Raw genomic sequence first — 131,567 nt, 5'->3', positions numbered from 1 at the left:
AGGTTACAATGCGAAACTGTGTGTGAGAAGAACATTTAGCTAAGGCTTCCATTTCCGGTGTGATAAATATAGTATAGCGTGATGACGACACATCTTGCTTTGTTGATGCGAGCACGCTCGTGGGAAATTCCATGAAAACATTTCACTTGTTTAGTCCAATTGTCGGCGTTACGATGCGGTAACGCCGACGATGAGCCTTTAAGAGGAAGCTTTAGCTCGGGCCCAACTCCGACGCGGCCTATTCAAGTACATGTAAAAACGCAAAAACGTTTTTCTGACATAACCCCTGGACCGATTTTAATGAAATTTGTTGCATTTGAGAGAGAAAGTTAAATTCTAGTGACTGTTGGAAGCGGAATTTCGATTTAGGGCTCGAATTTTCTTAAAACGATTTTCAAATATTTGACCGTCTGAAAAAAATAGAAGCGCGAAGTTTACAAATTCATAGCTCTGCATCAAGAGATGATATCATGGTTCTGTAAACGGCATCCATTAGATCATTCAAAGCGGACAAATTAAATATGTCATTTTACATCTTACATGAATTTGTTACGTTGCTTACAAGGGTTTTGCAAAAGTTGTATTTTCCTATTATAAAATTTTTTATATTTCAAGTGTAACATATAAATTTTGTCCGCTTTAGATGTACTATTAGATACAATTCACAGAAGTGTATTATCATTTTTCTTTGTTGAGTTACAGAGTTGTAAACTTGATAGTTTCGTTTTCTGAAAATTTTCGATTTTCGCCAATTTTTAATAAAAAATTGACGACCTAACTCGAAAATTCGAAACCAACAGTCACTAGATTTTAAGTTTTTCTTTTAAATGCAACAAACCTCGTCAAATTTGGTGCAGTGGTTGCCGAGAAAAACGAATTCTCCTTTTACATGTATTTAGATAGGAACACCCGAGCTAAAGCTTCCTCTTAAGGCGCGGCTCTGCGTGTTCCACAAAGTCGATCAGCTTTATCGATAGGATATACTTGCAGAAATGTATTCCAAGGTTATGACCGACTGAAAAAGTAATGCAAGTAAGCACACGTGTGTTTTGCGTAACAAAAATAAATTGCTACATGAAACCTGATGAAGTAATGTTGGCTCACAGGTATCTCTAAAGCGGATCGAACTGTTAATTAAAGAATGAAATATTTTTAGAGTATTCATTCATTTACTTTATTCTTTGATTTATCTATTCAGTATGTTCAACAGGAGGCATGTGCCCGTTCTTGGCCAATCCTTCAGAATGGCCACTGTGACACAAGAGGTACACAACGCTTGTTACGTGTTGTACTTTTCTGTGCGTACACCTGTCATCAGTATTATTCTCTCAAAAATCATCATATATCGCCTCTGTCTCACACTGTGCATCCAGATGATTTCAAGTTTGCATTTCGGTATAGCTTGTGAATGATGCAGTGCATAAACATAAAAATTGCATGACAATCAAGTTGTGACCTGCGGTGGATGAACATAAACATTCCATACGATTTCACGTGCATATAGGATGAAAGTAAACAAAATTGTACGCCATCGCCTTTAGCAGCAAATCATTTAAATTACCGCTTCACTGAAGTTTCGCTTCAATAAAGCTGCGCTTCGCGTAGATTCCAACTTGTGCGTTAGATCTGCTGTTAGGCGCCCTTCCTGCGGCGAGTGTCGAAGTCGCCGTCGGCGGCGTAACCGAGCGAACGAGCACAGCGAAAGATGAAAGCGAACGCACGAGCGCAGCGGGGGATGAAAGACGCGAGGAGGAAAGTGGAGAGAAGGGTGCAGCAGAACCATGAGGCGTAAAGCGGAGGAGGGTATGACGAAAGCGTGAGAAGAAAACCGCAGTACGGCGACGATAGCTACGAGATGGCTCCAGAGTATACCGCGCGTCGTCTGGGAGGCCTGTTGGCGGCGGCTGCTGTGAATCGCGCCCACGCGCCACTCACGCGCTGGCTATCGCGATCTCCAGGTTAGCGAGGCAGTCGCGCCGCACTTCGCTCCCTTTCCAACGTGCTGCACGGGACAGATTGTCCGCGCCAGCCAATATATCACGAAATGAAAATACGTATAGAGCTGCGCTCAAATTTCACATTAGGGAGTCGTAATCGTCGGTGAATTTTTTAAATTGCTTTCTCGATATGTGCTAAAAGTGCGGGCCAAAGATGTACGAGTCTTGTTTACCTTATTCGTGGTGCTGGTGATATGCCTCATTCTTCCAGGAAATATTACTCGTGAAATGTAAGCCAAAATAATCGATAACCTCCGTGGTGGTTTAGCTGGTATGGCGTTGCGCTCCAACGCACGAGGTCACGGGGTCTAATCCTGGCCGCGGCGGCCGCATTTCGATGGGGGAACACCGTGGATGGGGGTGAAATGCAAAAACGTCCGTGCACATGTGCTCAGGTTAAATGTCCCCAGGTGGGCAATATTTTACAGAGTCCCCCACTATGGCGTGCCTCATGTATCGTGGTTCACGCACTTGGAACCACAGAATCTAATCAAGTTTCAAGATAATCAAGTGTGCAAGCAAGCGCGCGGAACAATGGTGTAGTTGGTCTGGGCTGCTCATCGATATACCCTTTCGATTATTGCTGCTTTAATTAATGCTTTATTCGCGATTAATTTTTCATCGCGAATAATCGGTTGAGGTCACACGAGAAAACTCAAGTAAGCGCGGCGGCACTGACGTCTCATATATACGCTTCAGTTGCTCAGCAGAAAGGAACGAGACGACGGAATGTATTTCAATGTTCCGAAAGACGCCACGGCACCTGTGGGCCTTTCAGGACGGAGGCCGCCCATGCGGTCTGCATTTCGAGCCAGATAATCCAGAAAATCCCGTATCTGACTGCAGCTGTCCGTGCGTGGGCGTGGAGCACAAGTGGAGCTAAGGAGAGAACAAGGGTCGCGCGTTCCATGATTGGGCTGCCGGAAACTGTCCAAATACGCTTTCGCAAGATCATTTGCCTCGGCAACCGGACTTACGATCACGTCTGAGTGGGTTTGATATGTTTAACCAAGCAAAGTTTCGCTGACTTGATATTGAAGGTGTCATTTCAAATAGTATGGCCTTTTTTATTCTAGAAAATTTATGTTCGCAATTAACCAGTGTTTCCTTTTTCAGGAAACGTACGTTAAATACGGTTAATCAGGTTAAATCGGGTAAAAGTAAGATTATAGTTTAAAAATTCATTAGTGCATGCAATTCTGTTATTTCGTCTATACGCGCTTTGATTTCTCGTGCAAGTATGTCCGCGCTTCTTCGAAAAACCCAGCTCAATGACTATAATTGCGCTATCTGGCCTAGGTGATTTTTAAAAATAAAAAAAGGGTCTGGTATAGCCATGCCATAGTCGAGTAGCACGAATGGGTAATTTTGACCAAATTGGACTGATTATTTGTATATCCGTGGCATTGTTGGCTTGGCGATAAACGACACAATCGTCCACGTAAACATGTTTGCAGTAATTGGTTTTGATAGATTATTAACGAAAACCAAAAAAAGAAATAAAAACGCACCACATGTTCTAGTATACGGATCTTTGTGGGACGCCACACGTATAACAGAGGCTAATTAAGTGCGTGAACCATTTACTAAAATCAGCTGTCCGTGGTCTACAAGATCACTTTATATTCGTATGGCAACATTCCCAGGAAAACTGAGGAGTATTAATTTCTACATTAAGCAATACTGGCTTACCTGGTTGAAGGACTTCACGGAATATCTAAGAACGCGCGTCAAAGTCAAATTTCATTGGCTGTGCGCCACACGGAAAAAAAAAAAGAAAAAACTGCGCTAAATCATTGATGATATATACCGAAAAAAAGTTATGGCTCTCCCGTAATCGAGAGTAGATGTAAGCATTAAATGGCTACCGGCAAAGCAGATTGGTTGGAGATGAGACTAGCCACAATCTTAAAATGGGTTTAGTGCATGTTCACGACGGCACACCCCACCATGTGTGGCCCTTCACTTTGGCAGCTGCGGCGGAGCGCATCGCATGCAGCCCGGTGAATCCTTTTTTCGACTGTCACAGGCTGCACCCCTGTCCCGGAATTGGAGGCTGTGAACCACAAGCTTCCAAGGTGCCGCAAACTTTGTTGCCCTGCGCTTTTCCTAGACCTGGTGGTCTGAACTTTTGAATCCGCGCCACATCGCTACCGACTACATCGCTGCAAATATTCTGCGCAAGCGCTGCTGTTATCACCTGCAGGCTACGGCCACAGCTGGGGCGGTGCCCTTCACTTTGGCAGCAGCGGCGGAGCGCATCGCATGCAGCCCTCTGAATCCTTGTTTTCTCTACTTTCACAGGTTGGTGAATATTCTTCGGTGTTATTCCCACTGTTTACACTGTTTATAAACGCTCCGCTGTTTGCTGCCAGTGAGATGGGTTACTGACGATGTAAATGTGACATGCACGGTTGAAACTGTTCTAGGTCGAGGCAATAATCCTATCGTCTTTTGTTTTTGTGTTATGGAGCGGTGTAACTTACGTCAGTGTGTGCTGAGTGATGATGATCTTGCAGTGACCTGTACAGAGCGTGAATTTTTATTTCACTTAGGAACATGCTCTGACCTCACTGAGCAACAGTTTAAGGCAAAAATGTTTGCAAAGAAGCACTGGAAGTGTCAGAGGTGTAGGGCAGGAAACGGCATGAGCACAGTTACAAGAACATCCGATAGTGGTCACTAGGCTTGTAGATATGGACCGCAAGTTAAACATGCCGTTCGAATTGCCGACTAAGGTAAACGGCATTGAAGAATCCATCCAGCTACTCTCAGATCGCTTTGATGTCATACAGCAGCGCCAGGACCGCCAAGAAAAAGAACTCAAAGATCTTAGTTTGCATGGAGGGATTCAGCGACTCCAAAAGGGCAATCGTCAAATTTTCGAGAGGCAGCACAGGCGTCTGTGCAGCGCGAGTCCTACGGGACTTTACAAATGAAAATACTGTTGAACTCGTACGGGTCCCTCCCCATTCGGGGAATCAAGGGAATGAGGAGGCGCACTGGGTAGCCCGAGGTCTAATCAACCGGGAGGTGTGCCCCTCAGACTCGGATCCCATGGATGAGGCACCGACGACATACCACGAGATAACAAACTACTACAAGCAAAAAAGGCGAATCTACCCGCCTCCAAACGTAAACCTCACGCGAGCGCAAGCCTCGATCCTGCGTCGAATCCAAACTAAGTCGTTCCCCAGCGCACATTGGCTGGCCATAATTACCAACGGCCAATGGAACCCAATATGTCATCATCATCATCATCATCATCAGCCTGGTTACGCCCACTGCAGGGCAAAGGCCTCTCCCATACTTCTCCAACAACCCCGGTCATGTACTAATTGCGGCCATGCCGTCCCTGCAAACTTCTTAATCTCATCCGCCCACCTAACTTTCTGCCGCCCCCTGCTACGCTTCCCTTCCCTTGGGATCCAGTCCGTAACCCTTAATGACCATCGGTTATCTTCCCTCCTCATTACATGTCCTGCCCATGCCCATTTCTTTTTCTTGATTTCAACTAAGATGTCATTAACTCGCGTTTGTTCCCTCACCCAATCAATATGTCAATATGTCACCTCCCAATATGTCAAAACTGCACAAATCAAACATTGGCTGCCCAAAATCACATTATTTGGGGGTGCGACGGCTTAGCCCCTCCCAGGTTGCTCCTGCCAGCTCCCTCACACAGACGTGGGAGGAGCTTCTCAGAATGCCGGATCAAAAACTACAAAAAGCCCTCGTTGCCTGGGCCGAAAGGGTCGCTCCTCGTGAAGGGCCATCCTAGGACTCGGGCCTGCCAGATCATAACTGAGCAGAATCTCAATAAAGTTGTTACCACCACCACCAAAGATCTTAGGCGCAAAGTGGAGAATATTGAGAAATCCGGGGCCACAAAAGAGGTAGAACAGCTTCAGGCTGATATCGAGGCTCTTGAGTGTCGTAGTAGAAGCCTCAACGTCGAAATCCACGGTATTGCTGACACAAAGGGGGAAGATCTTCTTGAGAAGGTGAATGACTTGGCGAGAGAGCTAAAGCTAAATGCGTTAACTAGAGAAGACGTAGTAGCGCTCCACAGACTGCCATCAAAGCCTGGAAAGACACCAGGGATTATCATGCGTTGTGCTCGTCATGAACTTAAGAATGCTTTCATGGCGAAAAGAAAGGCTCCAAACGGCCCCAACGACAAGCGGTACATCTGTGAAAATATGTCTCGGTCTAGGAAACTGCTTACATTCGCCAAAGAATGGGCGGAGGGATCAGGCTACAAGTTCGCATGGCACACAGGTGGCAAGATTCTTGTGCGTAGGGCACCAGGTGAAACCGCTGAAGTGATTAAATGTGAAGATGACTTGAAGGTTCTACATTTGTAGACGTACTGTTCGTTTGGTTGCTTTCTGAAACTCCTTTTCCTCGTGGACAGTTTGCAACATACACCAAAAGAAAAATGGTTCACTCCTCAAGGCCTCGGTGAAAAACGACTGAGCTGTGTACATATGAATGCCCAGTCGCTGAATAATAAGATTCCGGAATTAGAAGCATACTTTGCTGATATTGATACATGCATAAGCGTCTTTCTTGTGGCCGATGCACGCGGGCGCCCCGACGAAGACGACGAACGCACTCTGGCTCTCGAGCTGTAGGCTGAACTGGCCAGCGCTGCATTCTCCTTTGTAAATACTTTGTAAGTAGTCCAATTCTTATTCTTTCGTTCGCTTAACGTTTTGGTGAAGGGTGCCGTTCCCCGTCCTCGCCACGGAGCTCCGCAGCGGCTGCACCGTCCTGCTTTCCGCCATGGCTCCCGGTGACACCTCGTCTCCTTCTACTCCTGCCCCCCCCCCCCCCCCTCCCCGACAACGTACGTTACGGTTACCAACCCCCGCGATTCTGGCATATTCTCCGGCCAAGATAATGTCGACGTTGAGGACTGGCTCAACCTGTATGAGCGTGTTAGCCAAAACAACCGCTGGAGCCCTACCATTATGCTAGCGAATGTCCTATTCTTCTTGGGCGGAACTCCTCGTGTCTGGTTCCGAACACACGAGGAGATCTCTAGCTGGGATGCTTTCAAGGAGAAGCTCAGCGACCTCTTTGGAAATCCCACCGATCGGCAGCTGGCTGCTAGAAAAGAGCTTGCCACCCGAGCTCAGTCTTCTACTGAGTTGTGTGTCTCATATGAATATGATGAGTGAATAAACCTAGCGCGATATTGTAGTGACTCGAGTGCATTTATGATATAAGTTTGATGCGGGTTCCAGATGGAAGATGCATATTGAACTTTCGATCTTACAAATGATTGATAGGCTAATGCTTTTACTTGTTGTGGAGTATGACGTAGATGTCTCCTAAGAAATACCAGTGATTTATTAGCAGCCGAGATTATGTTGGTAGTGTGCAAGCGCCAGGACAGATCGCAAGATAGAGTGAAACGGAGGTATTTGAATGATTCGACTGATTAGATTGGAACATTAGCGACGGTATAGGTAAATCTGAGGAGGTTACGGCAGCGAGTGAAAGGCACAAGTTTGCATTTGTTAGGATTTAGGTTCATTAGCCAGTGGTTACACCATTGTTATACATTATTAAGGTCGTTCTGGATGAATGTGTGGTCAAGTTTTGGTACCTATGCGTTAGATTACACAGTCTTGTGCAAACATACGGATGTTATGTGATACATACGTTGGTAGGTCTTTAGTATATATTAAGAAAAGAAGCGGTCCTACGACGGATCCCTGCGGGACGCCTGATATTGCGCGTAATTGCCATAAGAACGCCGTGACGCCAATGTGCCGAGTGGCGTAGAGAAGAGACGAACAGGCAAGCATTTGATGAGTCAAGAAGATATATAGATATAGTCATAATAAAAACAAAAAAGTGCAGTAACTGTCTCAATTATATCGGACACCTCAACCGTACTGAGGGAAAGAGAATGAAATGAGAGGAAAGACAGAGAGATAGACATGTGGAGGTATCCAGTGCATCGCGTCTACGTAGGGGTATCCCAATTCGCCGTGGAAGCAGGAGGTGCTCAAACAGTGGCTGGGAGGACAATGTACCACGCAAGGTCGGTAAAACCTTGGAATGCTCTGCTGCAAAAGGTGCGGTGGCCCTCTGGAAAGAGAACGTCCCGCAGGCAGTTAGCAGGGTCTCCAAAGTGCCTGTAGGTGTCCGGTAGTCGAGGTCTCTGTCGAGTTGGCCGGGCAGTGAAGGATGAGGTGCTCCAACGCCTCCTCGCTGGTACTATTGGCATACTGGGGAGCGTCGACGCGGCCTTGGCGGTAGCATCCCTCGGCGGTGTTCACGAATCTATGCCCTCAGTTTGAGGGTAAAGGCGCTTTCTCTGCATCTCAGCTCTTTCTCGGGCACAGGTCGTGGAGGGTTGCCAGCAGCAACTCGGGGGTCCGGGTGTTCCCAAGCAAGCCCTCTTCGTATGACGAGGCGAGACTCATCAAAGGATGTTGCAACTGAAGAAAATGACACATCCGTGAAGTGACCGGCTTTATAGCAAGCGCATCAGGTCCTCATTTCCCGGAAATCTGCTGAAGGATGACACCACGTTCCCTGGACGAGAGCCTGTGAAGCTTGGCGTTCACAGTAGGTAGGGCTGCCTCGATGGCTCAATTGCTGGGTCCTAAACCTGGAATTAGTCGTTGGCCGCCACACTACACGACAACATATATGTTAGAAAAGCCTTTTATTTGTTTGACCATGAATAAATAAAAATCGGAATGTTCCTGACATATAAGAATAGGGTGAAGTCCATTAAAATATTGTTACCTGTGGAAAGACAGACGAAAGATGCTATTTACACGCTATTTACACTGGAGCCAGGCAGTCAGGCTGACACTCGCTCGTGCCAAGGGCACCGACCAACTTCTTCGTCGTTCTCGCGGCGGCTCGTCTCTTGAGCATCGCTCGATGGTACCGTAATATTACCCCCCCCCCCCCCCCCCCCCGGCGGCAAAAGCACCGTCACGGTGCTGTTAAATATCCAAGGTGCATGGAGAGTTGTAGGGCTTGAGTCGGGCAACGTGGACAATGTCACTGGTTGTCACAGCGGAGGACGTAGTGGGCGTGGCTAGAACGATTTTATAGGCGACATCGGTCACTTTGCGTATCACGCGATATGGGCCTGTGTAACAGGAAAGCAGTTTTTCACAAAGGCCGACTTTACGCGATGGTGACCAAAGCAACACGAGGGCGCCGGGCACAAAATGGACATCACGATGACGGAGGTCGTAGCGTTGTTTCTGCTTGTCTTGAGAAACTTGTAGACGAGCACGCGCAAGTTGGCGAGCATGGTCAGCATGGGCGATTGCATCACGGGCATAATCGCTAGTTGAAGCTGTGGCGGACGGAAGCACAGTGTCCAGTGGTAGCGTCGGTTCGCGGCCATACAAGAGGTAAAACGGGGGAAAGCCAGCAGTTTCGAGACGGGAAGAGTTGTATGCAAAGGTAATGTAAGGTAGAGCCAGGTCCCAGTCACGGTGGTCGTCTGAAACGTATTTGGATAGCATGTCTGTAAGGGTGCGGTTCAAACGCTCAGTGAGGCCGTTCGTTTGAGGGTGGTAGGAGGTGGTAAATTTATGCTGTATTGAGCAGGCACGCATGATGTCGTCAATGACGTTGGCCAAAAAGGTGCGGCCGCGGTCTGTAAGCAATTGACGCGGAGCACCATGCATCAAAATGATATCATGTAGGAGGAAGTCCGCAACATCAGTTGCGCAAATGGTCGGAAGAGCACGTTACGGCGTAGCGGGTCGCGTAGTCCGCCGCGACTGCAACCCACTTGTTTCCTGATGTGGATTCCGGAAATGGGCCGAGAAGGTCCAAGCCGACACGATGGAAGGGCTCGGCAGAGATGTCGAGCGGCTGCAGGTAACCAGCGGGGAACTGGGAAGGCTTCTTGCGTCGTTGGCAAAGTTCACAGGCGGCGACGTAACGTCGCGGAACGGGCAAGGCCCGGCCAGAAAAAACGGCGACGTACACGGTCATATGTTCGAGATACGCCGAGGTGTCCTGCCATTGGTGCGTCGTGAAGCTCTTCTAGAACGGTGGAGCGGAGGTGTTTAGGTATTACAAGCAGGAACTCAGAGCCGTCCGGATGAAGGTTACGACGGTACAGAGTACTGTCGCGGAGGACGAAGAGGCGTAGAGCATCGGCCGGAGAGTGTTCAAAACGGTCGATGAGTGCTCTGATGTAGGCGTCACAGCGTTGCTCGTCGGCGAAATGAAGCAGCTGGGATACAGAGAATACGCAAGAAGCACTGGCAGTATTGGAGGAGTCAGCTAGCTAGAGTCGTCAACCGGGTAACGCGACAAACTGTCAGCGTCTTGGTGCAGGCGGCCAGACTTGTACACCACGGAATATGAAAATTCCTGTAGCCTCAAAGCTCATCGACCAAGCCGGCCTGTAAGATCTTTTAGCGATGAGAGCCAGCAGAGAGCATGATGGTCAGCGACTACGGAAAAAGGGCGACCGTAAAGGTAAGGACGGAACTTCGCAACCGCCCAGACAACAGCAAGGCATTCGCGTTCCGTAATGGAATAGTTGCGCGCCGATGGTGGTAGGATGCGGCTCGCATAAGCAATAACGCGATCCTTGCCACGCTGACGCTGGGCTAAGACGGCACGTACGCCATGACCGCTGGCATCTGTACGTAATTCTGTAGGGGCATCAGGGTCGAAGTGGGCGAGAATAGGTGGTGAGGTTAGAAGAGTGACGAGGCGAGAGAAGGCGGCGGCTTCTGCAGTACCCCACGAGAATCGTACGCCTTTCTTCAAAAGATTAGTTAGGGGCCTAGCAATTGTCGCAAAATCTCGAACAAAACGACGAAAGTACGAGCACAGCCCTACAAAACTTCGAACGTCTGCGGCTGTCTTCGGAACCGGAAACTCTCGGACAGCGCGAGTTTTGTCGGGATCAGGCTGTACTCCGGAAACGTCAACGAGATGGCCCAGAAGAGTAATTTGTCGGTGGCCAAAACGACATTTGGACTAATTAAGTTGCAGCTTCGCCTTTCGAAATGCATCAAGTATAGTTGTGAGACGCTCAAGGTGAGTGTCGAACGTTGGCGAGAAGACGATGACGTCCTTGAGGTAGCAGAGGCATGTGGACCATTTGAAACCTTGGAGCAAGGAGTCCATCATACGCTCAAAGGTGGCAGGAGCGTTGCATAATCCAAACGGCATTACTTTAAATTGGTATAGGCCATCAGGTGTGATGAACGCGGTTTTTTCTCTGTCCATATCGTCAACAGCAATCTGCCAATATCCCGAACGAAGATCAATAGACGAGAAATAGCGTGCAGGCAGTCAAGGGCGTCGTCTATACGTGGGAGCGGGTAGACGTCCTCCTTTGTAATGCTGTTCAGATGACGGTAGTCTACACAGAAGCGCCACGTGCCGTCCTTCTTCTTAACCAACACCACAGGTGACGCCCAGGGACTCGATGAAGGCTCAATGATGTTTTTATCGAGCATTTTGTTCACTTCATCTTGAATTACTCGGCGTTCCGACGCAGAAACTCGATACGGTCGTCGGTGAATAGGCGCAGCATCGCCAGTAAGAATCCGATGCTTGACCGCGCGCGTCTGGCCTAAAGGGCGATCGTCGAAGTCGAAAATATCGCGGTAGGATGATAATACTTCGCAAAGGTCTTCAGCCTGCATAGAGGACATGTCCGTCGCCACCATTTTCTTTATGTTGGGATCAACGCCCGAGGCTGGCGCGAGGGGCATGGTGAGCCCGCGAGAACCATCGGTCGATAACGCTGCCACGTATTGGTCGCCGAGACAATCAATGGTGGCAAGGCAAATACCTTGCGGTAGAATTTGCTTTGCCAATCCAAAGTTACAGACAGGCATGCGAGCGTGGTTCGCAGTAATAGTAAGTATACTGTGAGGCACGGTGACGTCATACTGTAGTGGGATGTCGGGCAGAGGAGTGACGAGATACTCGCCATCAGGAACTGGTGGGAAAGACAACAGTTCAATGTAGGCTATGGACTTTGGCGGCAGGCGAAGAAAGCCGGTGGAGCGTAAGCGGTGTTAAGAATGGCCGTACGGGGTGGCAACGTGCCAGCTTTCAGCCCGCTGCACATGTTCCAAGCCCACCAGACGGGGCGCCCTTCGGAGAACTGCGAAGGGCCGGCAGCCACGTGGCGCGCGGTCAGCTCAGGAATGTGGTACGGAGCAGAGTTCCACGAAGCCCTCTGACGTCAACACCGAGAGCTGTGCGGCACTGAAACCTGTGTGTGTGTGCAACACGAACATTTCCGTCCACAGGGCCCTCGAACGTGTCAGCCTTTGTGTGTGTAGGCTCGAACGTGTGTGCCTTTGTGTGTGTGGGCCGTACTGCGGGGCGGCGGCAAGTTTACAATGCCTGGACGAGCGTTTCCGCCCACTGGGACTCCGTTCACGGGGACCTCGAAGAGTGACGTCGAACGATGACGTCGAACTATGACGTCAAGCGGAGAGCTTATAAGCAGCGTTTGCCGGCTGCTAGAGCGTGCTCGTGTCGTGCTCGTTGTCGGGAGCTGAGTGCTATACTAGAAATGTACTAGTGAGCTGTGTGCTCGTAAGCTGTTTGCTGTATGTTAGTCTTGCGGGCTCCATATGGGAGTCGCGCTAGACTGCCAATGTATCTTGCTTAAACTGTTAATATGTAAATAAATCCTGTTCACCGAGTTCCTCTCTACGACCTTCAACTCCTTCAAATGGTGGCAGCGGCGAGTTAGTCCGACGACTCCTACATCTGGTCGACAGCGGTAGGATCGTCTGACGAATCTAATAGCGGCAGTGGGGTGCGCCAGAAGGTTCTGCGAGCATTGGCAACTCAAGGCGATGGGTACTGGAAGAGCAGTCAATAAGAGCAGAATGGGCGGAGAGAAAATCGAGGACAAGAATGAGGTCGTGGGGGCAATGAGCAATTACGGTGAAGGGGACAGGAGTGTGGCGGCCGGCGATGCTGACACGTGCCGTACACATGCCGATGATAGGCACAGTACCGCCATCCGCAAAGCGGACGACGCGTGCCGACGCTGGGGTAAGGAGCTTGTACAGTCGTCGTCGGAAGGCAGCACTCATAATAGAAAGATGTGCTCCTGTATCGATGAGTGCCGTGACAGGGTAGCCGTAACATCAACGTCAAGAAGGTTTCGGTTAGTAGGTAACGTGAGCAGAGGATTTGAGGGCAGGGTCGACAACGCAGCTTCACCTCCAGAAGCTGTAGTGCCTAGTTTTCCGGCTGGGTCCGGGAGGCGATAGGCGGCGAAGAGAAGCGGCGGGGTTGGGGCGAACGAGACTGGTGGCGTCGAGGTGAGGGCGAGCGGCTGTAGCGAAGGTTCGGAGCAGGGGCATCAGCGGTAGTGAGTTCATGGCGGGTGGCATAGGGTACAAAGGTGCGGGAATAAGTGGCGGCGTAAGTCCGAGGAGGTGGTGGCCATCGGTTTCGGCAGTGACGGGCGACGTGGCCGATGCGAGAGCAGTGGAAGCAGATCGGCCTGTCATCAGGGGTACGCCATTCGGACGGGTTGCGGCGAGATGTGGCAGAAAAGGACTGCCGGGAACGAGGAGGGCCGCTAGATAACTGGGGAACGCTGGGTCGAGACGTGGAACACACGGTGTTCAGACCCATGTTTTCAAATTCCTGTATGACGACAGCCTGAATCATCGCAATGGTGGTTGCTGGCGGATCGGGAGGCGTCGTGGAGAAGGCTGGCGAACAGGCGGCCTCGAGTTCGCGGTGAACAATACGGGTGACGTCGTCACAGGTGGTGGTCTGACGCGGTCGACCCTCACATGTCGATGTAGCAGCAGTGTTGGGTAGCCGCGCAATGTGGTGTGAGATACGGCGGCTCTTAGCCTGTTCAAGGCGACGGCATTCTTTTATAATGGCGTCGATAGTTGAGACGTTGCCGAAAACAAGCAAATTGAAAGCGTCGTCGGCGATGCCTTTTAGCACATGTGCCACTTTATCTGCTTCGGACATATCGTCAGCTTTACGGCATAGAGCCAAGACGTCGAGGATGTAGGAAACGTATGGCTCTGTAGATGATTGAGCACGAGACGCAAGAGCCTTTCTCGCGGCGGCCTTGCGCCCAATGGGGCCGCCGAACAGTTCCCGTAGCTTTTGTTTGAAACTGTCCCAACTGGTTATTTCGTCATCATGCGTTTGGTGCCACACGCGTGGGGTGCCGCCGACATAAAAGATGACATTGGCGAGCATAATCGTTGGGTCCCACCTGTTATTAGCACTGGCGTGTTCATACAGCTTGATCCAGTCGTCGACATCCTGTCCCTCCAGGCCAGAGAACACACCTGGGTCACGGTGTGGAGCAACCGTGACGATTGTAGCAGTCGGACAAGCCGAAGCCGTTGCAGAGGCGGGCTCGTCACCGGGAGGCATGGTGACAAGCTCGGTGTGCCGACCACTTCGGAGTTCCGTGAGATAACCTCCACCAGAAATGACCTCCACCAGAAATGTTACGTGTGGAAAGACACAGACGAAATATGCTATTTACACTGGAGCAAGGCAGCCAGGCTGACACTCGCTCGTGCCAAGGGCACCGACCAACTTCTTCGTCGTTCTCGCGGCGGCTCGTCTCTTGAGCATCGCTCGATGGTATCGTAATAATATGAAGAGCAACAACGAAAAAAAATTTTATCCAGCATATTCATTGAAGCAAAGGGCAGAGAGAATACATCTGTTTACCGTTTGTGACTACTCGATAAGTGGTTCGCTTGAAGGAACATTACAATCCCAAGCATTTTCAGTTGGGCTTCGCACAGTACAATTCCTTGTTTTTGTGAGATTGACTAGCATAACTACAGCGATCTTCTTTTTCAGAATCATATTCGCAATGTGTTCTTTATGGCTACTTGACGCATTTGACGCCTAATTTCAGCAGCAACTTCACAGCGCATTCCGCGGCATGTTTCATATATATCACCAGTGTCTGTGCAATCAATTCAGATATTGAAGAGTGTGGAATTCATGGTGGTAGCCTTTTGCGCACGAACTAGAGAGCGAAGACCGGAGACTTGACAGAAGCGCTTGGAATACGGCCAACTCGCCCAAGCAAGTACCTTACTCATTTACATTTCTAGTACAACGCGCCCAGTTACAATAGTGTTGCGCTTGGGTTTGTCAAGTCTTTGTTCTCTATAGTAATAGTTTGAGCGCATATGCCTACCGTCATGGAATGCTACCAACTCGTCCAAACCAGTACCCTATATTTAGGGGGTCCCTCATCTACTACTCTTTGAATCACAGCACGAAACACAGCACGCAAGCATAGCGCAAAGGCTCCAAAGAGGCACACGCAATACCGATTACTGACGCTGAACACATTCCTCAACATGCAACTTACTGAAGCCCGAAAAACACACGGAGACATAGCAAAACACAACTGCAGCTCTCTTGCAATCCAGTTCCAAGAAGCCCAAGCATTCACTCTTGTGGATGCTTGAGCTTCTTGATAGGCTCGTTCATTGTTCACTCAAGAAAACGAGATGACATGAACCTTGCATGCGGTAAACTGCGCCTGGAAGAATACTCTGCTGACTAGAAAGCGACTGCTCGCACTACTGAACAAGTGAACAGAAACCATGCACAAATCACGTTTCACGTTCATGAAAGCTCGCAAAAGCATGGTAGCCGACCGGATAGGGTCGGCGTTTTGTGTAGTTGGCGACAATCTCGATAGTGGCTGAATCTCAACGTTTGGAAACGCTCTTGTTGAACAAGCCGTAACCGTGCTTGCGTTCCAGCGTGGCCCTGGCTTCATATAGATTCTAACAAGAGCTTTCGATCTTCTTCTTTTTAATTATAGTGCGCAAACATTTATAAACTGGCTGACATCATTTAGGAGACAGTGCCAATGATAAATATACATGCCCGGGGGGTGATAACGTCGTGTCCGAAACCCGAACCGCTTATAAACAGCACGCTCCTTTTTCATTGCAGGTTGTTTTGCGGCCAGAGAGTCAACACTTTGTTCAAGTTCAGCCTGCGCTAAATCTCTTCCCGCATGGATATTTACTCACACAGATAGAACACATCCTCTTCTGTTGTCTAGCAGCCGTACAATTCCCTAAATACCCTAATCACCCCCCCCCCCCCCCGCTCCAATTCCTCCCCACTGGGGGCCATGGCCATAGGTCTAGTTTGTCTTGAAATAAATTCTTTTCTCTCTCTTTCTTTATTTTTAAATCAAGTTGTCCTCGAACTGTACGGTAATCAAATAAGCTTTTAGCGGACGCATTGGTATGCTCGTCGTCTGTATACGTTTGGTGCCCTATAACTTTACAAGAGTTGCCACGTTTGCCTTTTATTCTTTTCGCATCTTTATGCCGCCAACCCGACGGTCGCTTATACAGTTTCGCGATTTCTGTTGTATTCACGCACTGTTTGATAAGGAAGCTGTCATGTAAATTCAATGTCGCCCTGCTGTGACAGAAAAGCTGCTATCTTGCGCCGGATTTTTCTGTACTCATGTGTTCTTTGACATGGCGGTTCTTTCTTTCTTTTCACCGGAAAATAAGGCTCATTCTTCGTGTCATATATTACCCCTTTAAAGAAGCGAGTTGCACGTTAGAGTAATTGAGTAGTATATACTTTAGTTCGAACAGAATAGGAAAAAAAAAAGGCTGCGAGTATCGTAACTATATCACTTTTCAACGGACGCCTAGGTTTCTGCAGCCATGAAAAAGGTACAAAATAACAGGTGTAACCGAGTGGAGGGACGGGAAAGTTTCAAGAAAACTCGTTGTAGAATAAAGGAAACAAGATTACCTCGAGAAACAGCATAAATTGTACGATGTTTCATTTTTGTCATCTCTGTAGCATGCTCTTACGGCATTCCTGAAGGCCAGCAGCAGTCTGTTAATAAATAAATTAATAAATAAATAGATAGCTAGATAGATAGATAGATAGATAGATAGATAGATAGATAGATAGATAGATAGATAGATAGATAGATAGATAGATAGATAGATAGATAAATAACTGCCACATCGCCGCTCAATAAAAGCCTGCAGGCAACATTTAACAGAGCAGAATACAAACAAAATATCGACAAAACCATGGTTGCAGTCATGTGGGCGAGGGAACAGCAGCATATATCGCTCATCAGAACGGATGCACCGAGAATTGGGAAGGTAACATACCTGCGTGATGAATAGACAGCGGATCAACATGGTGCCCGCGCCGCTGTTGCCTCGCCCACTCGGGAACTGCCGAGGACGCTTTTATGGGGAACCAGCGCTGGATAGGCGGCGCGTCGAAAAGAGTGCGTTGCACGCCGCCCTGGCGACGAAACGCGGCATACTCCAGCCGCTCGAGCAGAAGACACACACGTGCGCGGCCGTTAGTTCGTATGTTTCCGTTTTCGCGCCCCTTCAAGTGGACAGTTTTCGTAAAGAAGCTAGCGCCATCAAGTGAAAAAATGACGAAAGAAGCTTTTTAAGCTTTATATGTTTTTTCACAGTGTGTCGTGGCGAGCACGTGCGTTTATTTAACGGTTGCGCCGTGTGCCGTTCCCATGCTTGTGTGGCAGCCTGCCTCGCAAATCTAGTAGCTACGGCGCCGGTCTTGCTGCGCTATGGTTTCGGAAGTATTAGTTGGCCTGAAGACATTCCATATTTCTCTGGCTAGACATTAAAAATTCTGATGTTACTTCGCCACAGCAGTCAATGGAGAAGACAGCTTCATCGCATCAGCTGATTCGCGCAAGCAAGGGTTTGAGTGCCCCGCTGCTGGATCCGTAACAACGCTGGCTACATTTAGCACTAATTACATAAATTTACCGGATGCATCTCAGCGCCGAGTCCTCATCTGCATGCGCATTTAAAAAAAAAAACATAGGCGGCTTAGTCGCGCGTGCGCCGGCAGTATGCGCACACAACTGGTATTACAAGGCAGCTGCCCTCCCATATAATTCTTGGCAATGAATGGATAATATTTACCTTTCGTATCGTTCGCTTGACGCTGTGGCGTTGGAAGGGGCTTGGCGGTGGTATTGCGAAGAAAAATGGTTGGTACATATGCCAGATGGTGTATGCTATTGTTCATTTTGTTTCCGACGAAATGCCGACTGCAGATTCTGCTGTTTGGCACTGTCTGCCATGGCTGACCGTCTTCACTATCGAATAAACCAAGTACACACGCGAAATTCGATGTAGAAACCAGCCCGACACCGCTTGACAGGGCGACAAGACGGGAACTTACTCCGCTCGCCTGACTGCTTGGATCCAACGCCGCCTCCGTTCTTGTTCGTAGGGTTTAGATGAAGGATACATCCTCCCTCATCCCGCCGTAGTTGTGGCACTTGTATACGCAACAGTATCGTCGGCGTCCTTTTCTTTTCCTTGGACTTTCAGGGCACGCAACGCCACTACCAGTAGCAATTTTCGTCCGCGGGAGCGGCAGCATTGTGCACGTTCTGACCGCCAGGGCAGCGCTGCAGGCGCCGTGAAAACTCCAGCGCTGGTTCCCCATAGCCGTAATCAATGTCGTCGTGGAACCCGTCGGGAAACTCGGCCACTCCGGTGGCAGTAGAGTCACTGGAAAAAATTTCAGAGTACCGCAAAGGTCGGGATTTGACTGGCAACACTGAGCGGCCATTGCCATATACCGTCCAAGCCGACTGCGTCGCGGGAAGGCCGCTGTGTTGGAAGAGCTTGATATTCGGTGACACATCGGGTTGAGTGTTTAGTGAAGTACAAATACTTTGTGCCCGGAGATAATGGTTGCTAAGTACGAAAAGAAAATGTTACTTTGTGCGAGGTAATGCTGCCGGTGGTTGTTTTGCACGCCGATCGTGTTTACTGCTGGAACTGTGCTACGATTGTGGGCAGCAGCTTAGCGCTGCTATCGGGAGCTTATGCGCGCGTTCTTTCCCCTTCCGCGGAGCGAGCTACGAATGAAACATTTCGTCACTTCGAGCCGCAATGAGGCAAGCTTGTGCTTTTGGGCATGAGCATCGTGGACCACCGTCGGCTTCTATTGAATGTTTCCAAGCAAGACGAAACTAACACCTGACAGTGTCACATATAGTACGTTCATTGTATAATTTCACAAGCTAAATCGGATATACTTAATTTAGTTTGTAATCGGATACCACACGTTCTCGACTCTGCCGGGCGACTTCGTCCGTCGTGTACGCACGACACACTGCGACTGCCGTGTACGCACCGATGTTTGCCCGTGATCGTAAGACGATCTGTGCACAGTAGGTGTAAAAACCAACTTCGATGACTATTTTGCGCACTAAATCTTGTGGAAGGCCAATATGAGCCATTTGCGTGATTACAGCAACGTATATGTACTTCTGTACACTGATAATGAGCGAGAGTTTGCTACATAGCGATTTATGAACGTGGCTGTCTAGTGCGTTCATGAGCGGCTACTCTTCTCAACTTATTTATGACTGTTTCCTTAGACTGCCGAGATTTGCTGCCTGTGTAAAAAAAAAAAAGGCAGGAACGCCCGCTGGTGACGCAGCACTTTTCTAAGTTACATGGGCGATGTATAAAATTATTGTGCTTTTAGAGCGGTTTATGTACCATGCATAGTGACAGAGTGAAACTAAAGCTAATAGGTGTTCTGTTGTTTTGTATTTGTTGTTATGCATCAAACACACCATTATTTGGGTATGCACCGTAGCATTTCAACATAAAACATAATATGTATGGTGACTTCAGTTCATTGCATGTGCTCGGCTTACAAGCTCAAAATTTGAAGCATGTGTTGTGAATATCACCTGGCCGTTGGTTTCAACCTCAAAATGCGTATGTATAAATGAGCAAAGGATAAGTGGAATGCCCATCCACTCTAGGCTTCTCAAAGTCTTCAGCACAAAAGTGGTCCTGCAAATGTTTGTTGTATGGTTAGAAGTGTGGTGCTGGTCACTCTAACGCTGGGCTGCCCAAGGAGGCTCCCAGGGCTTTTTTTGAGTGAAGCCTGTTTCAGACATGTGAAACAAGAAAAACATGAAAGATAGCTGTAATAATAAGTTGAAAGACCCAACTACCCAACACCCAAGAGACAAAGAATACGTTATAAAGATTTAGAAGTTTACGTAGTGAGACAATTAAAATAGCTCAATTGAGATGTAAACGCGCATGTGGCCGCAAACGCGCAGCTTCAAGGATGGCTAACATTTAACCCATTTCTATTTTTCTACCAGTGCCAACACAACTGCACAGAAAGCGGCCGTTATGTGGACGCACTACATGCAGTGACTATGTTTTTATTGACTGCGATCGTCACGGTCTGCGAAAAACAAGTGCCATATGGGTCGAGTGACTCGAGGCGAGAGCGCGCTCACGTGCGCGGAGAAATAATGCGAGTACCTGGTGCGGGTAAGGACGCGGAATTCTCGCGCGACAAGTGTGCCTTCGCGTGCCACGACCACGGAATAACCGCGTGTGTTGAGCAACAAACACGTACACGTGTACCCGCGTCAAGCGTGCAAGACGCGAACGATCCCTGCAGTGAACTCCTATTTTCGTAGCATCGCTAACACGGCGTGCACTTCGCTTAAATATCTTCTAAAACAGTGCCGAAAAGCACAAGCAAGGTGTACTTATACCTCGCACACGCGGGTGTTTTTTGTAGGCTTGAAGTTCTCCCGGCCGATTCTGTGTAACCACGCAGAACGACGCTCTCGGTCATTTTTCCCGGTCGGAATCAAATAAAAAGTCTTTCCAGACTAGGTTCGGTTGCTGCATCCAAAGGCGCAGCAGCCAGGCATGATTTCCTTGCAGTCAAACGCGAGCGTGACAATCGGAACACAAAAAAACGTAGGGAGCCTGCGCTGCCTGCGCTCTAACTCAGCCGGCCCGGCCGGCGCTTGGAAGGTATATAGCACCCCAAAGTCACGTGGTACGGTTGGGCCAATGAACGCGTCGGCGGCGAGGGGAAAACGAATGCGGTTCTCTGAAATTTTTTCCAGTGACTCTAGGTGGCAGAGGTAATTGGCCCCATCCATCGGGAGGGCGGGAAAGCAAATCCGCTTCCCTTGTGCGACCTCCTAGATCGGCCCGTGCCCGCGCTCGCTGATCCAGGAAGCCGCGCCCTTTCACCCCTTCTCCTTTGCCCTCTCTCGCAACGCCCTAACCTTCGACTGTCTCCGCGCGCGCCCGGCGGCCCGCCGCCAGCTTAGCCCGCTGCATGCCGTTTCATGTTTCGTTATTTGCTGTTATAGACGTCAGGCTCTGGAGTTTTGCAAGACGCGTAGCGCCATCTGCCGGTGCGAAGAGGCAGTATTTGAGTAGTGCGAAGCCCGAATCCCTTGCTAAGTTGCCTATGCAGCTAGCGACTGCGAAACAACGATTTAACTAGACTTTGGTCCACGTTGCATGCGAGTGTTTTGCGCATTTAGCACCCAGACAGAGAGCTATGAATTTCTCCGCTAGTCGGACGCGCCGCCGGAGTGCCATAAAGCCATGCATAAAGCGCTTGCTGGCTCACTCGTCAGACTGATGGCGGAAACAACAGAAACCTCGATAGCTCCGCGCCCTACGAAGAAACGCCGCAATCGATGCTACTGCTGTGTAGTAAATTGCCATGAATGTGAAGGACTGAATAACAACGTTCAGTTTTACCGATTGCCATCGCGATCGTATAAAGGGGAAGGTTGAGAGCGCTGGATACAACCTGTTCAACCTGTTGGGTAATCGAATTGCTTGCATTCCCCACAACACAGTGGCTTGCGTGAGAAAGTGCGACAATTTTGTTCTGCTGTAATTGTGTTGCGTAGCCCTGACGGAGGACCATGGTAACCAAGCGAGAACTCAAGAATCTGCAGCCGCCACTTCGTTGGTAACAAACAAAAAAACAACGTTGCGAACCATCCTGCGTATGTGCCATCGATATTTCCAACTTTTAACAGACGTCCACCTCCGCTTGACTCAACAGGTGGAACGGAGACATTTGGCAGGTCAGTTTAACCAAACATTTTCGTTCGTTCATGAATTCAAAATCCTGTTCTAGAGCATCGTTGTATCGCGAGCTCATTTCTAGTTTTGGTATTTTGTATGTCCTGCGCCGATACAACAAGCACGTTTCGCAATGTGCTGAGCCTGCTCGACTGCGTTTTTCAAATGTGAGCAATAAGGTTGCTATAGGAGCACTGGATGTGTAATTGTGAAGTAACGCACGTGTGTAAAGGAAAAAAAAATGTCGCGTTTATTTACATTTATTTGTGAGCTCTTGTTGCTCGAAGCGTCTGCGAAAAGTTCAAAGGTACTGAGCGATGCTGTAGCTCCTGCGAGAAAGAAACATGCGGCGCGTAGGCACTGTAGGAAGCTTACTTTCGTCTTGCTCGCATGCTGTTTGCTGCCTTGGAAAACGTTTTCTGTTTGCTACCCTGAAAAAGGCTATGGAAGAATTTACTCTGTAAATAATTGCGAGAAAAAAACATTACGATAAAATGGATAAAAATATAGGAGCTGCTTAAGTCATGCGTTCAGGACATTTTCAATATGAACCAATTTGAAATGCTTAGATTTTTGTGCTGATATGCCTCTAAACAAGCCTGATGCTCTCTGTACTTGCGAGTTGCAGCACGCCGAAATAACACCTGGGCCTTCTTTTATATTGTGCACGTACTTCGCCCTGCTGAGCTTCCTCCCTTTCCGAAACGTAGATGGGCGGAAGAAGCTTTCCAGGTCCTTGATTTTTAGGAAACCGTGCCTCAGCACAACCGAAAGCGGGGAGTCCATTGTGGCCTATGCCCCTTCGCTTGCGGGCAGCTCCTTTTGCACTACTCAGTTCGCGCCAAGTCTGCGATGGGGGCGCTGGTGACGGGTTTTTCCGTCACCATTAAAGGCTAGGTGGCGCGCGCCGCCGCCGCCCGATTCAAAGGGTTGAGCCTCAATCATCCATCCACCGCAGCACCGCCTGTGCAGAGTCTAAGGTCTATCGTGAAGCGTGCGCTATAGGTGTTCTGTGGTGCGCTGCTGTGCGTTGACCGGCGTGGGTAGTTTCGTTAGTTTCGTGGTCCTCGATAGCTGTGCGCTTGTGCTCCGCATTGTTTCACCCGTTTCAGGACTCGTACCGCTCTTGCATCGTGCAGTGCTGCACGAACACCTCAAAAACAAGCCCTGCAAGGTTGTTAAGGTTGCTCCGGGTGCCTAAAGACAACAGGTGAGCGCGCACACCCAAGGACATCAGAAGGCGCATGTACACGAACACAGCCCTGTTGCGCCTTGATTGTGCTTACCGGTAGAGAAAGCTGACAAATAGAGGTTTCTCCTCATTGTCGCCTGGTCTATGACTTGTGTTTTTCTGTGCCAAGTCTTATCCTGCAACTTCAGTAACTTGCTTAGCTTTCCATTCCGCCCTCAGTGCTTTTTCTGTGTGTCACGTTCTACAAAGGTACTAACAGCTGAAAAATTTCTGTTCGTGTTTGTGTATTATCTCAGTAATCGTCGATGGGAAAACCGCGCGAACAACCTTCATGTGTAAGCATGATACGCTTTTTTTTCTTCTGGGAAGCATGAGAGCTACAAGTGTCCTAAATGCAGATTTTTGCAGTTAGTATTTATTATACAAAGGAGTGCCCAGTAGGTACGATCTTAAGTGACGTAATTTTACTGCTAAGGATTACATTCGGGGTGAAAGAAAAGCCGTGTACTGTTGGCTTATTTTACCTGGTCTTTGATTTAGGAATAGGCCTTTCTGCGAATGTTTTCTATGTGCAGCTGCAAAAGCCGACTACCTTCTGTTCCCCCTTGCCACCGTTACTCAAGTTGTGGCCAAGTGCGAAATACTGTGATAATGTGTATTTCAGTTTTTAGTACAATGGTATTTTTGTTCTGCCATGTCTTTTTCATTTTGTTCATTAGTAATGAAAATGTCACGCATTTCATTTACTTTCGTGCAGGTTTATAAGTAAGCTCTTGTTTTTTTGGTATGGCTGTCAATCAAACAATCTTCGCATTTTATTCTATCTTTTAATATTTTGCGTGTCATTGTTTTTGCCATTACCAGTGAGTTTCCCTTTCTTTAGTTGTCATGACTATGTCATACCCGTCGTTCAGTTTTGTTAGTGCATATATCAGAAGCTCGTATACATTTTGGTCTTGAGGGCGTTATATAAAAATCTTGTTTTTTATATGTGCGTGTACCTGAAACGGCCTCCGCGTTTTCTAGCGTATTTTTTATTTCACTGTCTGTGAACTTTTGTGTTTAGTACTAATGCATATGTCATGCACCCTTCACTTTTGTTCATTTTTTGAGCGTGTATCACACCATGTTATAAGAAAAATCTTTGTTTTTGGAAAGGAAGTCAGTAAAGCGAGACCAAAGATCTGTTGTGCTTGAAGTTGAATTTTTTTTATGTCCCGGCACATACTGTATAAGTATGGGCAAGACTGCGTGCGTGCCATCTCATAGCTCACGGAGCACCACACGCCAGCTAGCAAGCAATGCCAATGCGCGGCGTAGCGCGCGTTGGCATTGCTTATGATCTGGCTCGTGGTGCGCCGTAGGGCGCGCGCGATTAAAAAAAAAAAGAAAAACGTGCTGCGTACGGGCGAAAACAAAAGAAAAGCAAGTGGCGCGCGTGGCATGGGGGAAGGGGTGCGGGTGGGTTCGGCAGAATAAAAAGAAGAAAAAAAAAACGCTAAGGCCGGGAGGCGCTGCGCGGCTGCTGTTCCTGTTGCTACGACAACGTAAACAATCGTGTGTGCCGCCATTTTGCTAGAGCATCGCCCTCCTGTTAGAGCCGTAACTGAAGGGGACATTGGCGCTAGCGTCGAAAGAGCGTCTGCTCGAAAACAGCCAATGGCAGCCATGCGGAGATTCACCCCTGGGGTGGAACCTGGTCTGCCGATGATTGGACGGTGGGTTGCGACGTTAATCTTCTCCAGCGGAGAATGCGGGATATGGACCGATGAAGCGAGGAGAAATCTGCCGTTGTCATCCGCAAGGAAGATACGGTCGACCACGCGTTGACCGCGCGGCACATCCATGACACGGCGAGGGAACGATGATAACGCCAAGTGCAGCGCAACGTTAGGAACATGCGCAGGAGCATTCTCGAACATGGAGGCAGCAAGGTAGCCGGCCGACTGCGTGATGAACAGACAGCGGATCAGCATGGTGCCCGCGCCGCGTTAACTGACTGATTTATTTTAAACAAAATGAAGAAAAGGAAAGTTACTCATAACCACAATTTATAGAAACATTTGCTGAGTGGAGAAGGTATTCTAACGTGCACGGAGAGTGGTGCCATCTCTGCGCATATGTTTCGTTGGGAAATCTCACGTGCTGTCTAAACCTTGTAAAATCGGGGTTAGACACGCGATGCAGCAATTGACGGAGAGACAAGTGGAACGAATGACGAAGCCTACCGAAGGAGAACGTCAACACCAGGAGCATATGATATCGAAAAAGGTGGTTGCCTGCCAGATGTCCCAGTCAGTAAGTCGCAGAAGTGTTGAATAATAAACCAGCAGCGATCAACATGCAAAGGCGCGTTTCCTTGCCGTTGCTGATGTGAGTTATCGAAAAGGGTGACAGAGATTTACTCAATTTCTCTCCCTCTTTTTTGTTTGTTTTAAATCTGTCCAATTATTTGGCTCGAGCTAGTTGCCGAAGCGAAGCTAATGTGGTGGTGGTGGTGAGTTGTACAACTGGCGGGTTTAGCCTGGCGATCAAGGCCGGCAATTGCTCCGTCCGAGTGTCTCTTATAGAATCACTGTGGTGTTTTCACCGCATGTTCGTCAGACCAGCCTCTCTTAAAATGCGATAAGGAGACGTGAAGTTTCTTTGCGGGCTTAACTATAGTCATCGATAAATAAAAAATGCAGCAGGGGCTCATATCCAAAAAGCGTGATGCGCCATTTATTCCTCCGCGCTTCAAGAAATAGTTAAAGAGGGCTTGTTTCTGGGCAAGTTGGTCCGGTTTACTATACACTATTTTTTACGGCTCGAAAAACACATGAAACAGAGAATACGGCACACGTGCGTGTCACGGCGCTTTAGAAATTGTGTGTGTAGTGTTCTCTGCATGTTCTCTGGTTTTCGCACCCTTAAAAAGAAGGTACATAGTTAGAAATAGTTCCCTTGCAAATGCCACTGACAGGGAGAGGAGGATATCTAGCTGTTCAGCAACAATGAGCACGCCGTGATGGTATACGCACTGCACGCACAAACAGCCAACATTTCCAAGTGTGGGAGCGAAGAAGGCAGCTCACCATTGTTTGAAGAGGGGATTAGGAGATGGATTTCACTGACCTAGTGAACAAAGTACCTCCCCGCAACATGTCCCCCTTCCCTTTATGTGTGGGTTGAGGTGTAGCAGGGAAGGCTAAATACCCACGAAAGATGGAAGCAGCTATTTGATGTCTAAAAGATGTTTTGAACGGCTAATTCAAAAGTGTAGTAGCTGTCTCGATCAAGACATTTTGTAGCCATGGACGTCTAGAAGTACTTCAGAAAGCCCTGCTAAGGGTACGCTAAAAGTTGGCTAATGGACAGCTTGACAAGAACAACTGAAGACTTATATTAGATATTCCCTCAAATTTTTGCGGGGAGGTCTGCCCACAGTTTCAATATATTTTAAACGAGGCATGGACACCAGAAAAAGAAGTTTATATTGTCGAATAGAGTAATGCACAGGTAGTTTTTCCAGATGTGAACCATGGGAATAGTGTAGTACAGCCTCATTGGTCGATTAGTGATTTTTACTTAGGCCAATCAATTGAACGCCGCCTGTCAGAATTATTTTTCAAATATAACAAGATCTGTATTGTATGCTGATATCACGCCAATGTTCGCCCATTGACTTAAACAAGAACACTTCTGCATGAAACACGTAATTATTGACAAAACTTCGCCCTGCTGGGTCTCCACCGAATTGAAATAGTTTCTACAGGGAAACATTTTCTAAGTGATGCTGCAGTTTAGGCAAAAATTGCATCCTAGTTTCAGCTACAGGAGGCAGGATAGCCCGACACCAGTATACGAAACAAAATGCTGTGCTGCAATGAATTGCTAAGAAATAAAGGATAGCTCACATCTGGAAAAACACTCTGCGGACCACTTTAACTGGCAATATCAATATATTTTTTTCTGATGTCTTGTCCATGCCTCATTTAAAAGTAAATTGTAGCTTACTTTGGGTGCCCCTTGTAAGGTAACGCCACATGCTTGCACAGCATCACGCAGAAATAATAGCCAGTTCTTCGGCAAACCACCAATTAGTGAATTACTTGCACGTTGCATGTTACTGGAACTGAAAGATAAATCATAATATGCTGTTATTTTTTTCACACACTGTTCGATGAGTTTTTCATGCATAAGACATTATTGCAAGCGAAAATGCAGCAAGACATCTACTTCACACCATGTCACATAATCATGCTTTATTACCAAATAAAGTAGAAAAGATGCAGAAAGTGTAATTAACAAGAGTGACAAATAGCAGCAAAGGTGATCATGCATGAATCTCGAAGATGCTTCGAGATTCATGCATGATCGAGAAGAGAAGCCTAATCCTGAAACAAAATGTATATTTGAAGTGTTCGCTGTCTGGAATAGGAATATTGCTGCTGTTTTCTATTGAAAATTCATCGGATTCGTTGTTAGGCTTTATTATTTTCTAAAACTTGGCAGGATTGTTCTTAAGCAGCTCAAGAAGATCATTAGAAAAATATTTATCTGTAGCTTCCCCTAAAGCTGAGCAGTACGATTTAAGGTACGTTTTGTAATTCTGCCACGCTGCTGATATGCGATCTCGCTTAGCGATATTATACAAGCGTTTTTTCTTGTTCCTCATGCGCTGAAGCTTTTTAGTAAACCAAGAGTGCAACTTATCGTTCTTTATATTAACGAGTGGAACATACTTGTCTACTAATGCGCACAGTGTATTTTTAAACATGAGCCTGTTTTCTTTAATGGATCTATCGTAAAACGATGGCCACATTGTGTTTTCGAAGAAAGTTTCAAATTCTGAGATTATTGTTTTGTAATTGCCCTTATTGTAAACACGAATTTGCTTTCTCGTTTTACCCGTAACCGGTGGCGTTGTGTTTATTGTTACTTGGAGCAAATGGTGGTCGCTGAAACCATCCAAGTATTCTATGTAACCTATTGTTTCAGTTGCAGTACTAAGAATGAGATCTAGAACATTGGCACCACGTGTGGGCTTCGTGACAGCTTGAAAGAGATTGAAATCTAAAGACAAGTTGATGAATTCAGACGATATATGACAAGGAGATTATAAATTCGTCCAATCGATTAGCGGATATTTGAAATCCCCAAGAAGATAAATTAAATCAGCCGGGAAGAGTTCCATGGCTTTGTTGATTGTGTCGCGCGGAGCATTGATGAAAGAATTGTTAGAATCTGATGCACGGTAACTATTACCTATAAGTACCGTAGAAGATGAGATCGTGCAGGCCACCCAAACGATCTCGAGATCAGAATTAGTGTTGACCAAAATGACGTAATGGTTTTCTTTACACCAATCAAGACACCGCCCCCTCTTTTAAGAGAGCGGTCACACCTATATATGTCATACATGTTTTAAGATGAAAAGATCTCATCATTCTTTATTGCAGAATGCAGCCATGTCTCCGTGAAAGCGATAATGTCGGATTTACTGTCTTCCAAGAAGGAAGAGATGAGATCGCGCTTTGATAATATGCTTCGTATGTTGGCATACGATAGTGATAGCGAAGGTGAAGTCGGGGTTAGTTTTAGTACTTGGTGACTCTGTGCACATGCTCCCAACCGTAGCTATCTATTCAGTGGTACAACTGCACTTGCAGAACCATCGTGTAGATATAAATTCTTGAATCAATACGCAGCTTGTCCACTGAAAGCTTTATTCAGGGTTTTTGCAAATTCAATTAGCTTGTGTCTAGTACGTCGAGTTTCCGGTGAAAAATCTTCGCGAATGGAATATGACGTTAATTCCCTTCAGTTTGTGTACCGAATAGAGAATGCGATCTTTGTCCTTAAAGACGGTCAGCTTGGCTATGATGGGTCTCCGTTTGTCCTCGCTATATCTTCCCAAGCGATGCCCCCGCTCAAATTGTTGTTAATTTATTTTGATGCCAAGCTTATCCGCACACAAGTCGATTATTTTCTGCTCCGACTTTGTCCAGTCTTCTCTAGCGTTATCTTCCAAACCGAAGAAAAGGAGATTCGAACGCCGCAGCCTATTCTCGGAGTCGTTACAGCGTGCCTTAATAACCGCCACCTGCTCAGACACAACGCGTACAGCGTCGGAATCTGTCCTAGCTTTAAATGTGCAATTTAACTCCATTGCTTTTTCCAAAGACACAACCTTGTCACTTAGAATTTTAATTTTGTTGTCAGCTTCCACTTGCTTCTCACTGGTAGACTTCAAATCAGCTATCAGGGAAGCTTGACCCTCTTCAAGCCGGCGGATAGCATCTATAGCCTGGACAAGTGAATTTGTTTCACCTTTTGTCAGAGGGCCAGGATTAGATTCTATATCTCCCGAAAGCAATAGTAAAATAGCAGACAAGGTAAGAAATTTGCTAGTAAACAGAGCCATCAAAAACTTCACTTTTTCAATAGACTGTGGTGGGCACGACACCGCCAACAAAGAGTAATTACTACTTCTAAAACAATGTGCACCGTTCAGGTAACTAACCTGTAATAATAGCCAGCGTGAGTGCGGCATCTTAGATACGATATCGTGCCTGAAGTGGGAGCCAGCCAGCTGTCCTTTATATCCTACATCGGCCGCCGTAAACGCACTTGATGTAATCCTAGGTTGCCAGGTGGACCAGTTGGATTCATCTGTAACTGGCGGGTGATGAGCTGGAGTAAGCAATCGTCGATGCGGATTGGCAGGCGGCAGCAGCAGGTCGGCAGGCGGTTGTCGATCCGGGCGAAGACACACGGACGATACCATGCTTGTAAAATAGCCAGCGTGAGTGCGGCATCTTAGATGCGATGTCGTGCCCCGATGTCAATGATGGGCTAAGAAGCTTAGCTCACATTAAAAATAAATTTAAGCACTCATTTGTCTTAAATTACGGGTATCTTAAGGTATATGTATGTGATGTTTAAAATTACTAATATATTTCCTGGCATAGTTATTAAATTGCAGAGCAGAGTCAGACAAAGTCAGCCTTCAAATTAATATATGGTGTTTTGTGACTAAAAAGGCGCTTATCAACTTGTCAAACAAGTCTGAGAAGCTTCCTGCAAAATATAATCAGTTCAAAACAGTAATACACTCTCAGGTAAATGATGTACTAACTTAATTAAAAAGTTAAATAGCATTTCATATTGTTAAGCCAAGAGCAAGTTTGGCATTTTTCACTGTCTAGCTGTTGCCTATTTTTCAAACTTAAACATGACAGAGTACAGGGTATGCAGGTAGCTTGTAAATGAGGACTGGTGATAAAGTAGTGTTCCAAAGCAACACTTCTAGGCTGGATCAATCACTTTTGTTAATATGTTTTCATGTTACCCTAATTGGCTTAGGGCAATACTTCACGCCAATTACGCGTCACCTTGGATGATACGTCATAAAAATTGAAAGTGTCACATGATGTGATGAAACGGTAACATTGCCCACTGTCTTGGAAATGTTAACATGCTTGTTGCGCGAGAAAGTGCAAAGTGATTTGTATAGGTAGCAAATTCATAAGTGCATCTATAGCCTCAGGTAATTCTGAGCATCTACACTGACTCGCAATTGAGAAGCCACTGCACACAAAAAGATGTGTTCAAGTAATGGTCCAAGTTGAATAATTGCCCGCCTAGTGAAAGGTCAAATGTGGAAGCCTAATGAGCCAGGGCCAATAAATTGCTAAGTTCTGATAACACCTCCATTGATATTATTGAAATAGATGACAAAAAACAGCACAGGTAAAGTTACAGTTATGACAAAATTTTAAAAGCACCTCTGCAAACTGCTGGAACCCTCAGTATCATGCCTGTTCTACATGCACATATGTTGCAGCACAATCTATCTCAGACGCAGGCGCCTCCACACATCATTGTGCGATCTCCTCACAATAAGGTTAAAAAACAGTCTGCACAAGCTACCTCATGTGATTCATTTGGCAAGCGCCAGCCAAGTGCTGACGGTGGTAGACCCAAATTGAAGTTCGTTATTGTATGGAAGGCTCGGACCACGTTTTATCAATTGTAGCGGCAAAGCATACCTTTTGCAGCACACGCATACATCTTAAATTAGACTGCTTGCTGATGCTGTACAGCAAATTCCTGTAAAGAAACTAAATCACACAGAAAACATTTAGAATACAGAACTAATCACATACTGGCTTGAATACATTTGTGCATTAGGGAAGCAAGGTGTAATGTACATTGCTGTAGCAAATTTTTAATCATGTATGGAATACTGGTAAATGATGACACAACAGAGTTCATTCATGAGTTCTTACATCGCACTGACTACCTGCAGTTAAATTTGTAGGGCTTAGGGAAACTAATTATTAGTAGAACTGTGTATGTACACTGGCACTGAGAAATTGGTTATAATAGTGGCAGCTTATAAGGGACCAGTGCAAAAAAAATACCCGTTTATGAGACACCAACTAGATATTTTACCACGAAGCGCTCCCTGGCCTAAACCCACACACAAAGCACTGGGAGGACCAGAGAGGGTACAGTACATTGGCTTACACTGATCATGATGAGGTCCCGTCATCCAGCTAGCGCCAAGGGACAAGAAGGATGTCCAGCCGTCTATAGAGTGAAAAGAACAAAATAAGAGAGCATCAAGTCAGTTATAGACAGATTTTCAATTACAAAAGAGGTGACCCACAGTCATTCATTGATAAACGCCAAGCAGTCGCGATTGCACTCCCAGAGGAAGCACCTACTAGGCTAAACTTTTTGCTGTTTATTTTAGAACAAAACACCAGTGAAATTTTTACTTCAGCAGCCGATTGCATTTGGAATTGTATAGACGAAGTAAAGATTGCAGTTATATTTTTGTTTTGCTATAAAATGGGAACGCTACAAGCTGCATAGTCACTGACACACGCGCGTGCGCACTCAACGCTGTAACCCATGCAAGAACAAAAGGACACGAACTAGGGCGAGTTCAGTCTAGTTCAAGATTACAGCCAGTGCGTCCTCTTCGAATGCACTCCCTTCGGTTGATTCGTGCTACGTTAACCACAAAGACTAACAAGCACAACCCTCGTATAAAAGTAAAGATGACGAAAACCCGCAGGGCAGAACAGCCCATCCATCAAGAATTGTCGCGGGTAACACCTAAATATATTCACATTGTTGACGAAAAACGAAGTGCAAAGTATTTCACTTACCGGAAAAAGTGTCATCCGAACGTGCGACGTACAAAGACGCACCGAGAACAACGAATGCGGCGAACGCAGATCTCGCCATTGTGGTAGTAAGCCGTCGGCTACTACCACGCTATACAGCCGATGTCACGAAGCACTGATGCAAAACACACGGCAAACAGCATTAGCACAGCTAAATGACTCCAGTTAATATCCAATAAATGTGCAGAACCGCTTAGAACGGCACACATATAGCGTAACATATATGAACCCACTACTGAGACATTGCGGGCGGCAGTGGCCGTTTTTTCAAACTTTCTGCCTTCCAGTGTTTCCATAGAATAAAGAACCAACCAACGTAATGAGATGCCTGACAAATTTGGAGCGTGTCTAGTTGACTGCCGCCGAAGTGGTTGCAGCGCGGTGGCTCCGCGACACCACTGTGGTCACTGCGACACTGGCGTTTCGCTCCTGCTGCTGTCAGTACCTGCTGCGCGAGCATCGAAGAATGGTTTCCAGGCGTCGTGCGCGCGCCCCGTATGGAAAACATTAACACGCTCTTGTGTTGAAGTTTTGGTGTGAAATTATTTAACATTAAAGCCAACTTATTATGTTGCTCCCAACAAGTTCGATTTGTCTGTGGCGTATTTTATTCATTAACGCCGACGGCCGACGGTAACCGCACTTTTAACACTCCGTTTGGCATTTTATGCACTTTTAGACAAGGAGATCTAAAAAGTTCTTGAGTTAGACGTTCTGAATGTGTTTACCAAAATAGACTTTGGTCACACCAGTAGTGGGTTATACCGCAGATAGAATATGCACTAGCATATTCCAGGTGCTGAAGTTATGTTTAGAAGAAATTCTATTTTCATTCTTATATAACAAAACGTCTATAGCCGTTTGTAGCCGTTACAAGAGGTTTTTAAGAGGTTCTGTGCTTCGTGGGTAGAGCGATTGATCCCTTCGCAGGTCTATCAGTCGCACTTGACGCATAAAAAGCTGCCCCAGCAGGGATAAGCAGTGCGTGGGGTTTTTTGGCAAGAAATCATCCGAAGGAAGGGAAGGTGCGTACATGGATACACAAGGTGATTTGCTGGCGCATGTACACATGTTCCGTGTGAAGAACACTCCTCGCTGGCATAAGCGGGGTCATGACTACTGGAGTTTCTGGTCACGGAATGTGCACTGTCCCACACTGACAGACAGCACTGATTTCTGGACGGAGGCCCCATTCTTCAGTGCCTTCGACAACACCACCGTTCGAGAATGATAGGTATGCTCCAGTTCTACGAAGACTTGAGCAAGGACGCGCCCCCATACGGCACCTGTGAGTCCTGACCAGGGCCACAACACGTCGGAGTGCGTGCTGATATCCCAGGTATCTGCGGGAAACAATCCAACGCCACAATGTGCGCTGGAGCAGCTCGCACGAGACGTCGTGTCTAAAGAACTTCGCGACCATCTGCAACTGAACACCGACGGCTCGGTGTTGCAAGACGGTCGCTCACTCAGTGCAGCGGCCGTCATTCCAACACTTCAACGCTATATACGAACACTAACGAGCGATGCACCAGGGGTCGTCGACGACATCCGAGCTTTGGGACTTGCGCATGGCCTTCTGGAGGTGACGCCGGCGACTCGTGCGCGGCGCTCAGCAGCATCCAGGTGAAGGACCGCGGCTTCTCTCTAGTGCACGAGGTACGCAGTAAACTCTCCACACTTCCACAGAGGGATGCCAGAGTCCGCTTGCAGTAGGTTCCAAGCCACCGCGGCGTGCCGTCAACGAACGTTCCCCTGACCAGTGAAGACATATGCGTCTCACCATCCGACGCCACCTCCAACAACAGCACCCGAGCCGCGTATCACGCTCGGAGAATCTGTCTGCGCTCACGGCAAGTAATATTTCGCGGCAGCAACGAGTGCGGTTGCCATGGTTGCGTACACGTTGCGTGCGTGTGGACGCAGGCGCGCAGAAAACGCTCCGGTCTCGCCGCTACGGACAACTGCAACAACTGTATTGCAGTGAAGACCTTCAAACGCTTGCTTCGGCTGTGCAGTACTTTCGAGGCACCGCGGGAGGAACTCTAGAGCTGCTACCGCGCGCGGGCTGCCGGCAGACAGCGCTGAGGTGCTCTTATCGCCACGCCGTCCCTTTCGCGCGCGGGAGGCAGTTCATATAGAACACTGACTTCCTCGTGGGGTGCCTCGATACCGAACCACTCGGCCACCCGACTGCTCTACGTTACCTAACAGTGCCGGTGTACATGCCCAGCCGGTTGACAAACTCTCTCGAGGAAGTTACTCCACAAGTGAACCATGGATAACTTTTTCATAAACTTTCGCAGTTGTGTATCTAAATATTTCCCTTCTTTACTCTATATCCTATCCGCCATGCTCTCTGTCTGTCCTTTACTCTCCCGGTCCTTAATTTAGACCGTGCACTTGGTTTTTCTTTTCACGTGTGCCTACATCTAAGCTTGAAGAAAGGGGGTTAACCGAGGGGCTCGATTTTTATTAGCCATATCATAAGAAACCAACAAACACTGACACCAAGGACAACATAGGGGAAACTACTTGTGCTTAATAAATGAAATAAAGAAACGATAAATTAATGGAAATGAAAGTGGATGAAAAAACAACTTGCCGCAGGTGGGGAACGATCCCACAACCTTCGTATTTCGCGTGCGATGCTCTACCAATTGAGCTACCGCGGCGCCCTTTCCCCGTCCACTTTCTTGGGTATTTATGTTTCTTTGTAGAACCTTGGGAGTGTTAGCCAGCACCACCACTCACAGACCTTGGCGGCGGACGTGAAACATCCTTTTTGCCGCAGGCGTCGCCAGAACGTGACATTTTTGGGTGACGGCAACCGGTCAATAAACCCACACATGCTACCTGAAGGCATCAATGTTGCCGGATTCGAGACCCTTGTTGTGTAATAAACGAAAAGAAAGAGGGTTAACCGAGGGGCCCGATTTTTATTAGTCATATCATAAGAAGCCAACAAACACTGACACCAAGGACAACATAGGGGACATTACTTGTGCTTAATAAATGAACTAAAGAAACGATAAATTAATGGAAATGAAAGTGGATGAAAAAACAACTTGCCGCAGGTGGGGAACGATCCCACAACCTTCGCATTTAGCGAAGGTTGTGATACATCTAAACTTGAAATATATTTCGCGGCGAAGGGGTGAGAGGTGATTGCTACGGATAGGGGGAATCCTCTGCCATGAACACCGTACTATCTTGCTCGAAACAGGCACCCGAACTCATCCGCAGCAGAAGGGCAGCCACCAGCATTCTCTGGTCAGTCACCCTATACACAGGTCCCTCCCAATCCTTTCGGTGCATCGGAGAACACTACGTACGGTACTGGAGGTGACTGAGGTGACATACACACACACTGAGGTGTTAAGGACACTCATCGCGACGTGAGCCGTAAACACTCAACAGCATTAACTTGTTTTTATTTTGATGCTTTCGGCTTCTTCGCGATTGTTCAGCAAAACGAACTTTTTTGTGTTTTGCTGAAAAACGAGCCACACTTTACGACACTTGAGATCTAGCCACCCTGGTCGAGAGCAGCGTTTGGCGTCCGCACCCCCGCGCTCTTTGGAGTCTTCAAAGTTATTTTTATAAAGGCCGCGAACTTTACACTGATTTCAATCGTTCAAAATTCGAAACTATATTTGATGCCTGTTACATCGCCACTCGCGTGGTCGGAGACTTGGTCAACTCACACCTCCAAATTGTGCCACTACTGCAGAGTCATATTACTGATGGGATGTTATCACTGGTTCTGGTTCAGAACATGTTTCCCAACATTTATTGATTATCCAGTGTGACAGGGACGCCATCAACACGTTTGCGTGCTGTTGCAATAGTGTTGGCCGACTTATTTTACGGTTTCATTGTGAACATACCCTAAAAGTGGACACTCGTACTTTTGGATTATATTTCTACAATATTACATTTCCGTGTATACCCACACAACATGCAGCTAAGGTCTTCTGAGCTAATAAGGCAATGGGATGCACAGATGGAGTTAGCAGCTAGAGCTGCCATGATTTAAACAAAAATTAACTATGAAAACATTTTCAAGTGTAGAGCTCGGTGCTATTAACTACTGTAAGCGAGTGCTGGCAAGTATGAACCGAGTGACAGCGCCAGTCTTCAACGCATGTATGCAACGATCCTGCTGCATTTCTCAACAGGACCTGCTTTTGTAAGCACTCGGAGAGGTGTACATGGAGGTGACGGGCAGCGCGGGCGGACTGCCCCTCACCTGCAGATTCACAGACTTCCAGGGACAGTTGTCGCGCTAACAACGTGGAGATCATCGATGGTTTCGCGTGCGTGTATATGCTGGCCCGCGTACTCCACCTGCACGCGAACGCTATCACTCAGTGGGAAAGGGGCACCGCTATATATCACCGTCCCGAAAGGCCCGCACGCTCCTTATCATGCGCGGACAAAAGAGGCGGTGAAAACGGTGTACACAAGCAGCACTCATGCTGCAGGTCGTGCTGTGGCAGCCCCGCGGCGGGGAGCCGGATCGAGGAGGTCGCCAGCCGAGTGCCGGTGGCTTCACTGCAGTCGCGGACATGGAGGCATCGCGGGTGACCTTCCTGCTGCTGTGCGTGGTGCTGGCCGCCTTATTGACCGGCGCCGCCTTCTGCGTGCAGCGACAACACGCCACCGCGCCGCTGCCTCAGCCGCACATCGTGTTCATCCTAGCGGACGATCTGGTGAGCACACTCTCCCCATCGATGCACTGTTTCCGTTGGACCGCGCGGCAGTATAGTTTTACGGCCTATGTAGTACATACAGGGTGCCTCGACGCGCTTAAGCACATCGAGGCATCCTGTTTCGGCACTTAGAGCTGCGGGGAGCACCTCGCGCGTAAAGCACTGCGAGGCGCCGAGTGGCTGCAACCTGCGGTGCGAGCTCTCTGTTCGTTTGAGAGGCCGGTACAATTTTACTTTCACATATTTCCCCGACTAGGCTCCCAAAAGAAAACACACACGCGCACATTCATTTGCTGCTGTTTGCCGGGCCCTGACGCCCTTTAAATCAACCTAAGGTTCCTCTTGACGTTGATTTATGTTCTTTTTGCAATCTAATTGCATGTGCGCGCGCCTGTCAAAGTGGGAGAAATACACGAAGTATTCTTGCGGTTTGGAGACTGTGCTCTGGTTCAGGAAGGGCACACTTCAGCTGAGCGGCGTTCCCGAACCGAGACGCTGCCCAGCTTCCTCGTCAAACCCTCGCTTTCACATAGTTCCTGATATCGGGCGGCATTGGGAATCTTCCGATAGATGATCGAGGGCAGTAGACTTCCATAATTACTTTGTCTAGCGCAAAACACAGTACAAGTACACAGCATAGTACAATTACTTTGTTTAGCGCAAAACGCAGTAGACTTGACTCGTAGAGGATCCATGTGCATCATGATGCATAGGAAGGTTTCCCGGCGATATTCACGTATACATAAAAAAGCTATAGGCGAGTGCTCCGGGCTACTTGTCTAGGTTATACCAAAGCCGCTTCTCAACGCAAATAATGGAACAAGATTTCACGCATGGCTTGCATTCACTAGATATACGCAGCGGAATTCGCTTTAAATCGTCCATTGCAACAAAGCACCAAGTCGCCCAAATTTCCGCGGCCCTGTGATACAGCAGGGACCGAATTCACGAAGAACTGGGATCAGCAATAATTTATTTCCCTTCCTATTTATTTATTTTTATTAATAAGCAATTACTAACACTACTATTTTCGTCCGTGAGATGTCATTTTCCACTGGCCTGCAGCCTTGGCTGATAATGTCCAGCATCAGACTTGGCTGGAATTTGCTCGTACGAACAGTTCTAGCGTGGGAGATTTTTGTTAATGCGGGCCCAGATGGTACCAGAATATAGTCTGACCGCTTTCGCTAATATTATTATGTTCGCTGTCACGAGTGGGCATGGTCAGTGCCTGTTCCCAAGAACCGCCCTTGCGTACGAGTTTGTGAATCTCAGCCGTGGGTATAAGGAAGTTGTTGCATTCCGCGAGCACGCTTCTCTAGTTGATTGCTGCGTTCCCATTATATTGAATATTGTTATTTTTTTCTTGACGGTGTTTTGGTTGACCAGGCTTTGTCTTTCCCAAAGAAGAAAAGATATGCAAGCTGTCATCATCAATGGTTAACACAAGCTTACGTGATGGCGGTCACTTTTGTAACCATATTAAAAGCAGTATTTAGAAACAATTAGGTCATCTTCCTGAGGTATGTTTTTAGGTGCACCGTATATATTTATTGGTACTGGCTGTATCTTTTCAATACAAGCTTATTGTAACAAATTTCTCTCGTGTTCTTACCCATTGCGGTTGCTCATGCAGCGCATGGCTAATTTTGTTGTGCTTGCTGCAGAGTATGAAGTCGCGGGGTCGATTCCCAGCTGCTGTGACCGCATTCCGATGAGGATCGCGTGGAATGCAAAATCACTCGTTTACCAAGCTTTGGGTGTACGATTAAGGAACCCCAAGTGGTCAAAATTAATCCGGAACCGTCCACTACGGCGTCTCTTATAGCTCCTGTGTAAATTTCGCTTGGTCTGCGTGCAGCGCGCTGACTATTCGGGATTCCATCAGATACGATGACTATCTGCTTGTTAGCCTATAGCTTTGTCTTGCACTGGAGGAGGAGGAAGAAACATTGATTTTCGATACGGTATCCCGGGGGAAGCCCCGTTTCTACTCTAGGTGGGAGGTCTCATCATTCCAGGAACCCTCCGGCCTTCGCTGCCACCTTGGTCTTGGCGACGAGGCGTCGTTGTTCTAGGTCCTCGGAGACGAGCTTGGTTTCTCACGTTTCGATGAAGTCTTCGCTTTCTTGTCTGGCGTTACAGTCTTTCGGTGAAGGCGATGCGTCTGTGTCTATATGCCATGGATACTCGAGGATCAGATGCGCCAAAGTGTCCGGTACGCCGCACATTGGGCAGTGGTATCCTTGTACCGTTCGGCACAGTCTGTGTATCTGTATTCCGGGGGTGTAAGTGTTACTCTGTAGTCTTTGTTGGGCTTTGGGTGAGGTTGTGGGTACACCCTGCGTTCCAGCCTGTGATGTTAAAAGATCGCTGAGCAGGTGATGTGTACGGTCTATGCCCCCGCTGAGGCAGACCAGGCATCTCGAGAGTAGGAAGGGTTAGCCCAGCAGGTGTGGCCTCGGGCCGCGGCGTGTGCTGCTTCGTTCCCCTCCAGTCCCCCGTGCCCATGTACCCAGGTCACGCAGGTGTATAGGGGATCGGAGTGCTGCGGCGGTTCAATATCTTTAGTGCTTCTGCGAACACACGACCCTTAGCGTAGTTTCTGACAGCTGCTTCAGAATCGGAAAAGACGACAGCTGCGTCCATGCACGTGGTAGTTGTTAGGGCGATCGCCGCCTCTTCTGCAGACTCAGTGTTTTGTGCGGTAACTGTGGCAGACGCTAGCTCTCTGCCCTGAGAATCTACGACGCTCAGGGCGTGAGCGTTTTTTGCGGGTATTTGGCTGCGTCGGTGTATCGGCGTCCGGATCTTGACTGTGTCTTCGCCGTAGGACATCCACTCAGGCCTGTTTTCTTTTCTTGTGGTACGTGGGGTGCATGCTGCGTGGAATTGGTGCTATGCACAGGGATTCGCGGATGTTTGGAGGAATTCTTTCTTTTCGGTGGTAGCTATAAAGGTTTCACCGTAGCTCAACCGTTGCAGCACTGATCTTTCGGTGGGCGTGAGCTTCAGTAGTTCTAATTGACAGGCTTTATGAACTTCAGCTAGTTCTTGCCAGGTGTTTTGTACGCCCATCTTGAGAAATCTCGTAGTCGAAGCTGTGGATGGTAGGCCCAGGGCGATTTTGATGGCTTTGCGTATTTGAATGTCAAGTTTTTCTACCTCTGAATTCTTCAGCGCGAGGTAGGGCGTGCCGTATGTTATTCGACTGGTGAGGAGTGCTTGCATCACGCGTAGCGTGCCTTGTTCTTTTAGTCTGCTTCTATGGCTTGTAACTCTCCTGACGATATGCGCGAGCTGTGATAGCGTTCGCTGTGGTCGTGGGAGGGTGGCCGCCCCGGCCCCGTCCTTGTGGATGTGTAGCCCTAGAACTCGTAGGGTTTCCACTTTTGGGATGGGCGTTCCACTGAGGGTGACGTTGCGATTGGATTCATCTTAGCCGGGTGGTCTGCTTCTCGTTCTTGACTTGAGGACGAGGTGTTCCGGCTTCTCGGGAGTACAGCGGAGGGCACATTTTTGCAAGTAGCTCTCGATGGTATCTACTGCTTCCTGTAGGCATGTTTCTTGCGTTCCAGTGTTAGAGGCCCTTGCCCATAACGTGATATCATCTGCATAAAAAGCGTGTCTTAAGTCTGGTATGACGTCGAGGAGGCTGGGTAGTTCGATCATGGCGATGTTGAAGAGCAACGGCGATATGACCGAACCCTGCGGGGTGCTTTTGCTCGGTAGCCGGAAGCTGTCGCTGCGCAGGTTGTATATTCCAACTGTGGCAGTGCGGTACGTGAGGAAATTCCTGACATAGTCGTATGTCCGAGACCCGCAGCCCAGGTCTTCGAGGTTGCAGAGGATAGCTTCGTGAGTGACGTTGTCAAAAGCTCCCTTTACGTCGATGGCTAAAATCGATGATTTGCTTCTGGTGCTCGGGTGGTCGATGAGGTCTTCTTTGAGTAGAAGGAAAACATCTTGCACTGACAGGTTCTGCCTGAAACCGAACATCGTGTTTAGAAAATATCCATTGTCTTCGAGGTATGAGGTTAGCCGGTTGTGTATCATATGCTCGAAAAGTTTCCCTACGCACGAGTTAAGGGAAATTGGGCGCAAGTTCTCGATGCTGAGGAGTTTATTTGGTTTGGGGATCATGGTGATCTCCGAGTGCTTCCAGGCAGCCGGTAGTTCTCCTTTCTCCCAGTAGGCATTGAAGTACTGGAGTAGGGCTGAGGTAGGCTGCTGCGGAAGGTTCCGGAGATGCTTGTTGATGATCCTATCTTTGCCCGGTTTGGTGTTTCTGGGAAGCGTCGATAGTTCTGCAGAGAGTTCAGCATGCGTAAAGGGTGGGTCAAGTTCAGGGTTTGGTTTCCCAACCCAGACTTTGTCATGTGCCATCGTATTAACGGGTGGGTCGCCGCTCAGCTTCTTCTGAATTTCTCGGAGGAGGTTCTCTTCCGATCCGGCGTGGTTGTGCCCGAGCCTACAGAGGTGCTGTCGCTTCTGCGTCTTCGTAGGGCCGTTGTCGAGAAGGGCTCGCAGGAGATGCCATGTCGTCCTTGTTCTCAGGGTTCCGTGGAGTTTGCCGCAAAATGCGTGCCAGTTCTGTTTTTCCTAATCCCTTCGCGTATGCTTGTGCTTGCTCGGTGAGGAGTGCAATTCGCTTCTTTAATTTGTTGTTTAGCTTCTGCCTCTTAATTCTATCTCTTGAGGAGAGCTCTTCTGGCTTCCCAGAGGTGGTGGAGGTGCCTGGCAGTAACAGGAAATTCTCGAAGGTTACCCGGAACCCAAGATTGCGAGAGTTGCATTATGTTTTTCGGTGAGCTCGAAAAACGAGTCACGCTCGTTATCTGGCGTTTACAGTGCGCGGCAGGTCATCAGCCGTCGGTCGTCCACTGTCGTGGGGTCATATAACAATACTTACAAACACGCCACAGTTATCCACAGCGACATCGCTTGTTTATATAACTCCTCGCGGCGTGAGGCCTTCACGCGCGTGACCTTCAGAAAGAGATTAAACAGACCTATATCGCGAGTGAAAACAAAGCAATATATAGAATGTAAGCATTTGACCTCATTTAGAAGCGCGGACTCAAAGTCTGTGGCGAGCATTGACAGTCACATTCCTGCCTGTACAAAAGCATTTGACCCTAGAACTTTCTCTTTTGACTGTCACCAGGAAAGCCTGCGGTCTTGCAAGTGGGTTCAGGTGTACGACGTCTGTCCCAAAAATTCGTGCAGTATGTTTTTAAAAAAAATTTATTTCACAACCTTTCAGATACATAAATGTGATCACCCTCAAAATACTCCACATTAGACAGAATACACTGGTTCCACCTTTTCTTCCATCGCTGGAAGCACCCATGGAAGTCCTCTTCTTCAGCAGCGATGTTCGTCCTTCTGAATTGCCGTGTACATCCACGAAATGCCGCCCCAGGAGCACCAGTTTGCATTTGGGGAACAAAGAATAGTCACAGCGGGCTAAATACGGCGAGTAGGGAGCGTGTTCCAGCACAGTGGTGTAAATGCATGCCAAGAACTCAGCACTATCAATGCATAGCGTACAGGAGCATTGTCGTGTGTGGTGCATCATCCAGAGCCCCTCTTTTGACAAATCTGGTCGCACGCGGCGCACACGATTTTTCAGGCGCTTCAGGATCTCCACTTAGAAATCTGTATTGGAAGTTTAATTTTCAGCTACAGATTCTTGGTGCGCAATTTTAAAAGAGTAAAAAAACGCGATCAACATGACTCGATTTTCTTGCTTTGTTCTTTTGCTCTTTATTCTTTTTTTTTGGGGGGGGGGTGGCTTGGCTGAGATTTCTTCATTTTTTTTTCACTCCTAGCTAGGCAACTTCAGCTCGATGTTGTATTCGTAAATACGGGTTTGGTCACCGGTGACGATCCTCTGCAAGAATTGATCGCTGTCGTCTAAGTTTTCCAATCAATGCAACATTCTTTTCGTCGCAACTTTTGCTCAGGAGTCGGCAGTTTCGGCACCATCTTAGCGCAAATCTTCTTTTTTTCGAATTTTCAGTAAAAATCCTGTGAACGGACAACTTTCCCAAAACAAGTGCTTCTGTTATCATTCAGTCCGTCGCAGTTCACTGAGCACAAGAGAACGCACACGATCGATGTTTTCATCGTTGCACGAAGTGAAAGGGCGTCTTGGTCTTGCGTCGTCCTTGGGATCTTCACGGCCTTCCTGAAAACACTGGACCCACGTGAACACAGTCCTTACCTTTAGGGCATCTTTTCTGTAGACATTATCCAATATTTGATTAACTTCTGCACTATTCTAGCGCAATTTCACAAGACAAATTATATTGATCCTTTATTCCATCTGTTCGTCGATCTCCATTTCGACAAATACAGAAAATGCGCTGCACAAGGGCATACATAACATTCTACGCACGCATAAAAAATTTGGAGGACGCTTAAGCTTCGCCTTTAAGAGTGGAACACGGTAGCACCCAAAGATCCCTGACTGCTTCTCGCGTTCCCGGCAACTGCAGCGTATGTAACCGTAATGTTTACAGGGAAACACTCGTCGCAGCGAACGCTATGCATGAAGGCGGGCTTTCTGGTAGAAACGCGGCCTCTTGCGTGGGCCGCGATGGATGGATGGATGGATGTCATGAGCGTCCCCTTTGGAACGGGGCGGTGGGATGCGCCACCAAGCTCTTGCTATTATACTGAAATGTGCTACCCAAGTTAAAGAAGAAAAAAAGAAAGAAAAAGAAACCACTATGAACTCCCACAATCACATTTTCTGACCCTCTATTGCGAACTTTGCTTGTCGAACTTTTTCGTTTCCCTACTTGTCTTCCACCAATCTTCCTATCGCCTCTTACTAATCTCTATAGCGGACATGTTTACTTTTCCCCTGCTCTCGCTGAAGCCAAGGGCTTCAAGGAGGCCAGTGGTGTCTAAATCGACCGCTGGGCAGATGTCTTCACATTCTAATAAAATATGCTCTATCGTTTCTCTAGCTTTACCGCAGCAAGCACATGCTTCTTCTTCCTTCTTATATCTCGCTTTATAGGTGCGTGTTCTAAGGCATCCTGATCTCGCTTCGAAAAGTAATGAGCTTCCCTTTGAGTTATCATAAATTGTTTCTTTCGTGATTTAGTTTTTTCCTCGGAAGTAGTCACTCATGGCAGGTTTCTTTTCCATTGCTGCCACCCATGAGATTATTTCGGCCTCTCTGACTTTCCGCTTGACGTTCATTGTTGCTGTGTTGCCCAACCTACAGACCGCATACTTGCTGGTAAGCTTCTTAGTTCTTTTCCTCCACTGTGAATGAATGTTTTTCCTGTACAGATACCTCAACATTCTCCCAGCCCAATTACTTTCTTCCATATTCCTCAGTCGTTCTTCATAATCAATTTTATTGTGAGCTTCCCTCACTTCAAAATTAGTCCAGCCCATATCACACTGTATAGCTTCATTTGTAGTCTTCCCGTGAACGCCCAATGCGAGGCGACCCACTGACCTTTGGTTCCCATCGAGTCTTGATTTTACCCCTGATTTCAAGCAAAGAAAGGTGTCCTGGAACCATTACACCTTTCCACATACCCCTGAGCACCTCGGACCTGTTTTATCCCCATAGCGCTCTGTGCTTCATTATGGCTGAATTTCTCTTCCCCTTCACTGTTATTGTTTTTTCTTGTGTTTCCATATATCTATTGCCTTCGTTTATACATATACCAAGGTATTTATATTCTCTTACCCGAGGTATTTTCCGGCCCTGTATTGCCACTGTCTGTTCACTGTTTTCATTGGATATCATAACATCTGATTTTTAACACTAAATTTCAAACCTAAATTCTTGCCTTCCTGCCCACAGATATTAGCCAGACGTTGCAAATCACTTTGCTTGTTAGCTAGCAACACAATGTCGTCCGCATAAACTAAACCTGGAAGCTGCTGCTCTACTACTGCACCCGCCTGTCTGTATGAGAGATTAAACCCGATATTACTTCCTTATAGCACCCTCTCCATCCTCACCATGTACATCATAAGCAGCAGTGGGGATAAAGGGCACCCCTGGCTCAGTCCGTTGTTGATATCAACTTTCTCCTCGCTCGTCATCCCTTCCCATTCAACACAAACGATATTTTCCATGTAAATCTCTCTCAAAAGCTGTAGACAATCGTCACTTAAGCCTTCCCCTTCCAGAATATCCCACAAAATGTGGCGGTCTACGTTGTCATACGCCACTGTAATGTCTAAAAAGGCCACATATAACGGTCTGCTTTCTACTCTTGATATTTCAATACACTGAGTAAGAACAAATAAGTTATCATCCAAACGCCTACCTATTCTGAAGCCATTCTGAAGTTCTCCCAAAATGCCATTATTCTCTGACTATGTTTGCAGCTTTAATTTGATTGCCTGCATTACTAGCCTGTATATTACCGATGTAATGGTCAACAGTCTATACGGGTGAATTCTATCTTTCCCCCCCTTACCTTTATAAATTCATTTCATTCTACTTTGTCGCCAACTGTCTGGTATTCGTCTATCTTTTAATGTTTTGTCCACTGTTTTCACCAGAGCTTCCTTACTTTTTGTTCCTAGTTCATTGATCAGCCTAACGGGAACCTCGTCTAGCCCTGTGGCTGTGCGCTGAGGAATTTTCTTTTCGGCTTTCTTTCAGTCGAAATTTGTCAGCACCAGCTCCTTTTCCATAGGGTTCTCTTGCATGCTATTTTTTTTTTTGAAATACAACCTCGTCATTGCCTTGGAAAGATTCGGCTGTTATTTTTCGGATGTAATTTAATGCCACTTTTTCTTCCAAATTCTTTCCATCTTCGTTAGGATAGGTTGTTGTATTGTTGTTGACTTCCTGCCTAATAATTTTATGTGGTTCCCAAATACTCTAGGTGCGGCCTTCTTTTTCTCACGTATTTCTGACAACCAACGTTCACTTTCACCTTTTATTATTGCTTGCACCAGTATTTGAACCACAGACTTTTTCTCCCGGTATATTTCCCATTTACTGGCTACTTCATCCTGCGGCAACTACGCCTTCTTTGCCTGCCTGTGCTCTTGGGATGCTTTCTGTCGTTTGGCGATCGCTTCTCGTTTCTCCCTGTTCCACCAGCTTTTCGGTTTCTTTTTTCCTTTCCAACGAACATGTTGTTTCTCTTTCCGCATTTCTGTCGTTATTACACTTAGAAGCTCACTGTATTCCCACTCTTTATTTTGCCATTTGCCAAGTTCTTCCTCGACTCTTGTGACTATATTTGTTATTTGTTCAGCGTTCAAATTTGGACTGGTCATTTTGCACTCCTTGCTCTCTTTCCCAACTACATATCCCATTTTCAAAATGATGCGTTTATGGTCACTCCCTATGCTACCATACCCTTCCTCATCAATGACCATTTCTCTCAACTTATCATTAATTCCTTCTGTCATCAGACAGTAATCATTGGTTGATTGCCGGTTTCCCACTTCCCATGTGGTCTGCCCTTCACAATTAGGCCCTGTATTCACGATAACGAGGTCATGTTGCTCACAAAGGTCTAGCATTGACCTCCCATTGTTGTCGGTATAGCCATCTAGATCCTGTATGATGGCATTCATGTCACCTAATAGGATAATTTCGGCATCATTCCCGAAACCCTTAATATCAGCACTTATGCATTCCACTAACTCTTCATTCTTCTCTGCGCAATTATTTCCGGTCCACAAATACGTAACTCCCAGCCAATTTTTTTTTCGAACTCATTGTACCTGATAACCAATGGATGATGGATGAGCATTCCGACTCCCCCGCCATTTCTTTCCTACTCAGTTTTGTTGCACCCTTCCCAAACATAATTCTCAATCACTGGCGGCTCTTCCGAGTTTTTAAGGTGCGTTTCTGTAACCGCATACATCCCTATATGTTCTCTATTTAACTGCTCCTCAATCTCTGCCCACTTTTCCTTTCTTCTGCCGCCCTGCATGTTTATGTAGCATATTGCATGGCGAGCTCTCTCTCTTGCTTTCCTCCTTTTTCTGTTATTGACGGCGATGTTATTCTGAGGTTCCCTTAGGAGACCTTCTTCATTACTACCTACTCTGGCCTCCTGAGCGCCCATGGGCCCCCTAAAAAAGCAACAGCGCGACCAGCAAGTCGCCAGCCCACTTATCGTGCAAGCCTGTAATTTAAGTGGATCTCGTCTCGTTGAAAACCACCACACCTTCTCACTTCCCTGTTTACTTCGACAACCTCGAAGCCTTTCTCTCGGCTCATTTTCCATATCACCTCCTTAGCAGCCACAACGGCTTTTTGTACGTGACTGTCACGTACAGGCATCTCCGGCACCGTGCACACAACGATCTGCACCTGAGGGGATAGCTCGCGCAAGTCGTCCACCCACTTCGCCAAGTGCTGGGCTAGTCCTGTCCCTTTCCTGTTTAGGACGTCATTTAGCCGACCTGCTACTATGACAAGGTTGCGCACGTGGGCATTTTCCGCGAGCTTTTCTTTTGCTCGCTCCATGACAGAACCTAGTGCCCGCCCTGGAAATGTCCCTACCACCACTATTTTATCGCCTTTCATCCTCTCCACAATTGCTTCTGGGCACCTAGCCAGGTTTGAGTCGGTGGCGATAATCACCATTTCACTCTCTCCTACCTTTCCCCGCTTCCCTTTGTCCTTTTCCGCGTGATTCGGATTCGACAAGGGGAGTTGACCTCTGCACTCCTGCTTTTTTCCCGTGGCGGCCTCTAGGTAGGTGCCGCTCTTTCCAGCTAACACCTCACCACGTTGCACGCATTCCACGTACTTTGCTGGCACTCCCTCTCCTGTCACGTCGGGGGACTGAGTTCCATTGTCACAACCATTCTCGTTCACAATGGCGGCCCTGTTCAGCTTTTCTTCGGCTGCTTCAAGTCTTCTTTCCACTACCTTCCGTGTATCACGCTCCCTATTCAGCTCATTTTTGAGCTCTTCAACCTGTTTCACAAGCTCTTCCTTGAAAGCCTCCATTTTCTTCAGCCTAGCATCGACATCACAATGTGCCGATTGACTCGACTCCCTCTTTATTCTCATCCGCCCCTCATCTGCCTTGAGGGACCCCCCGCACACTGCCCGCTTTCGCGGCTTTCTTGCCATGTATTGCACGGCTTTTTCTAATGCAGATACTATAATAATGCAGAGCACGTGCCTTCTAGCAAAAACCGATACGCACAGGAGCTAAATCCTTAAAATGTCGCAAAGTAATCTCACCAATGTTTTAAAAGCAATCAATGGCGTAGAGACTTTCACACGTGTTCACACGTTTTCACACGTGTTCAACCACGTGGCCACGCTTTCACTTTCCTACCAAAACAGACACAATAAAACCACTAATAACTATTAGTCTTGCCACTTCCAAGCTTCTATTTAAAGGCTATAAGGACTTAACGACCCTCCCGGTTGCACGTGTTGAAGCGTGTGGCGCGAGAGGACCTCTGACTATCCTGCAAAAACAAATGTACACGAAAACACACCCGCGTACACGAAAAGAGAGAAAAAGAAAGAGAACTACCCAATTATTATTCAAAGGCTAAAGAAAACCGCAAATCAAAAACAGAAGCAAGCTCAAAGCATGCACAAGAACTTATGATATCGTCGCCGCCACGGAGCCCCGAAAAGCACGTCCATTCGCCACAAAATCTCTAGCTAATGCGGCGGAGGCGAGCGCTATATGGAAGTGTTTGAGGGAAGCGGGCGCGCTGTTCCGTGGCCTCGCAGATATTCGCGCGCCGGCGCGAGCAAATGGCGGACGCCGTGGCCGGTCTGTGTACGGTAGAGAAAAAGTCAATTAGTTCAGTAACTTCCTTGCGCGACATGGAGGGCCTGGTGGTTCGAAAATATTTTTGCCAGAGCGACACCGGACGCTGGACGCCGACGCCGGATTTTCTGCGACACGGGGCTCTTAACGCTATAGCGTTAATACAGCAGTCGTGTCGGCGTTGACCCTCGTAACCGAGCGAACGATGAAAGAGCCAACGCAGAGGGCAGCGGTGGATGAAAGATGACGAAAGAGAAGAAAGTGCGAGGAGGAAAGCGGAGGAGGAGGGTGCAGCGGAAACCTTGGGAGGAAAGCGGAGGAAAGTTTGGCGAAAGGGTGAGGAGGAAGTCGGAGTGCAGCACGAGACGTGCTTGACGGCGGCCACCACGCATGCGGCGAGCGCGCCCGCCGACACCATATATGGAAACAAATCACTGGCATGGGTGGACCAATTGCGCATGCGCTACTTCGCCTGCGCCGCCGCCGCTAGAGAATGCGCTCTGCGCGAGCCACGGCTTCCCGTGTTCATGCTTTATTTCTGAACAATGAGTGACAGAACCGGTGGAAATGCATCGCCTGCCGTTGCTGCTAAAGGAGCTGCCCGAGCAATGGCTCAGCGCCGCCGCCGAGAGGACCCTGTCGTTCATAATGAAATTCTTTGCCACAATACATCGCGAATTCAGAACACCTAAACAGTTGCGCTCGAAATTCGCATTAGGGAGTATCGTAATCGTCGGTGACTTTTTTTTACTGACTCATTGCATAGACTTTTGGACAGACCTCATATATGGGGCAGAAAGATAGAGGCATGCAAAACGAGAGGAGGGGAGAGATGTACCCATGTGAATTTAGATCAGCTATTGCATAAACTGCAAAATAAAACTTTGGAAACTTTTCTCGTTTCACATTTAAATCTGCTTCAAACGGAAGAGCTTTATCGAAAATATAGGTTCTCGTGAGACCAGACAGGGTCATAGTAGCAAAAGCAGAAGCCAGAGTGGAATGATGCCCCACATTTTCCGCTGGGCGTTACGATTGTGGAATCAACTTTACAAACATTTTTTGTGCACGTTTAAATCTGCTTAGAGCTGAACCAATGTGTTAGAGCTAAATGTGCCGTTGGTAATGGCGTAAGCGGGGAAGCTTTCACTCGTGGTAAGTTCTATGTTCCGTGTAATTGAACCAAGATTACAGGAACGCAGTCTGAAAGTGCAATAAAGGAGAGAGGGATTCCTCGCTTTACATTGTAGCCAATGTGGCTGCGCTTCGTTATTAGAAAAAAAAGAATTATTGCTAATCACGCAATCGGTACGTAGCACCAGGTTGATAACTGAAGACGCCGCTATTGCTCAAGGCAATTGTGACAGGAAACTTTCTGTCGCGTTATCCAAAAAGGAACTCGTTTACCTGCAATGCGCAGGATGTGGTGCGCTGTGCTAATCTACGTAGAGATAATAAGTGTTCTTTTTGTTTTGCCAAGCATGCTTCGTCAGTTGCGATTTTGATCACGTGAGCGTATGTATATATGTGTTTCACGAAAATAAACTTTAGTTGGAAGACAGCGCTTGGTCTCCGTTGTGCCTTTCCGTCCTTTATCTGCCGTCGCGCTGTGCACATCATGGATCAGCAACTAGCCCAGTCTCACACCTTGTTTGTTGTGGCTGTTTCTTAGCTTCCCTGACCTTGTATACCCACATCCTTGATATAGTTTCCCACGCGCAAATCAGAGTTCCGTCTGTCTTTCCTGTCCCCGTTTTTTGCGCAGTTTTGATTCTTAATTAGCAAGGTGTACCAACTGGCCCAGCAGCAAGCTCTCCTCAAGTTTATTTACATAATAAATGTCACAGACAAAGGAAAGAAGAACAAGGGGGAGAGGGTGCTCAATATGCGTTTCCTAGCAATATTGCAATATTTTCGGAATGCTTTTCTTCTGTGCAGCGCGCTCGACGATTCGGTTAAGGTTAAGTACTAGAAATGAGAAGCTCCTCGGCAACACGACTGCCTGGTGGGTAGCGATATTGCCCGCAAGTTTTAAGCACGTCCTCGCCTCCTCTTTCTCTCTGTGTGTACTTTTTAGCAATGATCCTCCATCAATAGTTATGGATAACACAATCTGGAATGATGGAGAGGCGCACCTTGGGTGAGGCCACAATGTTCTGCTGCTACAGGCGCCGGGCAGCACCTTTCTCCTACTTTTCTCTTCGAAAGTGGCGCACTAAACATTGCGGTCCTACCCATATAACGGTCTTAATTGGATTCAGGGAAGGAGGGTTCTACAGCTGAAACTTTTTTTTGTTGACGCTCTGTCCACACCTCACATATGCTTGCAAGCAGCACACGTTTCTGCAAGCAGCAAGATCAGACTGCGCATCTCATATCCACAGAGGATCTTATCAGTGGTACACTTTGTGTGCTCAGCCGGTGACAGGCAGAAAACAGGGGCTGGTCGTTCTCAAGAGAACTATAAAGTTATCATTATCTTTTTTTTTAATTTACGCTTTCTTCAGACTGCTTTTCTGGCGTGTTTGTCGATTTCCTTTCAATTAAGTTTTTCTTTCTCTCCGCTCCCGTAATCACTATATGCCTTTCATAGGCATACGCGCCTGGGGGGAGCGGCAACATAGATGAAGTTGTGTGTTCACTTCGAGAACGCCTCGACATCGGCCGGGAACAAAGCTATAAGGCCCTCGAAAATTTCTGCGATCTTATTACATACAATATAATCGGCTTGCGCCTCTTGAAATGGGCTCTCATAATTGTCTGTTCACCCTATTCATGCCCATTTGGGGGGGGGGGGAGTATAGCCCCCTCCACCTCGTTACGCCAGTGCACTGAACGAATGTGACATTTCAACTCGCCAGCTATAGGCTACATTGGAAGCGATTTGTATACGTTACACGCGCCCATTACATGCCGCACAGAGAAATGTGATAACATGCCTGCCACCGACGTTGGAACTGATGTCATACCTCTGGAGCGCGTTTGAACATCATAGCACATACTTATGTTTTTCAGTTTAATATGAATGAAAGGAGTGTCTTCAAACAGATATATCGTCGCCAACCGATCACCAGACGCTTTTATCGATGTATAGATTTAAGATTCGCGTCAAGGACACGCCTGTATAACAGCACTCTTTCCAGGACTTTCGGTCCGTGCCCCGCAGTTCAAGAAACAATGTTCTGACGTACAAATTGTTTCGTGAACACAGGCGCAATACTTTATGGCTCATGTCGCATAGCGCAAGAATTATCTGTGCTTCATAAAGACAAAAAACCAGAGAATCTAAAGAAAGCTACCTGAAGTCCTGTAAACTTGGATGTATAAATAAGAAGCTTGATTTCTGTAAAGCCGTTTTTATCCCTTTCAGCCGTAGCCACAACTGTAAGGATACTGCGCTGGTATGCTTTGCACTCTTGGTCTTTTTCTAGGACTATGGCCTCGGTCAGCTATTCTAGTTAATTTCCGCTGTGCTCAGTGTATATGCTTCTGCGAGTGTATTATGTATGTACGCGTCATCTGTCATCCTTGTCAGCGAAGTAGCACACTATGCCATGCTATAGGCAAACGTAAAGCAGCATTCTTTCCAGAACGTTCTTCTCTCTGGTTACGTTGTTATGCCGAATCTTCGTTGCTAATTCAGATTTGGAGGGTAGCTTCATATCGTATATGAAGTACATGCAACTCGAAACACATTTAGCTGTGCTATATTTGTCTATTTATTTTTGTTTGTTATTTTTCATTAGTCACGCGATATTAAATCCAAGGAAAGGCATATAGTCGCACTGAAAGAAGCAGACTGGTGTTGGATCAGCCGAACGTGCATGATACCACTAACACAATCGATCAGCAGCACAAAGCAGAAAAATATGAAAGGAAAGCTCCGCTTCGATGACTCGCCGAGCAATGAAACCTTCAAAAACAGACCTTTCCTGCCCATAATTTCCTGAAATCATGTATCTTAAAAGTAGTAAAGAAGAATAAGTTCAAACAGTAAACAAAGTTTATTATAAGAAACCCAACTTCTCTATGCGTATTCCACCCTGACAAAACTGCGTTGTAGGCGAACGTCAACACTAGTTTCTTTTTTACTTTGAATGACATGGTAACCACAACATTACACTCACAGTTTCCGGTTGTAGTCACGAATGCTACTGTAGATGATGACCGAAAATGCCGCACGGTCGCTATGTCTACGGATCAAAGTACTTGAGCACTGCTATTATGTGCTACGCCGTGGTGGGCAGCCCAGGGTATATCCGGCAGTTTCAGATATATTACAGGCTTTTTTCGTAATTATTCGACATATTTTTGCTGGAACTTCTCTAAGGGCATATTTTTCCGGTAAGGACGAAAAAGAAAAAAAAAAGACCCGCCGCGGTGGCTTAGCAGCTGTAGTGTTGCGCGGCTAAGCTAGAGATCGCGGGATCAAACCCGGCAGCGGTGGCCGCATTTCGATGGGGGCGAAATGCAAAAACGCCCCGTGTCCCGTGAATTGGGGGCACGTTAAACATCCCCTGATGGTCTAAATTAATCTGGAGTCCTCCACTACGGCCCGCCTCATTCTCAAATCGTGGTTAAAACCCAAAAATTGAAAAAAATGCACACACACAAAAAAAACTGTGCCACAAACACATCATTTCTTCCTTGAATAAATGGGAGCAAGATCTTGAGAAGAAAAAAAAAAACAATGCGGTGCAGAAATTTAAGGTAACTGAAAACTCATTCAAAAGTCAGGCAAGTACGTGCAAGCGTCCAATAAAAGCATCCATTCCGGCGCTGTTTCTTGTGCAGCGTATACACTACGAACGTAGGCAGCAGATTCCCGAAAAAACGACGCAGTGCTTCGCGGTGGTTCAGTGTGCCTGTCAGACATTCTACTGCGCGAAAGGTTATGTAGGCCAAGTACCATGAACATGTCATGTGGTGGGTCACAGGGATCTTTAAAAGGCTGGAAACGCGAAATGCGAAAAAAAAAAAAACACGTGTGCTTAGATTTAGGTGCACGTTAAAGAACCCCAGGTGGTCGAAATTTCCGGAGTCCTCCACTACGGCGTGCCTCATAATCAGAAAGTGGTTTTGGCACGTAAAACCCCATAATTTAATTTAAAAGGCTGGAAACGGATTGTGTATGGTGTGATATCTTAATATCTTTTAGGTGTTCTTTGGAGAATGTCCCGGAAGAACACGGCATCCCTACAATCTACAAAACAGTGGCCATATATTTCAGCATGTGGACACAAACGGCAGTTTGTCGACCGCAGCACGAAACAACCCTTTTTTTTTCTAACCAGGTTTACACAGGAAAGGTTGCTCAATGTAACTTAAAGAAAAAAGTTTTGATCTCTGGAGAAATGATCATTCCAAATAAAGCGCACGATAATGGGGAACAGGAAACAATGTGTCCATGAATGCAGCAGAAATTTCTTTGCGAGAGGCAGTGAAAATGTAATCCATACTAAAGCGAGCCTTTAGAAAGTGAAAGCCTTCAACAACTTCTTTCAAGAAGCCCCAAGTAGCCGTTGGTGCATCTCTGACAGATGACCGCACAATTATTTCTTGAAGGTAATTGATTAATTGAAGTTGTAACATCTCTCTTAGAAACGGACTGTTCGCTTCACGAAAGAAGAATAACCTGAAGACAAGTTGCCTAACAAAAAGGTGAACTAGGCCAAGACCCCTACTCTCAAAAGGAAAACAAAAGGTTATCACACCACATGGCCTGATCACGTCAGCTCCATACATAGGTAGCAAACACACGATGCAAAGCCTGCAGCCTAAGCCGCAAGCATTGTAATACCTTCAGGACGTATATAAGTCGAGCTGTTAGGAACACATTGCAAGCTTCAGCTCGGCTAAATATGGACAACTGCCGCCTCTGCCATTTGCTAACCTTACTTTGTAGTTGTGCAACTTCCGGTGACCAGTGAAGATTACTATTGCGGTATCGAGAGATGGGTACACCTAAGTACTTGAAGTCTTGCCTCCACTGAATACCTGAGAAGTAAGTTGGCCTCGTACACCTTAGACCTAACCAAAACCCTGAACTCTTCTCAAAGTTTACTGTGCACCAAGAGCTGAGCAAAACGCTTGTGTATGGCAAGGGCAGCCTCTACAGTTGTCAACACAGAAGGCGGCTATGTCATCTCCATAAGCAAGTGCCCGGACCTCGTTGGATAACAATTTGAACCCGTGAAAGGTATGAGCCTTCAGAATTCGGGCACAAAGCGGTTCCACGTACAAAGCGAATAATAGAGGGGACAAGGGACAACCTTGCCTTACCAATGCCCTGAGGTAGATAGATTCGGATAGACAACCATTAACTATTAGCCTTATTGTGCCATTAGCATAATAGATGGTGATGGCTTTAAAAAGAAGAGATCCAATGTTTGTGTGCTCTAACACACGAAACAAGAAGTAGTGATTAACTTTATCAAATGATTTTGCCAAATCAACCTGAACGGCGAGAATAGGGGGACAGCGCAAAATTGATGTTACACAAGACGAAGAAAAGTACGAACACGGCGTTTACTTACAACTAATTTTATCTTTTGACATATGTGGGCATATATATATACCTTGACAGTCAAAAACATATACGAAAAATAAGATTAACCTAAGATGATAACCTTATCCCTATCCCTCGTCAAACTACGTCATCGACGTGTGTCACAAGCACGTGTTGTATTATCTGTGAGTCGAAAAATCGACTTCTTTTTCGGAGAGAGTCAGAGAAGGCACACTAACACAATTTTCTTTTAGGCGTGATATTCCCGCGGCTTCCGTTATTTCTCTAGTCCTTTTTTATTTCGTTTTTGCTATAAAATTTGTTCCTGAAAATATTGGAGTGCAACCACAATCCGTGCATTGGAGACCTAGATGGCCACTAATCGCTTTGTGTACGTTGTAGTTATACTCTTAATCTCTCATTTATGCATTTACTTGTCTGTCCTACATGTTTCTTTCCACAGGACAGCGGGACCAAATAGACAACACCCTCAATACATTGTTTTACGAAGCGATTTTCATGCCATCTAGAGCATGATTGTGGCTCCCTTGCTGTTTTGTTTACTTTCCAATATATTGCGCAAAGTTTTTAGGAGCAGAAAATACAACATTTATGTCGGCGCGTTTCCCTTTTTTCAAATTATGCGCTGACCAACGCATGTAAGGTATCAAGGTTATTTTTTCTTTCATGTTGCGTTCTAATGCTGCTTGGCTGTCCTGTGGTTACATTTTTAACTTTTTTAGAACCGATTCTGCTACGGACATTAGAAACATAACGCAGAAGAGTCTGGTACTGGGCCTGTTGGTACATAGATTGACAGACAAACAACCAAAACCCAACCTTCGAAGACGCGTACACAAGAAGAGAGAAAAAGACAACCACACACGCTGGGACTAGCAACATAGTTTAATGAAACACTTGGTTCGAAAAGAAAAACGGGTGTGGTTGCCATTTTCTCTCTTCTTGCGTACGCGTCTTCGAAGGCTGGGTTTTCGTCGTTTGTTTGTCAGTGCATCAGAAGCTGCTTCGGATACCCCGCTATCTGAAGACGGTCTATCTGCTCGCTAAAGCTGTCTGTCATCGAGTGAAAACATGATTTGTTTAAGGCATTCGTGAAACACATTGTTGCTATAGGCCTTTTTACGAGTTTTGAATGGGCCGACTCGAATGGAAGAAGCGGCATGCTGACACGTGGCTCGTACGCCCACCAAATGTGAGTTTTCAAAAATTTAAACATCAGATTTAAACATCTGATGGATCTTTCCACGGGTAATTCAAAAGTTAAGTGGTTTAAGAACATTCACGGAATTGATTCAGAGTCTGAATCATTAATAATTTGAGGCCCGCTTAGCCTGTGTTGAAGATTATAGATAATCATCAACGCAACGAAAGATGTTGGTTAATTTTGAAATTTGTAGTTGGTCATGCAGTCGGCTATCAAGATGTGCTAAGGTCGCTCAAAATTGACGCTATGCAAGAGCCAGCGCAGGGACCGTTAGTCTGAATGTAAAGCTTATCATCCCATGTCGTAAATGTCGAGTTTAAGTACATGCATCGTTAAAAGCTCTAAAAAAGCTTTGTACTGCCAAGCCTGTACCATTCCGAAAAGCAACGAAACCGTACTTGTCTATGCAATCTTCAATACAGGACAGAAGTTTACCATGTGGCAAAGAGTAATACAACCGCCTAATGTCGAGTGAGCATGCCATATAGCTTTTGTCTTAGCATTTGTCTGAAAAAGCGATGACATCTTCAGATTTCCGCACAAGGAACGGGCCATTTATTTGTAATAGGTTGAAGTTTTATCTGCAAAAACATGTTTTTTTGCCACGTACCGTTTTCTGACACAAGTACCCTTAGCGGAATGCCTAGTTTGTGGGTTTTCGCGCTGAAAAACATATGCAGGTTTGTACGTTTGCTTTTGTCTACGGATTTAACTAAACCGTCCACATTTAATATTTACATAACTTTTTAGCCTGTGCCTTTACTTACTGCCGGGGAACTTTTCTTCGTAACGTGAAAGCCGATAAAATTGTTTCTTCAGCTTTTGATTTAAACAAGCTTTCCTTTAAAACTAAGAAAACCTGCTTCCTTATCCGAGCGTAACAGGAATAGCGAATTAGTTCTCAAAATTATCCCGTTTGTCTGACTGGTATATCACTGTTGTTCTGTCTACACTTCGCGAGAACGTCCACATCTTCGGACACACACCTCTCAGCCTCTGTTTCCGCAGCCAGTGCAAACACTTGTCTCACCAAGCTGAGCAGCTCGGGCAAAGCCTTTTCAAGTTTGACGGCGAACTTTGGCCTTCTGGCTAAGACACGCTGTACGCGGTCGAGAAGTGTCACGTGGCCCACGGTTTTGACGTTGTCATTCTTGGCTTTTTGAACCTTAGGTGCAGAGGCTCGAAGTTCCGAAAATGTTCGCAGCCAACCCTGCCGTCGAATCCGCCAGGCTGCTGAAGTCCCTCCACTTCCATCCTGGTTAGGGCTGTGAAGTTCGTTCATGAAAGAGCAGATACAAGCAGTCCTTGTAGAATATCGCCTGCCTTTTCCACTCAGGTCTCAGAATATAGCAGATTCTCGTTCCATACCCTTGTGATTGCCTGAAGCCGCCAAAAAGCAGCAACACTTTTGAAGGCAGCCGCTTCATCCTTAATTAGTAGGATAGGGTTCGTGCACGGCACACACCAATGGCGTTGAGAGTGACAAGAAAAGAGGCATCCACTTGAAAACAGTTAAAATGGCCCAGTGTACTAGAAATAAAGCTTGCTAGGCTTGTGGCTTGGGCTATAGTCGATTCATAGTGCGAAAGTAGGGGGACAGCGCAAACTTGACGGAACAAATACGAAGAAAGGACGAATACGGCGTTGACTTACAACTGATTTTATTTTTTGACATGTTGGACAAACACGCAGATGCATAAACGAGAGATTAAAAGAGCATAACTACAACGTACACACAGCGATTAGTGGCCATTTAGGTCTCCACTACAGGGATTGTGGTTGCACTCCAATCTTTTCAGGAACAAACGTTATAGCAAAAAATAAATGAAGAAGAACTAACCGAATAATTGAAACCGCGGAAATAGCACGCCCAAAAGAAAATTGTGTTAGTGTGCCTTCTCTGACCCTCTCCAAAAAATAACTCAGTTTTTCGACTCACAGATAATACAGCACGCGCTTGTGACGTAATTCGATGATGTAGGTTGACGAGAGATAGGGATACGTGTATCATGTCGTGTTAATCTTATTTTCCTTCATATATATTTTGACTGTCAAGGTATATATATGCCCACCTGTCAAAAAATAACATAAGTTGTAAGTCAGCGCAGTGTTCGTCCTTGCTTTGTTTTGTGTGGCATCAATTCTGCGCTATCCCCCTACTTTCGCCCCGTGAACCTATTATACAAAGCAACCTGAACTATTGCGACCTGACCTACACTTTCGGCTACGCACTCTAGCACAGATCGCGAAACGTGCATATTTATCTGGATTGATCTTCCTCTAATGTCACATGTTTGATGGTCTCCCACCACTGATCGAATTAGGTCTTGAAGGCGACTCGCTAATTTCTTCGCCATATATTATAATCCACGTTGCAAAGTGATACGAGGCAATATCCTTCAACTTTCTGCAATTTAGTTGCATCCCTGATTTTTGGGATAAGTACTGTGTATCCAATCCTGTAAGCTTCTTCATACACTTTAAACAGAAAGGGAGCCAATATAGCGCAAAAGCACTGATTAAATTCTGCACTCAAGTCATCAGGACCAGGAGTATTGCCTTTAGCTAGCGAAGCAATGGTTCTTTCAACTTCTGTGATACATATGTCTCTATCAACATCATCACGTTCTACTTGACTCACAATGTACACTCAGAGATACAGGGTGCACTAGTCCGAGCGAGTACTCGTCAGTATTTGCTGCAACAGCCTTGTAGTCGTTCACTTGGTGATGAGCGTCGCTGTTACAGAGACATCCAGCCCTAAACCTGTTACTACGACCACTTACGTGGATGAGGCCACTTCACGTGCCCTACAGTCAGTTTTCTCGCAGGTGAGGCTACTCGAGGGGCGTTAGAATATGCTACTCTGCGGTGCACAGCTCAGGACACTAGGCAGTTTCGGATGTATCACTAGCGTTTTCATAATTCTTCGATATCCTTATTCTCGAGATGCTGACGGCACGTTCTGTCGGTCGCCACAAAAAAGTGTTAAATAAAAGCGTCGCCTTCAACACGTGCTTGAAGCAAAAAGTGTGTCCCTGTCAGGGATCGAACCTGGGACCTTCCGCGTGTTAGGCGGATGTGATAACCACTACACCACAGGCACAGCGGCGGGATAAGGTGAATTTGTAACACATACATCCAGCCACAAACCTGCTACTGCGACCTTTTACGTGGATGAGCCCACATCACGTGCCCTACAGTCAGTTTTTTCGCGGGTGAGGCCACTCGAGGGGCGTTAGAATATGCTACTCTGCGGTGCACAGCTCAGGACATTAGACAGTTTCGGATGTATGGCTACCGTTTTCATAATTCTTCGATATATTTATTCCCGAGATCCTGATGGCACGTTCTGTCGGTCGCTACAAAAACGGGTTAAATAAAAGCGTCGCCTTCAACACGTGCTTGAAGCAAAAAGTTTGTGCCTGCCAGGAATCGAACCTGGAACCTTCCGCGTGTTAGGCGGATGTGATAACCTCTACACCACAAGCACAATTTTTTTCTTGAATGGTATTTATTATAGTAGCATTCAACCCGACATTCACCTGTTCTGTATAGTCGGAGAATGGAGGGCACAATGAAAGTCACACACAGAAAAGGCAGCGTTCGTACTGTGAGTAGAAACGTTGGTTTCACTTTTGAAGGGTGGTAAGGGTAAGCACCTCACCAAAATAGGCTACCAGTCCGGTTGTATATCGAGTCCATCATAAACATGTTTTAGGTACGTGTAGTGAAATTTGGATAAAATGTACCTTTGTAGGTACCACCGTTTCGGCGTTTCGGTCCATCATTCGCGTTTTCCACAAACTGTGCATTCCCATGGGAAAAAGCATATCGAAAGGTGCACTATTATCAGAGGTTGGTAGCAGGTATCACACAGTATGAGCGTTAATCTCAGTCTTTCTTTAAAGTTCGTTGGAGGACATCCCAAAATAGGATGGCGCCAGTGCAGCTAATAAAACAATGTTCAATTGTCTCTGGTACATCACAAAGGCGACAGTTAACAGAAGAAACAAAGATACCTTTTTTTTTTGTAGCCATGTTTTTACCGGTATGGTTTCACTATGAAGTTTATAAAAGAATGATTTGAAGCAAGGGGATAAATACATTTTTCGAACTCGCTTTAGTACATCGTGGCCTGGCCATTTAATGTATAGTGATCGGTAAAATGGAGGCGGAAATAGCGTGGACAGTAAATCTTTGTATAACGTTTTACGCGACACAGATCTAGTACAAGTATTCAGTGGAAAACCGAACTGTCAGGAAACGAACCGCCAAGTAAACTTCTTGCGTGAACCCCCACAAGCATAAACGCGAAGAACAATTTGAAGAAACAACTAAATCAGGTAACGCATTAACAAGTGCGACTTGCATGTATGACCGAATTATAGGATGCAACGTATCGCGAAAAAAAGAAGAAACGAGACACTATTTGCCGCACATAAAGATGTACTAAGCCCAGCCCACCTTCACTAACAGGCCTAAAAATATTGTCTTGCCTCATGGGCTCAAAAGTTGAAGACCATACGAAGGTTGCAAAGATTCGGTGAAAGCGTTGGATGTATAGCCTAGCACAATGAATAACTTGCAATACATAGTAAATTTTTTTTGCCAAGAACTTATTGCAGGCTTCGGCTTTCCCAAAAATAGAAATTCGTTGTGGAACGATTGTCTGGGCGTAACATTGCAGGACCGAAACCCGTTCTTTCCAATAGTGTGCGCTTAATTTATATGCGTCTAGCAGTGCGCCAAGATACTTTGGTGGGACATCAGTCCACTTAATGCCTGCAAACCGTTCTGGTGCATAGCACCATGAGCCAAACCATAAGCCTAAACTTTTTGAGTAGTTCATTCGTGCTCCTCATACGCTGCCAAATTCTTCTATTGTCGATACTACCTTTTCAACACTGGACTTATCCATGCAGAAGAACGCTAGATCATCTGCATAAGCTAAGACTTTTACTTCATTACCCAGTATATTGAATCCATGGATGTAACTCGAATGAATTACGCTTAAGCATAGCGGTTCCAGGTAAAGGGCGAATAGTAGTGGGGACATCGGGCATCCTTGTTTTACTGATAAGCTAATAGAAACGGGTTCCGAGAGTTGGCAATCAATAACTAAACGAGTAGTGCAACATGTGTAGCAAAGCCTAACGCCTTTAAGCACAATGGAGCCAACATCAGCATGCTCCAACGGTGAGCAAGGGTGAATTTGTAACACATACATGCAGCCCCAAACCTGTTACTGCGACCGTTTTCGTGGATGAGGCCACATCACGTGCCCTATAGTCGGTTTTCTTGCGGGTGAGACCCCTCGAGGGCCGTCAGAATGTTCTACTGTTCGGTGCATAGCTCAGGACACTAGGCAGTTTCGGATGTATCGCTAGCGTTTTCACAATTCTTCGATATACTCATTCTCGAGATCCTGACGGCATGTTCTGTGGGTCGCCACAAAAAAAGTTAAATAAAAGCGTCGCCTTCAACACGTGCTTGAAGCAAAAATTTTGTGCCTGCCAGGGATCGAACCTGGGACCTTCCGCGTGTTAGGCGGATGTGATAACCACTACACCACAAGCACATCGGCGAGCATTGATGAATTGGTAACACATACATGCAGCCCCAAACCTGCTACTCCGATCGTTTACGTGGATGAGGCCACGTCACGTGCCCTACAGTCGGTTTTCTTGGGGGTGAGACCACTCGAGGGTCGTTAGAATGTGCTACTCTGCGGTGCACAGCTCAGGACACTAGGCAGTTTCGGATGTATCGCTAGCATTTTCACAATTCTTCGATGTATTCATTCTCGAGATCCTCTCAGGGCACAATCAAACGTCGAGGGAAAATAATGGCGTTCAAACCACAATACACTCGAGGTACGAGGACACGATAATGATTCTCCGAAGACAGAACGATGAATTGAAGCGAGAGCTAGAACAGCAAAAGAAGAAGACACAAGAGAAGGAAGCTAGCACTGAAAAACAGCTCGAATACCTCATGCGGGAAATAGAACAACTACGGAGAGAAAAGGGCCAGCAATCGCAAACACCACTACCGCGACCTTCATCCCCACCACCACCATCCTCAGCAACACAACCAAAGCCAGCAACACTGTCGAACCAAGCGGTGATAACCCAGAACGACCTCAAGACACTTGAAGACCGCATCAACGCCAGCGTGACCGCCATGATGGAAACCACAATGTCCACGGTAACACAGGTTATGCAAAACACGGTAACCCAGATGATACAGACTGGGTTCCAATCTCTCAAGAGCGAAATGGACAACCAGATTCAGGCCCTACAGAACAAAATGACTCAATCGGGAGAAAGTTTCAGTCAACGCATCCACATGCTAGAAGAAAGAGATAATACTCGCAAGAAGCCTAAGTACCCTGTGAGAGAAGCCAAGATCATGCAGACCCTAAGCGAACAAGATGGCGAGGCTAACTAAAGAGAAAGATGACTACAAGCAACACCCACGGCTCAAAATTTGGCAATGGAACTGTCATTCTATCCGAAGTAAGAGAAGCAACCTTGTACAATTCTGCACGCAGTTTAACCCGGGCACTATAGCCTTACAAGAAACCGAAGCTGAAGACTTGAAGGTCAGTGGTTACCTCACTCACGTCACCGAAGGTAAGATGAGGACAGCAATCCTGACCAAGAAGGCCATCAACGCTCAACGACACGACATCCAACACCGCATCGAACACACCCTCGTCGAAATCGTACCCGAGAAAAAACAGCAGCAAAGCCTCTTTGTGTTAAACGTGTACAGCCCGCCAAAGGACCACCTAAAGGATCTAGACAAGCTAACGCGAGAAGTGAAGAAGCTGAGCAAGGGTAACGGACTGATAGTCGTTGGTGATTTGAATGCTCACCATGTGGCCTGGGGATATGCGGCCTCAAAGAAAAAAGGAGAAGATGTACACAACGTAGCCCAACAACACCTCCTCACGCTACTCAACGACCCGCACACACCCACGCGCATCGGCAACAGTGTATCTAGAAACACCAGCCCCGACCTCACATTCGTACACGGACTCGAACAGTATGAGTGAAGCTGCATGGACGAGAATCTGGGTAGCGACCATTATATAGTGCAAACGATCATCCCGCACCACAAAGCGACGATGAAGATTGGAAAAGCCAAGATCACGAACTGGCAGGCCTTTCGCAAAGACGAGAGCGGCATTAATGCGACGATAGACGACATAGAAATATGGATCAGAGGAGTCGTGGAAAGAGCCGAGAAGCATACGAAGACAATCCAGCTGTCGCAAGTCACCCCCGTGGTGGACCCCCACTTACTCCACCTGTGGGAGGCGCGTAGGGGACTCGCGAAACGCTGGCAGCGTAACAAATGCTACCGGAAACACAAAATTCGAATCTCTAAGCTGATCAAGGAAATGCAAGAGTACTCTGAACAACTTGAAAAACAGAACTGGCGCGAAACATGTAGCAAGTTTCAAGGGACCTTAAGCAGCAAGCGCACTTGGGCGGTACTCAAGACACTCCTATCAAAGAAGGAGAACAAGAACGCCGCAAAACAGAAAGTGCAAAGACTTATACACAACCACCCGGGGAAAGAGGAAGACATCATCAAAGAAGTGAAGGAGAAGTTCCTCGGTACAGAGCGGAACATAACTGTAGATTCGCACTTTGTCGAGTATCGAGGCAAACCAAATATATAACTGGATCGGCCCTTCACAGAAGCAGAAATCGAGAGGGCCTTGAGCAAGCTCACCCGCAACACGGCGCCGGGGTACGACAGAATAAACAACAAGACACTCCGGAACCTTGACGGACCCTCTGTAGACGCACTCTTAAAATACATCAACGAGTGCTGGGAACACGGTAAAGTACCACCGGAATGGAAACATGCCGAGGTAACCATGATACCTAAACCCAACAAGCCCATCAGCGTGCAGAACCTTCGACCTATATCCCTCACCTCGTGTGCTGGAAAACTCTATGAGCACATGGTGCACAACCGCATGATCGAACACCTCGAAGACAAAGGACACGTCCCAAACACCATGTTTGGATTTAGAGCTCACCTGTCCAATCAAGACGTGTTACTGCAGATCAAAGAAAAAGTCATCGACAAACTGGACACGCACAGCAAAAGAGCCATCCTCGCACTTGACGTGAAAGGGGCTTTCGACAACGTGTCACACGAAGCCATACTGCAACACCTCAACGTATATAACTGCGGTAAAAATACATATAATTACATCAAAGCTTTTCTGAAAGAACGGACAGTCACAGTGGGGATAGGCAACTTACGCTCTGAGAAATTCGACATACCGCGAAAGGTAACGCCACAAGGCTCCGTCATTTCGCCGATGCTATTCAATCTAGCGATGAGCTCGCTACCCAAACAACTGAAGCAAATAGAAGCGATTGGTCACGCAATATATGCTGACGACCTTACCATCTGGACTACGGGAGAGTCGACAGGTAAACAGCAAGACGCTCTGCAAGAAGCGGTTGACACAACGGAGAGGTACCTGGAAGCATGTGGACTGACGTGCGCACCAGAAATGTCAGAGCTCCTGGTGCTAAGAAAGCGCACAAGAGGCCGACAACCGCAGCATATACCAGACCCGAAAGTAAAGGTGGGAGGCATCATGATTCCGCAGGTAACGAGGCCCCGCATCCTCGGACTCCTGATTCAAAAGGACGGGGCCGGGGCAGCAGAGTTGAAAAAAATTCAGAGAACAATGCAACAAATAACCCACCTTATCAAAAGAGTGACGAGCAAAAGGCACGGACTCAAGGTGGGAGACTGCAGGAGAATAATACAAGCGCTGCTCACGAGCATCGTCACCTACGGGACCCCATACGTTGACACGAAGAACAGTCGAGGCAAACTAAACGCTCTCATCAGAAAATCCTACAAAATTGCGCTGGGCCTGTCCCCTTCCACATCCACAGTGAAACTACTCAAAATGGGAGTTCACAACACGTGGGAAGAGCTCGTCGAAGCGCACAACGTCACCCAACTGGAGAGACTAAAGCTAACAAAAACGGGAAGAGCCCTGCTCCAAGATCTGGGCTACCAAGTCGAGGATGAGAGGCACCTACCTCAGGGTATCCCACACGAGATCAGAGCCAAGCTACACATAAGTACCATTCCCAGAAACATGCATCCCGAGTACGGCAAGGAAAGGAGACAGGCGAGAATACAAGCGCTCAAGCACATACTGGAACGCACCAATAGCAAAGAAGAAAATGTGAGATACACGGACGCAGCTGCGTACAGAACAAACGACCGATTTGCAATCAGCGTGGTCGACGAGAAGGGCGAAACACTTACAGCCACATCCATACGTGCCAAGGACGCGAACACTGCGGAGGAGCTGGGCATAGCCCTGGCCATCGCAACGTGCAAGAAGACCTTGGTTACCGTGGTGACGGACTCGCAAGAAGCATGCAGGAGATATGTGAACGGAAGGATCAAAAAGGCAGCACTTAATTCAGGTCTTGACCAACACCGAGATAGAAACAGCACAAATCCTCTGGACGCCGGGACACGAATCTCTCGCGGGTAACCAGGCAGCGCACGCCGCGGCTCGAGATCATGCACGCCGAGCCATCTCCGACACGCAAGAACCCGGACCAACGACTGCGACGAGGAGGATGAACGGATATCCAAGAAGTACTCGGACATCCTGGCGCACTACAGGAAGCAGAGGCGTCGCTACACGCCCGCGCTTAAGACGATGAGTAGGGAGCAAGCGGTAACCGGGAGAAGACTCCAGGCTGGAACCTACCCGCATGGAACACTGCTGCACGCCATGTATCCGGGCACCTACGGGCGAGACTGCAAGTTCTGCCCGCCGGACACGCCCAACACCTTGCGCCATATGGTGCTGGAGTGCAGAAATAACCGCGAAGTACCACCGTCATCATCACCACCAGGCGATAACATGCAGGAAGAAGCGGATATAGAGGAAGAATCGGAAGACCAATGGAAGGCTCTGCTGGTGACGCAAGACCCTGACAGCCAGCTACGGTTGGTGAACAGGGCTCGGGCGGCGGCAGCGAGCCATGGCTACCTAGACTGAGGAGGCCACCCACCTTTGGGTTCAAGAAGCCTGGCCTAGCAATAAAGTTTATTTCTCTCTCTCTCTCTTTCTCACAGCACGTTCTGTTGGTCGCCAAAAAAGTGTTAAATAACAGCGTCGCCTTCAACACGTGCTTGAAGCAAAAAGTTTGTGCCTGCCAGGGATCGAACCTGGGACCTTCCGCGTGTTAGGCGGATGTGATAACCACTACAACACAAGCACAACGACGAGCAAGGATTAATTTGTAACACATAGATGCAGCCCCAAACCTGTTACTGCGACCGTTTAGGCGGATGTGGCCGCGTCACGTGCCCTACAGTCAGTTTTTTCGCGGGTGAGGCCACTCGAGGGCCGTTAGAATATGCTACTCTGCGGTGCACAGATCAGAACACTAGGCAGTTTCGGATGTATCACTAGCGTTTTCATAATTCTTCGACATTTTTATTCTCGAGATCCTGACGGCACGTTCTTTCGGTCGCCACAAAAAAAGTGTTAAATAAAAGCGTCGCCTTCAACACGAGCTTGAAGCAAAAAGTTTGTGCCTGCCAGGGATCGAACCTGGGACCTTCCGCGTGTTAGGCGGATGTGATAACCACTACACCACAAGCACTTTTTTTTTTTTTTTCTTTATTGCCAATCCTCGACATGTCACCACAACACACATTCCTTAAATGATATACACAGAAACGAAAGAAAAAGACAAAAAGGAAATAATGAATACAAAAACGGAACAAGAAACAGTAATATACACATTCGTTGCCGTCCGCTACTGTGGCATGACATTGTCGTATTAAAATTCCTTGAGCGCTGTCAGGGGTTCAACCCTCGGCAGCCACTCAGGAACAGGCTGTTGCAACTTCTGCACTTCTACATATTTTTGCATACATTCTCGAAAGTAAAAACGCGCCGGTCGGGCATCCGGGTCACAATGGTAGCCCGCCATTCTTGCGCGCCATAAACAGTGGAGGCCTGTTAGCATGATAAGGTCGTACGGGAATCCTTCGTCATCATTAACTGCCAGAAACCTGATTCCGTGTGGATCTATCGGTAACTCCTTTTTCAAAGTCCTTTGCAACACGTCCCAGAAGAAAACCCCCTCCCAACAGTGGATGAAGACATGATCTATGCTTTCCGGTTTTTTACAAATGAGGCAGTGGGTTCCCCACGGCATGTAGAACCCACGTTGTTCCAGGAAAATTTTAACAGATAAGGTACCGGTATGTAATTTAAAGAAGAAAGATTTCGTGGCTGGTTGAACTGGCATCATCTTCACCCTTTTCAAGACGTCTAGGCCTGGGCCTCCACTGTACACGGCTCTGTACATGGGTACAAGCAATACACTATCACACAAATCACGGTATAACTTTTTCCGTTTTGCATTCCACAAATATTCACTTGAAAAACGAACACGCAAAAAAGAAACACTATCAACTATTTCCCGAAAGAACCCACGGACAGATCCTGGCATTATTTCGGTACCTACTACAAACTCGGGAAGTGATCTTGAAAGCCTCATTTGGATCACCGTGCGCAGAAATGGGTCGTTTGTATCTCGAAAGAAGAAGAATCTATTCACCAGTTGACGCAAGAAAAGGTGCGCCAACCCCAGACCACCATCCTTCACGCGTCGGAAGAGATTATCTCGGCTGCATCGCTCCCAGCTCGATGCCCACACGAATACAGCGAACACGCGGTGCAGTTTCTGCACATTAATCCGAGAGCACTGTAGGACCTGCATCACGTACCAGATCTTTGTCACGAGAAACGTGTTGCACGCTGTAGCTCGCGCGAACATGGACAAGTGAACGGCGTTCCATCGGTCGGCTTTTTCTTTTACTTCTTTTGTTCGCTCCTTCCAGTATTCGCTACTGTCCTTGTAGGCATCAAGGGGTGCGCCAAGGTACTTAACTGGCGTCGTGACCCAGGTTACGTTGGAAAAGTGGTCTGGTGTGGACGCCCATTCCCCGTGCCAAAACCCCAAACATTTCTGCCAGTTCACGAAGCTATTAGTGGCATTACCAAACTGTCTGACGATACTCACTGCGTTCAATACACTTTGCGTATCTTTACAACATACAGCCACATCGTCAGCATATGCCAATAACTTCACCTCTGCTGCTTGGAGGCAAAATCCCTTAATGTATTCATTTTCAATGATGGCCTGACATAGCGTTTCTATGTAAACACAAAACAGGAGTGGGCTGAGTGGACAACCCTGGCGAACGGAGCGCTTCACGTTAATGGGGGCCCCCAGCATTTGATTAATTATAAGTCTCGTATAGCAACTCCGGTACGCCATGGTCACCCCCTCAGTGATTATGTGGCCAAAATTAACATGTTGAAGGATGGTGAGCAATATCTCGTGAGAAACACAGTCAAATGCTTTCTCCAAGTCTAGCTGGAGGATCGCAACTGCCTCACACATGGCATCACAACACTCCAGCACACACTTCAACTTATGAATGTTAGTAAAGATGGTTCTTCCGCGAATTCCACACGTCTGGTGTGGGCCGACTACATCCTTAATGACTGACTGCATACGCCGTGCCAACACCTTCATCAATATTTTGTAGTCGCAATTAGTAAGCGCAATGGGTCTGTATGATGAAAGTTGCTTGAGCTTTTCGGTGTCTTCTGTTTTCGGTATTAGTACGGTATGGGACTGGCCAAAGGATGGTGGAAGTATTTTCAGTTCGTATGCTTCGTTGTAAACGGCGGTTAAGATATGAGCTAGGTGGCCTTTAAAAGATTTGTACCAGGCGGCACAAAGACCGTCTGGACCTGGCGACTTGCCAGGATTCAGGTCTTCGATGGCCTTCATCACTTCATGTTCTGTTAATGGTCGTTCTAAGGTTTCTTTAACTTCAGACGACAGCTGTGGCATTCGTTGCAAAAATAAATTATTGAAATCGTGCATGTTGACAGGCCTGAATGCAAAAAGTTTTTTGTAATGCTCAAGGAACGCATGCCCTATGTTATTGTTATCGGTTAATACCACCCCTTCATATTCAATGGCCTCAATCTGCTTACGTCTGGAATGTTTTTTTTCTAGTCCCATCGCTCTTTTCGTTGGCGTTTCCCCGCATGTTAGTCTTTCTGCTCTAGCACGCACGAGTGCGCCTCGATAGCGTTCTTCGTCGAACACTTCGAGCTTTTTCTTAACAGCGCGCATATCGTCTTGATAAGCGCCCGGTTGCTTGCATTCCAGCGTCGCCAATTTTGCCAGCAATGTTTTTAAATCCTTTTCACTGGCCTTTTCTTCATAACGCAGTACGCTACTTCTTTCAATTGCTTTCATTTTGATGGTTTGCTTCAACAACTCCCATTCCTCGCCAAACTTTATAGAACTATCCGTTGCAAAAGAATTCAGAGCAGCCACTACCTTTTCATTAAAAGTTTCATCTCGTAGCAGCTCAGAATTCATTTTCCACAGTTCCCAAACGAATTTGTTTCGTTCTTTCTTGCTGCCTACCCTGCATTTTACCAGGCAGTGATCCGAGAATGATATGGCCGTAACTGCATAGCACTGGCATTTTTCTACCAAATCGTATGATAGATAGATCCGGTCTAATCGTGCGTGACTTGTGCCCTGAAAGTGAGTGTACATCACGTCTCGGTCAGCCCGAAAACACTCAGCGACATCTTCTAATTCGAACTCATGTATAATTTGTGCGAGGATATCGCTGCTTTTGTCATAAACTACGCGTCGCGTAGACCTATCCTCAGCATTCAATACGCAGTTGAAATCCCCTACACAGGCTATTGTTTTTTGCACAGAGAAGTGATGCTTTAGGTTCAAAAAGAAAGTTGCCCTCTCTTGCACTGTATTAGGTGCATAAATGCACAACACGCGCCATTTGACATCGCAATAACTGAAATCACAAACGACAAGTCGACCGGAAGTGCACGAGAAGTAACCGTCAATAACCAGTCCTGGAAGCTTCCTCACGAACAACACACATCCCGCCGAAGTCCCTAAGGCGTGGCTCACTACCGTATAGTAGTTGTACGTGAACCTTTGCACCATGCTCCCGGTCTCCTCCTCGCCGTCTACCTTGGTTTCTTGCACGGCTAAAACGTCGAGGTCGTGGTCCACTAGTAGTCTGTAAACCTGACTCTGTTTCTTTTTGGCGGCCAGACCTCGAACGTTTAGCGTGCCGAGGCTAAGCGACGGGTTGGTAGCCATTACTGATTTAAACGGGAGGGGAGAAGGCCCGGAGCATGGTGCTCACCTTAACGTCTAGCTGACCGCTAGACGCCTCCGTGGCCATCCGGTGGCCGTCGTCCGAGTTCGTCTTTGGTCGGCTTCGGGGTGAGCCTGCGGTCAGCCTCCAAGTTCGGCTTAGGCTTGATGGTGGAGCGCCTTCCGGGTAGCGTCTTAGCGGGTGGTGGCTCGGAGTCACCGCCGGCCTTTCCGTCGACTTTCTCCTCGTGCTGCAGGGATCTCTTGACCGGTGCCGAGACGGATTCGACGCGGGCGCTAGCATGGGTCGCGTTGTCGTCCGCCTCTGCCTGCGTTGCATCCGTAGCTCGCTGGTGGCTCTCATTTTCTTGCGGGGCCGTCTGCACGCTCTCGACTGTAGCTGCTGGTTCCTTAGGGGGAGGGATATTATTCCTTCCTGCTTCGGCCTGCTTGGTCGTCGCGCTCGTTTCTGCCGCCACGTTGCTGTTTCCAGCACCCTTGGCCGCTTCCTCCGCCTCGGTCACGTCCATCATATGTTCTGATGCCGACGGCTCGCTCTGCGCCGAGCCCGCGGCTACTGCGTAAGAGCGTACACAGTCCGCGTCGTTGTGTCCAAAAAGCCTGCACCGGGAACAACGGGGAACCTTGCATTCTCGTCGAACGTGGCCAGAGCCCCGGCAGCGTAGGCACTGCATGGGGCGACCTGGGGCTACCACCAGCGCAAGCTCGCCGGCGACGCGGATCTGGTGGGGCAGGTCGTCAACTTTCATTCCGGCTTTCAGCTGCAGCAGCACTGCTCGGGTCGTCGAGCCCTTGTCGGAAACGCCATCCACTCGCCAGCGCTCCCGGGTCACTTCCGTCACTTTGCCGAAGGAGGCCAGCGCGGTCTTGACGTCTTCGTCGTCCACCCCATGCAGAAGCCAGTGGATACGAAGCTTCACCTGTTGTTCCTTGGGGTCGATGACCAGGCAGCGACGCCCCTTCACCTGTAGCTCCTTCAGGGCAGCCAGCTTTTCGGCAGCCTCGGCTGTCTTCATCGTCACCGCCCATACATGGTTGATTTGGTATGCTCCAAGGGCGACGACGCCAGAGAGCATACCAACAGCTTGAAGCGCGTCCCGGAAATCTTCCACACGGAACGGGCGAACACGAGCGTCGCCGTGCAAAAAAAACTGTATTTAAAACAATGCGTCCTGTAGGTAGCCGAGGCAAAATAATCTGGAAATCCTTATCTTCCTCCGTCGAAAGCCTGTTGCCGCGGCTAACAGCCGCATATGCCGCTCCATTGGAGCCCATGATCCTACGATCCGTTTAGCTCGGGAGCCGGAAGCAGAATGTACACCACAAGCACAACGACGAGCAAGGATTAATTTGTAACACACAGATGCAGCCCCAAACCTGTTACTGCGACCGTTTAGGCGGATGTGGCCACGTCACGTGCCCTACAGTCAGTTTTTTCGCGGGTGAGGCCACTCGAGGGCCGTTAGAATATGCTACTCTACGGTGCACAGCTCAGGACACTAGGCAGTTTCGGATGTATCACTAGCGTTTTCATAATTCTTCGATATCTTTATTCTGGAGATCCTGACGGCACGTTCTGTCGGTCCCGCCACAAAAATAGTGTTAAATAAAAGCGTCGCCTTCAACACGAGCTTGAAGCAAAAACTTTTGTGCCTGCCAGGGATCGAACCTGGGACCTTCCGCGTGTTAGGCGGATGTGATAACCACTACACCACAAGCACAACGACGAGCAAGGATTAATTTGTAACACATAGATGCAGCCCCAAACCTGTTACTGCGACCGTTTAGGCGGATGTGACCACGTCACGTGCCCTACAGTCAGTTTTTTCGCGGGTGAGGCCACTCGAGGGCCGTTAGAATATGCTACTCTGCGGTGCACAGCTCAGGACACTAGGCAGTTTCGGATGTATCACTAGCGTTTTCATAATTCTTCGATATCTTTATTCTGGAGATCCTGACGGCACGTTCTTTCGGTCACCACAAAAAAAAGTGTTAAATAAAAGCGTCGCCTTCAACACGAGCTTGAAGCAAAAAGTTTGTGCCTGCCAGGGATCGAACCTGGGACCTTCCGCGTGTTAGGCGGATGTGATAACCACTACACCACAAGCACAACGACGAGCAAGGATTAATTTGTAACACATAGATGCAGCCCCAAACCTGTTACTGCGACCGTTTAGGCGGATGTGACCACGTCACGTGCCCTACAGTCAGTTTTTTCGCGGGTGAGGCCACTCGAGGGCCGTTAGAATATGTTACTCTGCGGTGCACAGCTCAGGACACTAGGCAGTTTCGGATGTATCACTAGCGTTTTCATAATTATTCGATATCTTTATTCTCGAGATCCTGACGGCACGTTCTTTCGGTCGCCACAAAAGAAGTGTTAAATAAAAGCGTCGCCTTCAACACGAGCTTGAAGCAAAACGTTTGTGCCTGCCAGGGATCGAACCTGGGACCTTCCGCGTGTTAGGCGGATGTGATAACCACTACAACACAAGCACAACGACGAGCAAGGATTAATTTGTAACACATAGATGCAGCCCCAAACCTGTTACTGCGACCGTTTAGGCGGATGTGGCCGCGTCACGTGCCCTACAGTCAGTTTTTTCGCGGGTGAGGCCACTCGAGGGCCGTTAGAATATGCTACTCTGCGGTGCACAGATCAGAACACTAGGCAGTTTCGGATGTATCACTAGCGTTTTCATAATTCTTCGACATTTTTATTCTCGAGATCCTGACGGCACGTTCTTTCGGTCGCCACAAAAAAAGTGTTAAATAAAAGCGTCGCCTTCAACACGAGCTTGAAGCAAAAAGTTTGTGCCTGCCAGGGATCGAACCTGGGACCTTCCGCGTGTTAGGCGGATGTGATAACCACTACACCACAAGCACATTTTTTTTTTTTTTTCTTTATTGCCAATCCTCGACATGTCACCACAACACACATTCCTTAAATGATATAAACAAAGACCAAAGAAGCAAAAACGAATGAATACACAAACGGAACAAAGAACAGTAATATTTACATTCGTTGCCGTCCGCTACTGTGGCACGACGTTGTCGGATTAAAATTCCTTTAGTGCTGTAAGGGGTTCAACCCTCGACAGCCACTCAGGAACAGGCTGTTGCAACTTCTGCACTTCCACATACCGTTGCATGCATTCCCGGAAGTATACACGCGCTGGTCGGGCATCCGGGTCACAATGGTAGCCCGCCATTCTTGCGCGCCATAAACAGTGGAGGCCCGTAAGCATGATGACGTCGTACGGGAAACCTTCGTCGTCATATACTGGCAGAAACCTGATTCCGTGGGGATCTATAGGTAGCTCTTTTTTTAGAGTCCTTTGTAACACGTCCCAGAAAAAGACCCCTTCCCAACAGTGGATGAAGACATGATCTATGCTTTCTGCTTTTTTACATATAAGGCAGTGGGTTCCCCATGGCATGTAGAACCCACGTTGTTCAAGAAAGATTTTAACAGGTAGAGTACCGGTGTGTAATTTGAAGAAGAACGATTTAGTGGCTGGTTGAACTGGCATCTTCTTCACCCTTTTCAATACATCTAGGCCTGGGCCTCCACTGTACAGGGCTCTGTACATGGGTACCAGCAATACACTGTCACATAAATCACGATATAACGTTTTCCGTTTTACACTCCACAAATATGCACTAGAAAAACGAACACGCAAAAAGGAAACACTCTGAATTATTTCCCTAAAGAAACCACGAACTGGTCCTGGCATTATTTCGGTGCCTACAACGAATTCGGGAAGTGATCTTGACAACCTCATTTGGATAGCGGTGCGTAGAAATGGGTCATTTGTGTCTCGAAAAAAGAAGAACCTGTTTACTAGTTGACGCAAGAAGAGGTGCGCCAACCCCAGACCACCATCCTTCACGCGCCGAAAGAGATTATCTCGGCTACATCGCTCCCAGCTCGATGCCCACACGAAAACAGCGAACACGCGGTGCAGTTTCTGCACATTAATCCGAGAGCACTGTAGGACCTGCATTACGTACCAGATCTTTGTTACGAGAAACATGTTGCACGCTGTTGCTTTCGCGAACATTGACAGGTGACCGGCGTTCCATCGGTCGGCTTTTTCTTTTATTTCTTTTGTCCGCTCCTTCCAGTACTCGCTACTGTCCTTGTAGGCATCAAGGGGTGCGCCAAGGTACTTAACTGGCGTCGTGACCCAGGTGACGTTCGAAAAGTGGTCTGGGGTGGACGCCCATCCCCCGTGCCAAAACCCCAAACATTTCTGCCAGTTCACGAAGCTATTAGTGGCATTACCAAACAGTCTGACGATACTCACAGCGTTCAATACACTTTGCGTATCTTTACAACATACGGCCACATCGTCAGCATATGCCAATAACTTCACCTCTGCTGCTTGGAGGCAAAATCCCTTAATGTATTCATTTTCAATGATGGCCTGACATAGCGTTTCTATGTAAACACAAAACAGGAGTGGGCTGAGTGGACAACCCTGGCGAACGGAGCGCTTCACGTTAATGGGGGCCCCCAGCCTTTGATTAATTATAAGTCTCGTATAGCAACTCCGGTACGCCATGGTCACCCCCTCAGTGATTATGTGGCCAAAATTAACATGTTCAAGGATGGTGAGCAATATCTCGTGAGAAACGCAATCAAACGCTTTCTCCAAGTCAAGCTGGAGGATCGCTACTGCATCACACATGGCATCACAACACTCCAGCACACACTTCAACTTGTGAATGTTAGTGAAGATTGTTCTTCCGCGAATGCCACACGTTTGGTGTGGGCCGACTACTTCCTTAATGACTGACTGCATACGCCGTGCCAGCACCTTCATCAGTATTTTGTAGTCACAGTTAGTAAGCGCTATGGGTCTATAGGAGGAAAGTTGCTTGAGCTTCTCGGTCTCTTCTGTTTTAGGTATTAGTACTGTATGGGACTGGCCGAAAGATGGTGGAAATATTTTCATTTGGTATGCTTCATTGAAAATTGCGGTCAAGATAGGAGCTAGGTGGCTTTTGAACGATTTGTACCAAGCGGCACAAAGACCGTCTGGACCTGGTGACTTGCCAGGGTTCAGGTCTTCGATGGCCTTTATCACTTCCTGTTCAGTTATTTGTCCTTCCAACGTTTCTTTAACGTCACTCGACAGCTGTGGCATTCGCTGCAAAAATAAGTCCTTGAAACTTTGCATGTTGACGGGCCTGAATGCGAAAAGCTTTTGGAAATGTTCAAAGAAGGCACGCCCTATATTCTTCGTATCAGTTACTACCAGCCCGTTATATTCGATGGCCTCAATCTGTTTGCGTCTGGAGTGCTTTTTTTCTAATCCCAGTGCTCTTTTCGAAGGCATTTCCCCGCATGCTAGTCTTTCTGCTCTCGCGCGCACGAGCGCACCTCGATAACGCTCTTCATCGAAAACCTCGAGCTTTTTCTTAATAGCACGCATATCTTCTTGATAAGCTCCGGGTTGCATGCATTCGAGCGTCACGAATTTTTCCAGTAATGTTTTTAAATCCCTTTCTCTTGCCTTCTCTTCATATCGTAGTACGCTACTTCTTTCAATTGCCTTGATTTTAATAGTTTGTTTCGACAGCTCCCATTCCTCGCCCAATTTCATAGAACTGTCTTTTCCAAAAGAATTCAGAGCATTCACTACCGTCTCGTTAAAAGTATCGTCCCGTAGAAGCTCAGCATTCATTTTCCACAGTTCCCAGACGAATTCGTTTCGTTCTTTTTTGCGGCCCACCCTGCATTTTACCAGGCAGTGGTCAGAAAAGGATACGGCAGTAACTGCATAGCACTGGCATTTTTCTACTAAATGATATGACAGGTAGATACGGTCTAATCGTGCATGACTTGTTCCCTGGAAGTGGGTGTACTTCACTTCTCGGTCAGCCCCGAAACACTGAGCGATATCCTCTAATTCAAATTCATGTATGATCTGCGCCATGATATCGCTGCTTTTGTCGTAAATTACGCGTCGCGTAGACCTGTCTTCGATGTTCAATACACAATTGAAGTCCCCAACACAGGCTATCGTTTTGTGCACAGACAAGTGGTGCCTCAAGTTCAAAAAGAAATTTACCCTTTCTTGCACCGTATTAGGCGCATAAATGCACAGCACGCGCCATTGGACATCGCAATAGCTGAAATCACAAACGACAAGTCGACCGGAAGAGCACGAGAAGTAACCGTCTATAACCAGGCCTGGAAGCTTCCTCACGAACAAGACACACCCCGCCGAAGTCCCTAAGGCGTGGCTCACTACCGTATAGTAGTTGTACGTGAACCTTTGCACCATGCTCCCGGTCTCCTCCTCGCCGTCTACCTTGGTTTCTTGCACTGCTAAAACGTCGAGGTCGTGGTCCACTAGCAGTCGATACACCTGACTCTGTTTCCTTTTGGCGGCCAGACCTCGAACGTTTAGCGTGCCGAGGCTAAGCGACGGGTTGGTAGCCATTACTGATTTAAACGGGAGGGGAGAAGGCCCGGAGCATGGTGCTCACCTTAACGTCTAGCTGACCGCTAGACGCCTCCGTGGCCATCCGGTGGCCGTCGTCCGAGTTCGTCTTTGGTCGGCTTCGGGGTGAGCCTACGGTCAGCCTCCAGGTTAGGCTTAGGCTTGAGGGTGGAGCGCCTGCCGGGTAGCGTCTTAGCTGGCGGCGCCTCGGAGTCACCGCTGGCCTTTCCGTCCACTTTCTCCTCCTGCTGCAGGGACCTCTTCACCGGTGCCGAGACGCTTTCGACGCGGGCGCTAGCAGGGGTCGCGTTGTCGTTTTCCGCTGCCTCCGTAGTATCTGTAGCCGGCTGGCGGCTCTCATTTTCTGTCTGGGTCACCCTGACGCTGATTAGTGCGGTTTCTGGCTCGTCGGGAGGAGGGACATTATTCGGTCCTCCTTTAGTCGGCGTCGTCGTCCCGCTCGCTTCTGCCACCGCATTGCCGCTTCCAGCTCCCTTGGCCGCATCCTCGGCCTCGGTCACGTCCATCATGTGGTCTGATGTCAACGGCTCGCTCTCCGCCGACCCCGCGGCTGCTGCGTATGAACGTACACAGTCCGTGTCGTTGTGTCCGAAAAGCCTGCACCGGGAGCAACGGGGAACCTTACATTCTCGACGAACGTGACCAGAGCCCCGGCAGCGCAGGCACTGCATGGGGCGACCTGGGGCTACGACCAGCGCAAGCTCGCCGGCGACGCGGATCTGGTGGGGCAGGTCGTCGACTTTCAGTCCAGCCTTCAGCTGCAGCAGCACAGCTCGGGTCGTCGAGCCCTTGTCGGAAACGCCATCCACCCGCCAGCGCTCCCGGGTTACTTCCGTGACTTTGCCAAAGGAAGCCAGCGCAGTCTTTACGTCTTCATCATCCACACCATGAAGAAGCCAGTGAAGACGAAGCTTCACCTGCTGTTCTTTAGGGTCGATGACCAGGCAGCGACGCCCCTTGACCTGAAGCTCCTTCAGTGCAGCCAGCTTTTGGGCCATCTCGGCTGTCTTCATCGTCACAGCCCATACGTGGTTGATTTGGTACGCTCCAAGGGCGACGACGCCAGAGAGCATACCAAGAGCTTGAAGCGCGTCCCGAAAATCCTCTACGCGAAACGGGCGAACACGAGTGTCGCCGTGCAAAAAAAACTGTGTTTAACACGATGCGTCCTGTAGGTAGACGAGGCAAAATAATCTGGTAGTCCTTATCTTCCGATGTCGAAAGCCTGTTGCCGCGGCTAACAGCCGCATAAGCCGCTCCACTGGAGCTCATGATCCCGCGATCCGTTCAGCTCGGGAGCCGGAAGCAGAATGCACCACAAGCACAACGACGAGCAAGGATTAATTTGTAACACACAGATGCAGCCCCAAACCTGTTACTGCGACCGTTTAGGCGGATGTGGCCACGTCACGTGCCCTACAGTCAGTTTTTTCGCGGGTGAGGCCACTCGAGGGCCGTTAGAATATGCTACTCTACGGTGCACAGCTCAGGACACTAGGCAGTTTCGGATGTATCACTAGCGTTTTCATAATTCTTCGATATCTTTATTCTGGAGATCCTGACGGCACGTTCTGTCGGTCCCGCCACAAAAATAGTGTTAAATAAAAGCGTCGCCTTCAACACGAGCTTGAAGCAAAAACTTTTGTGCCTGCCAGGGATCGAACCTGGGACCTTCCGCGTGTTAGGCGGATGTGATAACCACTACACCACAAGCACAACGACGAACAAATAAATTTGTAACACATAGATGCAGCCCCAAACCTGTTACTGCGACCGTTTAGGCGGATGTGACCACGTCACGTGCCCTACAGTCAGTTTTTTCGCGGGTGAGGCCACTCGAGGGCCGTTAGAATATGCTACTCTGCGGTGCACAGCTCGGGACACTAGGCAGTTTCGGATGTATCACTAGCGTTTTCATAATTCTTCGATATCTTTATTCTGGAGATCCTGACGGCACGTTCTTTCGGTCACCACAAAAAAAAGTGTTAAATAAAAGCGTCGCCTTCAACACGAGCTTGAAGCAAAAAGTTTGTGCCTGCCAGGGATCGAACCTGGGACCTTCCGCGTGTTAGGCGGATGTGATAACCACTACACCACAAGCACAACGACGAGCAAGGATTAATTTGTAACACATAGATGCAGCCCCAAACCTGTTACTGCGACCGTTTAGGCGGATGTGGCCACGTCACGTGCCCTACAGTCAGTTTTTTCGCGGGTGAGGCCACTCGAGGGCCGTTAGAATATGCTACTCTGCGATGCACAGCTCAGGACACTAGGCAGTTTCGGATGTATCACTAGCGTTTTCATAATTCTTCGATATCTTTATTCTGGAGATCCTGACGGCACGTTCTTTCGGTCACCACAAAAAAAAGTGCTAAATAATAGCGTCGCCTTCAACACGAGCTTGAAGCAAAAGGTTTGTGCCTGCCAGGGATCGAACCTGGGACCTTCCGCGTGTTAGGCGGATGTGATAACCACTACACCACAAGCACAACGACGAGCAAGGATTAATTTGTAACACATAGATGCAGCCCCAAACCTGTTACTGCGACCGTTTAGGCGGATGTGACCACGTCACGTGCCCTACAGTCAGTTTTTTCGCGGGTGAGGCCACTCGCGGGCCGTTAGAATATGCTACTCTGCGGTGCACAGCTCAGGACACTAGGCAGTTTCGGATGTATCACTAGCGTTTTCATAATTCTTCGATATCTTTATTCTGGAGATCCTGACGGCACGTTCTGTCGGTCCCGCCACAAAAATAGTGTTAAATAAAAGCGTCGCCTTCAACACGAGCTTGAAGCAAAAAGTCTTGTGCCTGCCAGGGATCGAACCTGGGACCTTCCGCGTGTTGGGCGGATGTGATAACCACTACACCACAAGCACAACGACGAGCAAGGATTAATTTGTAACACATAGATGGAGCCCCAAACCTGTTACTGCGACCGTTTAGGCGGATGTGGCCACGTCACGTGCCCTACAGTCAGTTTTTTTCGCGGGTGAGGCCACTCGAGGGCCGTTAGAATATGCTACTCTGCGGTGCACAGCTCAGGACACTAGGCAGTTTCGGATGTATCACTAGCGTTTTCATAATTCTTCGATATCTTTATTCTCGAGATCCTGACGGCACGTTCTTTCGGTCGCCACAAAAAAAGTGTTAAATGAAAGCGTCGCCTTCAACACGAGGTTGAAGCAAAAAGTTTGTGCCTGCCAGGGATCGAACCTCGGACCTTCCGCGTGTTAGGCGGATGTGATAACCACTACACCACAAGCACATTTTTTTCTTTATTGCCGGAAGTTTCACCAAGCTAACAAAAAGGGCATCATTTCTTGAAATAAGGTAAGCGATACATATACACTAACACACATTCAACTTTCTGCGTATGCATATTGTGCGGTCAGTCACATTGTGGCTGGCCATGTAAAGTTTAAAATTCCTTTAATGTGGCGAGGGGTTCAATCCTCGCCAGCCAATCCGGAGGACATTCTTGTTCTTTAATTACATCAATGAACTTGGAAATAGCTTACCGGAAGAGCAGCCGCGCAGGCCGGCTGTCAGGCTCACAAAAGAAACCGGCCATTCGAGCCCTCCATAAACAGTGGAGGCCAATTAGCATAATTAAATCCAATGGCATGCCGTCCTCATTTTCTACCGTCAAAAATCTAATACCTAATGGGCTTAAAGGCAATTCTTTCTTTAGTGTTCCTTGAAGAACGTCCCAAAAGAAAACCTCTGCCCAACAATGCAAAAAAACATGGTCAATTGTTTCTAATTGTTTACATATAAGGCAGTTTGCTCCCAATGGTAAATAAAAACCCTTCTCTTGTAAAAAGGCCCGTACCGGCAAAGTTCCGGTATGGAACTTAAAGAAAAAGGATTTAGTGCTTGGCTGCACCTGCATTTTCTTAACACGCTTTAACACGTCGTTTCCCTGTCCTCCACTGTTTATGGCTCTGTACATCGGAACCGGCATAATCATGTCAACTACATCCCTGTACAATTTCTTCCGCGACACCGAAAAGAGATAATCATTAGAAAAACGTACGGACAGAAAACGGACACTGTCAACGACTTCCCTTAGGTACCATCGAAGAGCACCAGGCATACTTAAATTGCAGACCACGTACACAGGCAGATGCTTGCTCAGTCGTAACTGGCAGATTGTGCGCAGAAAGGGGTCATGCACGTCTCGAAAGAAACAAAACCGGTTTACTAGCTGCTTCACAAAAAGATGTGACAGGCCTATGCCCCCGTCCTTGACTCTCCTAAACAAGTTCGTGCGGCTGCACCTCTCCCATTCTGATGCCCAAATGAACACAGCAAAAACTCTATGGAACCTTTGCACATTTAAACGAGAGCAACAGAAAACTTGCATAACGTACCATATTTTGCTTATTAAAAACAAGTTACATACAGTAGCTCTCGCAAACATCGAGAGATGAGCACCTTTCCAATTTGTTGTTTTTTCCTTGAGTCGTTTTGCCTCTTCTAGCCAATAGTCCTCATTCCGCCGGTAATGTTCGAGCGGAACGCCCAAGTATTTAGCTGGAGCTTTAATCCATCTAATGTTGGCGAACATTTCCGGTGTTGACTGCCATTCACCATGCCAGAAACCGAGACACTTATTCCAATTTGCAAAGCTCCCTGTTGTGTTTCCGAAATGTTTAACAATGGTTGTTACCTCTGTAATGCTTTCTTTAGTTATACAGCACACCGCTACATCGTCTGCATATGCCAGGAGTTTCACTTCGGCTTCCATGAGTTTGAAGCCCTTTATGCTACTGTTTTGAATAATTGCCAAACAAAAGCTTTCTAGATAGATGGCAAACAAAAGCGGGCTGAGAGGACACCCCTGGCGCACGGAACGCTCTATCTTAATGGGGGCCCCCAGTGTCTTGTTAATAATCAGCCGTGTTGAGCAGTTCCGGTACGCCAGAGCTACCCCATCAGCGATGATTGATCCTACATTCACGTGCTCAAGAACTAATAAAATTTCATGTGGGACAAGATCAAAGGCTTTTTCTAAATCTATCTGCAGGATGGCAACGGCATATTGAAAATCGTCACAGCATTCCAAGACGCCTCTCATCGTGTGTACATTTGTCGCAATAGTGCGTCCCTTTATACCACAAGTCTGGTGTGGTCCTACAAGATCCTTAATTATTGACTGTAATCGGCTTGCAAGAACTTTCATTAAAACTTTGTAATCCGTGTTGGTCAATGAAATGGGTCTGTATGCTGTGACTAGCCTCAGCATTGCTTTTTGGTTCGTCTTAGGAATAAGGACGGTATGGGGTTCAGAGAAAGACGGTGGTAATCTGTTGGTAGCAAAAACTTCGTCAAACAACGCTTTCAACAAAGGCACCAACCCGTTCTTGAACGCTTTATAAAAGGCCGCGCCAAGACCATCCGGGCCTGGCGACTTATTAGGGCTCAGGTTATCTATAGCACTTTCTATTTCAGCATGCGTAATGGGTGCTTCTAGAAGTGACTTCGTTTCCGCTGATAGTTGAGGCATACGGAAAAGATAGTTTGCTCTGTATGCCTCGATATCGACTGGCTGGTATGCATAGAGCCGCTCGTAATGCCGGTGAAAAGCACCTGCGATGCTCTCCCGGTCATTCAGTTCTTGGCCATTCTCTTCAATCACTTCTATTTCGTTTCGCCGCGCATGCGTCTTCTCGTTCGTTTCGCCGCGCATGCGTCTTCTCGATACCTAGCTCCCGTTTCGTGGGCGTTTCACCCTCGGCCCATGATTGTGCTCTGGCTCGAACGAGCGCCCCGCGATAGCGGTTCTCCTCGAATTGTTCCAGCTGTTGTTTTATCCTAAGTAGGTCTTCTTTAAAAAGACCTGGCGCTTTGCTTTCCAGCGCAGTTAGTTTCCGCAATGTTTCCTTCAGCGCGTTCTCTCTCATTTTTTCACGGTATTTCAAGACGCTGCTTCTTTCGATTGCCTTTATTTTAAACCTTTGTTTTAGTAATTCCCAATCAACACCTATCTGCTTATTACCGTCCAGTTTAACCTCGTTTATTTCTTCTGACACAAAACGGATAAAGTGCTCGTCGCGTAGTAGCGTTGCGTTAAATTTCCACAGATCCCAGTTAAAACTATTACATCTTTTTTTTTCACCCACATTGCATTTCACTAAGCAATGGTCCGAGAAAGAGATGGGTAGTACAGTGTAAGTGTTACATGCAGGTATGATTTGAAGGGACAAGTAAATCCTGTCTAGCCGAGCATGGCTAGAGCCCTGAAAATGCGTGTACTGCACCTCGCGTTCCCCTTCTAGACATTCGGCAACGTCGGCAATATCATGCTCGTCTATCAGTTCCTTTAACAATACGGTGCTCTTGTCGTTCGGTCTCTTTTTTGTCGCTCTATCCCTCCCACTCAATACGCAATTAAAATCCCCTAGCAAAATCAGTTGTTTCGTGACATTGAGAAGCTTCTTAATCTCCGAAAAGAAAATGGTTCGGTCTTTATCCGCGTTTGGTGCATAAATACAAATGACCCGCCAGTCACGCTCGCCCAACGAAAAATCGCACCCCACAATCCTACCCGACACACATGAGAAATAATTTTGTATCACAAGGCTTTGCAATTTTTTAACAAAAATGATGCAGCCAGCAGATGTTCCCACGGCATGGCTAACAAACACAAAATACTTAGACGTGAAACGAAGCATCATGCCTCTGGTTTCCTCCTCCCCTTCAACTTTTGTTTCTTGTACTGCCAACACGTCAATGTCCTGGTCCACCAAGAGTCGATAGACCTGACTGCTTTTTCTTGGCAGCCAGTCCTCGCAAATTAAGTGTGGCGAAACTAAAAGACAGGTTGGAAGCCATCATTCACTAATATTTTTAAAGGGAAACCCGAAGCATGGTGCTTACCTTTAACGTCTAGCACAACGCTAGACGTCACCATGCTTGTCCGGTTGCCCGGTGTCGTTTTGTTGCGGCGCCGGATTGTCCCCGACACGCCTCCCTGCCCCGACGTTCGGCACTGGCTTGTAGCCGGAGCGTCTCCCCAGAGGCGCCTTTGCAGGCGGTTCATCCGTCTTGTTTACCTCATGGCTACCTTTGAGGTCTTCTTTTTCCAGCGGTCGCTTGACGGCCGCGCCAGCAACCGATGTATTGGTGGTCCCGTCAGCTGCCTCGTCCTTGCAGTCGGTCAGCGCGCCGACCACAACTTGCGGAAAATACTCCCCTTTCTCAACGTCTTTCTCTGCCGTTGCCGGTGTCCTCGAAGATTTATTCGCGAGTTTAGGGGGCCGATGTGTCTTCTCTGCAGCAGGTGCCACTGTAGTGGTGGTCTCCTGCAGTTTGGCCACGTCTCCTGTACCTCTGGCAGCTTCCTCAGCTTCAGCCACGTCCATGGCTTCCTCTGCTGTCTTGTCACCTTCAGGCTGACCTACCGCTGCGGCATAAGAGCGCTCACATTTGGCGTCAACATGCCCGAAACGTCGGCACAGAGAACATCGGGGTACTTTACAGTCGCGGCGTACGTGACCGTTTCCTTTGCAGCGCAAACACTGCATCGGCCGTCCAGGGGCGACGACGAGGGCCATCTCACCGGCGACCCGGATCTGATGGGGCAGGTCATCCACGGTGACACCACTCTTGAAGTTCAACAGCACGGTCCTCGTCGTCGAGCCTTTGTCACTGATGCCTTCAACACGCCAGCGCTCCCGACTGACCTCCAGCACCTTGCCGAAGGCTGCAAATGCCGTCTTCACATCCTCGTCGTCAACACCGTGGAGTAGCCAGTGCAGCCGCAACTTCACCGTCCGGTCCTGCGGATCGATGATGAGGCAGCGCCGCCCCTTCACCTGAAGCTCCCTGACGGCCTGCAGACGCTTTGTTGCATCAGCGCCACACATGGTGACCGCCCAGACATGGTTTATCTGGTACGCTCCCAGCGTAACGACTTCAGGCAGCAATCCGGTAGGGCGCAGGGCGTCACGAAAATCTTCAACCTTAAAAGGCCTCGCCTGAATGTCGCCGTGTAAAAACACGGTGTTCAACGCGACACGACCCGTAGGCAGCTGCGGCAAAACAATCTGATAGTCACTATCGTCGTTCTCATTGAGCCTGTTACCGCGGGACACGCCTGCCTGAGCCGCTCCATAGGAGCTCATGATTGCACGTCCGTTCGCTGTGGTGGCCGGAAGTGGAATCACACCACAAGCACAACGACGAGCAAGGATTAATTTGTAACACACAGATGCAGCCCCAAACCTGTTACTGCGACCGTTTAGGCGGATGTGGCCACGTCACGTGCCCTACAGTCAGTTTTTTCGCGGGTGAGGCCACTCGAGGGCCGTTAGAATATGCTACTCTGCGGTGCACAGCTCAGGACACTAGGCAGTTTCGGATGTATCACTAGCGTTTTCATAATTCTTCGATATCTTTATTCTCGAGATCCTGACGGCACGTTCTTTCTGCCGCCACAAAAAAAGTGTTAAATAAAAGCGTCGCCTTCAACACGAGCTTGAAGCAAAAAGTTTGTGCCTGCCAGGGATCGAACCTGGGACCTTCCGCGTGTTAGGCGGATGTGATAACCACTACACCACAAGCACAACGACGAGCAAGCATTAATTTGTAACACATAGATGCAGCCCCAAACCTGTTACTGCGAGCGTTTAGGCGGATGTGGCCACGTCACGTGCCCTACAGTCAGTTTTTTCGCGGGTGAGGCCATTCGAGGGCCGTTAGAATATGCTGCTCTGCGGTGCACAGCTCAGGACACTAGGTAGTTTCGGATGTATCACTAGCGTTTTCATAATTCTTCGATATCTTTATTCTCGAGATCCTGACGGCACGTTCTGTCGGTCGCCACAAAAAAGTTAAAGCCTCACCTTCAGCCCGTGCTCGAGGCAAAAAATCTGTGCCTGCCAGAGATCGAATCTGGGACCTTCCACGTGTTAGGCGTATGTGATAACCTCTACAACACAAGCACTTTTTTTCTTTATTGCCAGTTCTCGACGTTTTCACATACTCGTACATCTTATGAGCAACACAACCAAAAACAACAAAATAAAATATTCCACGCGTCATCTAGAAAAAGAAACATTCTGAAATAGAGCGGCCAGCACAACTTGGCTGACTTTGTCTATTAAAACTTTTTGAGGAATGCCAACGCTTCAATCCTCGGTAGCCACTCAGATACAACAACTTCTTTTTTTTACTTCAATAAAGCGTGACATGTGTTCACGGAAATGCAGGCGCGCAGGCCGTGCGTCTTGGTCACTATAGAAGCCTTCCATTCGGGCTCGTCATAGACAGTAGAGGCCTGTGAGCATGATGAGGTCAAAAGGGAGCCCGTCCTCATTATCTAACGGCAGAAACCTGATGCCGTGCGGATCCAACGGGAAATCTTTCTTTATGGTTCTTTTTAGGATATTCCAAAAGAACACCCCCTCCCAACAATGCAGGAACACATGGTCTACTGTTTCTGGTTTTTTGCAAATCAGACAGTTGGAACCCCACGGCATGTAAAAACCGCGTTCTTCCAGAAACGTTCTCACTGTCAGAGTGCCCGTGTGAAGCTTGAAGAAAAAATGATTTCACTCCTGGCTGCACGTCCATTCTTTTTACGCGTTTTAAAACATTGTTACCTTGACCTCTACTCAGTGGCGTAGCTAGGTCCTCTGGCACCCGGGGCCTATAGGTGTTCTGTCACCCCCCCCCCCCCCCGGGTGTAGTCGAGGAACGCGAGGATATCAACAAGTTCTGGGTTTCTTCAGACGTATATGATACCCCCCTCCCCCCCACTGGCCTCTTGCACCCGGGGCCCACGGCCCCCCCCCCCCCCCCCCTGTTGCTACGCCACTGCCTCTACTGTATATAGTTCTGTACATCGGCACTGGAAAAATAACATCAGACAGGTCACTGTACAATTTCTTTCTTTTTACACTGAACAGATAGTCATTCGAAAACCGTACTGACAAAAAAACTGACACTCGCTACTATCTCTTTGAAAAAACCGAATACAGTACCAGGCATTATTTGACTGCTGATAACAAACTCTGGTAACGCATAGCAAAGCCTCACTTGACACTCCGCTCTTAAGGACGGGTCGTTGACGTCACGAAAAAAAAAATCTATTTACAAGCTGTCGCACGAGAAGGTCTGCCAGACCCAGGCCCCCATCTTTCACTCGCCGAAAAAGATTCGTGCGGCTGCAGCGTTCCCAGCTGGACGCCCAAATAAAGACAGCAAAAATTCGATGCAACTTCTGCACATACACTCGCAAACAATACAACACTTGCATAATATACCATAATTTACTAACAAAAAATAAATTGCACACTATCGCTCTGGCGAAAATTGAGAGATGTGCACCTTTCCACCTCTACGCCTTTTCTCGTGTTTCTTTCACGTTTTCTAGCCATATATCATCAGTTTTTTTTATAATTTTCAAGTGGAACGCCGAGGTACTTTACTGGTGTTTCAACCCATTTCACGTTAGCAAATCTGTTGGGGGCTGACGGCCACTCGCCATGCCAGAACCCCAGGCACTTTCGCCAATTCACAAAGCTCCCCGTCACTTCCCCAAACCTTCTTACTGCCGCAACGGTCTCCAGGAGACTCTCTTTTTCCGTACGGCACACAGCTATATCATCAGCGTACGCCAAGAGCTTTACCTCCGACGCCTGTAATCGGAATCCATGAACCCGGTCATTTTCAATAATGCTAGACATAACGTTTCAATATAAATACCAAATAAGAGCGGACTTGCTGGACACCCTGACGCACACTCCGCTGGACCTCAACGGGGCCCCCCCATCTGTTGTTGACTATAAGGCGCGTTTTGCAGTTTCGATACGCTATGGATATACCGTCCGTGATGACTGAGCCTAAATTAACATGTTCAAGTATGGCAAACAAAATGACATGAGGTACACAATCAAATGCCTTTTCTAGGTCAAGCTGAAGGATTGCGACAGCCGACCGATAGGCATCACAACACTCAAGCATACACCTCACAGAATGAATATTAGTAAAAATAGAGCGATCCTTAATACCACAGGTTTGATGGGATCCTACAATCTGCGTTATAACTGTCTGAAGTCTGCCAGCCAATGTTTTCATAAATATTTTATAATCACAGTTAGTTAATGAAATTGGTCTGTATGAGGTCACAAGTCTTAGCTTATCCTTTTGTTCTGTTTTTGGAATGAGCACAGTGTGTGCTTGGGAGAATGGCAGGGGCAACGTTACCAAGTGAAATGCCTCATCAAAGACATCTTTCAACTCAGAGGAAAGGTCATGTTTGAATGCTTTGTAAAATGCCGCGCTCAGACCATCCGGCCCGGGAGACTTGCCAGGGTTAAGATCATCTATCGCCTTTTCTATTTCTGCTATTGATATCGGTGCTTCGAGAGCTCCTTTTCGTTCGTCTGACAGCCGCGGCATGCGTTTCAAGAATGTTGTTTTAAAACCTTCCACATCTACTGATTTATGGGCAAACAGCCTTTCGTAGAAACGAAAGATCGCTTGGCCTATGCCCTCTGTATCTGTTATCTCAACACCGTTTTCTTCTATCACATCGATGTGCTTGCGGTGAGCATGGGCCTTTTCGATTCCCAGCGCTCGCTTTGTGGGCGTCTCCCCGGCAGCCCAAGCCTCGGCTCTAGCCCGCACGAGCGCTCCCCGATAGCGTTCTTCGTCTATTACTTCGAGTTTCTGTTTTATGCTACGGATGTCGTCTTTAAATTTGTCCGGCTCTCGACACTCAAGCTTAACGAGCCTTTCCAGCATCGTTCTTAAATTTCTTTGACTTTTTCCTCATACTTAAGGCAGCTAGATCGCTCTATGGCTTTCATTTTGACATGTTGCTTTAATAAGTCCCATTGTACGCCAACAATGAGCATCCGTTCTGCTTTCATTTCGTTTATCGCCTCTTTCACAGCTTGAATAAAGCATTCGTCGCTCAGAAGCTTTACGTTTATTTTCCATAAATCCCATGAAAATGTGTTTTGTTTTCCCTTGCTTCCCATCAGACATTTAACTATACAGTGGTCCGAGAATGATACGGGTTCTACATGATACTGGGTGCACAAAGGTAATATCTCTATCGACGCATAAATACGGTCAAGGCGAGCGTGACTCAGTCTTTGAAAATGCGCAAACTGCACTTCTCTCGCTCCTTCAAGGCATTCTGCTACATCATCTACATCATGTTCTGCAATTAACCGTGAGAATAGCTGGCTACTTCTATCTTTATACCCGTGCTCGTTGCCTCGGTCCTGAGTGTTCAAAACGCAGTTAAAATCTCCTAACATAAGAATGTGTTTGTCTTTACTCAGATACTGCTCAGTGCTAAGAAAAAATCTGTGCCTCTCATCTGTACCGTTCGGCGCGTAAACACATATTACTCTCCAGTTAACCTCACTATAATGAAAATCAACAACAATCAATCTGCCACTTTGGCATGAATGAGCATTCTCTACAACAAGGCCCGTTAACTTTTTCAAAAATAGTATTCATCCCGCTGACTTGCCCACCGCGGGACTCACTGCCACGTAATAACGAGACGAAGCGAAGCATCAAGCTTCGGGTCTGCTCCTCCCCTTCAACTTCTGTTTCTTCCACGGCCAACATGTCGAGGTCGTGGTCCGCCAACAATCTGTACACTTGGTTCTGCTTTTTCTTTGCGGCCAGGCCTCGAACATTTAAAGTGGCCAAGCTAAACGACAGATTGTGTGCCATGTTTTTTTAAATCGAGGTGATAGGACCCGAAGCATGACGCTTACCTCGCACGTCTAGCGTACCACTAGACGCCTTCGGATCCGCCCGGTTGCCCAGTGTCTTGGTGCTGCCTCGGCAGCTCGGGAGTGGCCTTCCTCTCCGTTTCGACATTTGGCCGTGGTTTAAGGCTGGGGCGTCTCCCCGTGGGCACCTGCTGGTCGGCAGTTCCTACCACTACACCACAAGCACAGTTACTTTACATATACTGAAAGAGACACACACTGATTGCTCTCTCAGGCAGTGACCTACTTTGTGACCGGTTGCAGCTTCTCGAATTGAGTACTTTGACACCGACTGCGACATGCAGCGGAGCGTTGAGGCTGAGGTCTGCAGTTAGATAGGACAATATTTGAGCAGTATTGCATTTCAAAAGCTGCTGACGAATGTGTAAGCGCCCCATCACTGGTACTCACTGATAAAGAAGTATTGTACCTTGAGAAGAACCTTGTGAATGCTTTGTAAGAGCTTGTTGAGGGCGCCTATCGGGTTCGTTGCGCATTTGGTTGTCTCCCACGTGGTACATTTGTTTGTGCGCCTGTCTGCGCATTTATTTGAGTATACGGTGGCTTCTTGGTATCTTTTTCTGAATAAAACTTGTTAGTTGAAGTCTAGGGCTCGGTCCTGTCCCATTTTTTCCCCGTTACTCTTGTTCGCGCTGGTAACTATGTCACAGCAACTGCATCAACACCAACTAGCCCAACTTTCTGCGTTAATTACGTGAATGAGGCCACGTCACGTGTCGTACAGTCGGTTTTCTCGCAGTTGAGACCACTCGAGGGCCGTAACAATGCGCTACTCTGCGCTGCAAAGCTCAGGACACCAGGCAGCTTCGGATGTATCGCTAGCGTTTTCATAATTCTTCGATATATTTATTCTCGAGATCCTGACGGTATTATGGTGTATCCAGACGACGGACGGACTGAGCAGTGACCTCGCCGGAAAAATAAAGATGGTGGCACCGCCCAAAGCGACTGCCGTCCGCCTCGAACCTGTCAAGTCGTTGTCGTCCACTGTGTGGCCCGTAACTTTCAAACTGAGGCTTGTAATTTGTTTAAATTTGTGTCCAGAAGCTTAGACAGCAATGTATTCGTGATGAGTGGGCACCGTTTCCGAAAGCGATACTCAGAATCTCGGCATGTAGGCTTAGAGTGGCTGTATTGGCTGAACATGACCTCGAAGATGTTGCGGCGGCCTGGGCGGATCTCAGTGGCCGTAAGTTAAAGTGATTGATTGTTTCTATTCACTCTAGATGGCGCCATTGGTGTAACAAAGACTTTGTCATACGTGTTTTTCATTCTGAATGAAAATGGAGATCGAAAGGAAACGACGGTTGGCCGCAATGGCTGTTGTTTTGTCCGAATTGGATGATGACGAGTACTTGTTTCACCGAAAGAGGTCTTGTTACGCTCTCGTGTCCGCGTAATCGGTGAGAGTCATGTCCCACAACGCGGGGAACTGCTCCACGAGATGTAAGAACAAAGTTGCCTCGTCGCTCAGGTTCATTTCAGTCGTTCTTGTGCGAGTCGCGCGCGCGCGAACAGACACGAATGGTGTCAGCAGCGATTTCTAGAACACCATAGCAGTGATGAAGCTGTTTCAGAAAGATTCCAAAGCCACGCTTGTTGCCAGACTGTAGAACATGCTAGGCTAAATCCGCAGCATTCGACCCCCAAAATCCGGATGCGAAAAATAACTCGGCATTTTCCGTCCGTGGGGGTCGCGGACGACGCGCGGACGGCACAAATCCGTGACGCATAGTCACGTGATGCGCCGTCCGTCGCGAAAAAGACGGATTTCGTCCGTCGTGTGGATCCACCATAGCAGGGTCGTGCGCGTCCGACGTCTTTTCTTTTGACAGAAAAGGCAAAAGCTGTCCCATGTAGGGCTGTATAGGCAGGCGAAATAAAATAAAATAAATCGACGAACAGGGTTCTAACAATTTGGAACTTTCGCGGTGCCTTTGATAACGATCGTGAAACACAAATTTAGAAACGAACATTATATAGCGCGGCGTTTTGAAGCTCCTGCGGCAGCTCAGTAGCTCGCGATAAGTTTTCGCGTCCGGATCTCGTTGGGCGCGCTCATGCTGGCCAGTTCCAGTGGTCTCGTGCTTGACGCAGGCTATATGCGTTCGCAGGGCTGGAACGACGTGAGCTACCACGGCTGCCCGCAGATCCGCACGCCAAACATCGACGCCCTTGCCTGGAACGGGATCCGGCTGCGCCGCTACTATACGCAGCCGCTCTGCACGCCGTCCAGGGCAGCGCTGCTCACGGGCCGCTACCCCCTTCACATTGGTATGTGGTCAGGGGCAGCCCCCCCCCCCCCTCCCCGTGACGTGCGCATGTGCATGGCAGCGCGAACTATGCGCGAACTTTCACGCACACATGTACGGCAACACCAGATGGACATTTGATGCATTTCCAGCGCTTAAAAGAAATAGGCGGGGGGGGGGAATAAGAGAGGAGGAAAGGCGCAAGGACAGGTGGGACGCTGGTCTTCAACTAAATGCGGTACATGAAAAGGTGCAGGTATATACATACATTTACTGATCATGCACCAACAGATGTGGTGATGCCACACGCAATGTACCTAGATAAAGCGCGCAACGCGATTGAGAAACGTTTCGGTAAAGCTGCGGTTTTGTTTGACAAGAGTGAAAGAAAAAGCGCTTCGTTTATGTGACGAGATGAACCTCACCACTCTGCGTATAACGCTGAAGAACAAACACTAAGGTAGGCGCTTTGAGTCTCTTTTTTTTCTGTCAGAACGCGCAAGGAAGATGTTCCACTGCGGGCAATAGTCACAGAAAGAGAGTCCTGGCAAGGCGCCCTTTCTAGGTTCCTCCTGAATCGGTATTTTTAGGGGGTTTTACGTTCCAAAACCACGACATGATTATGAGGTACGCCGTAGTAGGGGACTCCAGAAATTTGGAACATCTGGGGTTCTTTAACGTGCACCTCAATCAAAGTACATGGGTGTTTTCGCATTTCGCCTCCATCGAAATGCGGCCGCCGCGGTCTGGATTCGATACCGCGACCTCGTTCGTAGCAGCCCAACACCATAGCCACAAGGCAACTACGGCGGGCCTGAATCGGCTGCATGTTTTTCGCGTGTAAAATCCTTTCTTGGTGCACAACTCTAATTATGTAATTGATTTCTTTGCGCGCAATGACATTACAGAGCCCCTATCTGTCTTTTCAATTAATGTGGTTGACTTGTTTTATTCTGCTCCGAAACCTGATTTGCTCAGAGCTGTGAGAACCTTTATCGAAAAATCTGACCCCATATCTTTTATGAACTCTACTAGGTTATCTATTGACAGCTACCTTGAAATGATTAATTTTTATCTATCTTCTATTTTTATCGCTTTTAACGAGGAACCTTTTCTTCAAAATGAACGATGTCTGTATTGGTTCCTGTGTTGCGCCGTTTCTGTTATCTATATTTAGCTCAACGCGGCAAGCGCATAAAATCCCTGTGTGATCAATGAAAAGTGCTAAGAATTTTTAGATATTTCAACGACTACCTGGTTGTTTCTAAATTCGGGGCTCCTGAGGTGCTATAGAAAGCCTCCTCGAGGAGATCAACTGCCGAGGATCAAAAGCAAAAGGCGTCCGGACTCGGCCGGATAAGACCGGTTGTTGTGCCTTATGTGCGCCATGCACCTGTCGCACCGCTTAAAAAGCACGGCCGCCAAATCTGCTGTCCCTGCGCTGCTTTCAGCGCTAGAAAAGCTGGCTCGCGTGTGCCGAGCAGTGAACGACCAAGGGCACAAAGGTCCTGTCTGCACGAAGAAGCATGCTATCACTTTCGTTGCGTGTAGTACCGGGGTCGTTTACTACATCCCCCTGTCATGTGTCAAATGCTGCATCCACCAGACCGGTCGTTGCGTTAACGACAAATTGGGAGAATACCGTGTGCAAGTCCGGGCGCTATAGCGGGATCCGGTCACTTAGCGTACCATTGTAAAAGATGCCACTGCGCACCAATATTTAACAGCACACGTGTTCTAGGCAGGTACAAGGATGAAACGTGCCGTCTGATTCGTGAACCTTTTGCATTCAAAAAGAAAATGATGAATGCATCAGCACAGCTTTTAGCGCTCTGTCATCGAATCCCGGCCACGGCGGCCACATTTCGATGGGGGCGAAATGCGAAAGCACCCGTGTACTTAGATTTAGGTGCACGTTAAAGAACCCAAGGTGGTCGAAATTTCCGGAGTCCTCCACTACGGTGTGCCTCATAATCAGAAAGTGGTTTTGGCACGTAAAACCCCATAATTTAATAATAAATAAATAAGCGCTCTGTCAATGATACGACACGATTACCTGTATCAAAACCTGTCTGCCATGCACCTTTCGGACGAGAACCGGCGTATTCAGCATGGTATGGCCGATGGCAAGCCATGCATCTTTGAAAAGGGGCTTCAAGCATCCGCTACAATTCATGTTCCGCCGTCTGTTGGCGCATGATCAGTGAATGTGTACGGCATGTACCTGCACCTTTTCATGTACTACATTTAGTTGAAGACCAGCGTCCTACCTGTCCTTGCGTCTTTCCTCTTCTCTTATTTTTGAAGGCGAAAGCCTTAAGAGGAAGCTTTAGTTCGGGCCCAACTCCGACGCGGCCTATTGAAATACATGTAAAACGCAAAAATGTTTTTCCGAGGTAACCCCTTGACCGATTTTAATGAAATTTATTGCATTTGAGAGAGAACGTTAAATTCTAGTGACTTTTCGAAGCAGAATTTATATTTAGGACATGAATTTTGTTGCAAGAATTTTCAAATATGCGAAAGTTCGAAAAAAATAGAAGCACGAAGTTAACAAACGCATAGCTCCGCACCAAGAACTGATATCGTGGTTCTGTGAACGGCATCCATTAGATTATTGAAATCGGACAAAGTCGATGTCATTTTACATATTACGTGGATTTGTTACGTTGTTTACAAGGGTTCTGCAAAAGCTGTATTTCCGTATTACAAAATTTCTTTAGATTCACGTCTAACATATCAATTTTGTCCGCTTTAGATGTTCTATTAGATGAAATTCACAGAATTGCAGTATAATTTTTCGTTGCTGAGTTACAAAGTTTTCTGTAAACTTGATAGTTTCGTTTTTTCAAGATTTTCGATTTTTGCCAATTTTTAATTAGAACTGTACGACCTAAATCAAAAATTCGAAAACAGCACTCACTAGATTTTAAGTTTTTCTTTTAAATGCAACAAACCTCATCAAATTTGGTGTAGTGGTTGCCCAGAAAAAGGAATTTTCCTTTTACATGTACTTAGATAGGAGCACCCGAGCCAAAGCTTCCTCTTAAGTGCCTCATGGGTTGAAAAATCCGCAGTCCGGCGTTATCGAAAAATTGACCGTCCGGCGTTGTGGCACCAAAGTTCAGTGGTACCAAAATTGATGGTGCCACCTGCAGCCGTTGGTGGGAGTCGAAACGACGTCCTTTGGTATTAAGGCAAAGTTCATTAAGTCACTCGAACCCACGACCATTGGTGGGAGCCGAAGCCACGACCTTTGGATTTAATTAAGGCAAAGTTAACGAAGGCGCTCGAACCCACGATCATTGGTGGCAGTCGAGCCCACAACATTTGGTGCTAATTATGGCGAAGTTGATTAAGGCACAGTTAATTAAGACACGGTTAATTAATGGACCCTAACCCACGACTTTTCATGGGAGAAAACAAGTAATAGGAAGTAACAACGGATTCGAATGAGAATGTCAAGTAATTGAATTAATGTCTCGTGAGCGCGCACGCTTTCGCCCTCATCCTCTTTAGCGTGTGCTCAAGTCACTGTCGACTTATTCCTATTTCTTTTAAGCGCTGGAAATGCATGAAATGTCGATTTTCCGACTGGCCCAGTTGTCCGCTTTAAGAAGCAGATGGAAGAGCGTGGACGCGAACATCTTGTGAGTTCGTGACCTTCGAGGTTGGAGTGTTGTTTGGGGTATACATGACTGATTGAATGATTTCCTATAGTATTGACACTATGGCCTCAGCATGAGAGGGGGGTAAAGAAAGAGAGGAACAAAGAGAAGCATGCACTTCCCACTCGGCTGTCTACGCCAGCGGAACACGCGAATTCCCACAAGGACAGTGACTAGCGTCTCTCTGGCATTCATGTCGTTCCTGGGTGCTGTTCACTCTCTAGGTGAGGTGGTTCGGGGATGCAAATGTTCGGTGCTTTTGCTCGGCGGACCATTGCAATACGAGAGGAGATGCCGAATGGTTGGGCCAGCAGTGCATGCATTGCACACAACCTGTAACCTTGTTGAAGAAGTTTTGTCTTCTGCCGCTTGTGTATCAGACGTATATAATTACGGTTATCCTGTTCTCCGTCTATGGTTCACCACTCTGTCAGTGCGGCTCCAGCGCGGACCTTGCGTATTAACAAATGCGTATCTGTGGGTATCGACTGAAGGTATCTCGTGCGCGAGACAGCGCTAAAAGCGTATGTCATCGAGTTCAAGGGGACAGAAAGCTTTTTTTTTAGCTAATAACTAAAGTGCTTAGTACTAGCGAAAGGGTGCGTATATTTTAGTAGTGTAATGTTATTATAATTACAGGATACTCAGGATATCTTGGCGCCTTTAAGCGGTACCAACTACTGCTTTCCCATAGAACAGATACATACTAAAAATGAGAACAAGCCGGTGCTGAACAACAGAGAGGTAACAACAACGAAAAAGTCGGACTTGAAGTCGGGTAAGATAAATAAGGACATGTCACAATATACGTAGTCCGCAAAAAAACCGACTAGAACCTAAAGCCAGCTGAAATAAATTTCGATATTGCCTAGATTGAGCTTTGAAATTTGATAATTAATACCTCATATTAAGTGCAATTTTCATGGTCTTTATAAAATGGAGGTACATTAAATTGTTACTGCCTCCTAATTGATAATAAACAAGTACCCCCAAAGGTATAATAAAAAAGGATATTGACTCTTTTTTTATTAGTCTTTCAAAACTCATTTTATTAGCGGCAAATTATGTCCACCTCGTCTAGGAAGTGTTCTGCAAAAAGACCAAGTTCACTATGCTCATAGCCCTTTTTAAAATTTGTATAGTCTAAATATACGTGTTAACCAAAGTCGACGTGAAAGGAGACAAGGTCGACGTACATGGTATATGTATTCATATGTACTAAAATTGGGGCATTAAGCATGAAGCCATGTTGCTTAATTGCATGATATTTTTGCATTATTTATTTTCGTTACATTGTCAGCTATCAGTTTTACTTCAAAGCTGCAACGAGTCGTTTGATGTCATTATGATCTCTGAAACCTGGTGCACCAGTGAAATAGACGTTACTCGGTTAGACAGTTACCAAACGTTCTTTCTAAACCGTGCTTCTGACCGCGGTGGTGGTGCGTGTGTTTTGTTTAAGAAGGCATGGCAGCCTGAATTACTACCCATGTTCCCTACATCTACATATGATTATGAAATTTTGTCCACTCGTGTCGATAATGTGATTTTTGTAGTGTGTTATCGTCCACCTCAGGGTTGGGTTTCCAATGTTTTTCGTTTTCTTAAATTACTGTTCTCCTATGCTAATAACTGTTTAAAGCTGCTGTTTGGTGGTGATGTAAACAATAATTTATTAGTGTCAGATACTCATGCTAAAAATCTTGGCATTTTACTGAAAGTAAACTGACTCTCCAATGCTATTAATTTACCAACGCGCATTACATCTTCCTGCTCGTCATTACTAGATGTGTTCGTGACGAATTTTGAAACTGACAGTCTTAAAGCTGGTACAATTTTTCTTATATCATTTACCACTTACCCATATTCCTCTGTATTAAACACACAAGGAAAAAGCCTAATGATTTAAGGGTGTGTTTTGGTATTATTAACACCAAAAATCTCCTTAAATTTATGAGCACGTTGGAAGATGTTGATTGTGCTTGTACGCTTCCCGAAACTGACCCGAACAAAGCGTATGACATTTTTTAGGCATCATTAAAAGTATCTGTAAAGAAAGTTTTCCTATAAAAACAGCAAAGCGCAATCACCGTACCCGCAAACCGTAGATCACACCTGACCTGATGAATAAAATTAATCAGAAGCATAAACTTTATTAGAAATTTATCAAAACAAAAGAAATCAGTGTACTGAAGGCTTTAAAAATCTGCCGTAATCACCTGAATAAAGAACTTGATCGAGCAAAAAGGCGCACTTTGCTCACAAGTTTGGTTCTACTAGAGGTAGGATGAAGATAACGTAGAAAAATATTAAGCAGTCTCTTTTCTCTCACCAATACTCATAATTAAATTAGTGTTATCAGGCAAAATGAGGTTGTGATATCAGGACAACAATTAGTAAACATATTCAACCAGCATTTAGTTGACGTTTCAAGCCCGCCATGCGTGCATAACTCCCTTAGTAATATTCGTTTAAACAGTGAAACCATATTTATCGACCCCGTTGGAGAACATGAACTACTACAGGTGTTCCAGGCGCTTAACAATACTGCAAGTGCAGACATTGACGGAATGCAATTAGAACCTATTAAGTTTGCCCTTGATATCCTGCTTCCATACCACACGCATATCTTTAATTTGTGCGTTGCTGATGCCATCTTTCCGTCTAAAATGCTGATTGCACGCGTCTCTGTCATATATAAAAAAGGTCACAAAATGACCTAGGCAATTATTCACAGGACTAACTCACAACTAATTCACAGACGCTTTGCAAAGTTCTAGAAGGAACAACATATTATAAGTGATTCGCACTATGGATTTCGTAGGCATCGTTCTACATAACAGGCGTTATTGGATCAAAAAGAGTACATAATAAAACACCTTGATCAAAATAAAATAGTTCTCGGCATCTTCGTAGATTTTACAAAAGCGTTTGATTTGTTGAATCAAGCATTACTAATCCGAAAACTTGATCTTTATGGCTGCCGAGGTAACGCATGATCTCTTGTACGGTCCCACCTAAGTAATCACAGCCAAGCTGCGACTTCACCCCCGCATAATTACTCCTGCATTTTACCCCTGCATTACCCGATGTTTACACCTGCAAAGTATATAATATATGCTGACGAGACGAGAATGCTTTTTTCTCCAGGAATTGAAGTAAATGCTTTAGTATATACTGTGAATTCTGCCCTCTCAAATTTATACGAATGGACACAAAAAGAGTGGTTTATAGATTAATGTCGTGAAAACAAAATCAATCACCTTTAGAGCAAAACATAAGAAATTCACACTAACAAAAGACATTTGCTTCAATAGTGTTCATTTAAATGTAGTACCTACATTTAAAAAAAAAAACACTGGGTGTTCAATTAAAAAATGACCTGAAATGACCATATCTACTTTATTGCCAGCAAACTGCCGCAAAATTTTTGGTTTACTTTGTCGATGTCGTCAACTACTGCCACCAAGAGCAATGCTGGTAGTGTATCATTCGCTCTTTAATTCTCGCCTCAATTATAGTAATTTAGTGTGGGAGAAAACGTCAGAAGAAAACATCAAAAAGTTGCTTATATTGCAGAAAAGCTTTCTGAGAATAATAAAATGTTCCTAGGGCATTCCACACGCAAGAACTTTTTCTTAAATATAGAATACATACGATGGCTAAACTGTAAAACTTTCGTTTACGCCACGCTTTGAAGCGCGAGATTACTAATAATACATTTTTTTTTCATGAACTGTCTAACACTGAACAAAGCTACAAAGTACACAGCACTAGAAATGTCGATCAGTGGCATATTAGAATATACAGAACAACATATGACTACCAAGCACTTGAATATATACTACCACGTCTTCTAAATGCCCTTTGTTACAACAATATTGCCCTTGAGACCACCTCGTCCAAGAAGCTGTGAGAATATTTTTTACTGACGGACTGACTGACATACCATTGTATCTATAAAGCAAATTACTGCATTGTTCTCTTCGTTGCTTTATGTATGTCATTTATTCTTTCATGCGGGAAGTACCTGTCGCGATCATATGTGCTATTGTATCACACATATGTACTGTAATTTGAAAGTGTTCCTCACTATTTTTTGCGGCCAAAGTTCGCGACCGGGTGTCCATGGCCAAGTGAAGCTGTACACGAGGCAGCTTTTACTATGGGCCCTCGGCCACCATGTATATTGTGGTGGTGAAATAAACTTTTTTTATTATTAGACATTACGTTTTTTTTTTCGGGCCCTCTATTTTTTTTTTTACTCGCATCGAAATTTTTCGTTCGCTTTCTTACGCGCATGTACGTCGACGTTATTGCGTGAACTTTATTGACACGCCTTTATTATTTTTTTTACCAAGAGTCGAGGTGTGCCAATCCCGGTGATAGCATAGTCTATGGTACAATCTGGTTAATTTTTCGACTATATTGACGCTAATTATGCCAGTGTCTTTAATTTTATCATCTCTGCGAGTAATTTTTTCTTGTTGTCGCGTTGAGACCTGCATTTCGGTACCTTTTGCGACTCGCTAGGACACTCTGGAGGCGCGAAAGGGCGGTTGTTTGGCGAAAAGTTCAGATACACAGATACCACTACACCAAACCCATGTGAAGTCGCCAAAGAAGAGCTTGTCTTAAAAAAGAAAAGACACCCTGCATGTTTCGTATCAAAACCAACTTTCTCAATGGAGTTCAAAAGAAAGGGCCTACAAGTACCTTCTTAAGGTACCCCAGCACATAGGCTGATACTGAGTATAGTTTTGGTATGCATGACTGTGGGTAAAGATGATAAATGAATAAATGTATCCCGGGTTTGCAACTTTCTTGCAGGATTACAGCATTCAGTCATCTACAACGAGGAACCGAGAGGGCTTCCACTTTCGGCTACACTGTTGCCCCAGTGGTTGACAGACCTCGGATATGCCACTCATCACCTGGGAAAGGTATTAACTGAAACAAACTATAGCGTCACAGAAGTGTCGAGCTTGAAACTTCGAGATATTTCTGCATTTATTTTTGTTCGCACATGGCTACGATGGCCATTTCTTGAAATTGATCGCTTTTCTTTCTGCTTGGCGTGAGTTAATTAATAATTTCCCAAAAGCATCCTACCTTACTGTTGTCCTGCGGGACAAAACTAAGTAGAAGATCCGCTGTGTGCCGTAGCACATCTTGGAGGCGGATATCTCGAGACTGTTTAGAACCGTCAGGATTTATGCTAGATGAATACGACTTAATGCATTACCACCTAACTTAAATTCTGCAATTGCAACAGTACCCTAAAATTGATAACTAAGAGTATAATTAGTGAACATATTTAGAAAGCTTAATACTGCAATTTTCATTTGTCATTATTTTTTAAATTAATTTATACTGTCAGCCCCACTAGTGCTATTACCGGGGTGGAAAGAAAAAAAACCCCTAAAATCTAAGGTACTCCCATTACGCAAACAGCAAGCAATTTACGGCAACAACAGCAATTGCACGGTACAAATAATGGCTGCCTTACCAGATCACCCGGAAAGGCGGAACTGCGCTATCTACTAAAGGCGATCCTAAAGGACCCCTCACTATGCAGACCCCGTCGGAAATTTCGGTTTTATACTGGGAGTTGTAAATTAAGGATAATGCAGGGAGCGTTATGCCACAAGAGCTTTCTAAAAAAAAAGGTACATTAGTAGTCAAGATAGAAGCAAATGAGGTGTCAAAAGCAATGATGTGAGGAAGCGATCGCCCTCTGTGCACCAGAGACTCTCTCGCATTTCCTCGACCTTAATCGTCTCTCATATCGAAGCTGAGGGCCCACACTATTAAACAAATGTACACCCTTTAGGTCGTGTATCTTGCCACGCAACAATAATCGTCATCTGTCTTACTTGCGTTTCCTTTCTTGAAAACGCTGCGCTCTCTACTTTCCTGTCTAGAATGATCTGTAATGCTGATAACGCGCATGCCGTTCGTGACTTGGCAGTAACGGGCTAGCAGCATTAAAAAAAGGAAATGCGGACAAGACATATGACGATTATCGTTGTATGGCAAGATACGAACCAAGGGTGTAATTTTGTCTAAGAGTGTACTTCCTTCCCGACACACGCGAACCCTGCCTCCTTTATTTTGTCTCATTTTTTGGTGCGCGGCGCATTTCCATAACCACTCGCTCACAGGCCAAGTGGCTCCTTCAAGTAAAAAAAGTCAAATTTGCCCGGCAGGCGAAGGATTGGTTGCGATAGCAAATTTTTAGACAGCTATACGAACTAAGATTAATCGTTTTATCAGCTGTATAAGCAGCTGTAAGAATTCTCTTACTAAATAAATTAACAAGCACGTTGTCACGCGCGACCTCACTCAATGACCGCAGACACTCGCTGTGGGAACGCTGGCGCGATGAAGAGCGGCAGCAGCGGCGAGCGAATTCCCCTTCTTGCTGCCTCTCGCTTCAACACGAACTGTAGGTGCGCGAGAACACAGCGCACACGAAGCCATCAGCTATCTCAGGTCGGCTAGCCTTCGAACCCAGCGCAGGTTGCCTCCAAGATAGGAAATGCGCGGCCGCTTTCAGCCGCCGCAGCTGGAGCAGAAGAGGAGATATCTCCCGGCTCCTCCCTTTGAGCGCGTGAGAAGACGGTGCGCACTCTCCCGCCTTCCTCCCTTCCTCCCTTGCGAACGCGAGAAGACATAGCCGCATCAAGCTACCATCCTTTTGCCTTGCCTTTGCAAGCTTCCGCTTGCACTTACAGCATATGGCGCGCGGCCGCGACGTTATCGCACTTGGACTTTACAGAACGTCACGGTGACGCCGACGGCGGAAAGTCACCTCAAGTGTTCATACAATTGCTATCGCAATGAAAGAGCGTGCGAGCTTTTGCTTGAATCTTCAGCTGTTTTCTCGGCGTACATCGCTATAATGTTTGCAACCCCGATCTACACCGCGTGATTTACGCTTCACGCTTGTCGTTTAACAGTGCTCAAACTTGGTGAGGGGCTTTTAAAGTAAAATAAAAAAAATTGTCTGAAAATATAATAAAAAGGAAGAGACGGGCGATATATATATATATATATATATATATATATATATATATATATATATATATATATATATACTCGCTCGTTATATATGCGACCCTGGATATGATCAACATACCATTTATTTCAGTGGCACATCGGTTTCTTCAAAAAGGAGTACACTCCCACAATGCGAGGGTTCGCACGGCATGTGGGCTTCTGGGGCGCCTACATCGACTACTACAAGCACGAGAAGACCTATCTCGGGGTGAGATTCTTTGCGGGCCGTTCCATGGACGCTTACATTTCGGACATTTATATCGACAGGGTGTCCCAGCTAACTTTAGCCAGAGTCTAAAAATATGCGAATGCTGAGAACTGTGTTCTCAGTCCAGTCTCAGTCTGTCCAGTGTCCGACAGACAACATTACCATGGTTCTGTCTAGCTATAGGTGGCATTCGCATATTTCTAATCTTCGACTGAAGTCACGTGGGACACCCTGTATAGAGGTCCTAACCGCCTTGGTTGCTTAGTAAGAATTATGTAAATTGCTTTGCATGGGGTCGCAGGATTGAATCCCGGCCACGGCGGCCGCATTTCGATGGGGGCGAAATGTGAAAACACCCGTGTACTTAAATTTGGTTGCACGTTAAAGAACCCCAGGTGGTCCAAATTATTCCGGAGTAGTCCCCCACTACGGCGCGCCTCATAATCAAATCGTGGCTTTGACAAATAAAACCCCATCATCTTTTTTATTTATAGTGCTCCAAAAGCAACACACAGGCCATTATACTACAGTGGTCCAACAACAACACACGGGCACCTGCAGACACGGCCAAGGCCTGTACGCGTGAAGCCGTGACGTCACTCAAGTGTGCCTTCCATTGGCACCCGCATGCATGAACGCTATAAGCGTGGCGTGTGGCTTCTCGACGTACTCATTTTATTGTAGATGCCTCACTTTGTGTGATGTCGAGGCTCCAAGCGTTCAGAACCGCTGCAGTGGCTCAGTGGCGTTCTGCTGCCTTGCACGACGGGGTCGCGGCTCTGTTTTCAATCCGCGGCGGACGATAAGGGCTGAACGCAAAAATGCTCGTGTGCTTAGATTTAGGTGCACGCTCAAAAGTCCCAGGCGGTCAGCTTTAGTCTGGAGCCCTGCGCTGTTCGGCGTCTCTCATGGCTCCAGTGTTATCTTCGGACGTGCAAAAACACGCACCGATCAATCGAGAGTTATGTCCATTCGATTCGGCTGCACTTCGCGAACTATATTTCAGACCAGTTTCGAGCTCGTTCGGAGCGAGCCCGACATTCCCTGCACGAGTCCATCGGCACACTTGCCGGAAGAGCAGGGCGTTCTGAGTAGGCGTGGTGCATGCACGGTGCGTGCACCGTGTGAAGCGAATGACAGTGCAACATGTGCAGCCACGTTGCAACTGAATCAAACGTGGATAATTGCGGCGCCTCTTGAATTAGTTCAGGAAGTGCAAGGGATTGCGATGCACCTCTTCGGTGTTGTTGTTCCTTCACACCGCGACACCAGGAAAACATATTGTCGCTATAAAGATGGTATACACTACATATAGTAGTGCGCCGCCTTCAGTAAGAAGCTACGTTCTTTGAAAGACGCGCTTTGCTTCGCTACGATGGCTGTCCTGCTATACATCAAGGGTGCGGGAAACCGGGATTGATAACCGATCTGACCACAATAAGAGGGCTCTGTTAGCAATAGATCATCGCGCGACAATAAATTTGAGAGACGCGAGCGGAACAAGTGACAGACACAGCGCCAACTGTCTACGCCTGTTTAAAACGCACAAGAAAAAGAGTCTCTACAGCACTAGTTTCTGCCGTGGGCCTTCGCGCTGAGCGGGAACAGTTCGGATACGCTTCGTTTTACGCGCTGCCTGGGTCAAATCTTTCGTTGATGATCGTTCCTCCTTGACACAAAATATATCTCCAAAGACGTCGGCTAACGCAGCGTCCGCGCTCTTTCCAGCAAGGCGCTAATGCAGCGCTGAAGATCACGCTAAAGAAAAGGTTGTTTCGCGTTATTCCCCCTTTTCTCCATTTCTGCTCTTTCGGTGCGCTTGGAATGCTTGGGGACAGCACATTAATTATCAGTCTGCCGTCTTATAAGACGCACGGATGGTTATAAAGTCAGTTATCGTGAGCAACATATTTGTTTCCATTGCCATATGTGGCCAGGTTCATTGATTGTTCAGAATTGATGACGCGCCTAATGTACGTGAGATAGCAAGATTCTCACCCCAGCGAGATGGGTAGCGTTCCGCGATTTATGCGAGCGCATCTATCGTTTGCTGATCAGATCTTATGCCAGCATAGCTATCAACGGCAAGTACTCTCTTCCTTTTTGTCGCTAGCTGTCATCCTTCCCTCCGTCCTCCTCCTCCTTGCCTCACACTGCTGACCGATGTTCGGGTGTCAGCCGTGCGCTAGACAGTTACGGTGTGGTCAGCAGCAGGCTTTCATTTTCTCTGCAAATCAATCTTTGTCTCACTCAGTGCGCGATAATATGCAAATTCCTTCTGTTCTACAAGAAAACGAACGAAGATGCAAAAAACCAGGCTGAGCTTTACTGCAATTTCAGTAGCCGATTGACAAGCTCCATAATTAAGACTCACCTGCGGAACTCGTGTTGGGCATGCAAACTTCTTTCAGAGTACCACGTGCCATTATTCAGTAGCAGTGCCTTCCAGAGACACGAAATGCACCTTGCGATGTTTCTATATATACTGGAATTAATTGCCTCATATATACTGACATTCTGGTGGATCCGTATGTCACCATCTTTCAGCAAAATTTTTACCTTAAAGAAAAATATTTCACGTCTGCCTTCTAAATGCAATATTATAATTACGGTTCGGCAAATGTCATCCAAGCGAGCTGAGAAATGATAAAGTTTAGTATTTTACATTTTTATCAATAAGTATGACTCAAATATATCTGTTCTACCAGCCGGCATAATTTGCAACTGCGACGCAGGGATATTGAACGATATAATACTAACGTAGTCCAATAAGCAAGCTGTACATAGAATAAAGTAGGATATTTGCCAGTTCATAAGTGTGAAGGGCGGTATAGCAAAGAAAAAATAAAAAGCAGGAAAAAAGATTTAAAATGGGTTTTTAGATGGTAAAAAATTTTTCAAATATTGAGCATCATGACATTAAAGGTTATCAATTTAATTTTTCCCAATTACTGCATTTCTGCAGTACGTGCTCGAGCGACTTGATCCACAATAAAAATGTTACCATAACTAATAGTGAGGACGGTAAATTGTTAAGCGTACCTTATTAATCACAACTGTTCTCTTTTTCAGTCAACCCAGTCGCCAGGACTGGACATGAGAAGAAATTTCTTCCTAGCCAGGAACGATAGTGGAAGATACGTCACTGAGCTCTTAACTATGGAAGCCTTGGAAGTTATCGAAAATCATCCAGAAGACAAGGTAACATAGAATTCATCTGGTGTAGCAGCAAAACATAACGTTAAAATTATCAAAAGCAAGAAAAAAGAACGTGGATAAGAGTCTCCAATGCTTTACATAGGCTACTGCCTACAGTCCTTAGCTCTGCCTTAACGGGTGCTGCTTCCCAACGTTGTTTCACAGCCTTTGTTTTTGTACCTGGCACACCTAGCTCCCCACTCGGCCAGTCCCCAAGATCCTTTGCAAGTGCCTGACAAGTACGTCGAGCAGTACCGAGACATCGGGTCTCCGGAACGGATGAAGTACGCAGGTGAGAGATAAACATGTACGACGGTAGGCTCGCCTATACATCTTTTCCTTAGAGGTACCTCTTACAGTGTTAGGTTGCAGGTGCGCATCTGCTGTTAGTCCTAACACATTCGACGGACCGATTATCGATTTAAAGTGTCAACGACGCATCACGTGTCGCGACGTCACCGATTCGCAATGACCAATTACGCGTGTCCCCCCTCACCACTGATCAATAAAGCTGAGCACCTTTCCAATTCGGTATCTTAGCCGCGGGCGAACATGTACTATCGTGAGCAATATGAGCGGGAACACGCGACCCATGCCAAAGAGCCTCGAAACCGAGTTAAAGCGATACGCGGATGGGGCTGTCGAAAACAGAGGGGAAATGGCCCCCATTTTCCCTCTGTTTTCCCGCTAACTGTTGGCACTCCCACCGCGCCTGCGTTTGTCGAAAACGGCAGCTTACGGCATTTCACTGGCCGCCGATGGACGATAAGGTGGTGACGTGCGCAGTGACTTACAACGGGTAATTTTTTTCCCAGTCTTTTTTTTTTAGAGCGCAGCTCTTAGGCGCCCGTTCCTGCGTTTAGCGTAAGGTATTTTCATATACCTCCATAGGACCCCATGCATATCTTATGGAGTGCATCGTGTCACGTGTTCCAGACAGACGGACAGATTTCCCAGGGAAGTAGCTCTCGAATCTTTATGCTTCAAAACAGTGCTACTATTTGCCACGCTTCAGTGCAAAAAGTTGTCAGTAACCGCACTATCAAACAGGTTTATCAATGTGTGCTGGCGATGCGAAGTTACGCACTTTGTACAAAGAGGCGCATGGTGGGAGTGCCAACAGTTATTAAACAGCGTCCTCCTTTCCACTTTGATTTTGACGGTGGTCGCCGCGTATCGCCCATAGCAGGGTTCGAGTCTATCTGACACGTGCTCCTGAGTTCCTGCTCATATTGCTCACGATAGTACGTACATACGGTATCTATGGAGAAAAGAAAAACACAGTGCCCAGCCCCTAACGTGCCGTACTGGCTGTGCCTGCAGCGCGATAGACACCCGATTGCCATATAGATACAGGAGACTGTACGCAGTGCCAGGATTCTGGTTGTGCGTTCGTGGTTCGGAGTGGGGCTAGCCGCCGGAGCGCCTCAAAACGGAGCAGCAGGCCTTGTTAAGAACGGCCCGCTGAGATGCAAGTTTTGCCAGCCAGTTGCGACAGCAGCGGCAACCTTGTCTCGGAACGCCACCGTTACGCTCTAGCCTCGTCGCCATTGTGAATAAACGGGCTCGACGGACCAACTATTGTTACTGAGCCCGCGGGAACGTCGACTGAGACCCCTTCCCACGCGCCGACCAAGACGCCAGACAATGGGCAGCGGCGGAGGCCACTGTGCAAGGTCCGCTCTGGAATTTAGAGGCGCTGGCTGGGGTCGGGCGTGACCACCTGGCTACGGGGACGCAGGACAATGGACAACACGACGGCCGCGTTGCGAAGGTCAGCTCCGAGTGCAGTGAAAGTGCGTACGTGTGTGTGTGTAAACCGTCCCGCGGAGAGGCGGCTTGTTTACGATGACGTCGAACGTTTTGCCTCACCTGGGGATCTAGGGAACACGAAGTGTTTAAAAACCGCTGTTGTGCGGCTGCTCAGGACACTCTCTCTCAAGCAGTCATGTTAGACTGATGTACTTTCTCTCGCAGTTATGCTAGACTGATGTAGATACTGTAAATAAACCCATATTCCTCGTTCTCGATGAGAAGCAGTCCTTCCCTTCATCAATGTCTTCAGCGTGGATAAGTTGGACGACGGCATGGGCCAGCTACCTTTTAATTCATGCCGGACTCCAATCTTGACAACGGGTTACGAGCGATGGCATTGAGCCCCAATCATAAGAGCCTGCGCTTGCGGGGCGTCAGACTAGCTAAAAGCGGACCGCGCCGCGTCGTCTGTCTCAATCGTCGAGTTGCTTGCTGGTGACTTGTCGAGGTCGGGAGGTTGAAGTTACAGAAACAAGTTTATTTACACTTGTACAGTAAGCATTAGAGCCCACATATTTGCAGGATTATAATGAGGCTATCATAGTATAGCCCTAGTATAATGTGTGCTTCGATCCAGTTATTTAGACTGCTCAGATATACATGTGGACTTCTCAGATAATACGAGCAGTCTACATGACTGAATTGAAGCACGCAGCTGCATGGTGATCAAAGCACCTTGTTGTCAGAGCATTCTCAGACCCACTGAAGGTCTTTTTACAACAAACGTTTTCCCTATGTTCCTAGACCAGGTAATCCAACAACCTTGTCCCGGCCAACCAGAGAGGTAAACTTTCGCAGTACTCCGCCCATGGCGTAGCACCTTCGTACAGGCCTACGATGAAGTCACGAGGCAATCTGGAAGCATGGGTCGATGTTATTTCCGCAGAAGTCGTAGGTTGTTGGTTCCTTGTAGAAATTAGAGGAGCCAGGCCTTGACAGTGCTTGACAGGCCTTGAAGGCGGCGGTTGCTGACATGTTGAAGGAAGCTTCCAGAGACACGTTGACCCGGCAGGTCGTCGGTTCGAGCGTTGTTGTTGAAACGTATTTATTAAAGCATATTATCCTTCCTTCTTGACCATCGTCATCAAGGGTTGACGAGGCTGGAGCAGTCTTGGCCCCGCATACAATTGGGCCACGATGCTCGTGTCACCAAGGTACGCAAGGAATGTAGATCCGCTAGCGCTGAGTGTTGTCTCCAACGGGTCGCGTCAACTCTTTAAATGTGGATGGCCTTAAGGCGAGCGGACATATAGAACCCAGACATATCCACACTACGTTTAGTGTCGGCCGGCGTCGGGCTGTGGCATCTTGTGCATCGCCCGCTGGGCTGCCATGAGCCATTCAACAGGTTAGTCAGTTGTGCTGTCGTCGAGGAAGACGCTAATAGACGCGTCCGCATGCTGGCGTGCAGGTGCGGAAAATAGAGCCAAGCGTGTGGGCGTGAGGGTGGTGTCGACGCTCACTCTCCTTAGGCATGTTGTTGCCAAAAGTCCGTAACCGTGCGGGATAGGATTCTTGTCCTCCGGGAGGAGGGCACGCAGGGCCGCTTTCCAGTGCACTGTGCGTACAGGCTTGGCTTCTTCGTGGTCGTATTCGTTGTCCGGATCATCAGCAGAGGTTGTTATTGGATGATTCGAACCAGGATCAGAGCCTTGTCCGGGGATAGACCCTATAACCTCCCGCGCAGCCTCATGGGCCCGTTCATTGTCCTGAGTGTCGGCATGGCCGGGTATCCATTGTAGGGTGACTTTGACTCCGCTTTTCTAGAGCTCTCGTGTTTTGGTGTGAATACGTCCAACCATGCGACCACGAGAGTAGTACGACCCACAGGCGTGGACAGCATCTTGAGAGTCCGAATATATGTGAATAAACTTCGTCTCGCGGTCTGCATTTTTCGCGGCCGCGATCATGGCCGATAGATTGGTGCGGAATTCAGCTTCACGCGAGGTGACGTGCTTGCTAATTACATAGTAGAGAACGTATAGTATTCGTTTGGCGGCGGTACAGCTGGCGATGCCTAATTTGTCGCTCTACACTGCAGCGTCCGCGTATGTAATAGATGGAGATCGCGGTGTCGTGATCTTCAATGTCTACCTCATGCCGTGCCGCTGCCCCTGTTATTCGGGCGACATTGTTTTGGCCATGTTACGTGGTACTAGCTAGTGGCTCACAAGGTCGGCCATCTCCTATGGAGGAACGTCTTGGCTTGGTTGCTTCGAGGGGTAATATCTGCGCAGCTCTGTGAGCTTCACCGCATTTTTCCAGTATGTTTACCTGCGCCTCACCTTCCGCAGCAAGGTCTGTGTAGGTGGGCAGGCCTGTTAGAGTACGTAGCGCTTGCATGTTCAGCCATTCGAGCGTGAGGAGATTTCCTTTAGTGAGGCATTGGTATGTCATGCCATACAGAACCTTTGACACGAGAACTCCATCCACGAGTGCACACCACATCCTATCAACGGCGCCCCGTGATTTGGACGTAACTTGCCTAACAAAGTGCGAAGTCTCTGTCCATTCGCGGCAAATATCTCGCGCCCACGTTGTGGTATTGCCGTCTTTGTCGATGGGACGGTTCGAGCGAGGCACACGGCGAATGTATTTCCCGCTTTGAAACGCAATTGCAGCCGTTCCCGACAAATGCTCTTGGACTATTTTTAGTATTACAACTGCACTATAGGAAACGCTGCGGCAGCGAACAAACCATTAAATGCCCGACAAACGGCTTTTTCTTTTCTGACAGTGCATGCGTTCTTACACACGGACAATAAATTATATTCACCCAACTATTATCACCGTTTCTACGCGGATTTAAAGAGCGCTATCACTGTGTCAGCGCTTCTTTCAGCCTGCTCCTTCTTGCCATCTGCGTCCAGTCTTCGCGCTGCTTTTTTAGAGCGCAGCTCTTAGGCTCCCGTTCCTGCGGCGAGCGTAGGTGTTGTCCCTCGTAACTGAGTGAACGAACACAGCGAAGGGTGAAAGTGAACGCGGAGCGCAGCGGAAGATGAAAGACGGTGATAGCGAAGAGAGCGCGAGGAGGAAAGCGGAGGAGGAAGTTGCAGCTAGCGGTACCATGAGGTGCAAAGCGGAGGAGGAGTGCATGGCGAAAGCGTGAGAAGAAAAGCGTAGTGCAGCTACCCTATTCTATACACTATAGTGCCGCGCAAGACGGGCTTTCAGAATCACAATCGATCTTATTGTGATGATTAGAAAGGTTACAAGATGTTAATATACAGAAGGAGGTCCCGAAGTCAAAGACTACAATGGGACCTCCTTTGCAAACTAAACGTAATAAAACACAGATTACAGCAGTTTCAACAAATCGTTAACAAGGAAGAATTACAGGTTTTAGTATGAATAGCATAATTGAAGAATTAAATGTGGATAAATAAGTAATCTAAAAAAGCACTGTAGCATAATCTCGTTGACCACTAATAAATTAACAGCGTAAATGACATGACGTACACAGCATAATGTGCGAACTCGTATATATATGCATGGCAAGGACATCAAACAGAAACCAAATAGTATAACAATGCAAATGAAATGAATACACATTGAAAGAATGGTTGTGATTATGAACTAAGCATCAGTATTCGACAGAATGTATTCTTTTAGCTGTTTCTTGAATTCGTGAATTTGTTGGGTTGATAATTTTAAGTGTTTTTATATCTAATGGTAGTGTGTTCCAGAATGCGATAGATGAAAAATGGAGGCTCTGCTTGCCATAATCAGTATGTATTTTGGGTAAAATGAAGTTCCTATGTTATTGTAAATCTGGTAATATTAGTATTTATTAGAGAGATTGTGGTATCACGCTATCGCGTCATGTGTAATTAATTTGACGGAACAAAAAGGTACCTAAGTTATATTTAACGAGTTGTGTGACTGAAAGAATGTGATTAGTTCGTAAAAGATATGAGGCGTTGTGGTTGTATGGGCTGAATGTAATTATCCTAATAGCCTGATTCTGTAGGACTTGAAATGAGTTTAAATGGGTTACGTAAGTGTTTCTCCAACAAGTAACACAGTAGTTAATGTGGGAATAAATAAATGAAAAGTATAAGGATAGTAATATTTGATGGTTAAATATGTTTCGTGCATTTAGAAGTACCCTGATGTCGTAGGTAATGTTCTGTTTTAGTTTGATTATTTGTTCAATAAATTTAAGATTTCCGTCTACTTCTATACCAAGATAAGTACAGGAAAAACATGCAGGGGTAGGACTGGCGCCATGAAAAATAGGAGGAATGGAGTGAAGTGTTCGTTGGTGGGAAGTGAATACAACAAATTTTGTTTTCGACAAGTTTATCTGTAGCTGGTTAGTATGGCACCACTCCAGCAGGCTGTGTAAATCGCCATTAAGGTTAGATAGTAAAGTTGTAAGGTATTTATCGGAGTTAATGATAGTAGTACCATCTGCATAAAGCATACATTTCGAAGAAGAGAGGCAGTTCGGCAGATCATTGACATTTAATAAAAATAAAAGCGGACCCAATATGAAACCCTGGGGCGCGCCAGTATTAGTGAACATGGTTTTAGAATGAACGCCTTGAAATAGCTACTACGTGCATTCTGTCTGTTAAGTAGTTTTGCAGTAAGAAAAGTGCTTGGCAGGTGATTCCTAATGATTCAAGCTTATGAAATAAGATGCGATGATTTATTTTCTCAAACGCTTTACTTAAATCTACAAATACTGAAGCTGCATGAGTGCCTTCATCGATAGCGAGTTTTAGTTGATCGGTCAGCTCAACAAGAACAAGTTTGGTCGATTAACCCGGGCGAAAGCCGTATTGGAATGGTGAAAGAATCTCAAATTTTGTGAGGTAATTAGTTAAGCGTTCTTCTATAGGCTTTTCAGTTACCTTGGTAAAAAAAAAAGGGTAGTAGACAGATGGGGCGATAATCGGAGATAAAAGAGCGGTCACCTTTCTTAAAAATTGAGGTGATCTTGCCTTGTTTAAGTTCCTGTGGGAAACTGCCTGATTTAAACATGATGTTGATTGTGTTTGCAAGGATATCAGTTATTAAGGGTGCAATTAATTTTGTATGGGAAGGGTTTAACTTATCGATGCCGGTGTCAATTATTTTCATGTTGTTTATAATGTTTAGAACTTCCTGGGATGGTAGTTGGAAATAGAGACTGTGGCAGGCACTGGGGTACGGGATTGTGGTGCGCAGGCGTCTGGTAGTTCTCTGCTAAAGAAGAAATCAGCGAACGCATCAGGCTATTTCTTTGACGGTTTTGTACGCCTTGCCCTGATGAGTAATTTCTGTTATAGTTTCGCGATTATTTGCCCTATTTAAGAAGGAGTTCAGAATTTCCCATTTCTTTTTTACGTTTTTTACCGCATTACAAAATGTTCCTTTCGCACGATGTTTTTTTTTTTGCTTTTTTCAATTTGGCAGAAAGCTGGTTAGAAAACTTCTCGTACCGAATGGCTAAGTTCTTGTTAAATGGTAGTCGCTCGATTTTCTTGTAAGTATTATCCTTTTTGCTCACAAAAGATTATCTGTTACCCATGGAATCTGAGGCGACGCGAATTTCTTTTTGCATTTGACTTGATGGGTATGATGACCAAAACAGCTGACTTAAGCATAGAGATAACCAGTGCAAATGATTTTTGTGGATCATTTGTAGAAAAGATAGGGGACCAGTCAAGATTCGACACGGCTTAAATGAATGATTGCTTGTCTAATATAAACTTCGTGTACGTGATTTTTCCGGAGCCATGAGTATAGTGAAAGTTTAAAAATATAGGATAGTGATCAGTTATGTCGGTCATTAGAACACCTGCGTCTGGTTGATATGCCAAATTTGATAATGCACGGTCAATTAATGTACCTATGGGGTGGTTAGCACATCGTGTCGGTATCCTAACTAAACATTCAGAGCCGAATCTGTTAAAACAATCAGAATAATGTAAAGCATTAGTTGACGTACTGTCAGCGAGGTTAATGTTGATGCCGCCTATAATTATTACATTTTTGTTTTCATTTGCTATCATTCCCATAACATTATGGAGAGCAGCACATAAGTCTATTGCTGATGAAGAGGGTGAAGATATATGCAACCAATTATTAGGTCTTTCTTATCTATGTTGAGGAAGTCATTTTTAAGTTCAATCCAAACGTCTTCACAATTATAGTTACGTTAAGCACAAGATCATTCCTTCGGTTGTATGTAATATCAGAATAGATATATAGCACTGCGCCGCCATGGTTGCTGAACGGACGATAGGAGTATTCAGCAACAAAATTAGAAAAACAGAAAAGGTGTTTATCGTAGTCACTCAACCAAGTTTCAGATACTCCGATGACTGAAAATGGGAAGGTGAACGCAGACAGGAGATAAGAAAATTCCTCGAGGTACTTGCGCAGACTGTACGCATTCAAATGCAAGACAGATCGTTGATGATTTGAACGAAGATCGTTTAACTGGTTAGCTGTGAGATAGGACGAAATTGTGAGATTTGCCTAGATGACAGGCACAAAGGTGGATTAGTTATCACTGAAAGGTCGGATTCAGTTGCGATGCGAAAGACGCGGCTTTCATTTTTTTTATGAGCGAGACGAGATGGGCGCCAGACTAGCGCGCGTCGTCTGTATGGAAACAAAGCACTGCATGAGCGGAGGTCTGTCTGCGGTGGCTTCTGTGAATCACGCCCATGCGTTCCGTGCGCCGCCTCATTTCGCTCCGTTTGCAACGTGGCGCACGAGACAGATTGTCCGCGCCAGCCAATATATCGCGAAATCAAAACACGTATACAGCTGCCCTCAAATTTCGCATTATGGGAAGTATCGTAATCGCCGCTGAATTATTTTTCCAGAATAAATCATTCACCAACTGTTGGAATCTCAGCGCTGACTCCCGTTATTGCAATCGCACCGCTCGCACGAGTTGTTCAAACTGGGTCGCAAGCCCCAAGGGTAGCGTTGGCCTGGCGGCCTGGGGCACAACTGGAAGCATCCGAAGGTCCCGGCAAAGCATGAGTCGACTGGTAACAGAACAACTTGTTAATTCTAGCATCGCAAAAGAGCGGGCGGTCAGGTCGACCGAAGTGGAGAGACGGGAGAGCACGTAACTCCACGGAAGAAATCGGAGCCTCTCTCTTGGCGTCCGGGGGCAGCTGCTTTTATCCTCTCGGAGTTGAGGGCAAGAGGGAACGCCTCGATAGAGGCGCACGTGACGCGGGGCACGGACAGGCTGAGAGACACGTTGAGACGAGTGTAGTGACGCATCCGCCGGGCCGGCGCCGGTCAGACCTCCTCGCTTCACACTTGGGGAGCTCCTCTCCCCGGCTGCCGCGCTTTGACAAGCGTGGGCACCAACATGCACACACACACACACGCACACTTGAAGACACGTGGCATTGAAACATGCCTGGACGCGCTTAGCGGGGAGGCGTATAGGCGGCGCTGAACGGGCCAAAATGTCCGCCGCTTTGAACGAAGCCCCGGCGTCCGTTGCATCCGCGCCGGCTATACCGCGCGTCGTAGGCGAAACGTAACACAACAAATAGCCCGTAAACACAATCCTGGGGCGAGATCGGAGGTCGTTCTTTGGAGCAGGCGTTCAGTTTCACCGCGCGCGATTGGCCCAGGCCGCGCCGGTGTCCTCAGCCGCGGGGCGCGGTCACGTTTTGGTGACGTCAAAATGACGGCAGGCTCGAGCCTGTCAATCATTTTGAAACCGTGCACGTCGTCTGCTAGGAGCAGAACGCGACAAGAGGTGTTCAGTTCGAGCGGTCGTGCGCTCGCTACGAGACCGATTTCGCATGGCACGTCTGGGGGATTGGATTGGATCCAAACGGCGGCTGTGGCTACGGAATCGCACGTTCGGATCCAATCCATAGTCTAATTCGAGAAAATGGCGCTTGGAATGGGAGCTTCGGTTGTTGCGTTGGCGTTGCTCGAGGAGGAAGCAGAGCGGTTGGACGTGCGAAATGCGTTTGAAGAGGTGGCAGAAAGCGAATTCCGTCGTCCCTTTCGTTTGTCGAAACGAACAGTGCGTTAGTTGTGCGACTAACTCGACCCCATAATCGGGTTCCAGCGAGCTAGTGGAATGTTGTTGCCTCTTGAAAAGTGCGCCACTGTTCTCCTCGTCCTTTTTTTACTCTGTGCGCTACGCCACCTATTGCCCACGAAGAGAAACTAATAGTTATAAATTGTAGCAGTCGTAGGCATTACCAGAGTCCTTCCATGGAAGTATTCTGGTATTTTTTTAATTTGAACATACTGAAGGCTTTGATGGCCCTCGCTGGAATGGTTACAAAGGTAAAACAACAGCAATCATGAACAAAAATTAATTGTTTTAACTTTGGTTACAAAAGATCCCACAATATTACAACACACAGCACTGTTAGGTAAGTCGTTCCAGTAAGAGATAGCGGAGGGAAACCGTGAATATTTATGTATAATAACGCGGCTTGGAAGTTGACGAACTGCCTTAGTGTATGGTTAGTTCTTGATGAGTGTAAAAACTGTAAAAACGGATCTAGTAAGTAACGTAACCGTGGGATTTTGAAGTGGCCATGGTACAAAAGGTAAATGAATTTAAGTTTTGAGATTAGTCTTCGTTGTGCCAGTGGTTCTGAACGTGCTTTCGATAATAGTTCAGAGACACTGGATTGCCTTGAATAATCAGAATATGGGAATCTGATTGCCAGTTTTTGTATGCGCTCTGCTTTATCAATGAGGTGTTTTTGATAAGGGCTCCAGATTAAATCAGCATATTTAAATGATGGTCTAATAAGTGTTTTGTAGGCAGCTAATTTCACGTGCGGCGGAGTATTGCACAGCTTCCTTCCCAAGAAGGACAGCTTACTTTCAGCGGTCTGACATATGGAGGAGATGTGACGTTTCCAGTTAAGGTTCGACGTGATATTAAGGCCCAAGTATTTTACCTGATTGAATTTGACGAGTACGGTGTTTCCTAGAGTATACATGAAATGAAGTGGATTTTTCTTGTTAGTAAATGTGATGCATTTTTTTTTCAACGCATTAACACTCATGCCCCATGTGTCGCACCATGAACGGATGGATTGAATGAATTGTTTAGTGCGATTTGGTGTCCTATGTTACGTGCAACTGTGTATACTACACAATCATCGGCGAAAAGCCGCATTTGGACCATTCCATGAGCATTGAACTGGATATCATTGACGTAGATGAGGAATAAGATAGGAGCAAGAACGGACCCTTGCGGAACCCCTGAGTAAATTTTAAGTTGCTGCGAGACATGTTTATCTAGGGCCACGCTTTGTTTTCGATTTAATAGAAAGCTGCAAATCCATTAAATTATTTTGCTGTCAATACCAAAGGCTGGGAGTTTTGTAATTAAATCTTGATGCAGGACGTCAAATGCCTTGGAAAAATCTAAGAATACTGCGTCTGTTTGGTCTCCATCGTTTACTGCATTAGATATTTCGCCCGTCAGCTCAGCGAGTTGGGTTACGGTTGATAGACCTGATCTAAATACGATTTGTCGGCTGTAAAGCAGATTGATACTTTCTAAATGGGAGATTATGGCCTTGAAAATTATGCGTTCCAATAGTTTGCAACAAGCACTTGTTAATGACACAAGGCGGTAGTTATTTAATTCTAATTTCGAACCTGGTTTGGGAATTGGAATGATCTTAGCATATTGCGCTAATCTTGTGGTAACGTCGCTGTTTCAAGGGAGGTGATAAATATTTTGTGCAGGTATTTGGATACCTATTTGGCATAACGGTTTAGAAATTAATTAGCAATTTCGTAGGGGCCGGGGATTTCTTCAAATCTAATTTTCCTAAAAGAGAAATGATGCCTACTTCACTTATAGTTAACACTGGCATGGACACTATCAGCGGATACGGTTCCAGTTAGGCGTTAGAGGAATGTTTCGTGAAAACAGATTGGAAAAAAGTGTGAAATGCCTTCGCAATACCTCCGATTCGGAAATAATGGTATCTGACATATTTATTTGTGAAATGGTTTTCTGTTTATTAGCCAAATATAGCCAGAATTTCTTAGGGTTCTGCGCCATGAACGAAGGACTCTGGTATTACTATACGAGAACGTGTTTAAGCTTGAGAAGAAAAAATACATTTGTTATATAAACATTTTATTCGTTAGGAGGTGAGATACATTTCGTTTTGTAGTATATTGTCTGCAAGCAGACGACAAACGAGGCACGTAAGCTTTCGGTAAGTTCTCGTTTGCCGATTGGCTGCTCTCTCCCTCCCGTTCTCACAAAGTTTGCGGACTACCCACTTTGTGACGTTGCAGCAACTGCACTAAAGCTGTTTCGAACAAACAACTCCGATCGCGTCCCTGCAGGCTACTTTACTTGTCTGTGTTATCAGTCGTGACGCATATTAATTATGCTACCGTATTTAAAAAAAAAAAAATGTGCGAGAGAGATGTTCTATGTTTTTTTTAAAGTAATTTACAAAAAGCTATACGTTTATCTTGGGAATAAACAATTGGGCGGCAGGGAGTAAGAATTATCTATAAGGCTCGTTCGTGTTCCACTACACAGGTTGAAGCAAGGACGTCTAGTAAAACAGTTTTGTTTGCTGGAAGGAATTGGCAACATACTCTCAACCAGTGATTTAGCTCCTCGTATGAACAGCCGTATTCTCGAATGATCACTTTCGGGGGTACTTTCTCTTTTATGTGATGCTGCATCCCTGCTGACAAAGCAGTTCATGAACTGTGACGTATCATTTAAGAGGGCGGCCACCCAGAGACAAGCGCTTCTTACGAACGAAATATTTTGCGAATTCGGCCACGCTTATTCGCCTTTGCTACCCACGGCCACATGCACCCGTGCACACCCGCCATGTTTATCTGGATTCAGCTTCTGCCAATTTCGAGCAACTGATCCGAGGCCAACAGGCGACCACAGTTGTTTGACATATCGGCTGTCGCTGCATCACGTTCGCAGGCATGGTTTCGGCTCTGGACGAGTCCGTGGGCCTGGTGTTCGAGGCCCTGGCGAAGAAGGGCATGCTGAGCAACACTTTGGTGGCCTTCAGTTCGGACAACGGTGCCGACGTGGCGGGTCCAAACGCCAACTACGGGCAATCGTGGCCGCTGCGGGGCCAGAAGTATAGCCCTTGGGAAGGAGGCGTGCGCGCGCCGGCCCTCCTCTGGAGCCACGCGCTCGGTCCCAAGGTCCGAGCCGGCGGCGACTACGAGCAGCTGTTCCACATTGCCGACTGGCTGCCCACTCTGTATCAGCTGGCGGGTCAGTGAACGTATGCCTAAAAGAAAATTAATAATTTATGAAGCAGTTCTGATGCTCACTGATGCTATGACTAAGCGTCCAGACCACTGAAGATTGTCTCGTGCACCATAGTTATAATGAAGACAGTCTTCTTTAAAAGAACCGTATGGGGGCGTTGCGCTTGCTGAAGAACGTCGCTATACCTATGAACATTTGACAATGTGAAAATTTCCATCAAATAGCGAATCTGTGGTATCTCATTCTTTAAGGTGCGTGTTGCATCGTTCTTGTCAACTCGCCAAGCGCTCCCGTGTATGCGCCTGAACCCTTGCGTTTCATTCCTGCCTGTTGTCACCGCTAATGCTCATGCACATCATGCTCTAGACAAACGGTCTATAAAGAGGCGCTCACGCGTTGCTCAGGAGGCGATCTGGCAGACCTAGGCGACATCGACGGAGTCAGCCACGCGGACGCGCTGGTGGTTGACGCGAGTCCGCTGCCGCCACCGCGCACGGAACTCGTGGTGAACATCGACCCGATTGACAACTACTCAGCCATCATCGACGGCCGCTTCAAGCTCGTAAAGGGCGTCGCGGAAGGGGGAGAGTACGATCAGTGGTACCCGATAGTGGGCAACGTCGACTGGAACTCGACCAAGCCCCTGGAACAGTGCAAGGCGTCACCTGTGGCTCGGGTGCTGAGGAGCTTGGGCTCGGAACCGGCGTGCGGCCCGTTGGGCGGCGCCACTCCCATCAACTGCGGCGTCCGGGACTCCGCAAACATGTGCCGGCCCACTGTGGCGCCTTGCCTGTTCGACCTGGACGAGGACCCGTGCGAGTATAATGACGTCGCCGCCGAGCATCCCCAGGTGAGACGTTCAGATACCAACCGTTCCCATGCATGCGTGATGCACAGGAAGTTATAAAACATCACATCTAGGGCATTTGCATGAACACGACAAAAGCATGGTGAAGTCGATCACTTGGCAATGTACATGCAAGCGTCAATCTGATCGCAGCAGGCATCTTCTTTTCAGTTTTCGTGACAAGTCCATAAATTTCTCCCTGGAGCAATATATGGTGTCAGAGTAATTTTGAACACCCTTACCACACGTACAAAGACTTCATACTTTAACTAAAAGAAACTGTTTCTTCGAATACGAGAATTCATGTTATAGAGGTCAATAGACGCGATAAAGAATAAAGTATAGCAAGAACTGTAGATTGAACTAGATATTTTCATTTACTGCATGCCGAAGCTTTGTACTTTCTGGTGGGATACGGCAGCAGCATGCATGTGTTTCTTTGAAGCTTTACGCTAGTGTGTTGTTCTTCTTTGTATTTCTTTTTCTGAACAGTTGGTGAAGAACCTTCTCTCTACGCTGAGAAGCTACAAGGATGCGTCCACGCCTCCCTCAAACCTCCCACAAGATCCTTTGTCAGACCCAGGACTTTACGATAACGTTTGGATCCCCTGGCGAGATAAGCTGCCGTGATATGATTGAAAGGAGCGGCCGCGCTTCACTTTTTAAATTCCTTTTTCGACGTCATCGCTCGTGACCGAGATGGCCTCCTCCTTTTTTTTTTTATTTTGCGCGCGAGGCATAGACACTGCTTCAGCACGGAGAGCGAGCGTTCCTTAAGCAGTCGCACGTCATTGGAACTTTGGCGACGCCAAGTAGAGGTTACGGACGGCGTTGCATCAAGGGACAAATCATTACGTATGTTTATTTTTAGTTTAGAACGAGTCATTATCGCTGTATTTAGGAACGGACAGGACGCAATAGCGAATGATTCCCAACCAATCTCCGACGCTATCAATTGGATTTCGATATAAGATTTGCGTCTACCGGTTTGTCCACTTCAGTGGACATGCCCTTAATCATACCACGAAATATGACCATATTCGCGATATGGTTGTAAAGACTCTCATAGTGACGTATTCTGTTACCATATTTCCAGATATGATGTAACAGAAGTGATAATAAATTGCAATCACTTTGTGATGAACTCTTTATCTTGTGTTTTTAAGTGCGCTCTTAAGTTTTCAGCTAGTCGATTTCAGGAATTTAATGTTAGTGTTCCACCTAAATTCAAGTACCATGGTTCGTATCCACAGAACAGTTTGTTCTCTATAGAGGCTCAGGCATACTAAGCCAGTCAATCCTAATAGCCAATATATTATCAGCAAAGGCGGCCGACAGTGACAAACAGTTCTTACAAAAAAAAGTAAGGAAATATAAGGACGCGATCTTTGCTTAAATAAGCGAGCAGACGGTGACTGAAAGCGAATGAAACCATACCGTGACAATGTTATAGTTTTTAAAGCGAAATAAGGAATGAAGACACAAAAATGAAGCGGGCCACACGCCCGCGATCTTAGGATGTCACTGGCGACGCTTCACCCATATGACAACAGCAGTGGCTGAACTCCCCCATACTTTCATTGTTGTTTGTGTGAATCCGCAATTTAGAAACCTCCCTTGCTGATCACGTCGGCCGATGCGGAACAATCTCTCCCACGCCGCTTCGCTCCTCAGTAAAGCAGCGTCTGATATATATTTGTTCCACATTCACCACAGAGGTTAAGTGTCTTCCTTATTTATATTCAATAAACGTTTTTTTCTCTCCACCAAACACTGCAGCATGCATCATCACTAGTACGATTTTCTTTATCCAGTTAGCCCTCTTTTCTTGATTATCGAGCTTTAAAAATAGCGGGCGCAAGCTACTATATATATATATATATATATATATATATATATATAGCGTACCAAGAAGTAATAGAGAGTTTTAGAATAGGGGCCCCAATTGTTTGGGGCCCCAAAGAGCTTTGCGGGTGTTAGCGTTGGGGCACGCAGGAGTGAAGAGTTTTAGAATAGGGCTTTGCGTTTGTGGATAGCCTCTAGCGCTGACAGCGCCACTACGGCGTCAAAGAAAAGCTATTAGAAATAATTAAATAAAGTATACCATTCTATGATAGGAATAGTAATTTTGACTTGCGTGTATTCGCGTTCAATTACAATTTAGAAGTTAGTCTGTAAGCAGCAAACAATTAGTTGCGCTTAGTTTTGGGCGAACCAACTTTACTTGCCTTCACCAGCCAAGCTTAGCCGTGTTAGGCCTACGAGCCATAAAATCCACAGTCGAATTCGGGATCAGCGGCGTCTAATGAATCAATCTTCTTAACACACGCTAGTTTAGAGAAAGCGATAAGCGCAGTCACTTCTCCTAGCTTGCGAACTTCTCGCGTTACCACGAATCGAACCCAGTTTGGTGCTAGGTTAGAGCCGTCGCGTGCCGCCATGTTTGCGGACGCAAAGCTTTTGGGGCCGCTATTTGGGCTCCCGCTAAATCGGTGAAATAGCGTTCCCAACGCAAAACCGAAACGCAGCTTGCGTCTCGCGCATGCGCAGTGGCTTCGACGCTATTTCTTTGGGTTCCCAAAACTTTTGGGGCCCCTATTCTAAAACTCTTTATAGCGTCACAGGGCGCATATATACCCTCAGAACGAAAACTCTGCTTGTGTTATTTTGTGATCTTTGTGGGCTGTCATTCTCAAAATTCCGAGTAACAACTTTGTCAAGAATGTAAGACAAGGTATGAGCAACTTTAGCGATAAAATGGTGTGACAATATAACCCGTATATACCGCATGTCATACATCAAAGCGTGGCATATACATATACATAAATATATACGGAAATTTTCGCTCACGGAAAACTCCGCCGTCGCCGACACTGGATTTTCTGTGACACGGGGCCCTTAACGCTATAATGTTATTATAGGCACTGTGGGGCGCTGGATAGCTTAATGTGATTAGCATTCTTTGCCTACTGTGTTTACATAGCAAGGCCTCGAATCTGGCAGCACTGCTGTTTTCAGGTTTGCTTGTGTAGGTTTATTAACCAGTTGCCTTCACCCAAAAAGATCACGTACACGTGACGCCTGCGACAAAAAAAAAAAAAGGATGTTCCACACACGCCGTCAAGGCCGTGAGGCGTGGCGCTAACACTCACAGGTTCAGTTCTAGTAGATAAACATAAATACCCCAGAAAGTGGATGGGAAAACGGCACCGAGATAGCTCAGTTGGTAGAGCATCACACGCGTAATGCGAAGATGTGGGCTCGTGCCACACCTGCGGCCAGTTGTTTTTCATCCACTTTCATTTCCGTTAATTTGTCATTTCTTTAATTCAGTTAAAAAATAAATGCAATTTCCGCTATGCTGTGCTTGCTGTTTTTGTTTGTTGGCTTCTTATGATGACTAGATAAGCACTTAGAGCCTATCTATCTATCTATCTATCTATCTATCTATCTATCTATCTATCTATCTATCTATCTATCTATCTATCTATCTATCTATCTATCTATCTATCTATCTATCTATCTATCTATCTATCTATCTATCTATCTATCTATCTATCCATCCTCTTAGGCTGAAACAGTGGCCAAAGTTGTCTACCAGCTTGGGCCACTAGGTATGTGCTCGTGGTCGTGTTGCCGTCGTGCTCATTTTGTCATCGTCATTCCAGCTTCATCATCTGACTCTCGTTATGCCGTCGTCGTCACGCATTTCACGCCGCCCCTGTGAATAGTTTGACCACTTGTAGGTGCTCGTAGTTGGGATGCCATCGTGGTCGTAAGTGACTGAAAAAACTTTATTGGAGGTCCAGCGAGGGGCCCGGGAACTAGTAGAGCACCCGGCTAGTCCCACGTCGGGACCGGCACGTCCAGCCCACTGGCCCGGTCGCGGGCACGCCGGACAGCCAGGATTTGCTTGTCTAGAGCGGGGCTATGCAGAAGAGAGTCCCACTCCTCCTTGTGAACTTGGGGTATCTCGACCCGCACTCCCAGAGCATGTGTGCTAGAGTGGAGGTCTGCCCGCAGGACGCGCAGGCGTCGTCGCGATATACGTCGGGTAAACTTCGTGTAGAACGGCCATACATGGATTTGTGCCGATCTGTAACAGTCTAAGAGAACTGGCTTGCGCCCTATTCAACTTGGGCTGAGAGGGTGGAAAGACCCTTCTAGACATTTAGAAGAATTTAATAACCTCGTTGTGAGCAGCGGGAACGTCCGTGAGGCCGTAGGGGGGAGGGGAGTCGGCGCTCTTTACAAAGGAAGCGCGGTCGGTGAGGTCGCGCGCATCCTGGTGAGCAGACTCATTGAAGTTCGGAGGAGCACCCTCGACCGTCCCTGCGTGAGCGGGAAACCAGTGAATCGAACAATGCGTGAGAGCATACGAACTCGAGACGCTAAGAAGACGACCAGCTTGCTCGGCGATGCAACCCGTCTGAAAAGCTCTAACTGCCGTTTTGGAATGGCTGTAGATCTCGGACCCAAGACCACCTAGCAGGGCGAGGGCGATGGCAGCTTGCTCGGCGACTTCAGAGCTAATCGAGGCGCTGTTGGAAATCTTGCCGCTAGAGTCGACCACGACGACGGCAAATGTCTTCCCATCTCTGTACTCCGCGACGTCGACGAAGCTTGCTCTGATGGCTTGTTGCTTGATCTGTTTGAGGATCGCTGCTGCTCTGGCCTTGCGTCTGCCCTCGTTGTGGACGTGATGGACGTTTCGGGGCACGGGGGCCACTTCGAGCTTGTCTCGAATGCACCTAGGGATCGGGGTACTGACCATCGGGAATCCCGCAGGGTGGTAACCCAGCTCTCCGAGGATGCGTTTACCTGCCGCTGTGGTGGTCAGACGGTTGAGTAGCGCGCGTTCTTGGGTTTCGGCAATCTCCTCGGCGGTGTTACGTACCTCCAGCTTGAGGTGATCCTCTGTATGGGTCCTGATGGGTAGCCCGAGAACCCTATTGACCACTTTGCGGATGAGAACGTTGAGCTTGTCTCTCTCCGCTCTGAGCCAGTTATGCATAGAAACAGTGTACGTGAAGTGGCATAGTACGAAGGCGTTGATCAACCTGAGGAGATTGTTTTCCTTCATGCATCGGTGTCGGTTTGCGATTCTGCGAACGAGGCGGAAAGTGTTGTCCGTCCTTGCGATGATTTTGCGTAGAGCCGTTCCGTTCCCACCGTGGAGTTCTACAAACATGCCCAGGACCCGAATGACGTCGACCCTGAGTATCACCCCCACCCGTCACAAGTGCGAAGGCTGATGCTGCTTTCGCAGACTGGTTTCCAATCTTTGGGTCTGCCTCCCATCTCTTTTCTGTAAAGCAGAAGCTCAGACTTGGCGGGAGAGCATCGAAGACCGGTGGTGCGGCGATACTCCTCGATCACGTCGATCGCCTCCTGCATGGCTTATTCGACTCTGCCCTCGCAGCCGCCGGAGCACCATATAGTGATGCCGTCGGCGTAGATGGTGTGCTTGACGTCCTTGACGCGTACCAACCTCTCGGAAAGACCAATCATACAGATGTTAAACAGTGTGGGGGAGATGACGGCACCCTGAGGAGTGCCCCGTCCTCCGAGGGGCACATCTCCGGAGCGGAAGTCTCCATTGCGAAGCTTGGCCTTCCTGTCCGTTAGAAAATAGCTAGCGTAGCTGTAGAATCTGGAACCGAGACCCAGGTACTAACTGGTCTTGACGATGAAGGTGTGGAGCACGTTGTCGAAAGCCGTCTCGAGGTACAGACTGAGCAGAGCCTTGACATCTCTGGAACGGCGGTCCACGTCTGATGCTTGATTAGTTTCATGGCATCCTGCGTCGTGAGTCCTGCGAGGAAGCCAATCATGTACGTGTAAACCTGGCTGTCTTCGAGGTACCCGTTGAGCCTGTTGAGGACGACGCGCTCCATGACCTTGCCGACTTATGACGTTAGAGAAATCGGCCTGAGGTCCTCGATGTTCGGCGCCTTGGCGGGCTTTGGAAGGAGCACCGTGCAGGCCGTCTTCCATTCTGCAGGAACAACGTCGCTCTTCCAAGACTCGTTGATCTTGTCGGTCAGAACGACGATCGACGGGTCGTCGAGGTTTCTCAACATTCTGTTGGTGACTCCGTCCGGACCCGGCGCAGACTCGCGGTTGAGCGCGAAGATGGCCTGTCTGATCTCAACAAAATAGAAGTCTTCGTCCAGCTCGGGGCGAGGAGCGCCTCGGGAGTTGGGTCGCCGGATCCCCGTCAGGTAATTCTGTATGAGTTTTGAGACGTGTTCATCGACCGTGTGAGACCTGGTGGTTTCGCGTAGGGCCCGGGCCAACGTATGCCTCTTATTTGACTTCGAGCCGCTTGCGTCGAGAAGGTGCTTCAGCATACCGCAGAACTTGCCGTTGCGCATCTGTCCGTCGATGGATTCGCAGATCTCGTCCCACTGCTGCTGGCATGGTGTTTTGCAGTGGTCATCGATGACCTTGTTGAGTTCCGAGATCTTCTTTCGGAGTCTGCAATTGAGCCTTTGACCCTTCCATCGGCGGAGCAGGGCGTTTTTGGCCTCGATCAGATGTGCGAGTCTGCTGTCTATTCGCTCGACGTCGAGATCGGTTTCCAATTTTTTGGTGGCCGCGGAAGCGTCACTGCGGATGCCTTCGCATCATTCTTCGAGGCCCTGGCTCTCCCGGGTTCTTCCGGAATCTTGCGAAAATGGTCCCAATCGACGAACGTGAATTCCCTGACCCTACTCCGAGCCACCTTGAAGTTGGTCTCGAGAATGTAGTGGTCGCTGCCAAATTCCATGGCGGTGTTCCCTCAGCCCACATCCTCGACGTTCCTTACCAAGGCGAGGTCGGGTGTCGGGTCCTGGGTGACGGAGTTGCCGATAGGTGTGGGAAAAGCCTTATCAGTGACCAGAGTGAGGTCCATCTCGTTGGCGTATCGCCACAGGTTGCGCCCTTCGGTAGTGTCGTAGGCGTAACCACGGGTGACGTACACTGCGTTGAAGTCGCCGATGACGACCAAGGGTCGAGAGCCGGCCGAGTCGGTCGCTTTCTTGAGGATGGTCTTGAACTGCTGGTGCGAGTCCCTGGGGTTGCTATAAATGTTGAGGACAAACATGCTGTTTCTGTGGTGATTCCGCTGCGGCGCGTCGAGCAGGATCTGAACCATGACACATTCGATTCTACCGCTCGCCAGCTTGAGGTTGTGGGTTAGATGAGTAAGCCTTTTATCGATCAAGGTACAACTCCCTCGCCCCCTGGGACAACCCGACACTGCCCTGCAGTCTTGGAGCGAGGCGGTGGAGGCTAATGTTTCCTGGAGAGCAATGACCTGAGGTTTGACAGCGAAAGACCTGAAAAACTGCTTAAAAGGGGCTTTCTTGTTATAATACCCCCTGGGGTTCCACTGCCAAATGCGAAAACTCTCTTTGGATCTATCCATTATTGGGCTGACTTGACGGATTACCGGCTAACGGGGCAGTTAGGGCTGCGCAAAGACTGGGACCTCCTGTCGCCGCGCTGGTGCGATACTGAAGTCTAGCTTACTTCAGTATGACGGTAACAGTTAGCGGTTGTACGACGGTGGTAGGTGAAGCCATTCGCGTCTCAATAGCGTCGATGCGATCTGCGAGAGCTTCGAGGCCCCTGTTGGGGTCACCAAGCGCAACCTCAATTTGGCGATTGCTATAGGTGAGGAAACTGAGGCTAGTGGTGACCTGTTTGAGGCCGTCTGCAAGCGCAGTGAGAGTTTGCTTAATCTCGCTGACTTCTGCGGACAACGCTCCCGATTCACATGTTTGTTTCACTACTGCTCTGCCTTTGGAGGACGTCGCAGTACCGTCTACCAGAGCTGGGATTGGAGTCTGGGTGGCCCTGACTGACGCAACGTTACCCGACACATTCGAAACGTGTTTCCTGATCTCTGCCATTTCGTTAACTAGCCTCTTGATCGTGTTCTTGAGGTCGTCATTCTCTTTGCATAAGCGAATGACTTCCGCGTCCCTAGCCTGCTCTGGGGGTGGGTCGTTACGAGGTGCCGGAACGGCCCCGGTATTGGCGCCGGTCTTGGGACGCGCTGCTCTGGGGGTGGGTCGTTACGAGGTGCCGGAACGGTCCCGGTATTGGCGCCGGTCTTGGGACGCGCCAGACCGGCCCAAACGAGGGTTGGCTGCCTCCCGCAACATGTGGAGGCGGGCTGAGGTCCGGATGCTGGTTGGGTTCTGGAACCCGGGCGGTCCCTGGAACCGGATCTGGATCTGGATCAGACCCGGGATCTCGACCTGGACTGGGCCCTGGAGACGGAGTGGCTCCTGGTGCGGCTCCTGGAACGGCTATGAGACCTGTATCTCACTCTGGACCGGGAGCAGCTGCGACGGGTTTGGCGTTGAGGCGATGCTTGGCGGGCTTTATTCGCGCCCTCCATGGGCGAGAAATGTTCAGCGTTGAGGGCGCGGGAGCGTTCCCCCCGTCTGCGACTGACGAGGTACGGCGTCTGAAATCTTCGCTTGCACACCTTGGCGGCCGTAAGGTGGTCGCCTCCGCACAAGCTTGCATTTGAGATCGCACCTATGCGGAGCGTCGAGGTTTGCTTCTCCGCATCCCCTGCACATGGCGTCGTTGGGCGAAGGGCAGACGTCGGCGCGGTGCCCGAGTCTACCGCAGCTGTAACACACATCCATTTGCTTGCGAAATAAAGTGCACCTGACGATAGTGCCGCCGTACGAGACAGAAATGGGCACCCTGTACCCCTCAAACAGGACCACCACGGTGCCGATGTTCTTGATTCTTTTGGCGCCGAGCACCTTGGGGTTTCTCGGGTTGACGAGTTTTTTGTCGATCACCGCGGGCCCGTCGGTGAGGGAGACGCCTCGGATGACGCCTTTGCACGTGAAGTGGGGGGCGACCTCGTAAGCACTCACCTCAAAGCGTTGACCAGCGACGGAGATGCCCTTGATGTCGACGTAGCATGCAGCGTTGTCCCTGTTGGGTGTGCTGATCACCATTATATTTTGTTAAAAGTTGGGCACATCGTGTCGGTGACCAGCGTCGCCGAATTGAACCCGGAAGCCTGCCATATGGCGTCGGAGACTGCGGTGGGACCCACCTTGCTGGTACACAGACCTCCCCTGGGCGGCACGACGATCTTTGCCTCCTCATTGGGCAGTGGAGGCATCCTGCCCTCTCGAATGATCTTGCTTTTAATACCCGCATGGTCGGCGCGGCCCCGAGCGTTGGAACGTCGATCGCATTTGCATTGGCCGCATTTCTCAATCTCACCGAAGAACGTCTGGCGGCAACGTGCTGCCACACGGAGTCTCTATAGTAAAGCACTTGAGGACTAAAAACTCCCCTTCCACATCACATTCCATGCATCACAAAGTCCGTGGAAAAGCTTCTGACGAGAAGAGGCGGGTGAGCGATGCCTCGCCGCGCTAATCCTAACGCGGCGGACTTTTGTTACTTTTATTGCCATTTTTCTATCGATCGCGCCGTAACTGTATGTTGAGCCATCGTGGTCGTTGCGTCATCGTCATTCCAGCCTCGCATCCAACTCTCGCCATGCCGTCGTCGTCACGCTATCGTCGTCGTACAGCCGCCATGCATTCGTTGTCATAGCGTAGTCATGATACCGTCGTGGTCATTCCACCATTGTCATTGCAGCTTCGTCATCTGACTCTCGTCATGCCGTCATCCTCATGACTTTCACGCAAGCCCAATGGACAAAGTTGACTTCTAAATAGCGCCGAGCAGTGCAGACGTGGAAGCATCGGCTCCGTTTTTTCCCCATGCTCCGCTCGCCAATTTTGAGAGTACAACGAAAAGAAGCATACCACTGGATCCGCGAAGCGACGGCGAATCGACTGACACCAAGATTCGAGGTGGGGCTCGTATTTTCACAATTTTCCGGAACGTTTCCTGCTCCTAGACCCCGACTTGAGCTTAGCGGAGCTAAGCTTAGTGAGTAGGGCCTTTGTTGGGCCTAGTAAGCCCACCTGCCCGCAGGCATGGCGGATACAAACATGGAAGATTAAGATTTTGCTGGAAATGAAGGAAACAATGCTCAGGACGACTTCGGCTGGCAAGTAGTGGCTGGCCGAAGATCACGAGTTACCGCAAAGGCTGTGGATGAGGAGAGCACATTGCCACGTAATCAGCGAGAGCATGACATCAAGAAAACCGCCGTTGGTGGAATGGTTAAGAATCGGATTATCAAAGCGTCGAGGATGCCTCAACTTCCTGAGGAGCACAGAAAGATCATTATACGGCCTCGAGGAGGGCTCAATTTGAACAAGGTGAGCACCACCACGATTGGTTCCGCAGTCATCGAGGCGCCCAGCCTAACGGAAGAGGAGGCCCGTGAAGATGTCTGCCCAAACTTCACTAAAAATATCATCGTAGTCAGCACACCTAAGCCCGAACATGCTGCGAAGTACGTTAGAATCAAGTCTTTCAAGATTATGGAAGCGGAATACGAGGCAGGCACGTACCCATGATTTTTTTCGGGGGGGGGGGGGGCCAACCCAAGGTAACTTCTATGCAAATGAGGGGGGGGGTGTACGTTTACTAATACAAATGTGAATAACGTCCACCAGTCACCATAAAAACGCGTAAACCCACAAAAGAGAAATGAAATAAGGTGTATTTTACAGGTACGCCTGTGCGATACACCTCTCCTTTACTTGCAAACAGGCTACTACGTCAAATGGACTTGCGCAGGAAAGAAGCGCAGGAAGAACACTGCCAAGAACAAGTAAAGAAGCCAAAGTGTAAAATAAAGAGTACTTTAATAGAATACAACTTAAGAAAAACAGCAGTTGGCAACCAATGCACACAAACCACCGCGCGGAGTTGTGTTATTTCGTCAGCCAATCACAGAAGCAAACAAAATCGTCGTCATGCGGCCTTTTCAAAGTGGCGTCGTATTTGATTCCTCCGGAGCGTCTGCTGTTCTTGAAGAGTCTTTTCATCGGCGGAAGCAATGAGATGTGCAACAGACATGGGCAAAGTGTATGGAGTCTGAACATTTCAGTCTTGAAAAGTCTGCGGTGCCGTTCATTTCACTGCTGAACCCGCTTTACTCATGAAACTTCACTGCCAACTGAAGTGAAACTCGGCAACAAATAGTCGTTATTTCAAGCATGTCATTTCAGTTCAATAAAGAATTAGGCTTGGGCCATTCCACTATAATAAGCGAGGAAAAAGTTACAAAATTACCCCTTAATTATATTTTCATTCTTGTGGTTACCACCTTATTTGGGTAACAGGAAAAGCTTGAA

General features: G+C 47.3%; 1 protein-coding gene and 15 non-coding genes across 16 annotated transcripts; 1 reads left to right on the top strand and 15 right to left on the bottom strand.

The window, feature by feature from the left end:
• Positions 1-36,747: 36,747 nt before the first annotated feature.
• LOC140219011 (arylsulfatase B-like) lies at positions 36,748-122,089 on the top strand. Its single transcript, XM_072288851.1, has 9 exons — positions 36,748-37,023; positions 92,159-92,318; positions 100,795-100,907; positions 103,118-103,234; positions 106,307-106,435; positions 106,598-106,724; positions 119,172-119,474; positions 119,876-120,321; positions 120,811-122,089. Exons 1-9 carry the CDS (start codon positions 36,787-36,789, stop codon positions 120,946-120,948), a joined length of 1,770 nt encoding a protein of 589 aa, XP_072144952.1. The 5' UTR covers positions 36,748-36,786; the 3' UTR covers positions 120,949-122,089.
• On the bottom strand, positions 59,549-59,621 carry TRNAV-AAC (transfer RNA valine (anticodon AAC)). Its single transcript has one exon. It is a non-coding gene; the product is annotated as a tRNA-Val (tRNA).
• On the bottom strand, positions 59,936-60,008 carry TRNAV-AAC (transfer RNA valine (anticodon AAC)). Its single transcript has one exon. It is a non-coding gene; the product is annotated as a tRNA-Val (tRNA).
• Positions 62,024-62,096, bottom strand: TRNAV-AAC (transfer RNA valine (anticodon AAC)). The gene has a single exon. It is a non-coding gene; the product is annotated as a tRNA-Val (tRNA).
• On the bottom strand, positions 66,740-66,812 carry TRNAV-AAC (transfer RNA valine (anticodon AAC)). The gene has a single exon. It is a non-coding gene; the product is annotated as a tRNA-Val (tRNA).
• TRNAV-AAC (transfer RNA valine (anticodon AAC)) lies at positions 67,128-67,200 on the bottom strand. The gene has a single exon. It is a non-coding gene; the product is annotated as a tRNA-Val (tRNA).
• TRNAV-AAC (transfer RNA valine (anticodon AAC)) lies at positions 72,443-72,515 on the bottom strand. The gene has a single exon. It is a non-coding gene; the product is annotated as a tRNA-Val (tRNA).
• Positions 72,832-72,904, bottom strand: TRNAV-AAC (transfer RNA valine (anticodon AAC)). The gene has a single exon. It is a non-coding gene; the product is annotated as a tRNA-Val (tRNA).
• On the bottom strand, positions 73,220-73,292 carry TRNAV-AAC (transfer RNA valine (anticodon AAC)). Its single transcript has one exon. It is a non-coding gene; the product is annotated as a tRNA-Val (tRNA).
• TRNAV-AAC (transfer RNA valine (anticodon AAC)) lies at positions 73,608-73,680 on the bottom strand. The gene has a single exon. It is a non-coding gene; the product is annotated as a tRNA-Val (tRNA).
• On the bottom strand, positions 78,914-78,986 carry TRNAV-AAC (transfer RNA valine (anticodon AAC)). Its single transcript has one exon. It is a non-coding gene; the product is annotated as a tRNA-Val (tRNA).
• TRNAV-AAC (transfer RNA valine (anticodon AAC)) lies at positions 79,301-79,373 on the bottom strand. Its single transcript has one exon. It is a non-coding gene; the product is annotated as a tRNA-Val (tRNA).
• TRNAV-AAC (transfer RNA valine (anticodon AAC)) lies at positions 79,690-79,762 on the bottom strand. The gene has a single exon. It is a non-coding gene; the product is annotated as a tRNA-Val (tRNA).
• On the bottom strand, positions 80,081-80,153 carry TRNAV-AAC (transfer RNA valine (anticodon AAC)). Its single transcript has one exon. It is a non-coding gene; the product is annotated as a tRNA-Val (tRNA).
• TRNAV-AAC (transfer RNA valine (anticodon AAC)) lies at positions 80,470-80,542 on the bottom strand. Its single transcript has one exon. It is a non-coding gene; the product is annotated as a tRNA-Val (tRNA).
• On the bottom strand, positions 85,775-85,847 carry TRNAV-AAC (transfer RNA valine (anticodon AAC)). Its single transcript has one exon. It is a non-coding gene; the product is annotated as a tRNA-Val (tRNA).
• Positions 122,090-131,567: the final 9,478 nt, after the last annotated feature.

This window comes from Dermacentor andersoni, chromosome 1, assembly GCF_023375885.2.
Source record: "Dermacentor andersoni chromosome 1, qqDerAnde1_hic_scaffold, whole genome shotgun sequence".
NCBI classification, from domain to species: Eukaryota; Metazoa; Arthropoda; class Arachnida; order Ixodida; family Ixodidae; genus Dermacentor; species Dermacentor andersoni.
The sequence above is the reverse complement of the archived record's forward strand: the minus strand, read 5'-3'. Positions and strand labels throughout refer to the sequence as shown.

What these genes read in the sequence shown, in the direction of transcription:
- LOC140219011 (XM_072288851.1), top strand. Translation starts at nt 36,787, where the DNA reads ATGCTGCAGGTCGTGCTGTGGCAGCCCCGCGGCGGGGAGCCGGATCGA. An exon ending in AAAATCATCCAGAAGACAAG is followed by an intron (nt 106,436 to 106,597) that starts GTAACATAGAAT and finishes GTTGTTTCACAG; the next exon opens with CCTTTGTTTTTGTACCTGGC. An exon ending in GGAACGGATGAAGTACGCAG is followed by an intron (nt 106,725 to 119,171) that starts GTGAGAGATAAA and finishes TCACGTTCGCAG; the next exon opens with GCATGGTTTCGGCTCTGGAC.